Source organism: Haemaphysalis longicornis, unplaced genomic scaffold, assembly GCF_048455015.1.
Source record: "Haemaphysalis longicornis isolate Haplotype H1 unplaced genomic scaffold, Haemaphysalis longicornis Haplotype H1 scaffold_5, whole genome shotgun sequence".
Classification (NCBI taxonomy): domain Eukaryota; kingdom Metazoa; phylum Arthropoda; class Arachnida; order Ixodida; family Ixodidae; genus Haemaphysalis; species Haemaphysalis longicornis.
This window is the reverse complement of record NW_027526385.1, coordinates 108042873-108178644: the sequence shown is the minus strand read 5'-3', so window position 1 is coordinate 108178644 and position 135772 is coordinate 108042873. Positions and strand designations below refer to the sequence as shown.

Here is a 135772-nt window from a genome sequence, read left to right as displayed (position 1 = left end):
TAGAGGTAAAAACAAGCTCGAATTCCTCCTCCATTTCAAAAATCTGTAGGTGTATAAATGTTCCTGCTGCGGTAACCGGGAACAACAAACCACGCCGAAGAAGCGCCAGCGACGAGACTCACGTGTTAAACTCGGTTTCGCAAAATACTTCCCTAGACTCTTGCAAGTTCTAATGTTAATCAAACACACGAAGCCCATTCGTAGTCGCGCCCAAGCGATCGAAGTCACAGCCAACCATGGCGTCGTCTTTGTCGATGGCGTTGCGTCATAACCACGAAGTCGTCATGTGGTTCGTGCTAGCCACGACAAGAACTTAGCACCAAATAAAAATGAATACCCCTGTCACCGTGGACCAATGGTGTTCGAACTGGGGTTCACACTTGTGAGAATGGATAGGAGTGGCCTACACGACACGATTCTTATACGCGGCCGTCTTCATACACCATGCAAACACAGTCTATAACAAATGACACAACTTCTACAGTTAAAACTCACTCTTCAATGCTGAAGACGCTCTTGACGCGCTGAATTTGAACGGTTTCTGCTAGGCGCCCACCGTACACACCCGACTAAGCTGTAAACAGGAGCCATCCTTGATGGTCGCCATGAGGGCGCGTTCTATTCGTTACAATAGACCTTTTTGCTTCCATGAATTCTGCTGCGCAAAGCTGCATCGATCTAGCCCTCTAGCGACGTAGCAAACATAATTTATTGCAAGAAAAGAACACCGAAAAAACGGACCGCCCTGCGCCGGGCCTGGCCAACAACCAGGGCCGTCCATGAGCCGCAGCGTGTTGTTAGTTGTTTTTAATGTTTTTTACCGTTTCGTTTGGTCGCTGTATCCGTTTCTCCTTCAACAAGGATAATATAATAACATTCAAAATACCCGAGGCATTTTGTACACGACTGACCCAGAATTAAAGTCGGAACTACCGAAACAGCTCCTTCGAAACCAGTACACGTTATGTCATAGTCTGCAGCTGTACTGAGCATACACAAACAGATACCTATTTCGGGTTCGGAGCGACGCCAAATCCGCACTGCGATAATTGTTCTTGTGTAGAAACAGCTGAATACACTTCGGGCGTTTTAGTTTCTCAATAAGCCAGATCCAGCAGCCGAAACAAACTCGTAAAAACTGCCGTGACAGAAAAACTCGGCAACGGTTTTCTAAACTGATAGAAATGAGACCCATTTATTTGCCCAATAGGAGTTTGCTTTTCGCTCGACTGATCAGGCTCTTTCTTAGGTGTTTGTGGAAATATTTTTTTTGCTTTTCAGAGTGGCGCATAATTCATTCATACAGCAATTAGGAGGTCGGCCAGAGATCTGTCCCCAGATGTCGACGACGAAGTGAACGAGAGAAGTGAACGAATGAAACTGAGAGATGTGAAACAATGATTTCGTTTCGTCTCACGCATTCCTGCGAGATAACTCTTGTTATGTGTTTTTTCTTCCATATTTGCCATTTTAGTACTTATCTAATTAGCCACCGCTTTCAAGCCCTGGCAAGCCTCCGCTCTCCCCTCCCCCGCGCCACCCTCTGAGAGTACGAACCACTTCATTAAGGTGAACAAGACGATATCAGCAGCATTCTTGTGAAGCGTGTTGGAAACTCATGGCCAAGCAATAAAGAGCCAGCGTGCCTCATGCGTGTATTCAGGCATGCCAACGTAAATTATCCTGGGGGGAATTCGGGAAGAGCTGCTAATGGTGATAACAGAACTTACCTGCTCTCTATGTATGGTTCGATAGCTCTTGAACGAGCGCTGTTGCATAATTGTAAATGATTTTCCACCAAAACGCAATCGCGCCATGCTTGAAAGTCAATTTAAATAAAAATCGTCAGAATGCCGCATCAACTTGAATATTTCGATTCAATATGAGTCAAATCCGAACTTTTCACCCCATAATTGCTCAATTCACGTCGTAATGTTTGATTACTTGCGTCTATAAAAACCCCGCCACAGACATGTAGAATATGTCACGTAATAGCTTTGACGGCGTTCCACTTAGGTCCGGCAACAAACTTCCGCTTGTCCCTCTAATTAGCGTTAGGTGGACCTGGCTTATTTAAAAAAAAAAACGCGCAATTTTATTAGAATGTGCGGGCACCCGCCCCGGTGGTTAGTGGCTAAGGCATTGCGCATCTGAGCACGAAGTCGCGGGTTTGATTCCCGGCCCCGGCGGCCACTTTCCTGATGGAGGCGAAAAGCAAAAACGCCCGTGTGTACGAGATTTTGGTGCACGTTAGGTAAAATATTACTGTAAATAAATACATCTTTAAGACTGCCGTGTTTTGTCAGAAGTGGTTTCGTGTGGGTTTGAAGGGTGCGTTGGTGATAACGCACACAGCTTTTTTCTGCAATAGGAGTAGCCCCTTGATGTTTGGAAGAGTGGTGTTTCCCGAAATTAAGGAGACAATAGCTATTGTGTAAAAAAAAAGTGCGTTGTACATGATTAGTTATATTTTGGTTGGTAGAGAAGCGTAAGCGACGCGTAATGTGTTCTTAGCTTTTCAATCATTGCTACTCAATTTTCAAAGTTTGGAATACGTGCTCCAATGTTGTCGGTTTCGAGTCGTTCGCACAAACATCGCACCTGATATTTGATGGCATCGTTTAGAAGCGCTGGAAATGACGGTTCATAACGCAGGTTTTCCCTATCTTATTGGCTGCTTTCCTGCACATGGGAACTAGCGTAAAATAGGTACAAGCGACTCCCCGGCCTGGCGCTCGGCCCTTGTGTCGGACTACAACGCTTTGGAAGTTGACCCGGCTTGGACGGGAAATCGCCCGTATGGAAAGGGGCGGCTGCAAAAAGTTACGACCCCTTACACTGGGGCATTTCCCGACAAAGTCGGGTAACTTCCCAAGCATAAGATCCCCTGTGCAGGGGTGCCTGTACCAATTTTCACTGGTTGGTGCACAGCAGTACCGAAGTACCTCCCACATTCTCGTACCTCATGGTACAAACCGACGTGGTGGAACGGTTTCCAGTACACTGGATCCCCCGTACGGGGGGCGCCTGTCCCCATTTTTATTCTGCTGGGTGACCAGTGGCTCCAGAGGAACCTACCACGTCTGCCGCAGTGGTAGTGCGTGTGCAAGCCCTTCATTCCCCGCCAAGACAGGGGGCGTTTGTACCCTTTGAACTGGTGGGTGCCCACAGGTCCCCGACCCCTCCCGAAGGGGTTCAAGGGACCTACCACATGGCCTCCCATGGCTGCTTGTTGTCAAGCTCCAAGCGTTTTTTCCACCGTCGAGACAAGCTACGGTACGGGGACGCTTGTACCTTTTAAAGAAACCGGTGAGTATCCGGCGGCCCAGAATTCGAACCTGGTACCTCCCGCTTACGATGCGAGTGTTTTACCACTCGACCATCGCCGTCGGTAAAGTGCTGGTGGCCGAATATTGGCTGTTCAACATATAATCAGTGGCTGCCAGAACCTGGGTGCTGGCCGGACATGTCAAAAAGCGGCCATAGAGGGGCCGGTGGCGGGATACACTTTCTGTGCTGCCTGGGCTCTGCCGTTGTCGAAGTCCCCGGAATTTTGCTTTCGTAGGGCAGACGTGGATTTCGATGTGTCTGTACTTCAAGAGTTGAGGCTGCGGTGGAAGTAGCACCGGCACTTGCAGTACGACGTAGGTAATTACCAAAGGCGTCTGCATTGAGTCGAGCACTTGGCGCTGCTACTTCTTTTGCCGTGTACAACGGCTTGGTTGCATACAGAGCTTGGGATTTCATTAGTGCCGGACGACTGATTCCCAGCGCGCATGCAAGTCACCGGGTGTTTGGAAAAGGATGTGCGGTCTAATCGCATCACAATCAGACAGACCTCGGCGTGCAATATCAAATTACTTTTGTGCATTGAGTGATTTTGGTCTCATTTAAACAAGGAAAGTATAAAAGTTTGCAGTGTTCACTGAATTGATAGTTTTGATACAACGTAGGCGAGGAAAGAACTGATAATAAAGTTGCTGTAAATAACTGTGGGATTGACTGTAGAAAGAAATCAACGTATGGATCACTTTATGAATGAAGAGAATGATGCTGAAAAAACCTAAAATTTCTCAGTACGGCTTAAAATTTTACCAGTTACGCCCCTCTAGAACGCAAAAAAAAACCGCTAAAGCATGTTAATACATTTCTTCTGTTATTGCAGGCACGTTGATATATTGAATGGGTTTTGGTGGTATAGGTAATTTATTGAATTCTGATGACCCAAATCTTGTGAACAGCGAGAGCCCCTCGGAGATACATCTATAAATGTTTTCCTCAAATCAACAGTTCCCAAGTTGCTGAGCACGTGAAATAGATGTAAATCAAAACTTTGCATGTACTGCTGAAGCTTGCACTAAGTCCCGCAATACTTTAAACTTTGAGAAGCTGCAGTATTTCTTTCTAGGTGAGCACTTCACCACAGATCACCCCGGACTGTACAAGTATGAAATTTTATACACACATGTTTCGTCGTCGTGTTGCACTGTGCTAGTACTAGTCATCGTCATACGCATTGATATCATCATGTTAATCATGGCAAGCATATGCGCTGTAGAACGTGCCGATGCATGAGGTGCATCGGCGGCGCGTACTTGCACGACACCTGCGAGGCGTTGCGGTAGTCGGGTCGAGGTTTCGTGGAGCAGGTGTTGTACCAGCTGTGGCGATGTTGGTTGCTAGGCAATGCGAGGCCCGCTATAGGGATTTCACAGCTTTTTTGGGGGTGAATCCCCATAATGGCTGGGGCTGTTGGTTTCCCTTTTCGTCCGTCATCGCCGTAATCGTCGTGTCATATAGGCAAGGTATTAAAACACCCGGGAACTCGTTTGCGCATGGCGCCAAAACGTAACGCGCGCTAACAAACACCGGGAGATTCGCTTACGCATTTTTCGTCACGCGGTTCACCTTCTAGCGTGGCATGCGAAGGTCGCCTACGATTCGCTCCGCTGAAGAGAGTGCAGCTATTGAAAAACGCAAGCGTCCCCGATAATCGGTAACAAATGATCTAAAATAACTTATGACAAGCAATTGCGTTATAATAAATCACGGGAAAATGAAAGGGTTATGTTTTCCTCAATTGTTGGTTTTGTGTTTTCATTTCATTTCTTTCACTTTGGTTTTTTCAGAAGTGCTCTTTGTTTTTTTTTGTGATCATTACATTTCCATCTTGTTGTATTAATTTGTAATCCCTCCGATTTTTTAAGGTAATTGCAGCTGCTCTGACTAAGTGCTCAGACGACGACGATGATGAAGCTCTTGAAGTCTTTAGCAAGTACCCACAGAGAGGGATGGGCCAGGGATAAAGATATGACCACGCCTAATGTATCAAGGTGCTCTTCGGCCGCAGGCCTCGCTCGCCATACGTAGCCGACGCGAGCGTGGTTGCTTGCGGCACGCCACTTCGCTTTGTAAGACTACCAAATCAATAATTTACCTTGATGCACTGCATGATACGGTGCATACACACAATGGCCAATGGTATTCAGGGAAGGAGAAAACCCAACCACCCATTCCAAAAATGTCAGGTATTTTTGATTTGTCTGGAATAATACTTAAGCAGAGTGAATAATACGCTTTGTTGAGGTATAAGGAGTCGATAGATCTAGGCCTCCAGAGCCGAAAATGCTTTTCAAATTATGCTCACTCAATTGCAACGTACATGTGGGCATTCCGATGTAATGTGCTGCTCTACCACCTTGATGACATTTCACGGTAGCATTGCCGTTTGTTTTCTGAGATACCAAGCTGATACTTGCGTAGCTAAATAAGTATCACAGGCAGGTTCAAGACAAATGAACAGTACCCGAGCCTGCCGTAATTTTAAATGCCATTGGCAGGAAACATCTTCTCGGTACGTAATAAAGATTGATAGATTGCGCATTTGTTGTCTTGGCTCAGTGGTGTATTTCTTACATCCCCCAAAACAAATGAAATCGGTTTTGGGAAATTTCAGCCATGGCCACCAGCACGCGCAAAGTCTCCTTCAATTGAACAACCACTGAACGGGCACAGGACCACAAGCAACCATTTGCAAATCCAGTTCCAATCACATTCTCTTTCATTAGGCACAATGCTTCTCTCGCGGAAGCGCAGACGGATCCAGACGTCTTTATGAGCCGCGCGCCAGGCACCTGCGCATACAGAAAAGCAAAAAATGGGTCAGTTAATCGAAACCTGGGAACCAAGAGTGAGCACAAAAAAAATATGTGTATGTTGTGCACAGTCTAACAAGCTTTCTGTTTCACTTGAGTAGCAAGTGTGTTGAGACGTGACCAAACGAAAACCGAGTTTCCTATTAGTCTCTATTCGATAATAACTTGGATTGGCTTTATCGCACCCCGCCAAAGGTTTCGCACTCTACAAACTCTACCAATGTGAAAAATTCTAGCTAGCACTTAAGTCTGCTTAAGTGGTCCGAAAGCGAATGCCTGGTGATAAGCATCAAGATTATCGTTGCTGCGACATCTTACGCGCATTTCTTTGTTAGCTTTTATTTGTTTGTCTTCGCTTGCTAATTATTGGACAAACAGACGGGCGAAACTGTAGTTACTTGCCGTCACACGGTACACCCGGGATAACTGTTCTATTGCAAGCAGCTTTTGAAATTAGCGACGATGAACGTTCTGGACACCCTGGTTGAGATACCACAAAATATAAATATATGTTTTGCTTACACTTTTAGCGGCGTGCATTTTCATTATGGGGGAAGGACCATGGTAGCAGCGACGATGTTTTTTGCATGTTAGGGCAATTCAAGTTGTAGCCTTATAACACATTAGCTTAACAAACGGCTGTTTCCAGTACGTATTTCTCAGAAAAAAAACATCTACACGGGGTCTTGATACACACATTGAGGGCAAATTACTTACCATGCAGATTACTTGGTGCGGTTACCCACAGGCTCGTTGAATATTCTGCCGCCAAATCACTTAGCTTTCGTAGTGTTTAGGCATAAAATAAAGCGGTAAATTTGCACGCAAAATAGGCCTTCAAGTTCACAGATTTTGACTTCCATGTACAGGCATCAATATCACCACTACTGTATGTACTAAAAACAACATCCTCTGGACCACCTTCCTGTTGTTGATAACACAGTGGCTTCGTGTTCGCTGGGTGGTCTCAGAAAAATCTCTGCTCGGTGTAAAATTCTGCCCGTCTTTCAACGGGTATGTATTGTAATTTCGATTAAACGTTTTCATTAGGAGCAAAAGTCAGAAGAAGTGGGTATTTTAAATGATTTTTTGAAGAGTCAAAGATATCACCATCACCACCTTCAACTCGGATTTTATACGAGGGTTTCCGAATTCCCTTTCGTCCAGCCACAGAAAGCAAAATTCTGCAATTTTTACGGCTGTTAATATTCTAAATGGTACCCTGCCGATTGTAATACGTTGACTCAGAAAACGACTGCAATTGTTTTTAGTCAGAATGCATCGCTCATATAAAATTTCATATGACAAAAAATTTATACGGATACCAGGACCTAGCCCCGAAACGTTATCGTTTTGGTCCCGAAGAATCCCCTGCCAACTCAGAGGAAACAATTTAGAGCAAATTTAAAAATTCCTGATAACTTAAAAACAATGACTCATAAAATATAATGGTATTTATAAAACCCTTGAGAAAGGATACTACGAATCGCTTTCGAAAACACGCTGTCACAATGCGGTCTTCATAGGAACCCTCTCTACTGAAGAGCTGTAAAATGCCCTCCACACTATAGGCTTTGTGCAGCAGCGCATTTCCTCCTGTGGTGTGCTTCGATTTCTAGGCTGAATTATATTTTTTAATTAAACAACATCGCGATGACTGTTTTACAGGTCCAAGTGAATACAGTGTTCAGCAAACCAACGTCTATACCCGCATGTCCTTTGTTGCAGCATTCAATGCGCAGGAACCTACTCCATTCTCACGAACGTAAGCGAGGTTTTTGGTACTGGGATGGATCTATTTGGCAAATTTTTGTGTCCTGTGCAGTAGCATTTATTACAGTCAGTGAGCAAGTAATTACTGTCCCATTGTAAGTCATCAGTGTAAGTCACTCATTTCGCGAACTACGGACATGAATCACAATAAAGGTCTCGTGGTTTGTAGAATTCCAAAAAGTCACGCGCCCCAATTATTTCTTGAAACCACGGCGTAAAGGCCAAAATCAGGCGGAGCGAAAGCCACGCATGGCACGTATCCAACAATTACCGCTGGGCCTGTTACCAGCGTCTTTCCACCAGAATCTCTTTAGGTAGCGAAGATTAGGCCGGGTTCAGACTGCTGCCGCAATTGTCGTAATAACTTCAAAGAATACGTCACTTTACGTCTCAGGCAACCGAACTTTGTGAAATTTCATTTTTTTACGTCCATAGATCAGGGTATGGCTTTTGCGTGGGTAGTCTGAACTTAGCACAACACACCGGAATGCGTGTTTAGGGCCGTAAATCTGGGTTGCGAAGACAATCATGTGCCACGTTAGTGCTATTTTCTGGGTCCCAACTTCATCTCGCCATAAGTATAAAAGTCTAGATTATAATTTAGGCTTACGAACTCGAAATAAGCGTCCTTTGGAAAGCGTCACAGCTGCGCGTCGGATACAAAAACCACCGCAGTGAGTTGCTAAGAATGAGTAATGCAATTGCACATGCGTCGCACTGTGCACGGAGGTTCAGAGGCAAAGGTCTTGTCCTGCTGAGCGTAAGAACGAGAGTTGTGTTCCTGCCATGTAGGCCATCTTTCGATAGAACCGTAAAGCAAAACCGCCCGTCAATCGATATTTTTGTTAACGCTTATTATTAATTGTTGTTTTCAATTGCCTAGGCCTGAAAAGCGGAGCTTAATCATTTATTCAACTAATTGTCGTAGTCAGATACCCCTACTTTCTTTTTTTCAGCAATCCTTTCATTCCTAGCCACAGGGAAAGCAGTACATCCGACTAGCTCACCAAATTTCTTATACTGGTCTTTCCAATACAGTCTAACCGGTACGTTTCCACACTGACACCTTCATATAGTCATTTTTTTGTATCATCTCCAGTGAGGAGAATTAACTGCATGCTGCACTTGCTAGTACCACCAAGAAATCATGTTTATTCAGCCATTAAGTTGATGTTTCCGTTAAATAATCTTGATGTTTCCGTTTTGCTCACTAATGTTGAATAGTTTGTAATATACGTTTTCAGATTTCCTGATTCAGAAGGGTTATTGATGTTTAAACGTTTCGCTCAAGAATGTTTAACTTTACGCCGGACGGTTGAATCGAGGCACAGGCAGACAGAAGAACAGGAATACATACAGGCATATTGACACAACAAAAATTTCTTGTTTAGGCACCCCAACAACAACTAGTGCCTTTAAAATACTTCACATCCTTTTACTTCCCTGTGGCTCATACCCCGAGGTTGGCTGCTGCCCTGAAACTAAAACTTTATGTCTTACCCATGCCAAAAGCCGATCATCCTAACCATTGAAAAACGCTGTCGGGACTGGTGAAATATTTTGCATAACGCAGTTCTTTTCGTGAAGCTCACGTCCTTGAGTACTCAGAACCGGCGAAATACTTGACGCCTAATATGTTCGAATGCAAAGCGGGGAAAAGAAAGGTGTGTTTTACCACATTATACGGCCGCACTGCGTCGATAAGTGATACATTGAAGGATAAACATCTTCTAACGTGAGGGGCGTTATGACTGTATTACCAAAATCTCAAGAAATGTAAAAAAATAACCTGCTCAGTTGACAGCTTCGGGTGATTCGTAGTTATAAAAGGTCGTCTTTCGGCGTTAGTTTATATAAACAATTGACTTCCACAAAAGTTCTCTTGAAATGTTTACCATTGACGAGTATTAATTCTTTCAAGAAGTGAGTTTGAGGTCAATCTAAGGCAGAAATGAGGGACGTGAACACAATAAACTTGTTGCCTACATTCGTCTCGGCGGCCTCGGGAGACTCTCTCGTGGAGGTCTGAAGCCAGGGCGCTTGATCAGAGGGTACGACACCCACATCTGCGACAAGAAAGAATTTCATGCAAGGGCAACGATCGGCGTTTTTTGAGGTGTACCCTGCTTGTTGCATTTTGAGAAAAAACCAAGGAAGGGAATATGCAATGACGTTATGTCATCAGCAATTTCATGGTAGACACAAAATATGATAATTACAAAAACCAAATACACGGCTGAAGTGATTGCAGATGATAAAAAGGCAGCAAGCTTTTGTCGTCTACAAGCCATTAATCTGGAGGCCGTTAGGTATACAGAACCCTGACGCTAAGAAGTTTCAGTTCAGTGATGTAACGTGTGTGACGTAAAAAAATGAGTATTTTCAGCCGGCCAGACCTCAATCTCTATTCTTTTGCTTCCAAGCAGCATTTCCACTATACCTCTTCGCGGTGCAAGCACACAAATACAGTGAGGGTCGGAGTGCAGGCAGAGCGTTACCGCCAATAACATCGGCCTCCCGGGTCAGTTGCCCTAAACATAGCATAGTTCCTCCTAGCTATTAGAGATTTTCAGCATAGCGCGTAGTGTATGCTACGCTAGGATCGGTGGGTACGGGGATCCGTCTGCGTATGCTCGCGCAGACATGGGTAGAAAGGCCACCCCTCACCGGAGGCTCGACGAAGGCTCGACGAAGTGGGCCGCTCATCCCAGCGGACCTAAGGCGCACCTGCCCAGTTAAGTTCCGGTACCCCTGATTGTCGCGTAGCGTACACTAGGCGCTACGCTGAAACTTTCACTTATCAATTGTGTTGCAGCCCTGACTGTCTCGTAGCGTACACTAGGCGCTACGCTGAAGCTTTCACTTTTCAATTGTGTTGCAGCAACGGGTTGTTGTAGCCGAGGACATCGTTTCACCCAAAACACGGCATATCCAGGACCAAGTGATTCCTCGGCCGTTATGTTGCACTATAATGTAGAAGGTTCACATTGAATGAGGTGTACTTATTTTTATTTCGATTTTTAAAGTTCCACGTCACTAAGAGCCTTATATAAGTAATGAAAAATTTGGGTACTAGCTCATGAGACGGAACCTTGTCTAAATAAGACGCAACTATAAACCTTTGGTTCCCTGAACGCCTACGAGAACAAATTAAGGTAACGTAACCGCTGTAGAAAAAAAACAGGGTCCCAGGGCTAAAACACATTCTTCTCTCGAAAGCATCGTAGCTCAAATTGAAAAAAAATGAGCGGAGGTGCAAAACATAACATTCAGAGAACGGAAGCGATACGTAGAACGTGATAACAGCTTTTGAGAGACGAGATGACAAGTATGGGAACGCAAGATACTTGGCAGAAAGTATAGATCAGAACGGTTGAAATCCACTACTGGGGTCATGACTCACGTGAAGAATGGACTGAGATTTAAAACATTTTAAGCTTTTCGAGTGGATAACTGAGTTTTTTTGTTCTGTGATAGAGGCTTCTACCAAAGCTGAAAGAAATGACCATCCGTGGACGATTTATTACAGACAGCCAGTATTTTCAACGATTGGGAATTTTAAATTTGGTTGCCTTTTCCTGCGGGCGATTACGTGCTGGCGAAAGAAGAACATTCTGAGACAATAATCGTAAACCGGTAAAAGAGCGAGACCTGAGGGAGGATCTGTATATTGATTTCTTTCAATTCTTAAACTCCAGCAATAGCATTTGCTTTACAAACCTCTGCAATGTCTATGGTTAATTTTTTCGCGCTCCTGGAAACATTGTTTGGAGCGCAACGTCACCCCAAATATAATCTGTGATTAGTAACTAGTGTTGGTGAGCAAACTTTTCAATGCACCAGCCAGCCCCAATGCTAGACTTGTGGTTACCACTTTATGTCACGCCCTTAAACTCATACATTTACGTCTCTATGAGAATTCCTAGCAGGAATATAATAAAGTAAGACCACAATAGCAAAAAGTGAAAAATGTAACTGCGAAATTTTGCTCCGCAGAATACGTGGATTTCGTTGGTTCTTGCGTGTACACTTCCGTATATGCCCTTTGCCCGCCTCACGAATGAGTTCGCCTATTTAACGTCGACTATTTGTCAGTGAAGCTTGTCGTGCGACGTAACGTTTGTACGTTATTGTTTTCTGAAAAAAGCGATTCTCAGCTTGTTTGCTGCAAAATATAATCGTTAAGTACTGTTTGCAACCCCTAAGCTACCCAAAGTTCCGCGTCTAGAGCTCACAGCATCTCCGCGTTCCCCAGTGTCTGGATAACAAGCAGCATTTATTATAGGACGAATTTATTACATTTTTAAAAGTGTGACGATATGCACAAATATTAATTTTAACCCTAAAGTTCAAAATTGGACGTATTTTTTTGTGACGGAATTTCAATATATCCTTGCTTAATCAAGAAAGCTGTTCAAACCTTACCGCAAACATTACACGAAAACGAGCAAATGGTCCCCTCGGCAGCTTAGACCCCAAAGGGTTGGGCTCCTCAGCGCCAAGACGCGTGTTTGTTCGCGGCGGGGAAGGCTGCTTTCCTGATTGGGGTAGAAAATGAAAACATAGTTGGGTCAAGCTTTCGGGTCCGGTTAAGAGACCCGTGCTGTCATTGACATTATTCCGGCGCCCTTCATTACGGCGTGCCTCAAAGCCCGGGTATAGCTTCGGCGCATTCAACATCAAAAACGGAAACATCAAAATCGGGATCGGAAAGAGAAGCCATTCACTTTCCTATTAAACACCGGCATCCTGTTAGGGCACCAGTTTCTTATTGTAAAACTTGTGAAAGCAATTTATGCTGTGCTAGCACAGAATCATTAGTCGACCGAAGGCAATTTCTCACGCCACTATATTGCATCATCTCTCTGGGCGGTGTTTTACCCATTGACGTCCTATACCAAGGCTTATTGATGCCAACAATACTCTTTGGCAGTTAAAGTCGACGTCACTGCTGGCATTGAACGCAACATTAGGACGTCGTAACTGTACCAGCGCAAATTCATGCGATCTTAAGGATCTTGTTCGCTTAATTTTGTTGTGCGGCTCTACAGCACACTCCCCGAACGGCCTCCTCCTACCACCATTCGCCCCCCCCCCCCCCACCCCCCCACCCCCCACCCCCCCCCCAAAAAAATATATACGTCAGCGGGTGTAGCACACGAGAATGCTCACCTTGCACAGTACCGGCAAAAGAGCAAAGAACAGCAGAAAGGGCCAGAAGTCCAAGCAGTGTAGTAGCAGTTTCTGTGCGGCATCATACGGGCCGGACTCAGTGAGGTAGCAGGCAGACGAAAAGGTCACCACAAAGCAGGCAGTCGTGATTATTGAAGCTATCTTGACCCATTTGAGGAGTACAAGGAGATCCATGTTTTGTTCTTCTTCTGCCTTTTCTTCGCAGTGCCCTGAGTCGTCAATTAAGTTTCCTGAGTAGTTCAGTAGCCCCGGTAATTAACGCTGAGTTATTTTTAGATGGCAATACTGAGAAAAGTTAGGGAGAAAACTAGGAAGCTGGCTCAGGAATTGGAACCACCATATGGCAACGAAGGTTAAGAAAACGTTTTCATCAGCATGATGATGATAATGATGACGAAGACACCCTCAAAGGTTTCGGCACGTACCCACACGCGGGGATTGGCCAGTGCTAAATCGGTTGTTGAAATAGGTGAGGACCTCAAAATACTAATTTATTTCCGAAAAGAGGCCACAAAAAAACTTCGCTTGGAATAAAACCCGAATTACCCAATTATTAGCACCCTTCAGCAATTCAAACGACCTGAAGCAGAAAGAAAATCTTGAATGCCAATATATATATCTGTTTTTGAATACCCCAAATTTGCGGCACCAATAGATAATATAAGTTGTATCGATACAGTCAGCCCCAAACGCTCAATTGTGTCCTTCAAAAGCAGTTTTCTAGCTACTTTTGTTAGTTTTAAATCGATTCTCACTATATTTTCTATGCTTCTCGTGTAGCTCTTTCCGTTTACCAATTTCACATCGTCAGTTAACATCGTGAAATTACTATCGTGTAATTGATGTTATTTTAACATCAGCTACACGAAGCATGGCCATTCCCATATTATTAGTGCGCGCCATTTTATAAAGACTACCAGGAGGCAGTTGAAGGAGGGCTACCAACGGCGTTTGTAGAGAACTAGGTTAACACCAATTATTTTGGCAAAATGTTCAACTTTTTATTTTATACTGACCGCTTCGTATTCCCCTTCAGATGGGCACCTTCTTTTCCGAGCCTTAAATTCGGTGCAGTGTCCTAAATAATTTACCCACGCCTCTGGGTGAATGAATTCGCAAGTTTTATCTGTGGGCACTAACAACACCGTTTATATTGTGAAGAAAAAAAAACACAGCGTCCGTGTTGCCGCTTTTTTGTCCAGCAGTTGACAATGCTGAGTAAGGTTAAAAGAATGGCGTGCCCATATAGCCAATCAGTGTCTTCGCCCAGTAAACATCATAAACCATTCTCGAATATCAATAGTACCAGGCTTTGCGTATCACTTGCAATGCGGGAGAACCCTATGCCGTAAGATTAAAATTAACAGGTGGTACAGGGACCGGACTGCCGTTGTATGGCACCACCGTCGCTTCAGCGAACACTGCAGCCCGTGGCGAATCGCTCGGCATTGCAATGCCGGCGGCGGTCAGTGAGGCGTACTTGTGGATGGCTTTCGGTCGTTCTGCTGTGATGCAGGTTGTAAAGCCTAGATAAGCACATGAATGTTTTTAGTTGGGTGAATCTTGAGAGTGGAGGGGACGTTTAGAAGGCATGCCATACGGCAGCAGGGAAAAAGTTTTTCCGACGATCTCTGGAAATCTTCAGTGTGCCTGATTTCGAGTCTGCTTGTGAACTACGTAACATACCAAACGCATGTGTTTGAATTTTCGCAAGTGCTTATTTTCATGCAGCATTGATAAGAGAGCTTATGTCGAAAAGACAGATTGAAGCTTGCCTAAAAACTTGTTAATGCTGAAGAAAAAAAAAGATAACCTGGTGTGGGAATCTACAACTAACATGGAATTGCAAAGGCAAATCTAAGAACAGAGTGCAAGGTGGATTTGTCAATTCTGAGTGCAATATTGCAGACTCTTGGTGACGCACAGAACGCAGAGAGTATAGACCTAAGTACTGCTTTGTATGAAACAGTGATTATATAATAAATGCTCTTTCTATTTCCCGGCATTATTTTTTTGTGCGAAACAATGACAATAACGGTGTACTGGGGAAGTATACATCTGCAAAGCATATCACAAATTTAGGTCAAATTCTAAGTCGTTCACAAATTGTTCAATGGCAGTATCCGAAAAATTCAAAATTTTGGGATACTTTGCATACATCCGTGCAATTGTATAAAGGGAAAATCTGTATATTTCGCCGTGTTTGTAAAGTACATCACACAACGTTTATTAGACAGGTTTGATAAGAATGCATGACTAAAGTGAATTCTACCTCGAAATATATCGTAATATAGGGAACGGCTAATACTCATTAGGGACAGAAATGAGATTACAGTGGTACGCAGCTTTGGTGAATTTTAAGGAATAATCATCAGGTGTTTTATAACGAAAAATGTAAGTACTATGTATGTTCTGAAATAATGATGCCGAACTTCTGAAAATGTGCTACTGTTATATGTGTAAACATAAGTGCACGTATAGCACGACCTGATTGATTGATTGTAGGGTTTAACGCGCCGACGCAACGCAGGCGATGAGGAGTGCCGTAGTGGAGGGCTCCGGATTAATTTTGTACGCCTGGGGATCTTTAACGTGCGCCGAAATCTCGTACACACGGGCATTTTTGCTTTTCGCCTCCATCAGAAAAGCGACCACCGCGGCCGGGAATTGAACCCGCGACCTCGTGCTCAGTAGCGCAGCGCCTTAGCCACTGAGCCACCGCGGCGGGTTATAGCACGACCTTTTTGGTCAACATTATCCATGTTGTCACACAAGATTTGGCTTAAGGCTATGTTATCACAGCTTTCGCGTCCTTTAGAAGTAAGCTATCAACTGCATCTATCTGGATTATTTAATGAAATGCGGTTTCACTAAAACTTAAATTCATGCCGGCAGTTTACTATAACCGCTGGCATGCGGGTGTGATGTTCATTTTTTAAACGGCAGAAAGCTTTCCGAGTTCAGACTCCGCAATGAAGAGCGTGGTTGCACATATCGTCTTCCACTGACGCACTGTTCTCACTTTGGGTTTACCGCGTCAGAAAGGGGCCGTTGGAGGCTCGCCTCTGCGACGTCGGCCGAAACGTACGGGCACGCAACATAAACCTTTCCTTGGCCTTGGACGGCGGCAGACGTCACCTATATAAAGGTATACATGCTGAAAGCTCCAATGTAACTTATAACTAAGTAACCCTTACGTGTATACGTATATAAAGGTTACTAAGCTATAGGTTACTTTTGCACTTTATAAATTACAGGGTACGAAAAATACAAAATGTGCACCTCTATTAAGGGAATCCCAGCTTAGAATGTACGATTAACACCTGTTCTAAGCAACTGCAAATCGCAGACGAAGCTGGTAGTACAAGTCCGTTCTTTTGTTCACTTTTCCATGCAGTATTGTTGCCATCGTGTAGGTTTGCACATAAAAAAATACAAAGCAGCTATATAGTCCTGCAAAGCCATCGTGGGAAGCCGATGCACTTATGCTTCGGCGCTAACCTTTGGCAGTGGATGAAAAAACGGCGCCGTGTGCTAGCGAACCACAAAGTTCGTGGTGGGGTGGGGGGCCGGAGGACTTGCGAGATTTACCTCAAAAGACAAAGCTGGGGGACAACTCTTCGTAACCTCTTTATACGGTAGAAATGTGGTTAATTTCACAGAAGTACGTTTGCAACAGCGTTCACGAATCGTCCCTACAATAAATGTGGTATGACAGTAGAAGTTATTGCTTGACATGGAAAGGTTTGCTTCATGTGGTAGTAATGATTCGTTGCGTGTTAGTGTGCTGGTGGTTTCGCAAAAAAACAATTACTGCGTGGCTGCAGGACGAGCGACAGGAAAGGTGCCGAAAGCTGGCCTTCAGTTTCACAACGAAATGGGCCGTACGCCTTTTACCACATGCTCGCCCCTGAGCTTGAATAAGCAGAAACGGCGTGGGTTGCGCTTCACCGAAACCGCTGTCACAATTTATTGGACAAAGCGCACGACAGAAAAACATTAAAGAAATTTCAAGAATTGTCAATTATTGCTGAAAAAGTTATATGCGGTTTTCTATTTCAGGAGCAGTGCGTTTTCTCGGGGGCATTACGTGTCTGAATCCAGAGAGCTAATAATTTCAGAGCGCGGGATTGGAATACACGTTAATATCATGAGTTCATTGAAGTTTTTAAGTGCGAATGCACTTCTTAAGCGAGCCTGAATCGTCCGCCGCCGTAGTCCGCATAGCAACAGCTGCGGGTGCGCGCGCTCCTCGTCTTCCCTAGCAACGGGGGGAGATGGGCGCGCGCTGCCTGGCCGCGTACCCATGGCTCATTCTTGTTGTTCCTGCTGACATGGCACATACCCACGTGGGGGATTGGCCAGGAATCGGGCGTGAGAAGGGCTAATGCACCCGCTTAAAGGAGCCATGAAGACAAAACACAAGTTGGGTTTATTAGAAAGACTGCTTAGTCCCGATAACAATGATACCAATATCATCGCAATCTTCGAACAAATAACGGAGATATTGAAGAAAACGTGTGAAGCAGTCGCGACCCCTTAGCCAATTTCCCGCAACTTTTATATGACGTCACGGAACCTTGTTTGTGTGATTGGCGGCCGCCTAACTGACCTGTGGCGACGACACATGACTGGACGTCTGTAATGGGGCCTCTAGTTCCATTTGACCGCATCACTTGAATGCTAACGTGCCGTTAACGCTCTGACAATTATGTTTTATTGTTGGCCCGTATGACGTCATTGTTGCTCATAACACGTCACTGTGGCGCAAAATTTGAAAATTTTGAAATACTTCTTGCTTTTTTTTCGTTAAAAAACATATTTTGGGGCTGTAATGGAGCTGAGTGAGATACTGAATCCTAGTTCTTTCAAATTAAACGAAGTTGTATTTTCTCTTCATGGCTCCTTTAAAGGAGTACTGACACGAAATTCCAAAGCTGAGATCCGCTCTAGCAATCAAGTACAACGACAACACGAATAGGTGTCTGTGAATAAATGCATCTTTCTTCCTTTGTAGTTGTGTGTGTGTGTGTGATCTCTCTTTCGCGAACATTACCGAACCGCGCAAATTCAACTCGTGCATTCGCACTTTCACATTCTTCCCCTCGGGCAAATGCGGGGAATTTTTTAGACACACATAAAAGCGAACAATTACGTAGAACTGTGTTTAATCAAATCAGTTTTAATTTCTTTTTAGTCTTGCTCGTCTGCTGCAACGGATAGCTTTGGCAGCTTTGGCTGTCACTGTCAGAATTAAGCGACTTGTTCTGTCTGGCTTTATTTTCGTTTTCTCTTTCAATAACTTACAGTTCCTCTTACGACGAAAAATCTATAGACAAGGCATTACACGTTTGCCTTGAGGTAGTCGGCAAAGAATGCCTACGTATTAAAAAGACAAGTTGACATTAAAACTGTAAGACGTTTACAAAGCCCTGGTGGGCAACAATTGTCATCCTTTATTATTGTACAGGTGGTAAAATGGGCAGGACATTGAGAGGAGGGCTTATATGTTGGGTTGTTGAATGGTTGTTTTGAGTCTCCATAAAATGACCACTACAAACGCGGCAGCTCCGCTTCAGCTATCAGGCTCCCATGCCGTCACTCATTGAAACAAAGTACCGAGCTTACGGTTATACAAACAAATTGTAAACTTGCGCTACGTTTTCACGGCAGCAGGCTAATGAAACTCGTAGGTATTTTCCTTTTTTTTTTCAAAATACAAGTAACGAGGTATCGCACTATTAAGGCTGGTTTGGAAGCCATAGTAATTTGGACTAGTGGGAATACTTTAGCTTTTAAAAAGGGAATAATAATGCTACCAATTTCATTCGCACTCAAATCTCCTGGAGTTAGGCATACAACGCTTTAAAAAGTGCCATATCAGTGAGGCCCTTACCCTGACAAGCGTCCCCCGAGTTCACATAGCCGTCGGTGGTTTGAAAAACATAACATATCTGTGTAGAATGCGTTTAACTGCACACCTCTACTCACAAGACCACCTAGACATTAAGACTGTCCCAGCCGACACGACCAAACCAACACCAAACTGCACAGTCCTTGGCGCTGGCCCATTCCAGTAATGGGGGTATCGTAGAATGGCGATGCCACTCGTTCAGCCACTCAGTTCCAATAGACCACGCTCAAAGCGTATTCCTTTAAAATTCACGGTATTTAACCGTATTGCAAGGCACAAAGGCTGGAAACATTTAGAAGAATAATTCTTTTTTTCTATACAATTCCTTCACCACTTGAGGTCATTGTTGATCGATTGTGGGATTTAGCATGCCGACGCTTTACAGGTGATAAGTCGCGCAGCCGTGGATTGCTCCGGATTAATTTTGACCACCAGGTGTTCCTTAAAGTGAGCCGAAATCTTGAACGCACGGGCGTTTTTGCTTTTCGCCTCCATCAGAAAAGCGACCACGGTGGCGAAGAATCGAAACCGCATCATCGTCCTTAGCAGCAAATCGCCTTAGCGCACGTGGTCCATAGCTTACAGTTGGTCGGCAATATCTTCCTCAGCTAGGAAGGATGGGTTATAAGGGTGGTAAGCTGGGTTGTGAACGTCTTTCTAAGGTGTTTATAATAAGTGCCTGGCTTCTTTACTAAAGCGAATATTAATGAGAGTTGCTGGCCGGAACAATCAATGCATTCGAGCTACTCGTGGGATGGAGCAATTACTAAGCGACCAAACTTCACCTGCTGATTCATCCCCACACAGAAATTCATATTTATGCCTTCATTCGGTACGAAGCGTTCGCGATGCATTTACTGTAATAAGCAGTAAACAAAAAAATCCATCCCATTCGGCGGAAAACATCTTAAAAGTTTTTGTATGAGAAAAATTTCCCGCCTTCATATGAGGCAGAACACATACTTGTGTTCTGCCGTAAGCTTATGGCTGGTTTTAGGATCGCCAAAAAAGATATATTTGCACCTTTTCAGCCAGTAGGTGACTACATGTGTTTGAACACACCTTGACAAAAGGATATAAATTGTAAACACGATTGCCACGTGAAATCGTAAGTGAATGGTGAGCGCGGAGGATTACGTGAAAGGTGAAACATTCTGAAGGACATAAATGATGAACGCACATGCCTTCGCAATTCAATCGAACACAAAACATTTTCAAGAGCGACCTCCTACTTGCTAAATGACGAATGAGCAAGTGTGAATACAGAACAAGATAGTTCAAAAACCGCAACTTACTCACTCACTTTCTATCATAAATTTGTTTCGTATCTACTGATTTCTCAGCGACAGCGCAATGAATATGATCACACAGATAAAGTGTTTCCGTAATAATTTCAGGGTTCTTGGGCACAAAGACGGAGTAACACATTTTAAAATTCAAGCGTGATAGTTTCTTTTTGTCTTGTCATTGCAAATTTATGTGAATATGCACAAATTTCAAACCTGTAATAAACACAATCAAATACAAATAGTCTAATCATTGCGCATCGGTAACGCAAGAGAGTCTGGGGTTGTCTTGAGGTTGGCTTGAGAATTTTCTTCTTCTGTGTAACTGTTCCGCAGTACCGACTGACCGTTCATTGTGGCGACGATGGCACGAAATCGGCATCGCCAGTCCTGTTGTGACAACTAGTGCAGATGTAGAGAAACCTCCAGCACGCTGGAAGACACGTATTGATGCTTTGAAACACACCATATACATACACAAAAACATATGATGTAACGTAGGCGTTTGTTGGAAGAAATCTAAGGAGCATCTGTATTTACCGTAGGCCGAGCGTTGCAACAAATATAACCACAGGGATAAGATTCTCAGCGGAGTGAACTGCATGATCGCCCAAACTTTATCGCTCGTTTTAGAAATTGCTTATTTAGCTCTCAATGAGACCGCCAAAACTACGTAATCATCGTAAGGTATCCTTCCATTCATCTTAGTATCCGGAGGTATATGCAATTGCCATATTTTTCCGTAAACGCTGCAGTTGCCGCAATTGCCTGGTTGACAATTTGCCGTAATTTGTATAATGAATGTTGAAGTACGGAACTTGCCTTGAAACTTACTTGCTATATTTACTTTAGCCTTGGGCCGTTACACTACAGGCAATACATTTTTGTGTTAATTTTATTTATTGCAAGGAATAGCTGTACATCGTTTGTGCTAATCATGAAACCAATGGATATTATTTACCCGAAACCTCATCCAGCTCGAGGTGGACGTGTAACTATGAAGTACAATTTAATGTATTGTACTATGACATCTACTATTTAAAATGTAATATTTAAAACACGCGCGTACAGTTATAACATTTGTTTATTTGTAATATTTGTTTCGTATTGCGTTCAGAATCGCGGCGTCGCCAATCGCAAGCTGCTTACTCCAAGTGCTATCACAAAATTTTCCTCGCACACACGCGAGCATCTGGAGTTGCTTAGTTTACTCCGGTGGCTCCGCGCAGTGACGCGCATTATAACTAGCAGGAAAGGGGCTACAGCTCTTCTGATTATGATGCGTTATCAGAAGAGCTAGATTCACAGAATGTTATAATTCTGCCACTTAAACAGACGTAAAATACACCACGGTAATCACGGGGCTCAGAATTTACGCGGGTCAGTCTACAGCTCCCTGAACAATTGTGAAATATTTCCCCATTCTATGCATCGCTATATTCAATTCCAAGTGCGCAGTCAATTACCTGCATGACGAAGTTCATGAAACAATTGACATCATTGCTTATACAAAAAAACACGTACTCCCCAGTCTTGGAAACATTGTAGCCCTGTTCAGTTTCCTTGTACAAGGAGAAGTAGGGCCTCCCTGTAGTCTCCAGACTTGTCTCTCTGTAAAAACATGATACTGATGAAAGTTTTTGCAGCAAACGTTCTCGTGCTGAAAGAACATTTTAATAACTAATAATGGCGTCGTCAAATACCGACGTCTGTTGTATTTATAGTTATTTTGGTAGCTTGTGCTTTTGTGTTCAAGGTACTGTTTAATTATTTCCGTCTGTCGGTGCAACAACCAACCAGGGAGTTTGGAGATGTAGGATACTGTTGCATATGTTTTGCCGACATTAGAAATGTTGGGCAAATATTTTCAGTGATCCTCTCTATGCGCAGGCTGCTAAGCTTATACGGACCCCGAAGAGTGGGACAAACTGAGCCAGCTGGGTTAAACAGAACAAATCAGAGAAGTCTCCAAGACAGGACATCATTGATGAATTCCACCAGGTGATCCATGTGACCTCGACATCTAATACCATGGACCCCAATCTCCATCAAGCAAGCACGAGTGGAATTAATACGCCGCAGGTTTTCCTCTCAGGACAACACCGTGTACATGGACGCAGCCACAGAAGATCGAAGCAAAAGGATGAAGGTGGCTATAGTCAGACTCAAACCTCCATATGGTCACTGGTGGCTCGCTACATCACTGTGGCAAACGCGAAGGAGCTAGCTGTCCTTATGGCAGCGCCGCCAGGCTTCCCGACGGACCGATCACTCACGGTAATTTCCGAATCGCAAGAGGCCTGTAAACCATTTCGAACGAACCAGCATGCCACCGCCTAGTGTGTGTGCTCCTCCAGGCTACATGCTCGTACCCCAACAAAATAATTACACACCTAAATCTAACTATAAGCCTTTCAGCTATCTGGTCTGTACTCGCTCTCTCTTCAAATTTCTGGAATGGCACCCTTGTGCAATTGTTTGTTCACTAAATATTTAGGAACACATAAACTGATATCCAAGAATCTCGTTAGAACTAAATGCTAGTGCAGAGCACTTAGCCCTGGCGCGGCCGTACCTCACGGCAGTTCACTTGAGCATAAAGGAAGAGGAGAGTGAGGCTGATCCAAGTCGTTAATAGCAGCTATTAGCGGCAACCAAAGTGGTTTAATTGCTAACTATCCTAGGAAGGCAGCCGTCTAACGACCTTCAAAAAGGCCAGGACGTACATGCTGGTTGGTCGGCTGAACGGGATCTTTTGTTCCAGAGATCAGGTCGTGGACGCTGGGAAGTTTATTCTTGTTAGCAATTTTTTTCGTACTGTCGCCTAAATATTCGGCACAAAGCACGCACGCCTCACTATTCGTGGACTATTAGCCTCCTCTCGTTCATCGATGTGCGCAAATCGCGGTAGGCAATAATAGCGCAAAAGCAGTCGCTAGCAAAGGCGGTTTTTTAAGCCGCCTGATCTCGTCATCGCTAACGGTTAGTAATATCATGGTTATAAGTTTTTTTTATAATTTTATATTTATAAAAAGCTTCATATTATATCTTTCTTATTTTCTTATTCTTAGTACATATGCATTTCCACCGGAACGCTTACCCTACTCTGTAAGTTAGAGTAAGCTCAATCACAGCCCGTGCTCCCCGTCCGCTCCCGAAAGGTGCATACCTCACCTTACCGACTGTGTACATGCCAGCGGACCTACACAGCGCGCACACAACATTGAGCAAAGCATGAAGAGATGCGTCCAGAAGAGCGAGTGCGCTTGCTTGAACGATCCACTTGAGCTGCTTTTCTACTATTTGTTAAAATGATAGCTACTTTGTTCGCGCCTAATTTCAACAAAGCATGCTCACCGCAATGTTTATGTAATGATTTTCTTCATGTAACACTCCTTTCAGTTCAATGCATCGTAGCGACAGCAGCTGCTGACGTAGCACCACTACAGTTGCTGAAGGACCGTTTGCAGCCCTGCCTAAGGAGATTCCCACCGTCTCGACACCACCCGACTGAACTCACTGGGTGACGCATCACGTCCAGGTCACCGAATGTAGAGCGCATGCCTCGGAGGCGTTGAAGTAGAGAACCAGACCACGTGAAAAAGCTGGTTCGCTGTATTGCTATGGTGAGTTATATTTGTGTCGTTATGTTACAGTGGGAGAATAATCTAGCCGTCCACTCATAATGTTTTATTGCGACCGACGACTACAGTCGTGCGGCCCTAATTGCAGCTCTAGCGCAATGGACATACCTAGCTCTCGCTTTGCCATTTAACTAGAAGTCGTCTCAAATCTGTTGAGAAATTTTTGGTGGGACTGCCCATACGGTGCTGCTGTGCTCATCAGCAGTGCTCGTCAAGCATCGGCGGAAACGCGTCATCAGCATCAACCGGAATCTGTGAGTGCGACAACTAGAAGCGAGCGTTCGCTCCGCGCTAGAATCGGGTTCAGATACTACTGGATAGTTCAAAGGAAGCTCCCAGACACTCATCGTATGGCCGATACGATTGATTGATTGTGGGGTTTAACGCGCCGACGCAATGCAGACAATGAGGCGCGCCGTAGTGGAGGGCTGCGGATTAATTTCGACCACCTGGGGATCTTTAACGTGCGCCGAAATCTCGTACACACGGGCGTTTTTGCTTTTCGCCTCCATCAGAAAAGCTGCCGCCGCGGCCGGGAATCCAGCCCGCGACCTCGTGCTCAGCAGCGCAATGCCTTAGCCACTGGGCCACCGCGGCGGGGTATATGGCCGATACGAACTAAAGTATAAAGAATTTCAGCAAGCGCAGCTTTCGGGCAGAGAAGTTCGTTCGTTGTTTAGTGTACGCATTTTCCTCGGTTGACATGGTTGCCAGTCGTTGCCGCAACTGAGAGCCTCATACAAAAGCACCTCTCCAACAGGAAATAATGAGGGTGCCAACATTGCTTGACATTAGCACAAAAAATGCTTAAACTGGTTTCGAGGCATTCGAACTCAAACATAAAGCTCAGGTACGAGAAGACAAAAACTGAAATATGTGCTAGTTTGAGATGATACCAAGTACTGTGTATTGAGAAAAAATTGACAACAACTTCATTAAGTTTCCATGGACCGTCACCGGCTGACACCATCTACCCAGGTGGATGGCGCCACACGCCCAGGTGCCTGCGGTACTACCACGATTGAAAAATATACATTTTGACAAATTGAAAATCTCGTATTCTCAATCAAACAAACCAATGCCTGGTAGCCACACCTTTTCGCGGACACATCCTAAGCCACACAAGTGTACATGACCTGTGCCTCATTAACTATAGCCGTTTCAGAACAAGCAATTACCGCCTGAACATGATTTTTAAAGTGACCCCCCCCCCCCTGTATTTAGTACACCGTAACAGACAGCAGTGCCCATGCCTAAACAACTCACGTAACAGTGTGCCAAGAAAAAATGTCTGGTCGTCGTACCCGTATGGCGGCTTGCAGCTCCATCTTGAAGTTCTTGGCATACTCTGCCTTGATGTGCACAAGGTCCACCTCGCAGCGGGAGACGATTATGCGGATGAGCGTCTTGTCGCTGGTAATAACGCCCTGAGCCTGAGGACAGCATAGATTAACATCTTCAAAACTTGGCGCTTCTCTGTAGCACTTGCAGATATTTAAAAAAAAATTGCCACAAATGTCTACGTGAGCAAACATGGGTAGAAGCAAACAGGCGCTAGAGATACACAAGCATTTTTTTATTATAGCGTTTTTCAGGGTCCCTCAATTTTGCACCGTCAAACGACTCTCCCATCTGCAAGTTTTATAGTGGGAGTGTTGCTGCTTGCGTCATTTTGAAATGTCATTTGGAACATTTGGGTAACCACATTGGACTTCCTTTCGGGGGCAAAGAGCGCGGGCACATTGCTTAATTTTAGGCGCTGAAGTAGACTAGTTAGCCCTACATTTGTAAGTGGGAGAGTGGTCTCGAGGCAACTGCCTTGCGCTGGCAACATTTGTCAGCCGTTGGTATTTGTATGCCTTAAGATGCTATTTCATGCGATAGTCTTCTTTAGCTCCTGTAATCATCCAGCCGTTTTTATTAGGTATTGGTGATACCTTAGAGCCCTTCTTACTTCGTCATTTTTAACCGCTCTAGTTATAGCCTGAATACGTCCTGCCCGAGTAGGTAGATATAACGAAGCGGATCGAAATAAATCCAAAAAGCTTCCAGGAAACGTCACTTTTGTAAGCTTCAAAAATGGCATACACTTCCTGCCCGTTGGCACAATTTTCAGGGAATCGATTTCTCAACCGAGGTTTCTTTTAGAGAAAATGGGAGCTCGTAAACGTCTCGCTTTTTTATGAAACTTTGGCTGTTCGTTTAAGCACTGCTGTCTGCCTAAAGCGGAAAAATTTCTCCTACACGGGGTGTGCTCCGGGTGTGAAAAGGGTCTTCGCACACGATTTTATTTTAAAAAGATTTTTTTTTGTTTTATGGTTGGTACTACCTCGCAAGATTAATTTAAAACAAAATAAGCTGAAAGAGGAGCCAGAAAACACATAGGTTAGGCAGGTGGAAAAACGGGTCCCAGCAGGGGTGACTGGTGTGTGGTTGGTGCCCCTGCTCTTCAAATTAACTACACCGGAAGCTGCACCCACAGCGGCTATTTGCTTTCCTAGCACTCTAAAATGGTCCGACTATAGTCTTGCTGGTTCCTTAAAGGGACACTGAAGTGATTTCTAAACAATGCGGGATTACGAGCGCAAATTGCAGTCCGGAGTCCCTAGGCCCTGTTTCGACCACTCTGAGCGCGTTTACGCGAATTTATTTAATATAAAAATCAATTCTAAAATGCTGTCCTCCTCTCTTTACGCTCGCCCATTTTCTGTGGCATTTTCGCGTGACGTCAGCAGGAGATGAGCTGGCAATTGGCTGCGCTACTGCACGGCTCGCCGACCTTCCGCGACCGAGTCAGTCGGCCCAGCGTTTATTCCGCCGGCCGCCGACGGGTCGTCGCAATTCGCTCGATCAGTTGAAACTAAGCCACAACACGTTTGGGAATGGAAGAATGTGCCTTTCTTTACTTCGTTAGTTTGTACACTGTATCTAGCTCCAAGTAAAGGTCGCTTCACACAAGCGCTGCACTAGCGCACATGCGACGCTTCGCTGACTGGTACGCCAGTAGGAAAATATAAGGCCTCTTGAAGGGGGAGAAGAGTCAGCGAAGTCAATATAGGTACTAAGGAAATAAAATAAGATGATATTTTTACCGTACAGCGTAAAACTAGAATACGGAAAGCACTTTTTTGCGCTGGGCGAACAAGCACAGCGGTCAGCAGCACGACTACACATCTGCGAACGCTTTTCCGTCTACGAAATGCAATTGCTAGACGTGAGCTATTGTGGAAACTCGGGGGACGCTTACTGCACGAGCGCAATACAACAAATAGTCACCTAAGCTGCTTGAAATACTAAAGCTAAATAAAAGTGTAAACTGGTTATAGGCCTCCTTCGCTGGAGTTTTGGCGACATGCAGCGCCCCTAGCGGCCGACGCCTCTGGGTAGTACAAAAGCAGACGACCCTCGCCACCCTTCATGTGTTTTCAATTACAAGCCAGAGTGAAAGTTGGTTGTGGCGCTTTGCGGCGTGTTTAAATGACTGCATACTGTATGAAATAGCCCTTAATGTAGCTGCAGAGGCTAAACAAAATAATATCCGCTAAAAGAAGCCGATTTGTCGGCTTTCTTTTGAGCGAGCTGTCGCGGTGGTCGCGGCGTGGGACAGTATCGCTAGGTCGGTGGTTTAACTGTTTGACGACAGTTAGTTTTTTTCTTCTTGCGTGCGGTCGACAAAGGAAAGTTCACGAGTAGCATAAACACTGAACGCTGCTCATCTTACATCCTGAGGTAACTGCAAAAGGTTGCTTCATCGGGAGCTTTAAGCGAACGCAAGAATTGCGCAGCCGACTCAGCTGACACTGCTGTCCTGGCACCGCCTTTGAAATGAGTGGAAATTTTGTTTCGTATTTTCGCAAACTAAATGATTCTTGCGTAACGTTTTACGCCGCACGATTTACGAACGGCAGAGTACATGTATACTAGCGAGTAGGTGGGGCAATAGCGCCAAATAAATAAACAAATTAAGCGCTATTAAAGGACGCAAAACACGCACCAAATCACACGCACAGCATAACATAACACAGCCGCATACACGGCACGGGGCCCCGAATATTTACATACGATCATCCCTGACTGTGTTGGTTTTCTAGTGCAGGGGTCGTCGAATCTGAACGCCGACACGACAGTTTTGACTTCAAATGGAGTTAGACAGCGAGACAAGAACAGAGAATTGGCGTCCTCCAGTTGAATTGCCCCCATCCCCCGATGTTCACACTTCGCCAGAATATTGTCAAATGTTATTAGAAATTCGCTGAATTTTTTCACTTTGCATTCAAAGCCCCCCCCCCCCCCCCTCCCTTCCCCCCCTTCCCCGATTTGCCGTCCAGCCCTTCGCCGTGTCGGCTGCATGGAACTCGGCCGTTGCTGACCCTCATTGTAGGCTATTGAGTGCGAACTGGGAATGTATGCTGCAAGAGCATAATTAAGTAAAGTGAGGGCAAACAAGGAAGGTTAGCGGCCTCTTAGTTCGCCCGACCACTTTGTTTTACGGCCACTAATTTCGGAATCGCAAAACAGATTTCACGCTTCTGGCGGTCGCGGCAATTTGTCACTGAGACACGCAACAAAACGGCAAGCTAACGCTGCACCATGTATTCGTAATGGCGACGCAAACGAGCACTGTTTAATGAAAGCGCACGCATAGTGTGCAGGTACGCAAAAGAGCGGCGCACCGCAGCAGGCGAGCCCTGCGGTCCGCCGGACTCGCTGGATTTTTAAAGCGCGATCATCGCCGATTGCGTCACTCTTCTTTTTTGATCGGCTGTTTTTGAGAAGTCTTTGTCACCTAGAGTATTAGTTTAAACTAGAAATTTCACTTAAAATTTCACTTCGTACGACCATCGATTGGTGAACCTGCGAGTAGCAGACGCCGTCACGGTCCCGGAACTTTCGTCGGCGCTGTAAACGTGTTTAGCGCTGCAAAGCTTTTTCCCCTAATGCCAAGTTGATCGCTGAAATAGATCGGACGCGTCGGGGATGAGCTGGTGACCACGTCGCAATTTTGCTTCTGTCAACACGGGATCCTATGGGACCCGCGCAGCTTTGTACTACACGGAAGTACTGCCCGGAAGCCGCTTGCGCAGCGCCCCCTGGGCAGCGCAGGAGGCCTATACATTATATAGCTTATATTTCCCTGCTCAGCATCGCCCCCCCCCCCGTAGCCTAGTTGTGTGGAGCGCTAGGTATGTCACTCGAAGTGTTTTGCCAGTCACAAGTTCGAATCCCCGCTGGTTCATGCTTTTTTTTTATAAGTTCACTTTTTCGTTTTTCGCCGATGTTTTATATACTGGGTTCACCTTTTTTTGGGCCGCAACGTTCATTGCTCCACTAATTATTCCACAGAACTCGCGCAGGCTGGCACTGGCGCGCTAGCGAGTTCTCGTTGGCGTGCTGTTGCCATAAGCACCGACTGCTTGCGGGCAGTGCGCACAGGCCAGAATCAACAGACCCTTGGACTGGTGCGAACACGCTTTTTAGGATACAGGCATGAGTAAGGCAAGCTCGAAATATGGGGGAAAAGTGCATGCATTTGAGCATCTGCGGGGACGCGGAGGGCGTTCATGCACTGCGTAGGGCTCAGCTAATGAATGCTACGATTCCAAGCCGTCCTGGGAAGCTTATCTTATGCATTTTACAGCCGACAACATGGCAGAAGCGCGGTACTACGATTACTGTGATATTAAGAATGCACATGCAACGATACCATCGGATGTCAAACATGTTGTTTTACAGAACCGAAACCGAAACCGAAACTTATTTGATTGCTAACCTTGGGCATCGTCCAATGACGGTGCCCCTTCCTCCCAACGTCACAGCTCAGTTGGTGCGGCCGCCGCAAACCGCGCGTGGTAGTTTTTCTTCTTTCGCGCTTTGTAAAATAATTACCGATTAGTCAACCGGATAAACGATGAAAAGTGTGCTAATTTGAGCCAGTCTACGCAGTGCAAGCAAAAACGGGAGCTTGACCAATTCACTTCAGTGTCCCTTTAAGTCAGTATAAAAGTGACGAGTAGTTGCACAAAACCTCTTTTTCATAATACACATCGACGCAAAGGCGACATCTCTTCCTTGAAGAGTCCGCCAGGAAGGCTTCAAACTTGGGAATTTTTGTTTTGTAAATTCGAGAACCCGAAGTGACATTTATTATATGGTTGTTCGTAATCCTGCAGAAATGTAAACTCCATAACTTGGTTATACGAATCTGTTATTTAGTAATGTTTAATTAGACATACACAGCTAAGAATAACGGAAACAGCAGTGCTTTTTAGGAGCGGCGGTGAGAAAACGGAAACCGTAATTAAAACCAAGACTGAACGGGGCGCAATTCTGCATATGGCTGGAAACTAGCATATTTTGGTAATGGTATACAACCATCCAGCACGTTTAGAGAAAATACAGATGTCAAAAGGAGTCTCGGTGGATCGACAGTGAGCATTAATTTGTTGCGAAATTACTGGCGGAAGGCAGCTAGGCAAGGCGGATAACAACCACCACAGACTCTTGCACAATCGATAAAGTAAGAAGATTAATGACTATGCATTGATTTAGTAAGAAGTGTGATGAAGGACGAATGCCTAAAAAAGACAAAAGGATAGGGGTGGGACGTTCTAGCTAGTTTAGGCTATTTAAAGGGATTTATGCGTTATTCAGACCATATATTTACCGTGCGGCGTAATGTACATCCGACGCGAAGTGACCAGTCTCCGTTAGAGGTGAGCAGAACTGAGGTTTGCGGATAAAGTTATTGCTTACTCACCTTGATCGCCCTCTCAAGTTTCTCCGCGAAGAAGAACGGGATGTTCACGACGCATTTGGCTGTGTGAGAAAAAACGCATTTAAAGAAAAGCTCACTGGGGAACCGCAATGCAATTTATCGTGCTGTCGAAACAATAGAAACAATAGGAAGTCACTGGGATTACTTACAGCTTAACAGGATGGCAAGTTGGGCGAGTTGGTACTGATTCATCTCGAAAACAGGCGCGGAGTCCTGTGTATTACTTTTCTTAGTCTACGTCTTTCCGCGCCTGTTTTCGAGATGAATACTTACAGCTTATTATTCTGGTCATGGGGCTCAGCGATAGTTACAAACAAAGGAGAGGCATTCTTGACATATTCAATTTTACGGAATCGACTAACCCTTGTAAGCATTTGAAGCTGAGCTCAGCTGATAATAAAAAGGCGCAACTGCTCACTTGTATCGATTTTAAGGCAGAACTTCTGAGATCTAGAAAATCCGTGGAGTATAAGAAAAAAACTCCGCTTCCGAAAAAAACTGTTCCCTTTGGAAGTAGAATATGGTGCAACGGTACATTGTATATGCTCACAGCTTGTACTCAGCTGTGGCTTGGTTTGATTACAATGAACGCTTTCTCACATCTTCAAGTTTGTTAAAACTCAGCTACTAAAGACAAATAATGCTGTCATAAAAACAATAGACTGAGCTCCTAATGCAATCACGCACTCGACGCCAGAAACAGAAGTGTTTTGTGCACACTAAAAAAAGTGAAAACGTCGTTCCGACGTGCAGAACTTGATCATGAAACTAAAGGCAACGTTTTGTGGAGGTTGTAAAACAAGACTTGTTCGCTGACCAGATGTAAAACTTTGCTAACGACACCTCTATTGACGTCTGGGGCTGTCGACATAAATATTCTCAATGGGCGTTGAATACAATGTGGCCGCGAATTTCGCTCAATCATGGGTTAGAGACCAATCAATGGACGTTTTATTCCGGTCTGACACGCTTGCGACACGATGTGTAAGGTGTTTCTTAAATAATTAGACAACGATTTTACAACGAAGCTACAACTCGAGGTTGCTTTCATCACCGACATGGTCCGAGGACGATAAAATAGGCAGGTCGACACCACCGTACGCACTCTACACGGCCGTTCGTCATCCTGCCGCTTCTACGGCAGTGCTGATTATATGGTCACCCACGGTTCACATCCGAAAAAATATGACGCAACACCCTTGCCAGGGAAAACCAACGTGAGACGAACTCCTGATCCCCCATGGCTGCGTTTTGTGGGGATACCGCCACTGCTTGTACAAGGGACTTGGATTTCGCCAGTGACGACTGCCTGTCGGGTAGCAGATCAAGCCCGGTGTGAGTCATTTGTGTCCATTACACTATCCCTGCCTATCACCGACCTCTGATGACCAGTTGACCCTTACCGTGGAAAGCTCCAGAGCCGGCGGACAATAAACAAAACAGCAGCAGATCCTGGAAGTGCAGTTGGTTTACGGAAAAAATAACTCAAACCTTCCAACGACGCACCGAGGACGACTCTCCCTAAGTTGTGAAGGACCGACGACATGATATGGCCCTCACGTCGCTCCCGAGCACGACGATGATCTCACGCGCAATGCATATATGCCGGGATCAATCCCATCACGAATAACACGACGACGCCCGTCCATCGACAATAAGGGCGCACTTACTGCCAAACAACTAGGCTCTCCATCCGCGAATAGAACACAACAGCATCGCAGGTATCGGACGTCCATTTTGTAGTTTCGCTAATTAAGAAGTAAGTCGACTGCTAGCATGACCCTGTCCAAACATTCTTCCACAAAGAAAAAATGCAAATGCAGAACTCGGTAAAATAAAACGATGAGGAACGACCACCGCCAGGGGCTATATTTCTCTTGTAATATCATGGTAATACAGTTATCTTTCTTTGCCGTGAGCATAGTAGTCACGACAAATCCATTACTCCGGAATATTTTGTAATAATTCGGTTGTCTTGTTACCGTTGTACATTTCCCTTGACTTAACTGTGATCAACAGTGAACTTGAAGGAAATTTGAGAAAGCTAAACATACAGAAAATGAAACTGATTTCAATGTCTTATGTCTTCATATTGTGGAGCATTTCCCAAAAAAACGCTTAATTCGTGATGACTCACTTCAAGGCCTGTATTAAGAATTTCATAATTTGTTCTATTACGCTGAGCGCAATCTATGACTATGGAAATGCATATAGCAGAGTCTAGAACATTCGTTAAGAACACAATCCATTTGCTTCCAATATTTTTATTCTCATAGAGGCAGTGCGAAAGACTTGTAAACGACAAGATACACCTTAGATTGCAAACTTTTGCCCAATAGCTATGACGGCAATATTTGGCCGCGTAAACGTTGCCTAAGATATCATTATTATTAGGCTGTTTAAATTATCGATAGTTGCCTTAATAGCGATAGTTGAGCCTAAAAGCTGAAGTATCTTAGAATTAGTGGCACAATTGAGGTATCAGAACTCAAATGTTCTTAACATATACTCAAAGACACCGAAGTACCTAACTTTCGGCTAGGAATGTTCCTTTCTCAATGCAGCTCACGTTTCTCAATAAAAATCGTTATTCACTCTTGTTTCGAAATTATCAGTGAAGCTTCACTCCCCGCGTTACTGCATTGTTCGTGGCATGAAGATGTTCTGGTTGTGCCCCAGATCGTCATCATTAGCATCTTCATATCCGCTGCACGAGGGAGGCCTCTACTGCAGACTAACAACCCCTCCTCTTCTGCACTTTGTGGTCAAAATTCTTCCGTTTCCGCCATGAACTCCTGCCCGTTCATAAGAAGAACACACAGGCAGTACAACGCACCCACACTATGGACTGCACCATGCTTAATAAACCATTTCGCAAGTTCCCTGTCGTTGCAACGCTATTTCGGGAGAGGAGTTACCACTATAAGTGGCCCATTTAAATGAACGTGTTATAAACAGAGCGCCCTTCTGCCTCGCGGTTCCTACTAACCGCAACTCTAAGCCTACCTGACATTTCCACAAACCGGAGGCCAAGGAGCTTCATTATACCTTAAAACGATTTATAAACATGTTCGTGTGCACCAAAATATTATGCCATTCCTTGCTTTTTATGTGGTGTGGACTCTGTTGTAATTAGACTCTATTGTCAGCAGCCAAGTTATGCATGTAGTCATAGGTTTGATCAACTCGTTTTCCGCTTTTGCATTCCCACCCCAGCGAGAAAAAATGAAACCTCGCAGATTTTGCCCAGGGGAGCGACACCTGAGCTTCTACACATGCCGTAGTCGACGAATAACGATAAGGCTAAACCTCCCAGTGAACATTTATGTGTGCACAGTTTGTGAGAAACGAGCGTTTTTGTTTTTTAATCAGTCCCAAAATGCCCTGTGGCTGGGATGGAACCGCTATCATGGCTGTGTTGCTCTCACCGGAGGTGTCCCGAAATGCCATTATATAGCAACCTGAATATAAAACTTTCTGCCGATTCTCACGTGCCTCAGAACATGACTATTGAAAATAAAATTGCGGTTGTTTTTTTTTCCTTGTCGCCCCCTTTATTGTGAATTTACCGCAATTGATGTTAAACTGAGCCGTTCTTACTGATGGCGATGTAGGCTGCGCGGAGGTTCCCAGTCATCTTGCTTTCGATGAACTCGACTACGGAGCGTCCTGTGAGGTTGTTGTACTCCTGGAAGACCAGCCGCAGCTGCTCGTAGCTCTGGTTGGTGAGAATCTGGTTGAACACTGACCCATCGTTGCTCCACGTATTAACTGCAGCCTGCTGAAGAGCCTGCGTTGGAGAATAGGAAAGACGGCAGCCACTGAAGCTGTACTGACGTCAAAGGTGCTTATCGCAAAAAAACACTCCACAATTTCTCTGACTGTGGGTGCAGGTACAAGTTACGTTTCCGAAATAAAAATAGGTGGCGGATGAGATATACAGTTACTTTTTCAGATGCACGGCGCATTAACCGTACTTCAACATGTTACTTGCATTTTCAATTTATGCTTTGCTCGCACTGAAGTCCATAGAAGCGAGGAAACCCAGCGCACACGCTGCTAATTGTCGTGTTACAAGAAAGACAGAGACAATATGCTCTTATGTGGTTGAAGATGCCAGGTCAAACATTTGCGGCTGCGGGTTGTAAGTCGGAAGTGACAGTGCCCGTCTTTTAAAGATTTATTCTCTCGCATCGTGGTCGTCCAAAACATTTTTTTTTGTTTCTGTTCTAACAGGGATGATGCGGAAAGAAAACCTTTATTGTCTAAGATGTAGTGGGAGTTAGGGAAGTGCAGGGCCAAGGTGCAGCGGCCATTTTTGCTCTCTCAAGCTCTCACGCTGATGTCTAGTGACGTGGAAGCCTGGGCGTCCACCCGAGTTTCGACGAAAGTGAAATATGTAATATTCCAGTTGTCCCTCCCTGTGCATACTTTATATATATCCAGATTGCAGGAAAGAGATCCGTGGTTCCGCCGCGGTTAGAAGTTGCGCCCATGTAAATGCGTGTATGTATAGGGCAGATTTTACACTGCAAAAAGCTTGCAATTAATTCTTCGGCGCTGGGATTCCAATTTGGTCTAGGTATGGATGGTGTTCATATACGTTGCATAACCAAAAGTTCTCGCTATTTGTCGGGGAGGATATGGTGGTAGTAAGGGCCTGAACCAGCATGGTATGCAGGATCACGTCTTTTTTATTGGACTGCTGCGTAACCTTTCAGATGGTACTGCCCCGGTGTCAATAAGATGTGAACTCCCAGTATTAAAAGAGGGAATCTCTTTCAAGAGCTTAGGTATTCTACCTGCAGGCAAAAGTCTTATGGATTTTTTGAGATACAGAAATATAGTTTAAGCTTATATTTCGTAGTTCGTAAAAGCGGATCGCCGACCTTCGTGATGATTATGAGATTTAAGAGTTTAAGGGCTTCCTCACGCGATGCCCCAATGATGGTGTTTATGTCGTTTTACTTACTGTCAGTTAATTTCTAGAACATGCTGCAGCACACCACTCTTCTGATCAGTGCCTGCGTGTCTTGTCGCTTCTCTCTCTTTCTTTTGAGCTCTCCTCGTAGTAACGTTATTTCAATGTGAAAAAAAAGTGTAAAGGTTTTCTATTTTGTGGTGATTGTAAGGTAGCATCTGCGCAAGAGAGCTCTTCTTTTCCGCACAGAGCTTGCAGCGTGGATAGGGGAAGAAGTTTCGAAAGTAGCATGACAATTTTTAATTACGCGCATTATGCACGATTTCCTTTTCCAATAGGTGATATTAGAGTGTGTTTCTGGTGTAAACTTAGGCCCTCCTTGGTATTTGATAGCTTCGCGTTAATTATTAGGTCCTGTTAAGTTACGGGACAAATTGTTGGCGCCTTCATTGTTTCAAGTGCGAGGGTTGTATATGGGTGTTGGTGTAAGTTGCAGAAGCGACTGGGCACCGTATCGGCCGTGGACGCGACTACCGACGCTGCGTAAAGGAGATTTTTCTGCGCAGGTGCAGCGCCTGCAGCAATCAGGCATTTTTTCTTTGGCCCCCCGCAGTAGTATTGTCCTCCTTTCCACATCACAGCAGCCACTCTGACGTACTTGAGGTTGGGCTGAACGCGCTTATTTGGCCGCCCCGTAGCAGTAGTTTCCTGTTGGCAGTGATGAAGTACTTCTGTGAACACTTGATGGGCACGGCAGATTGCGAACGGCAAGCCGTCAAAGAGAAGTACAAAGGGAGCCTGATAACGGTAACACCTTAAGAAAGACGACCTGTTGAATACCTTTCATTCGTGCGCAACCGCAAAGATAACTCTTCTGCTGCCGAGAAGTGCAAATGCTCGTAATGCGAGGTGGGAAACGCGGCGTATTTTGCCGGGACACGAAGGTATTAGCGTTCGGCCCTGTCACTGCGCTATTGGTGATTACGCAGTCCGTGTCCATTTAGAGACTTAAGATCGTGTGCTGAGCAATGTGCTGCCGAGCCAGAGCGCATTTCTACAGTGCAGGCTGGGCACGAGCTGAAATTCCTGGCTTGGTTCCTCAACGCTATATTTGGTTCTCCCCTGTTGGACCTTCGGTTATCGGGCGTTAACGCAAACTACGTAGAGTTCCACAACTTGAAGTCCTATGCCGTGAGTATTTTTAAAAGACATCAAGCTGTCGCAGCAGCACTTGGGAACCCTGAACCCCGCGGTAGGTTTCCGTCAACGCTCGACAGCTGTCATGTACCACCCCATTGCCAATCCATGTATAGAGTCCTCGAAGCCGCCCATTTCCATAGTACTCTGCGTTGTGTGGAGTGGAGAGATCCCGCAAGGCATGTTCCCGCCGGAAGCCCACTCCAAAATAGCTCACCATATTGAATGGGGGGTGCTTAAAAAAGATAAAGAAAAGATGGGGCTTACGCAATGCCCAACGCAAATATTGCATGCTACTATGCGTGCTAAACGGTCGTTTTATTCTATCATAACTTCGGTGCTCGAAAAGCCCGGTTTGTACTCTTTTCCTTAGTGAGATGCGTGTTACTTTGTCTGGGGTGCCGCAGGTTTACATGCAGTCTCTTTGTGAACAGCGGTGGGGCTTATGTTACCGATAGAAAATCAAAGCTTACGGCCAGTCTATGGGATCATTATAATTCAATTCCCTCACATGCCCAAGTTTTAAGGTAGAGTCACATATTGTAGTCATTGACAGCCATCGATATACACAAGTTTTGATCATCAAATGACAAAGCCGAGTAACGCTCACAGATGTCGTTATTGTACTCACGTTAGCGTCGTTTCTTGCTTTATTAAAATCCAGAACACCTTCTTGGCGGCGGGCCTGCAAATATAGCGGATGCTTTGGAGGTCGCTTCTAGGCGAATATATGCGACAAAATATTGGTTCACCGGGATCTCCGTCAGCACCAGGCCGTAAAATCTTGCGTAATAAAGGGTTGAACTCGTGGATGCTTCCACTTCAACATCGGTGGCCACATGCAAGGGGGGTGGGGGAGGTGACGACGTGAGGAAGCAGCTTCTATCTGCTGAAGGCGAACTACTTCTACTTTTATTTCTCATTTACGCTTCTCTGGCTTGTCGGCGACTCAGACTCGATGGCAAAAATTGGATAACCGGTGATGTACGCATAAGAATAAGAGATTACCAAAATACTTGTTGACGGCACGTCAGTGTTTTTTTTCAGTAGAAGGCAGAAGTGAGATATCCAAATTTGCATCTACCCACACCTCACGTAACAAAATGTTAGTTTGGAGCGTGTACTTAAAAGAATTGTAGCCATCATAGAATTCTGTTTTATTCAACGGTACCTGTTACTGTTAGGAAGGTTTTGACGCTTTTGCCTAGACAGCGACTCCACAGACATGAAGGGTTACAAATCTAGTAAATCGCCGCTTCCATCTCGAGTCTTTATTGCAGGTGTCCTACACATGATTGCACTCGTACCAATTCGACAGTGTTCTTGTAGCGTAATTTACGAAAGAAAATTGAATTAGGGTCACAATGCTGTTGCATGCTCTGCATAGCCGCGTAGAAGTCGGTTTGCTGTTTTGGGAATCCGTCAGTTAATATGAACCCTCCGATTTCTGCTGTCAAACTTGTGATCGAATACACTCAGCCTTTACAACATTCCCCGGCTGTTGTACTTGTGTGCTCTGATTTTAGTGCAGTCGCCACTGATGCCTTCCCGCTTTCCGTCATGTTTCTCCGCCGCAATTGTGTTCCACTGCCCTTCGTCTTCTGATCAGCCATATTGAATTGAGTATCACGTCCGTTTCCAACTGGTCTCCTGCGTGATGTTCTTACTACAAGGACAAACACTTGCAAGTATTCAACAATGTGATTTCTGATTTTCCAAGCAAGGCTGCCGAAAACAGGGTTTAACTTCACAGGATCTGAATGAATCCCTTTTTAGGAGGTTCATCCCACCAATTCCTGTAACGTTCCGAATGTGTATGAGCGGAGCCATCAATACTACCCAAAAAATCCCAAAGTGCTGCACTGCTGTACCGGTTTATTCCTTTCCGGCTCTCCTGCAACTGGCGTAATCCTAAATCAACTCACACTCAGCATCGACACTGATACCCATAATCTCATTAGCAACGGCCACACGGTGTTTTGCGCAGCATAGCGTCGGAGCTTACATTTAGCCGCAATCAGGTTTTTTTTACACATGGCACGGAGTTTCATGCTAAGGGACAAGTAAGGGCCGCAGCCCGCCGGCGTAGGTACGGGCACCTTGCTGGGTTTCCCCCGAAAGGTGAGCGCATAAACAACAAAAGGTCTGTTCGTTTTTGCGGCGTCTTCCGCTCTACCAGGAGAGGACACTTACGGTGCACATTGCGAGGATGAGTTTTCTAAACTCTGCGGAGGCCTCACTCCCAAGGTCGCTTTCCACGTCCGTTCCGAATGCTGCGTGGAAAGAGCATAGCGCGATTGGAGACCACCGAAGTGTTTGTTACTCTCAGCATTAAGTGCATACTGAGCAGACTTTTTTGTTTTCCGTATATCTGCGCAGAAAATACGTGGAAAAAATAGGATCAGGCTTCAAGGAACCCATTTTATATACGTCGCAACTACGAGAACTAGTTCAAAAAGTTGTCTGCAAGGTAGGCTAGAACGCATTTGCAAGTGAACATTGGTTCATTCCCTAGGAAAAGTAAAGGAAGTAGTGGAATGTTGTATGTGCATATTTTAGGAAAGTGTTGGTTTCTCGTGGCATTAAAGGGTGTGCACTCAATACGTGGAGCACGGAAAGCCGTTCCTCACACTTGCCTCAAACAGGTGAGAGTGGGCCATTCAAAAGATATGCGTGTGTAAGTGTGTGGCCTATTCGAAAACCGAAAATGGATACTTCTGTGAACCTATCGTGTTCTTTAGCGACGCCTTTACATATGTATGGTTTTATTATGTGTAGTTTGTGATTCTTTATTCCATTCCTGCTGCCATCGTTCTCGGAGTCTATGTCGTATAGCAGTTTTCTGGTCTAAATATGGCAGCAGAGGCTCATTCACGCCAGCGCGAAGAGCTGTCACCACAGCATAGTGGTCAGCAATTTCGTTTCCGCAATAGCTTCTGTGCCCCGGCTTCCAGCACACCACTATTGTCATAACCAAAGTATAAGCTGATGTTATCTTTCTAATACGTTCGGATCAAGAAGAGATTTCTGATTGGTTTTACAAAGTGTAATGCGCTCACGAGCCTGAGAGAATCTGTAACGTAACCGACTTGTATGTTGGTTTCCATGATGTGTTCTACCGCAATTAAAATACCATGCGCTTCTTCTGTGAATATACTGAAGCTTCTGTTCAGTGTCTTCGTACTAGTGAAGGTGTGGCCGTGTGCAGGGCATCAGATAGCGAAAATAGATTTTGAAGCATCGTTGTAGAAGGTAGCATATGGGTACGTGTGTTGCAACTGTAAAAAATGCTGTAAAATAAACTATTTTGGGGTGCTTCTCTTGTTAATTAGTTTAAAGGATACATCACACGGTAATAAGACGTGCAACTCAAGGAGCAATAAGGTCAGTAGGAGAAGCTTCGTGCTGGTCGTGTTAATGAGTTCCTGGGCCTGCGGGCCCATTCGCAAGGCGAATGGCTTGGTGATGGATGGATAGTTAAGGAAGAAATTACTGGCCTACGTGCTTGTGATCATAGAATATCATAGATTATTAGTGAATGACGCCACCTTAAGAGCATACATGATTGTTGTATGAGGACGATCGTGTTCTAAGCACACTGGTCACATTCAACGAACAAGCTTTGGATGGGGCTAGTCCGAAAGGCACCGGGCGCAAGGCGAAGCTTAAAGTTCAGAACTGAATCGAACACTTTTAAGGCTGTTTGAGTGACGGATCCATATATTACACAGCCATTGTACAGGTGCGACCTCACTAAGCTGTTGAAGAGACGCAGAAGGCAGGTTTTATCGGCCCCATATGACTGGTGGGTCAAGATTTTAAGTGTATTCATTGCCCTGAAACGGTTATTTTTCAGTTCTTCAATGGGTAAAATAAACGTTAATATCATCTAGCACAAAACCGAGAAATTTATGTTCTTTCTTAACCGGAATGGCCCCAACGTGCCGAATAATATGAGGGTCTGGCCTTTTGCCATATGGTGTGGAGAACAAAACACAAGTGGTCTTTTGAGGATTCGCCTGTAAATCATTTTCAAAACCCCACTTTACAAGTTTTTAGCAGCCAATTGTAACTGCCGCTCACAAACTGAGAGAGTAAAATATTTGTAGCTGATTTCAATATCGTCGACGTAAACTGAGTACAAAATAGTGCATGGCAGGGCCTTTTGAAGTGAGCTCATTTTGAGGATGAAATGTGTGCTTCTAAGTACGGCACCTTGAGGGACCCCGTTTTCTTGAATCTGTGTTCTAGAAAACCAAGCTCCAACCCTTAGGCGAAAAGTTCGTTCAGTGTTGAGCGTGTTTCCTTATACTCCGTAACGTTTGAGGTCACGCACGACGTCTTATCTCCATTGAGTACCGTGCGTTTTTCAATTCAAAGAAAATAGACATACAGTGCTGCGTGCAGATACAAGTATCTTTTACGTCTGATTCCAAAGCCACAAGCTAGTCGGCCGTAGATCTTCTAGGACAGAAACCTGCTTGCAGTTATCCAGAATACCATGGTATTTTCAAAAGTACACAAGTCTTTTATTTACCATTTTTTCGAAAGCTTGCTTAGACAGCCGGTTAGGGCTATTCGCCGGTACCTTGCCGGACTGGAGGCACCTTTCTCTCGCTGTAGTAGCGGGACCACAATTGCCTCCTTCCAAGCCCCTGGGAAACATCCTGTACAGCATATCTTATGAAATAAAAACAGGAGGGTTTGGAGGGCATCTGCATGCAGGTGATTATTCATTGTGTATGTGATCTGGTCTGCACCTTGTGGTAATAACTTACACATTGCCAAGGCGACTTTCAGCTCAAGCAGGGAAAATGGACTCGTGCATGTTTAGTGACGATTGCTATATGTCTCTATTAGACTTGCGCTCCGCCGACCTTTCCTGTCTAATAAATGTGTCTGTGTAGCGTGAAGACCTTGATACAAGTTCAAAGTGTTTATCTAATGTATTTGCCTGATTTTCTATTGTGCCACCAGTGGTGTTCACAAGGGGTAAGTGGTTTGGGTTTTGTGTCCGTTTACTTTTGTTATTCGGTTCGAGACTTTGCTTGTTATGTTCACGAAACTCCTTCAATCCTTCAGGAATATCCGCTTCAGTTTGAAATATCAGATAAGTTTCTGAGATGACACATTGGCAGCTGCTGAGGGTTCGGTGAGGTGTTATAGTGATTTGAACGTCACATTTGTTTGTTTGCTTAAGAAGGTTACTAGGCTGTTCCTTACATGTAACTTCAAAAAGCATGTCCCCAGATGCAAGTTTCTTTGCGTCATAGTTTGTTGCGACCACACTTTCAATAAACGTGGCGAATAAAAAACAGATTTCGAAGTTGGTGAGGTTGCTTTTTCGATGGTCTGCACGACTAAACAACGGGGAAAGTTTGCCGGGTTTGTGAAGACCAGGTTCGATAGGGGTTTGAAGATTTATTCTGTGCGGGCCCTTTTCGGGGCCCGATCTCTTGAAAAGTGAAATTAGACAAATACCATGCAGCATAACATGAACGAGGGTAGGGGGTATTAGTTCCACTTATGTTACCCTCATGCTCCGCAAGATCACGGAGCCCCCTGCCTTATAAAGTGAGAGTGGGCCCGTCCGCCGGAGCTTGATTACGAGTCAGACGGGTGCCATTCACGGCTTCCAACCCCTCAACTTTAAACTTCTCGCCACGGTAGGTAATGGCTCAGGTACGGGCGCTCGGTGTGCGCGGCGTCGCCCCTCACTGCCACCAAGATTACTCAATGTGCCCCGTGCGGGGATGCAGAGAGAAGTGCAGCACTCTCGAACCGTTTGTTTTACTAAATATATAGCGTAAATGCACCGAGAGGAGACTGAACATGGCCCATGTTATGCAGGCTTCAATTTGCACAGGTAACTGCACAATATTTACACATCACTTCAGTGTCCCTTTAAGTCTGGAACACTTATACCAGTAGAAACTGCAGAATTGGGGGTGAGCCTCTGACGTCAGCCGTCATAGTCACTAGTTAATCGCCGGAAGTAGGGGCTGTACATAAATAAAAATGTATACAAAACGTTTTCCGGAAACGCCCAACTCTTGCAACAAACCTAAACACATGCTTTACAGCTGTGTTGTCTTAAAAATTAGGGCACCAAAAAATAAATTCATGAAACCCGGCCTAACGTATAAAAAGGCAGTATGCACTAGTACTTACGGGCATGATATCACCTGCGTATGCATAAACACCGACACTTCACAGAATGGTTATTTATAAGTAGAAGTATCTGGTTCATGTCCCACCTGTACATAGTATCAAGTGAAAATAAACTTGACACATGAAATAACATTACCGCAAGACAGGCACTTTCGCCTGTCCTGTGTGAGTAATTTTTGGGTCATTGTTTTTCTCGCGCTTTTTATCATGCCGAAGCTTCATCACCAACTAGCCCAGGTTTCTGCATTTAGGCCTGACCGGCAGCCGCTAGCGTTGCTGAGGCACTATGGATGCAATGAACGATATAATCTACGAGTGTTCCCAGAGCACTAGCCTTTGGCGTAGCTCTCCTTGATGCCGCGGATGTCCTTGTTGCTGCGAGTGCACAATATCTCGACGAGCACTTCCTCGTCGGCTCCAGCGCCCTTAATAGCTGCGCGCAGCTCCCGGGCTAGGAACTCTTCCATGGGGCACAGCAGGGTGACCACCAGTTCTTCAAAGCGGCCCCGAAGTTCCGACTTGATATGAGGCTCCAAGTCCTGAAAAAGTTATTACTTATTCTCTCCGCTCAAACAAAGTTACGTGTCTCGTTAGCACCATCGCAATATTCGCCAACACCATGCGCCCTCAGACCCACTGGCACCGAGTGGTGGAAACATGCAGAACGTTTCGTAACTGGCCGCTAACCGATTATTCTGATCTAGCCGTCAGATATAATTTTATCATCACATGCACATATTTTGCTACTGGAGCTTCTCTCCGATCAGCCCCTTACCTTCAGTCAAACTAACGAGATTTAAGGCCGCACAGAAAGCGAAGACAACGCATTATGACGGGTGAGCTATCTGGCTAAGACGGCCTTCTGCGGCGTTCCCAATCTTTGAGTAAATCTTGCAGCTCCTATAGCAGGGCAATGCATGCAGAAAAATGTTTGTAACCTCGCACTTACCTGTCACCTCATGGGGAAAAGCTTAATGGTAAGGCGAACCCTATTCTGAAAATGATTTGAAGCTTAGCGCGAAGCTCTCTTTCTTTAAAGAGCCATGAGAACAAAATACAAGTTTGTTTTATTCGAAACATTTCGTGGTCTATATTGCCCCCACTGCTTGTCAGGAAACAAACGATACTTTACTCACTGCGAAATTAATCAATTGAAGCTCAAATTTTGATTCTCACACAATCGTTTGTTTGAACGACGTTTCTAATGACATCATAAGAACAAGTCTTCCAGCTAAACTTAATTGGGAACGGAGACTTCCTTACCGATAGTGAATCTAGATGGCAAGCTGTTTTCTGCTTTTTGTTTGTTTGTGCCGTATTTAAACCTGGATTATTTTTGTTCACGGAGAAAATATTCATTTCGTGAAACATGGTGCTTGCTCGACAAATATGGTCACGTAAGACACCATCGCTTGCGTAAATCAGCCAGAGTCGTCCGATACAACCTCAAAGGCCCGCACTGCTGTGTATCTAAAAGAAGCATAGTGCCCGCAGTACCAACAGCAGTACGCGTCAGTACTTTTATGTTTACGTGTGCTTTCTTACCTTCCACTGTTTGTCCCACCATTCTTACTGATATAAAAAGAATGTGCCCTAAAATGACGCGCAAACAGCTTGTTCGGCTAACTTATAAGCTTTGCCTAATTTGCGTTTGCTTTTTCCGGCCTCCGACAATCGCCGAGCTGGCTGGTTTGCCATCATAGGTTCTACTGCGGGAAATCGGCTTGTGAGTCGCATGGCTATTCTCTTTTTTTAATTATACAGCTTATTTGAGCGAATTTTACACTAAAGTGGTGTCAGCATGACTCTGACGAGGCCACAATTCGAATGAACCAAACTTGCATTTTGTCTTAATGGCTTTGTTAAGAAAGGCATGCTTGCGGAACCTGCCGGAAAAACAGAAATTGTCACCAGCCAATTTTTATTTGCTTATCTAGAGAAACTATCAATATTTACCCTCATTTATTGCAAGTCAGTAGCTTTTAAAAATTAATAAAATCCACAACACCCAGGGATAAAAGTGTGGGTTCAAGCACTCCTGTTTGCGGAAAAAGATAATTTAGTGAAAGTCGCAGGAACGGAGTTTCTAATCGGGAAAGTAATTTCAACGGCAGAAATCGAAGAGCATCAGTAGAGTAGCAAAAATGCCAAAGTAATGTAAAACAGTTTCGTACGCTTACTTTTAGACTATTCTGATAGTCTTGAAACAGGGACAGCTCAGCAGCTTTTGTGCCGCTTTAGTATTCTGATACTTCAGGAGAAAAATCTGAAATAATGAAGCCTCTAGCACGTCGGTGCAGCACTGTTTCAAAACTTTTATTTACTATTATCGCCATAGCTAATGTAATAATGTAGCGTTCAACACCCGTTACGTCTAAGCTGCTTTGATAGGCACTAAATGTGAGTTTTTCCGGGGTTAACTGATCTTTGGATTGAATATTACATCGCATTTTTCTTCGGGTGGTCGACTAAACAACATGAAAATTTTAAGATACAGGATATTTTTCGTTAGGTGGCCGAGTAAACAACACAAAATTATAAGATACAGGAAACACAACTCTGTCGTTTAACAGGGAAGCTGCTTAGCAAATATTATTTTTTGTGTCCGCAGGCCTCGCGTTTGGTGCCCGGGAGTTAAAGAAGCAAAAAAAAAAAACAAAAATGCCTAGCGCTCGTGTGGGCGTGGTTCGAGACGACGGCCCAGCGTCCTCTGCTCACGTTCATGAAGTCAATCATACCCACTTAGGGAGATTGTCCAGGATTGCGGCGACCGCCCGGAAGTTAAATTAACCAAGCAAATGCTTAGCGCTCATGTGTGCGTACCTCGTGGGGACCGCCCAGCGTCCCCGACACACGCACATATGTCATGCCAAGCATACCCACTTAGCAAGATTGACCAATATTGGCTAAAAATACCAGCGTTAGCCGTAATTTTGGCAACACTTGCTCGGAACGAGAAAGATATGTCATAGCGTACGCCCCTCCATGGTGGTGTTCAATGATTATCACATCCAAAAATACGAAAGAAGCTCACACCTACAGCAACAATGATGTTGTAAAGGTTGTTGCGGCGGCGAAGAAGTAGCAAATCGGCGTCAATTGTCGACTCAAACCATCGTTATGATCGTGCAGCTTGCGCATAGCTTAGGGTTGTCCGTGGAATGGTTGCCACTACTCTCCTTAAGTGTCACGTTCTACCAGGCTGTGTAGCGTCGTTTCTGCTGCCTAAATCAACGGTTGACGTGAAAGTTTTGGCTATTGGGTACTCTGTATTACAAAAGTTTTGAAGCGCCTCAACTTGTCACCACTTTTCGTCTGTCGCTTTTTTGCGTTGTAAACTTTTATTCAATACATTAACGAGGCAGCCCGAACGTAGGCCCTGCTGCCATGAACTATTTTTCTCCGCACGTTCATAACACGGCGCTAGAGCCGTTCAGTTAAGATTTGCAGTAAATATTTGCAGTAAAGATTTTCAGTAAACTGAAATAAATAATTCCTTCCTTACTTCTTTCTTTCTTACCATCTTAACTTCCTTCCTTTCTTGCTGATTCCTTCCTTGCTTCATTCCTTCCTTTTTTTCATCCTTGCTTTCTTCCTTCCTTCCTTCGTTGTTTCCTTCGCTACTATATTCCTTCCTTTCCTCCTGCCTTCATTCATTCATTCATTCATTCATTCATTTTTATTGATGTTTATTGCATTTTCAAAACACCACCTCGTCTTTTACAATGGCACAGGTATTGTAGCGATAAAACTATGAGTACTTGCAACACCTGGCAGATTGTCCACAACGAAATCTCTCAAGCGTTGAGATATATAGAAAAAAAAGGTACACTTTCATGAAAGGCATAGGCTCAAGTCAATGCAAACAATTTTTTTCATATCCCATTGGGAGGCTTGAAAACACCTCTAAGCGGACATTCCCCATGTTCTCATATTTTATATTTTTTCTGTCTATATTCTATCTATATTTCTAGCTATCTTCTATATTCCGTAAAGAATATTATTATATATTATCCAGAAGTGAATACAATTCGTGCCCCAAATCTTAGAGTGTGTTTGTAAGACTATTGAGGGGGGAAGAACTGAAGCTATACCAATGTTCCTTCAAATCGTCATTGCCCACAAACTTTTAGGGTATATAGGAGGCAAGGCGCGTAATTTTTGTTTATTAACGATGCATTCGTATTAAAGAAGATGAATATCAAACTTGTTTTTTGTAGTAATCTAGCTTTCACCTGGCATATCCATTATGTCAAGTCTTAACGATGTTGATGATGCCTAACACCAGAGAAGGTTTTGACAGCGATATGGGTAACTCAAGCACGAATGTAGACTGTGTAACAAAAGCAAGTGGTTGCAACTGCACTTACGCGATTAAACATCTGCTTGTACTCTCGTATAATGTCTTGTCGCTGGTCTCCGGAACGGGCGCAGAGAACTTCCATGATGGCCGTCTTGTCAGCGCCTATGTATGAAGGAGATCCACACAGCACAGATATCTATATACTGTGATTGGGTACAGCCAGAAACAAATATGAAAATATACATTTAAATGGAAGTCTGAAATCGCATGAAACGAATTTGAAAGCACCGTCAGCCTACATTCTGTGCACTCTCAGAGCACGATGCCAGGCTATGGAAGGAACATGGAAGATAAATGACTCGTAATTGCGATAAATGTGCTCAATTCTCGGAGCTGATGAGCTGTGATTTCGGAGCGCACAAACTGTTTTGTCGCACGATGTGTCTTCCAATGAGAGCACAAGCTGCTCCACCATGAGGGTTCCTTTTAAAATTTTGAAGGCGTGTTTTTAGAGGACACCTGCGTCAGCTGAAAAAATATTTTTGGGACGCCTCACCACATGTGGTGGCACTGCTTCAGATAAAATGTTTCGCCTTGCACCCAGTCGCTACTAGTGCATATAAACATACCACTGCAAGCTGCCATTCAGAGGTTATTTTCGCAGCGCTCTCCGCTGTAGAGAACCGATATACGTCTGGTTCATTGAAAGTCTAAGTGTGCGAGTATTTTTTGTAACTTCCCCCATGCGGAAGTTTTCTATGTGCGACATGCAGGAGCGTGGCTTGATGGCTGACTTTTTTTAAAATTCCGGTACAGCAATGTGTCTTCAAAAATTCCCTAATGTTTTGCTTCAATCGTTTCAGCGAGAGTGACAGCCGATAAAAACCTGATTTGAGGGAGATGTGACTCTAGAGTAAAAACCTAAATTTGGCGCCGGCTAGTTCTGTTATCTTTTTGGCGCGCTATTTCACGTCATGAAAATTCGTAGAGAACGGCAGAGAAGAATGGTGCCTGTAGTAAGTGGCAGCCTATGGAAGATTGGAACGATGCATTGTTTCTCCAGGCGCGCACTGGCAGGCTTGAAACTAAACAACCCCGCAGGCAAAACCGGTTGCACCGATGCATACACAAAACGTTCCTTCTGCGCGTGCGCTGCAAGGAAACGCGACGCCGACAGTCACAATTTTTTTTGCACCAGTTAGGTTTTGGGACTGGGCCACAACAGTAGCTTTAATAATTGATTCCCCGCAACCATCGCACCGCTAGCCGTTGAAACAGAGCAGAGCAGGACAGGAAACACGTCATCTCGCGAAAAGATTCAATTAAGGTTTATGTGCGTCTAAGAATGTGCGTCTAAGATTTGGGGCCTTGTGAGTCACGTTGAAACAGACCATGATAGTTCGCCATTTGAGGCGTTGCAAGGTTACGTGCTCTTTTGCTTCCTGTTTACATTCTCTTACCAATATCATAGAGCATCTCTATAACACATGTAGCGCTGAAGACTGTGGTGCCGATATTGGCGGGTTTCATGATATAGTGCAGCCAATAAACGTTTCAGACTCTGGAGGAAGCCGCCGGTAGTATGAGTGGTTTGGGTGGCGTCTGCGCAAGTGTTACACCGGAATGGCCTGTGTTTGTAGGGAAGAATGTCGAACGTCGCCATCTGTCACACGAGCTTGATTGGGTTTCTCAAATATGCCGTAACGTTTACAAGATATGAATAAAGCTGAGACGCACAAAGCTTCTTCGGAAGGCGGAAACGTTAGGCGTGCGACCGCGGAAAGCATCGGCCTGCATGGTGCCCCATAAGCGCTAACGTTTCGGCATACACCGCAGCAAGTATAGGTTGTCGCGATTTCTAGGGCAGGTATATTGCTAAATATTGCTGTGATTTAGCTTCGGTTCACCATTGTTGATAGCAAAAGCTTCACTGCCTGGCTAGGCCCATTGTCGAGGTGTGGTCAAGGTGTGGTCAAGGTGCGGTTTCGCAATGGTATATAGACATGTTTGCAATGCATACAGTGCTTATTTATGATCTTTTTTTTCTCAAGACGTTTTTTTAAGCCTCGCCGCTGTAAGAGTGACCAAAGGTGGATGTTCCTCTTCCTCCATCCCACGGCTGTGCGCCGTACGTGGCCTCTTGGCCAGACTTTGTGGTACGCGCTTATCGCTGCGGCGGCGGCCTCATCGCCTTCTTCCGCCAGGTGGCGACGCGGGTTCCGCGCAAGTCTCCCATTCCTGTTCGCCTATCTCTCCCCTGCCGCCGTTCTCTCCCCTCCATTGAGCCGCTGCCCCGTGCCGGGTGCTCCGCCAAGTTGCAAACACGGTTACCGTGCACGTCTCCGTTCCCTCGTCGCCTGACTCTCGCCAGGAGGGTTTCAAGCTGGGCTAAATGGAAAGACATATTCTTGGATGAAACCAACACGAACATAAAAACAGACGAAGTGGAATAAAAGTAGTATCCACGGGCATTTCAGATAGCATCAATTGTCATTAAAGGCCTCCATTCACATTGTAAACATTGCCGCATATGTGAACCGAATTTTCTTGCAACTGACACTTTATTCAGGCACCGTGAACAAACACCCCGCGAAATTATGGAAGCGTTCGATGGAGCAGAAACAGTGGACAATTGTGTGAGCCAATCAAGCGCGTGTCTCCATCCCAACGAGATTGCATATCGGCGTGGTCCTTGACTGTAGCCGGTGTCTATCTAGTTGCCTTATCACCATGGACTGTGTAATTGCTTCGCCCATGCGCAGTGTTTGTATTGTTTTGGGTTAAGTGTTTATATTCACCATACTTGAAATATACTTTAGTTTTTAAAACAGCGGCTCCACTTGACTTGTCTTTGTTTCTGTTCACGCTTGGTTTCATTAAGAATAAGCCTATGTCTCCTTTGCCGCCTATCTCTCCCCGCCATCAGGCCTCTGCTCCGTGCCGGTGGCTTGCGGAAGGGGTGTGGTTTAACCTCTAGCTCTCAAAGTTACACTGGTCACCCCGTACACAGTGCACTAGGTATCCTAGTGTAGGTGTCGTAACAAAAAGCACTTTAAACATATCTGAAACCGGGTAATACTGCGGCGGAAGATTGCGCGGGGATCGCGGCCAGGGCGGCTTCAAAAGGGAGTGACCAAATACCGCGGTGATATTAAGCCCTTTCTCCGTAACCCAGTCGTGGAGAAAGATTTTCGCAACGACAGCGGCGCATGCAAAAAACCCAACTGTTCCGCAATTCTTTGGGGGAAACCCTCAAATATTCCCCTGACAGATGAAGTTGCGTTTGGGGTGCCCATCTGGCGTGGAAATGCTCTTTTTTCTTATTCTAGAACAGTATGGCTGACTCGAGCATGGCTTCCGCAAAAGCAGAGTTGCGCAGCCAGTACAAAGTGGAGCATGAGTGTCGGCAGCAAAAGAAAAAGCATGAAGTGCTGCAGAGATTAGCCAATAGCTGCCCGTATCTCGTAGCTCACAGGCCCTGACAAGTAATGGAAGTGTTTGGGCCTGTTGGTTCATACTTCACACAAAAAACAGCGCTCAAGACGGGACAGAAGGAAGGAGGCTACACACACAGCGCTGTGTGTGAAGCCTCCTTCCTTCTGTCCCGTCTTGAGCGCTGTTTTTTGTGTGACCCTGACAAGTCTCTATCCATAAGTTGTCTTTTTCTGAGCTTATAAGCATGTACATGCACGGAGATTCTAGGTGCGACGGCGCTGTGACAAACCAATGGCCCTCCGTGTTGTTAGGTTAAAATCACTGCCCACAGATTTTAGTGAAATGATACGGAAGTCCTAACACAGATTGGTGTTGAAAAAGTACAGACAAACAACCTTAAGCAGAAGTCGTTGCCTTAAGAGATTACTATTCTGTGATTAGTTCGAGGCAAAGTGTATTGTGGCCTGAAAATGTACTCTTTCCATTTGTTACCTCCCTAGTCGATTTCAATTTAGTTAGCCCTTAAAATAGCAGGCTGCCCTGAATATATTTTAATAACTGATGTGGCTTTCAAAATATGCATACAGAAATCATTTCGTTCAAAAGCGCTTACTTTCTTTGGAGCCGTATGTTAACCTTCTGTTGAACCTTTTTCATATTGATATTACCCCTGAAGTTAATAACCCCTTGTTAAATACAACAGGCACTGACATCCAACCCTGAATGTCTGATATTAAATTAACACGACTGCTTACGCAAGCACCGTCAGTTCTTAGCCCACCTGTTTTCGCAACCAGTATGCAGGGACAATAATATACAAAGACAAGCTCTACCAACTCCTTCAAGCACGTTCTGACATTCCGAGCAAGCGTCTCCTTTTTTAGTCCGCCACGGCAAAGAATCAAATCAATGAACTGGAAACGTAGTGTTTCATTCCTAATGCCTTATGTCACGGTACCCTGAGCCGGTAAAGAACCGTGTCACATTCTTGAAGCACGTTTCCAACCACCAGCAGCAACGTGACGAAGCAGCCAAGTGACAACCTCGAGTGATGCCATGAATGCATTTTTATTTATTCACCAGTTTTAATTCCCAATGCACCTTTACATCCAGAACTATTAGTATAGGCGTAAAAACACGGCGACTTCGCAGCCTGGAGTTCGTGAATGAGTACATTCTAACAGATTAAACTAGCGTCTTCAACTATCACAACAGCTTCATGACCATGAAGCAATATACCATTTTTGCAAGGAAGTGACACTGCACCTTGAAAGAGTGACGTTTAAGTGATGCCACCTTCTGAGCAATTTCTTTCTAAATTATCCTCGCAGAAGTAAATCCACAACCAACCATGATTGCTTAAAAATTCGCATCATGGCACTATTAAAATACAGCGCTTCAATCTCTAGAAATATCAGCCACTGTTTAAGACCTATCTAACCCTTGTCATTCTTGTTGGAACAACAAAAACCTCAATTGTGAGAACGAGGTGTTTAACCAAAATGAAATAGAGCTCCATCGAATTTACGAACATTTACCCAACTCTGTACAATAACAACTTTCTATTATGATTAACAGAAGCTAATAATCTGGACGTCTGGCAATATACAATGTAGACCCCTGTAACGTAAACACAAACTCATTTATTAAACTTCAAAAAGTTTTCCCGGCACCGGTACAAAAAATCAAGCAATATAAACTACAGCCAACACTTTGAAGGGTTGCTGCAAAAAAATTAATTTTTATTTGCCATAGCATAAACTGTGAAAAAGATGACTGTAAAAAAAACTGTTGGTTCACCCCTCGAAAATGCATTGGGCTATTCAAAACAAGCTGTGGTTGATTCCTCTGTCAAGGGAACTGATAAAGCACAAAAGTGACACGTGCAGCGAAATGTGCAGCTGAGCATGATTAGCAGGTCGGTGGCTGTCTTGTGGGTGTGCTAGGCGAGCGACGTCCTGCTAGTGGGTCGCTTGGGCAAAGCTGTACTTGAACTGTATAAGGGACACAGGCCCCGTCAAGCCCAAGTTGACTTTTTGCCTCTGCCCTCTTCCCCGCTCACTTTTACGTACTTGCTGCTTGGTGAACCTGTAAAACGCGCTACCGTAGTGCGCGATTTGGGCGTAATGATGGATGCGAAACTGCTCTTTAACGCGCATATGAACTATCTGACCAACTCCTGTCTCCGTACGCTTGGCGTAATTTCTCGCGCGACCAGGGATTTCACCGACCGTTCATGCTTTGTTTCACTGTATCGCGCTCTCATTTTGCCCAAGCTCGACTTTGCTAGTGCAATTTGGAATTGTTTAAGCCCTTCGTCCTCCCTTCGACTAGAAAGGATTCAGAAGCGCTTTACTAGAACCGTGTTTTCTCGCCACTCACCTATGAGCCGATATGAGCACGGTGGGCTTCTGAAGATCCTGAACTTAAATGAGCTATCAGCGAGGCGGTCCAGGCGCGACCTGGCTTTTCTGTTTAATTGTATTCACTCGAAGTTCGACTGCCCTTGCCTCGTAAGCTCTGTCCATCTGCGAGTGCCAAGCAGACCACTACGGCCGCATGGATGCTTTGATGTAGACAGATCAATGAGTTTGGTACCAGCCAGCCGGTACCAGCTCACCTATAACAGTCTGTTTCAATCTCCCATAGACGTTTTTTGCAGCGATTTGGTACTGTTTAAGCGCTCTCTGAAATGTATGATATTTTGAATACGCATGCTGTGGAGAGGTCGCTCCTGCACTTCTCTCCCTGCTCTCGCGTTTCCTCACATACAGCACTACCTTGCCTATCTTCGTACGTGTTCGTACGTTCCTTGCCATGTTCGTACGTTCTCCTGTGCATACTCCAGGCACATCCTCCGAGCCTTTACCGTTCAAAAATGTTTGCGTCTCCTTTCGATAACACTACACTTTTGTATATATCTATCTGCACTTCCACATTTACCAATTTCTGATTTATACGCTGCCCATATTTGTACTGTTTGTATTCCTTGTATCCATGTATTCCTTTGTATTCCTTGTTTGTATTCCTTGTATCCATGTATGTTGCCTGTTCGTATTCTTTTTACCTATGTATGCGGTGCATCACCCGAGAAGGCCCTGTGCTGTTGGTGAGCACTTCAAATAAATAAATAAATATAAGCATATCCAATGTTGAAATGAACACTGACTCTGACTCTGACTCTGAAGGTGTACTGGCGTCATTTCCGTGACGGATATGACGTCAGTGAAGTCTCCGTGTATTCCGGTATAGAAAACTTTCTGTTAAAATATAAAACCAAAACGAACAACCCTAAGTATAACTTAATCTGTAGTGTAAAAGTTGCCACCCCGAAAGAAGTCTCTGGGTGCAGGGGTGCAACCTTTACAGGCCGCTTGCTTCCTTGTAATGTCGTCATTTGCGTAACGGTTTTGATGCAAGCGAAATCTTGAATCCCAGAATAAAACACATTAAACAAAATAATATAGGTTTGATCATGGGCATGAAACGACACAATAGCTTACCTTTAAATAATTTGCAAAACACTACAAGGCAATTTTAGCTCAGTCTACTCCTTGTAAGGTATTCTGATGCCACCTTGAATATTAACGGGAACGTACAAACAAAGAGAATAGGAGGCATGAAAACGCTGCACATATGTGAATTTTTTTGCAGTGTATCAGAAATGCATGAAGTCGTGCCGCTAAGCCAGATACCTCCAGCTTTCCGAAATGAGGGGGTAGAAAATCCAACAATACTGCTGTCACAATATTTAGCTATGTGTCATATATGTTATAAAAATACAACTGAGAGTAACCAAGCATTATTCAACGCAGTATTATTACAGTCGGTATAGAATGCCGCCGAATTTGATTACCTCATGTGATTACCTGAGACACAATTTTCACAATCGTCGAAGAAATGTACGTGGCGTTGATGTTCTCATTTCGGAGAACGGTGGCGAAGTTGCGTACAAAAACAGCCCACCACCATTTCATCATATACAAATCGATATGCAATGCGTACACCGGAGAAACGACGATAAAACGTTTTGGGAACACTAAAGCGCATTCATAACGAAAGTCGCATTCGGCAGCTTGGTTCCGGGCACGCTCGCTCACGCTGACATTGGTCCGGAATCGACCGCGGCTGTGTCAGAAATAGTGCTTCATTCGAACATACTCCACTGACGTCAGGCAAAGGGCAAGACGTCCGCTTCACACAAATGGTAACCGGCTAATGGCAAGACACCACGCCGGCCGGAACCAAGAACCAATAGACTGATCCAGTAGAAATAAGTAGCTAGACGGGACGCTGCAGAATCTGAAGGAAAAGCAGACTTTTACGAAACACTGGGCGCGTAGAATTTGCTTCCACTCGTGGCAACTAGGTTTCAAAGTAGTAAACCTTACCCATTTTTTATGAAGCACATTCATGGAAGAGTTAATTGATATTTTAATTAATGTTGAAATGCCGAAAATAATGTAGACAGTAACGTCTAATTGTTCGCAATTAAAAATTGAGGACAAGTTTGGCTGTAGTCAAGGTGGTGGCCCAGTGGCTAAGGCGTTGTGGTGGTGATCCTAGCGGCGCGGGTTTGTTTCCCGGTCACGGCGTATACTTTTTTGATGGAAGCGAACAGCGAAAACACTCGTGTGTTTGACACTTCCATGCACGTTAGAGATCCCCACGTGGTCAAATATAGCCCATAGCCTTCAACCAATGCGCACCTCATCGTCTGTGTAGCGTTGGCCCGTTAATACTCATAACCACTAAAAAAATAAATTCATTAGTGACTGCACAACACCTTACTGACAACTTACCTTTTCCTTTCATTGCAGTCCATAGAGTGTTTGCATCTGCCTGAGCGTTGAAAGCCGCGTAGGGCCTCAATGTTGCAGGCTGAAAAAAATAATTGTGAGAGAAACAAAACATAATTAGCTCATTTACGGAGAGGCCAATTATTTTTGAGTGTTTGTTTCGAACATTGAATGAAAGCATAAAACGTAACTAGAACCAAGGTTCTTGTTTATGGTGTCTCGTGATAGGCTGAAGAGCGATGGGCAATCGCTTCCACGCTGTATATAAGCACGACTGTCATGAATCTTGAAAAATACAAAAAGACAACATCGAAGAAGAGGAGCCTACACAAAATACAGGGTGGCGCACGAAGGCAAAGCTGCAAAAATTATATTCGGGCCAATGGCGGGACCATTGGCAGAGGTATTTGAAGAAGGCCCCACAAAGTAATTAGATTATATAGCGAAATAAAAACGGACCAGCGATGCTAATGAAAGATAGGCCAGTGAGGAAATGCCGCTATAAGAGGGGAATAATGAAGTTAGGAAAAAACGCTGGTGCCACAGGAGACAAGAGACAAAAGCGAGCAGGGGTGGCACGCGGATACGGCGAGTTTCTGAAAATCTGAGAAGAGGTGATGCTGCCTGAATATCGACGTCGTGGTTTGGGCAAAAACGTGCTATAGCGACGCATCAGTTCCAGCCTTCCTAATACACCGCCAACCTGCCTTTGGACACCCCCGAAGCCAGGGTGGGTGCCTTTGAGCAGCGCCAGCGCATCATCGACACACGCTTCGACGGCTCCTGGAGTGTAATGCTTCCGGTTCTCGCCAGAGCTGCCTGCAGTTCCTGGCTGCCACGAGGGTATATATCTAGTTTCGGACGTTTACGTGTGCGATAACTACGCCGGTCGGTCGTGCCGGGACTTCTCACATCGTTACTGGTGACTTTCAGTAGGTTAAATTATGAATGCCTGTTGTACGAACTTTATGGAGTTTCTTATGGACTTTAGTAGAGCGCCGTTCAGTGGAGCCATGTAACATTCCCTTGCAGTTAAGAGTTCTCCTTCATTTATGGGGTTTTGTTCGTTGCGTTTTGTTTGTTTAGGGGTTTCATTTGTTAGAGGCTGGTCGAGGGCTTCTTTACCAAAACACTTAAGGGTGTAAGCAGATCATCTATCTCTCTACACGGGTAGGAACACGCGTTAATTGGCACCATACCTGTATAATCTACGATTTGTGCTCACGTGTAAATTTTGTGTTTTTTTTCTCAGTAAACCGGTAGTTGCGCGTAAGCGCTTGTGTGTGTCGCTCCGGTCTGTCCCCGTTTTTTGTGGGCTTTAAGTGTTTTTAATCATGCACCAACTAGCCCAACTTGCGCTATTGCTCTAAACCTAGAGCCATTTTACGCCGCGGACTGACCCTCGTGCCCTCGGTTGGCTGCAGTCACAAAAAATTTTCGCGGTACCTTGGTAGCTGGAATCCTTGTGTCTACTTCAAGCGTATACTGCGAACAGTTCGCTTCTCGCTTCAAACGCGGCCGTCCAATCGGTCGCTTGCATTTAGAATCTTGAGGACATGACCTGAAGTTACACGGAACCCTAGTGATATATTTGTATATTGCACACCATTATGTAAGCGTGAACAAGGTAACAAATTCGTGCAGGGGTTTATTTGTCCATGAACAATCTTTGAAGATGCCTTTTTTACCGACTATTGTGCCGTTCCTATAGTTACGCTTGCACAAACCACTGCTACAGTTGCACTGAGCTCGCGCACGTCAACAGGAATATCCATTCATGCCATGTGCGTCTTCAAGCGCCCTTAATGCCGCTTATGATGAAGTGGATTTAACAACTTATGCGAAAAAGTGGAGTATATTTCTCATCAAGGAATACTGCCCGGTACATTATTGAAATAGCAACATTCTACATCATTTTTTCCAAATCCGTTCAACATGCTTTGTACACGTTTTCAGTGTGTTTTGGTTTCTATTTTTTTTATGCTATGCTGTGCACGGATGAACACCGCAGTGTAATCCTGTTGTATTTTTGAAGGGCTTTGCTTTATGCTTCATTTGTATTGTTTTTAATAAAGTAATGTCATTATAACTATGATAACAGGTCCTTCTAATGTTGGTTTTTTGCAGGTATACGCGCAATAGAATGTTTCAACAGAGACGACATTTAACACAGAATGTTTCTATGACATAATGGCGGTATAGAATTTTATCGCCTCTATGATCACTATCGTTGTCTGTGCGATCGATCACACCATTGCGTTTGCTGAAATTTTTTAAAACTATTGTAATGAATGCCTGAGCGAAGCAAAAATTTCCGCGGATATGCTTGCTCGGAAACAAATTAAATAGAATGGAGATAGTCTTCCGTCGCCCCTGTCGTGTAACTTCCCTTTCCCTCGCCCTTTTTCTCTTCCTATTTGAACATAACACAAACTACTTCAATTCAGTACAATTTTCCGGCTTCCGTGCTGCTCGCGCGGCATCTGTCGGGATGGGGAGGTTTTAGGTCCCCTTCTTGAGATGCCGTTGTTAACGCGTTTTAACAGCGATGATGCTAAAGCTGGTGGTTGATCCGGTGACCAAGCCCTGAAAAACCCTACGAACCGATGACGCCATCATGAGCGCCAACACAACCATAACTGTGCCCCGCTCCGCTCTGGTACGACACGTGCCGCCACCAGCCGGACGCCCGATCCCACTGTTATAAGCAGGACTGCGGAAACGCGTCGCGGGGTGGCTCGCTTTAATGCTTGTTGATACGTGTGGTGCATTTTTTAGGGCGCCAAACAATTGTTGACAAAATGAGAAAAGCAAAAAGGACAAGCAGCGATAACGTTAATCAAGTAATAATTAGTGTCCCACACTTCGTACCACACAAGCTGAACGGTGGCTACCGAACGATTTCAAAACTTTCGAAAAAAAAAACTCCCTCCCGCTGCTCCCACCGCTACTCATGAAGCTTCTCCGCAATGCCAGGGGGGCGCGTGCATTCTGCATAAAACTTGAGCGAATGTCGAAGCATAACCACGCCGGAAACGTGGCCGTGTCTCCAAGTGTAACCACGCATAATTTAGCCGAACAAAGAATACGTTAGGCGGGGCAGCCAGCTTCGCTGTTTGCCAAGTCATCGAGCAACTGTTGCGAAGGTGCCGAATTCGTTTTATTGGCTATCATAAGCCCACATAAGCGCAGAACTGGCAATTTAAAATACGACGGTCATTCTTAGTTTCTTGACTATATAGCGCGTAAAGGATGGCTACGATTTTCTTGGGCCTGAATAATGTAGGCCTGTATGATCCAGGGAACATTTAATTTGCCGCAAAGCAATTAGGTACCGAGTCATTTTACACACTGGGGATAACTGGTTTACGTAGTTTAAGACAGGGCGACCAACGCACCAAATGTTCGGCCTTTAGGTCGCTCATGAAAGGTAGTTGCTTTGAAAACGTGCCTTACCATGGAGTCGTCGGATCGGGAGCGTGGCCTTGATAATTTTCCCTGGACCAGAATAAGTAGGGAATCCCTGTAGTCGCCGGACTTGTCCCTCTAAAACAAATGTGAAATGCTCTATGTAAATGCTTACATATCCGCTGTCGCCCACAGAAGAAAATTATGAGTTAGAAATTTCGTTGCGCCATTGCATTACGTAGGCAGTTGTTATAAAACCAATTTTGATTGGTTTGTTCAAGAATTTTATGTTTACGCTCCGCGATACCAGTTGTAAAATACTAGACACGCCGCGGTGGCTTAGCCCAAGAGAGATGGTCCAATCCCGGACGCGCCAGTCATTTCTTTGATGGATGCCAAATTGAAAACTCCCAAGGGTCGAATTTTCCGTGAAGGTTAACGAATGCAATATGGTTGAAATTAACCCGTGGCTGCCTTATCATGCAGCTGTGCGACGTAACAAATTTGTTGTCTTCGTACCCGTATGGCGTCCTGTAGTGTCATATTGAAAGTCTTGGCGTACACATCCTTGATCTGTGCCAGGTCCACTTCGCACCGAGAGACGATTATCCGCACCAATGCCTTGTCGCAGGATTCAACGCCCTCTGCCTGAAAATGTAACAAAGGTAGTCCTCGAAATATTATCTCCTTTCTTTTTAAAATTCGGAATCATGGTTTCAAGTGGAATGATGAACATCCTTTATACATTAGAATTTCTGGGAATAAACAAGCGCAGCGGAAGACCTGCCCCGTAATTTTCTGTCGTCATTAGCACCATTAGCATTTTTGCATGGTTCACAAGTCGCAAAAGAGCAAGCTTCCATGTAGAGTTGTTGTGTTTGGATGTGTGGTGCGGCACATAAGAAAACTTTTCGCCGGTACAATTGTCCTTCATTGTGCAGTAAAGAGTGCGAACTCGTTGATTGAGTTGATTGAGGGATTGGTATTTCAGTTTCAAAAACACCGAGTCAAAAAAGAGCTAACTGTCTTTGAGGCGCTTGGTTGGCGCTATGCGGCGATTGAGTTGATTGAGGGATTGGTATTTCAGTTTCAAAAATACAGAGTCAAAAAAGAGGTAACTGTCTTTGCGGCGCGTGGTTGGCGCTATGCGGCGGGCCCCAGTATTCAACCTCACGGGAAGATTGAGAACTGGGATATACCAGAGACCTTTTAAATGCAGATCATTTCTTAGCCTCGCCTGTTCCTGCGTCGGACGGTGTCAACAGTTCCGCGTCCGCAGCAGGTGCGCCTCTCCTTCCCTCCTCTCTCTCAACAGCAGCTGGCGCGTGCATGCGTCGTAGTCAGCCTGTTCGCTCCGTCGCGGTCTCGGCCTAACAGGTGCGTGATAGCAGCGCGGTGGGTCGTGGAAGGGCGCGCGCTGCTTGCGCATGCGTGCTCTCCCCCCCGTACTGCTCTCCCTCTACTGCGTGCGCTGCAAATATAGCGGCTGTTTCAGTCACTGCGTTGCTCCTTCCTTCCTTGGTTGACGCTCGTGCCCACGTTTACTCGTGTCTGCTACTCCAGCATCACGGAAGAAGCGATGGAAGCAACACTGCCTTCAATCAGTACTGAGGTCCCAATGCTCTGCATTTACTCGTGTTCCCCTCGCGGGAAGGCGCGGGAATTTTTTAAGGGTTCTTTCTACCTGGGTGTTTGAAATTGCTAAAGATGGTACTTCGGAAACTTGTTACCCTGTGGTTTTGAATAGCTAACGCTCTAAAAAATGTCAGCGAATCTATCTCACTTTCACTGTCGACAGATACGTACAAACCACCGCGACGAATAAATTGGCGAATGACAGCGCTCAGCACGCGATTACTGGAACGAAAGAATCTGTGCAATCACAACAGCGCGAGGCTATCATTTGGCGGTGATGTCCTGGCAGACGTTCTGTTCTTTGGAGCTACGTTATTCGCAAACTTCTCACGGTTTCTGGCGCTGATTTTTTTCCGAAGCGTGCCGGCAAAAGCAACTCTTCGCTTCTTTTCGCAACTCAGCGGTTGTAAACTTTTAAATCCGGCACAAGGCAATCTAGTTCTCGGTATGGTTATAAACAACGTAGAGGTCTGAAAACGTTAACCTGATCGCGACCTTGATACGCTTTATTACATTCCTTCCTACAAAAATCAGGGTCTGAATATTTCATTTTTAAGTGGGCTGACAATGCCACACGTGGGTGGTGCCTGCCAATCAGCCAAATTCAAAAACACCCATTCCCGTGATATGCACGCTTATGAACAGAGGATCTGTTCAAGCATTTTTCTGTCCACGCGGATCTTTATCAGGCAGTTCAGTTGGGCGCAGTGTACAGGAGGAATATCCTAGGCCAAGTTGTGTGATGGATTGCGGTGAGTAGTCACAGATCCCACGAGCAGGTGCTCGGACTGCGCGCCTCAACAAAACAGTTGTGGTTGGAGAAGTCCCGTGAATCGAATCCAGACCCTTCACGCCTTGAAACCGACCACCTAAACCCTGGGGCACCCCAAAAGTCGGAGGGGTGCGGTGTTAGTAGTGGCGGGAAACAGCAAAATGTGCAAACTATTGGAAAGAAGGAAACCGCTTTCGTGGTCGTAATGGAGCCTGGTTTTTTGCATTATAAATCCAGTGTCTCTCACATTGCATTGTCGTGCCACTGGGAGCACACTGCATTTTCTTCTGGTTCGTAGCCCGGATATTGACTTTGGAATTTGGCTGCGTTGAAGTGGGCTTTGGCTTGAGACTTTGGAAGTTCGGAGACTGGAATTCAGGAGGGTGGATTGTCTACTTTCATTTACCTTACTTTGTAAGAAGAAAGCTTCGCTTTTTAACCGTCCTTCTCTTAAGAAAGGGGCAGATCGAAGCAAAGATACGTTTAAGCTGGTGAAGCCGACGAGCCCCACTATTTCTTCAGGCTTCACGTCTCAACTGCGATGGTAGCCAATTTTTTTTTATTCTTCAATGGCGATTGGCAACGTTTCACGGCTTCTGCTGCTTGATTAGCAATATCAACGTTTAGGACGCGAACAAATTAAGTAACGGTATGAGTATAGATGAAGAAATCACCATTTATCTTGCAAAACGATGAGCGTTCTGGTACAAAAAAATCGTTCACTTTTTCACCTTAAGTCATTGATAGGTATCAGGTTGCGTTAAACAACAAAGGCGTAGCGTAGGACAAACTGCCCCATAGCTACATTAGATTTTGATCGCATTGGTAGCAGCCGTAACATCGAATGATATCTGAAATAGAAGCAATCTCCTTCACAGATCTAGATGCACTCCGAGCCCCCCCCCCGTCGAAGAATCCCCTTACTTCTGACTCTGTATATGTTACTGAGAAATTCTGAATAGCCGTAGCCAACATCATAGAATCTTGAGGTTGGCAATTGTTTCCTAAGTGTTATTCTTTTGTGGGACTAACATTGGATTCTCGGCGAGTAATATAGTACTGTTTTTTATGTATTTCGTTTCTTTGTGTTTTAAGCAGCATTCATTTCTTTAAAGTCTTCTGACTTGGAAGCATTAAATTAAATCAAACGACAAACAAATAAACGAATTATGGTGTAGCTCAGCAAGTAAATCAGTATATAAAAAACAAAACAACAAATAAACCATTTATTAACGTTACCAATTTTAAAAATAGGATGCCAATTTTAAGAAATTGAATCCTTTACGCTGGAAGCACACTTTTCAGTACAGTACCTCCAGAAACTATAGTGATTTGTCAAGTCAAAAGTAGCCCCTGTAATTGCGTGCATTCCACAGTTGGCAACGCCTTCGACCACCCTAGAGGCGAAAAAAGAGGGGTGGTGAAGGCCCGTAGTTCGTTACTCTTATACTGATAACTGTCCTTTGATCGAGATTCTGATGATCTTGGATTCCTCGTAAATTAAAAATTAAATTGCAGTTGCCTCGTTCCATTCTGTAAAAAAAAAAGAAGGTAATGCATGGTAACACCCCTTCTTTTATAAAAAAGGCCCAAAGGCAATATTCGAACGTTGACGACTCACCAGGTAAGAAAATATTCGTGCAGTTGTTTATAGCTCACAAATTTGAGTGCTCTGATTGAATTTAAAATTTGTAGCTCCCAGTCCTGCAGGGCAGCACACTAGACGAATAAATGCGTTTGCAGGGAAATTGGCCACATTGTAGTGGATTTACTTATGTTATAGCCTGGTTATTACCCTATGAGTCGGTACGCGTTTACGGCCGACAACTCTTAGAAAAATCAAACGGTTATTACAGAAAGCATAGGCTGAGTTTCAGGCCCTTTTCTCGTATTGTTAGCCCGGAATCCTGGGGCAAATGCTGAAGTATATTGGAACGCGATAGTAAAACGCATTCCGCACTTGCAGTAGATGCGCTGTCCAATGCCGACAAGCATTTTGTGACAGGAAGCAACTGGCCCAGGGCAGTTATTTATGCATGAAATGAAAAAAAAGATAAAGCTTCGCATAGAGTAGGTATTATACGCCGGATTTATTTGTACAGCTAAAAATACGCATAACCGAAAGTTTAATGTGCACACCATGTACGACGGTTGCAAAGTACTCTAAATCCGAAATACGCATATCTCGGATAACAATACATAAAATATCTGAACAATTTTTGTAAACAAAAACAAGGTTGCCTCACCTTCAGTGCACTGTCAAGCTTCTCGGCGAAGAAGTATGGGATGTTGGCAAGACACTTGGCTGCCATTGTAACAAAGAATGAGAGGAAACGACATGCAGTTTTACTATACAATAAATAGGCAGAATTTATAAAACACCAAAGTCGCTGTGTTGAAGTGCCAACTACACTTTTCATTAAAGAGCAAGGCACAAGCTAATCCAAAGACCTCCACTGAATGTTCTCAAATCCAGACAAGGCCAGCACATCCTCAAAATATTTGAACTCACAGCAAATATTGCCGAGGAACACGAATTGGCTTACGCAGACTGAAAAACTTCCATACGTACAGAAATTCAACAGGCTTTTCATTTTTCTCTTACTAAAAAAAAACATGGTCAGAGGTATATCGAATCCACAACGTTGTTACTACAAAATATAACGCGGAAGTCAACACCATGGCTGTCACAGCGAGCAAACCGGCAGGTTTGATGAATCTCAAAACTTAATTTCAAATGTTCACTCTGCTGCCCTTTGTTTTCAATCCTTCTTTATTCCCTTCATAGGGGAAAATCATCCTGTTCAATATCGTCGTTCTTACCAATGGCGAGGTACGCTGTGCGGACGTTCCCAGTCATCTCGCTTTCGATTGCCTGTACTACGGGGCGTCCTGTGATGTTGTTGTATTCCTGGAATACCAGTCGCAGTTGCTCGTAGCTCTGACTGGCGAGGATCTGGTTGAACAACGATCCATCGGTGCTCCACGTGTTCACTCCGGCCAGTTCAAGAGTCTGCGTTGCGGAACGGGAAGGACACCAATTGATGTCGTACAGGTATCAGAGGTGCTAATCGGTACAAAGCGCTCTGACGCTGCTGGATGCGGGACTTCAAAAATAAATTTACTAGCGGGCATGCGTAAAACTTCACTGAAAGAAAATGTTCATAACAAAATGGCGGTTACTGACAAAGTCAAAAGAATAAAATTGACGTTTCGGATCCCCTAAGGAATCCTTGATCAGAATGAGGATTCCGTAGGGGATCCGAAACGTCAATTTTATTCTTTTGACTTGGTCAGTGACCGCAATTTTTTATGAACTTACCACCTGACCAGACGGACTTCCGTCGAACCCTGGACAAGCATGAAGGAAAATGCACTCTGAAACAGTCTTGTACATAAGGCATCAAGGCTACCCTGGGTTAAACTATTTAGGCAGGAATTAAACACAGTTCGCAGAGTAGCATTACAGAAACAAAGGTGCAATACGTCTGGCAAGCACTCACTGTCCCTGAAAAGGATGGCTGTATTTTTTTCCGTAAATATACAATGTGTTCCCCAAATATTAGAAGTAGTCACGGACACGAATGTGCATGGACAAAATTGAAATGTCGTATAAAACGCAGGGGCCCTTCGTAAATATAAATAATCTGAAATTTCAGTTACTTATTCTAACAGTACCTTAAGACGCACCGAATCACCTCCACAAAAATTGTATTTGGGCGCCCATGAAACAAGTTATGGTGCTCTTTTGCCGCCTATAGGTCCCTATCGCCCCCCATACCACCATTGACACCCATAACAGCATATGTTAGAAATAGCGAGCTATGAAGTTTTTATGTTTCAGGCGCTAAATACTCTAAACCATAAAAGTCTCCTTAGGGACTGTAGAACAACCTACTCTTTTAAGCTAAAGAGTCACAGTTATTCAGGTTATATTAGTCGCCTAAAAGTATGTAAATATCTAGGTCTTCAGTCGTTTAGTAGAGCCCCGACAAAGCTGTTTAGGCTGGCTATATATAATTTTTTACTCCAAGTGTGCAGATTGGGCTGCCTTTTGCTAGTTGCTTGATATACGTTTCTCTAAAGATACCCAGGTTGCCATAAAACCTACTGCACCGGGCTGTAAAGCAATATAAGACTATCAGCCTTTAAACGTTTGGCCACCTAGCAACATTTAGCTGGTTGTAGAAAAGTGTATGGCGCAGAAGCTACAGACCCGCATCCGTAGAAGCTTCCTTAGCTAGTCACGTAGTGATATAGGGCTCCAAGCGTCTAGCTTCCTAATGAACAGTGTGATCCCATCAGGTATAAATCGAGAATTTCTTAAAACTCATTCCACTGATTTCAAAATGACTTAGGACGCGAAACCAATGGGGTCACGAATTACGCACATCTATGACAGAGAGTGGATGACGATGATAATGTTGGTCAGCCGGTTATATAAAAGTATATGCTAAGTAATATTTGTTACTTAATGTACCAACATTCTTCAAGAAGTAAAATAAAATAAATATAGCGATTAACACTTAAAATCAGGTTGCAACTGTTCACAGTTCACGACCTCAGAACTAGCAAAGGAACGTGGAGAGAGGGACGTAAGCTCGGAGCAACATTTGTTCAGAGTAAGCTTCGGTGGTAATTCGCTGCCGGGGACCAGTCAAAGAGCGGGCTTCCCTGCAAACTGCTCTCTCAGCATCTATGGAGATTAAAAAACATTTTCGCGGCGCATGCTGTCTACCGACATTGCCAAGGATATGGTGGCAGCTGCAACCACCCGCAATGCTTGCCCCGAGCAGCCCAAATAAAATTAGCCGGTGAATAGTTAGGAACAACACTACAAAAGCGACCCACGTAAGAACAAAACACTTCCAAGAAAGACTCGGTGAGGCGATAAAAATGCAGAGAGGACACCCTTGATCTTTTTCAATTTTTTTCGGTTGTGTTTGTTTGACAGACCAGGTTTTTTCACTGTTTATGACATAAACCTTTCGTTTAAGGTAAGGGGGAAGTTGTCCTGCGAGACATTAGCAATAGTGGGAGCAGCGGTGATAGCTGCAGGCACTTTTTCCCTGAGTACTGAGAGCGGATATAGCTGCTCGGATGAAGAAGACAAAACTTTTAGGGATTCTATATTCACCGAATAAAGTACTTGCCGGCGAAAAAGTTAGAAAACCGTAGAAACATGAGTGCGTTCTTCAGCATAATTTTCTGGCCCAAAGGATCTTCTTACACCATCATTTGCTCAGTTAACCAACTTTTGCCTCCTTGCTCGTGCGCGCGTGCACTGCGGGTATTGTTGCGCAATGCTTGGAAATTTAAAATTCGACCGCAATGGGCTCGTGTAGAGGCTGGAACGCCAAGCAAACGTGTCGCTCGGGTGTGTCGCAACTTTCTGCTGTTTCTGGTGACGGTCTTACGAATACTTTAACATGCAACCCTGAGAAAAGAGATGTCTGCGAAACCATGAAACCAATTTTACGTTACAGTGAAATTAAGAAATTTCATCCATGCAATAGTGCCGCTGCAGCGGCATTTCCTCATTATTTATAGCTATCAACGCTGACATACAGTGTGACTATCTCTGTAACTTTGTGTGACTGGCAGGCTGTCAACAACCTGGCACCAAAACCATAAAACCAGTACGACATCTCCTACATAAGGTATGAATGCGAAGAAATGTCCACTAACGCTCGCAATACATGGTAATGCGCGCGGCGTGATGCGTGCACACATAATAGGGCCTCCACAATCAGTCCCTTTGCCATGACATCGCTGATCGCGCAGGCCGAGCGCGAAGGACACAAATGCCAGTTCGTCGAGGAACGCGCCAGGGTACCGCTCTTGTGTTGCGCGGGCTTGCGCGTGGTGAAATCACGCGTCCTGTTTCTCCTCCTCTATACTAACTTTATTTCTTCCCCGTTCGGCGCCGATCTTCCGAAGAGAGTAAGGTGAATTCTATTGTGTTTTGTAAGTTAAGCTCCTGTCTTCCGGAGCAAAAAAAAAAGCAACAGACGTGAAGCGGTAAAATTTAAATATGTTGCTTGTCTACACCGGGCTCCCGGGTAAGTGCACAACTGCCTTTACAAGCTACCATGTTTTCCTCCCTTAAGGCGCTCTGCTGCTGACCCTCCATACCAGTAGCTTTCATTAGAATCTCGCGTTTTGGAAAGCGGTGACACTGAACGAAGGAACTTCAGCGTGACAAGTCGGCGGCTCAATTCTTCCCAGTTGTTTTTATCACCTCTGAGCATACTCATAGTATGCTGAATATACTCAAAGTATACCCAGAGTACACTCATATTATATCGTGACGTATACGGCACGGGTTGCGCAGTGCGTGCAATGAGAAAACTACCCTTCTGTAGATTAAACTGTGGCTTTAAGTTGTAAATTTATCATGACTGCGTTTTGCCGAATGACTGTTCGTATTATTCTTTGCTTTAGCCGGAAGCCGCGAGGTTCAAAGCCCCTCAAAATGTTCCTTGTTTTACGGGTCGATGCTCCAACTGGTCTAGAAGGCGTACCGTAGTGGTGGTCTTCGGAAAATGTTTTGATCCGCCGTAGATTTTTACGGAGCGACGAGTTGTTCAAAAGCATCAATTTGAAGTTTTCCTTGCGCAGCAGGTCAAGGTGAGTGAAATCACTGCCATGGGCAGAATATTGTATCTTAAAATAATAGTTGTCTGCTGCGAAACGAAAGTTGCTTTTATCGCGCCACCGATTCAACAGAAACAGCACGAAGGGCCTCTTCTTCAGATTATTGTTATTCCACCTAATACGCCATAGCTTCAAAGCAGGGTCATTAATTGCGGTCATCGAAAGGCACAACGAATATGGCGAAACGCAGAGCATCGCCGCTGTATTGACATGCTGTACTCACCAAGGCATCATTCTTCGCTTTGGCAGGATCTGGACTACCGCCCTCTTGACGATTGGCCTGAAAAACAACGTGAGAGGTAGACTGTTTGCTTGCTTCTGCCATCACCGCACAACCTGGTCTAGCCTGAAAGCGACATTTTTATGAGCCTTCGGTGTTTTTTTTAACTATTGATGGGTATTGTATAGTATGTATTTAAATTACTTCGAGGTAGGGAGGTAGGGAAGACAGTGGAGATGAGTGGAAGAACTTGCAGCTGCGGGCTCTTGCTCTGGCATTAATAAAAAGCCTATATGGTGAAATATTAACAGTAACGGGAAGCTCTCTGCGCGTAAACTTTAGTTGGCCCGATTTACTACGGGCTGTTCGAAATTTATGCGGAGAGGAAAAGTGTCCTTCGAACAGGCACCACGCAAAGGAACTTTTCCTTGGAAGTTCATCACAGTAGAAACTTTTTATCGAGGCACTTGAAGGAGGCATGAATACAGAATACGACTTTGGTTAATGTAAATGAAATAGTCTCTGGTTCACCAGTCCTGTCCGAACGACGTTTTTTACGTGTCACAATGGGTGAAATAAAAAAAATTGAAATTTCTTTGTACACGTTAGAAGTGTCGCAAGAAAATGAACCCTTAAATAGAGTTATCATTTCGTTAAGTCTACGTTAGCGTTCAAGTAGTATGGTCAAACGAAGCTAAAGAGGGCACTACGATAGCGTTGTCAAGCGTGTTAGTGGTGGATGAATGGGGGTGTGGCGTTACGTAAATCAGGCGGAACAGTGGCTGCTGAGACCGCGCCACCTCCTCTGTTTTCCTTACTGTATAGAGTTAAGTTTGAGATAAAGTCGGCATCATTGTTGACTCAACAAAGCAATCTTATCAGCAAATCAATAATGTTCTTTGTGTTAAGGACCCCTTTAAATCCTTTTGCGTGGCTTTGATGGGATGCGAAGGGCTTTCAATAACATTGCACCTCTTCGTTACTTCTGCCTTGTTGCGCCTCTTTCCGCTGTCAACAGCGCTAAAGGCCAGAAAACATGGAGCGATCTTTCACCATGAAGTTCGCGCGGCGGGAAATCTGCCGCGGCAGGACGCTGTATGTTCGTCGGGCTGACTACATGGAGCGAAGGCGGCGTCTGCCACAGCGCCACCGCTGGGTTCCTTTCTTGTGGCTAACTAAACCTCCATGCCCAGAATCAACGACGGCGTTCAGTAAACAGACCCAGTCAAAGAGCTTCCCGCTTTGGTTACGTCGTTTGACAATTCTGCGTGACTGGGGTGCGTTGCTTTTTCTGAAATAGGCGTTTTCAGTACTCAAATTCCCTAAACGCAGTAAACAAATTGGCTCAAATTCACGTTGTTAAGATGGTTTAAAAGCAAAGGTTTAAACGGCACCCACAACAACTGCCCAAGTGAAGTCACGTGAATTCACACACGTGGCTCTACAAAGAGTGAAACCATATAGATTCCCAGCCGTTAACTCCAATTCATGTGGGTGGCGTCCCGAACGCAGCAGCGTCGGGCACGGCCGCGATAGAGCGGTGCACGCCGCCGCATAGCCAGGCATTGCGTCGCCGAAGAGAAAACGGAGAAGAGCGTCTTTCGAAGGGTGAAACAGCAGAACTTAACCAACCCGATGTGCTAGGTCGGGGCTACACCTCCACGCGATACAAGCGACCGAAACAATTTGGCATGTGTGCTTAGTGATTTGCATTTATACCGATTTAAACTACTTAGTTTAAAAAGATTGAGAATTGCGAGAAAGCTGAGGGAACTTTTATAATCGCTTTTTGTCACATCCAGTTGCTCCTTTTGCATTTTGTAACACGTCTTAAACACAGCCGAATCGGTATCCACCAATTTAAAAAAAACGGAGTCCCGTTCGTGGCAAGCAGCGCGCAAAAGGTAGGGTTTCTCTAGCGGCCAGAAGCTTGTATGTGGTCTCTAAATTTCGTCCTCCTGTCCTGCAAACCGATCCTAATGTATCTTTGCAGTACGCTCACCTAATCCGTCGGGTCAAGGTTACCGAGCAAGTGCTGTGGAGACAGTTAAACAAGACGTGCGAAGAAAGCGCGCAATGAAGGCGAAGCAGCGCCAAAACAGGCCCAAAACAACTGTAGCTTAAGCAGACGACAAAGCCGTCCCGCCGACCCACCCACGGTCGAGCAGTCACCTGCATGCGGAGAACGCTGGGTAATAGCGCCATATCACCAAGATATCTACAGTCTGCTCCGTGAGTGAAAAGCACCCTCCCGATCCTTAGCCACGTTGTCACTTTCATGTCCGGGAAGGCAGGTAGAGGTAGCAAGCCTTTTTTTCAAAAAAGAAACGTCCCCGCGGAGTTTGGCACCAGCGACTTCCAGAACATGAAACCGGCGTTCTACCGCCGCCGATATTGACAGTTGGCGCATCATCAAGCCTCTGAATACATGCGGGTGGGTGCTTGTAGTTTTTTGATGCATTGCAAAGGCCCTCGCAGTGATATCGCCTGCTCCTCCTACGGCGATCTTGCAGACGGGCCCCATGGTGGTGTTAATACAAGTTATGTAACCGGATCGCATTATTTAACCTAATGTACATGACTATCTCGGCTGCACATCATGGTAGTTGGGTCGGGACCGTGTTGCGCTTGCGGCTTGAACTATCAGAAAAGCGTGGATTTAAATTCCTGATACGCCATTTTTGTCAATCTATCACGGACTTACATGGCGTTTTTAGCTCGATCGAGTAGGCACGCGGCAAGCGTACGCCTGCCAAACTCTTCCTAAGCGGGTGTCTGCAGTGGCCTGCACACGCCATACGCCAAGTAGGGGAAATCGGAAGACCTGATTGGTTCCTTCGGTTTGCCGCTTGCTGCTGCTCCGCCGCCGACGAACTTTGCTTAGCCTTCTAGATTGGCGGCGAACGACGTGTTTGCCACCGCCGCCACCCGTCGAGCAGTTCGTCGTCTTTTGGTTGCAATTCGCTCCATGTATTGTGCCCTTAGGACGACATAGACACATGGCGTAACAAACGAGTTCAAGGTACTTCGCATCGTAAAACCGGGTATCAGTCGCATTTACAAACATCAAGCATATTAAAGCTTTCATTCGGCGTGCTGAGAAGCCAACAGGCGCCCGCGATCGTGGACCCATGAGGAACTAACGCTGTGTTTTCTGTTCTGAGGAATGCACTACTACTTCCGGGATGCTTTTCTTTCGTAGCTATCTCTAACATGCGCGTGTTGAATATGATGGCACGGGCTGCTCACGATCGGGGGGTTTTGTCCTCACAGGGACCAACAGGGTTTCGTATCCAAAAGCAGAAAATGAGCTGTACATAGTGGCTTTTCCGTGCGGCCAATTGCCTATACTCACGTTGTAAATTAAAACGAGCAGTTTTGTGAACTCTGAGGATGTCACGCTCTTAACGTCACTCTCTAGGTCTTTTCCGAATGCTGAAAAAAAAAAGCAGGACACAATTAGAGACTTCGCGAAGAGCTCCTTTGGTTAAACTGCGGCTACACTTTTCAAGTTTTTTTCTGCGCTGTGTGATTGGCGGTTTAGTACGTTGGGACGATTCAGTCACTAAGCTGCTGTATGAACATAAATTATTTTTTGAAACTCTTTCACGTTATGCTGTTTTGTAAAAGAACGATAGCGTATGAACGAGGTGTACGTCGGGGTACTTTCTAACATGTGAGAGGAAGAACGATGATATTTGGTGTACTTGGTTCATTGCAGAAAACATAATAATGGCACACATAAAGGCGCCAACAAAACTAAGTTATTAAACAATAAATAAAACTTTTTGTGCGGTTCCTAGAAAAAATCTGTGGGCGATAGAGATATAGTAGGATGCTGGTTTTACAACTTGCAATGGCAAGCGGCCGTGTCAACGCCGGATGAAAGAAAATGTCTACATTTCGATGTATTTTTCTTGCGCTACTCAGCTATCATGAATACTTTCTCAACAACAGACATTGTATGCGTGAGTAGTCGTACAAGGCAGGTGCATATTGCAACCTGTGGTTAAGAGATGTTCGTTTTCGGGTTTTACACTTATTTAAATTGGGGGAGGGGTAATGCCCGGTTTCTATTTTTGAAATGGATAATCGCGAGCAAAAAGCATCTTGTTTAACAAAAGAAAATACGTTTTTTGATAAATCTACAGGTTTACTAAGTAATCGACTGAGTTTATTTTATCAGTATAGGTATTTTGAACATCTGAAATCTATCGCGTTAAAATTTGCCTGTTTCAAGCTGTTAATAGGGGAACATTAGGTTTCTAACAAGTACACCCCAAAATTTCGCGGTAGTTTGGAACAGAATCAGTAATAATCACAGAAATAGCATTAGTAACTTCTTACAAATGAAACATTTGATTCACAAAAACTGACAATCGATTTTTTACGCATCCGTGCTTACATACATAATAATCTGCATGCGCGACACGACGGTCTCCATTCGAGATGTGTCGGATCGTTGAACGTATCTCAGCTGGGATAAAGGTTTTCTCGACCTCATAGATTTTATTCGCTAGACAAAACATTGTCAGGGTGGCATTTGCCAGCCTGGGGCAGCTAGTGCTAGTGTCGTGCCAATACTCAATAAGTTCAAACGCTGTGTCTATTGGGCTTGCCTCCAGCAAGTACAGTTTGAAAATGGCAGACCGTCAGCTCACAGTTGTGCAGATCACCGCATTTAACAGGTCCATTTGGAGAGACATCAGGTTAAACCCGATTCTAATGAAACATGTTTGGGGTGTAAAAAGCATATAAATTCGGGTTATACTCGAAAACGAACCGCCCCGTATGTAGTGAAGTTGCGCTACGTAATTTTTTAGATCTTTTGGCTGCTGTTGTAGCTAATGGTTTAAATAAAAGGTATTTAGTTGGCTGCGATGCGCTGGAGATAATTTGCGGTTCTCTGGACATTAGCTTCCTGAGTCAGCTCATAAACTGAGGCTATGTTCGGTTTAACATGTCCTGTCACAACAAAATAGAAAACAAAGACGGAATAAAGTTTGGTCAAGAGGAACATGCAGAGGCTCCTACAAACATACGCATGCACCCGCAAGTCCACTCAGCGACACCTCCACTAGGCAAATCATGCATGTAGCAGTTCACATCTGTGGTGTAAGAACAGGAGCCAATTCGCTCTAGGAACAAGCGAGAGAATCTTTCGACTAGCCATGAATTACACAAGTTACAGGCTCCAGAGTGTCACCTTTGGCGTAACTCTCCTTAATGCTGTAGATGTCCTTGTTGCTCCGCGTACAGAGGATCTCGACGAGGCAGTCTACGTCGGTGTGGGTGCCTTTCATAGCGGCGTGGAGCTCGCGGGCCAGAAACTCTCCCATGGGGTACAGCAACGTCACCATCAGGTCTTGAAAGCGACCCCGAATCTCAGATTTTATGTTGGCCACCAGGTCCTGGAACAGCCGGAATTTATTCAGACTACACCACCATAGTCATCCTAGAAAAACTGCCGTGACTACCATTGGCGCATACAGCACTACCACTGCATTCAGTTCGATATAGGTACCGTCCCGGTACTTTGGGTGCAGTTGAGAAGGTAATTAAATGCGTTGTTATGCTGCCCCGCCAAACCAAACGGCCTAGAAGGTACCAAAGCACCCCTAATCACAAAACGAATGCTCAGACTTCAGGTAAGAGAATACATTGCAGTACAAAATCTCGCGTCGTTCAAGAAAATTGGCATTTTCAGGTGCTCTAACTCAGGGCGATGGATTTGAAAGCCACAATCCTGCCTCTCCAATACGGAGGCCAAACTGGAGGATTTCTTTAGCAATTGCTCGATAGAATTAAGGTATGTTGCAAGGGTATAAGCGGAGGAGCTGGATGCGTATAAGGATCGTGTAAGAAATCGTGCTTCCCAAACTACCCGGCGGCTAGCGAAGCAGACAACGCTGGTGTAGTTACGCAGTGATGGAGAGTTCATGGTATACTCAATAAGTGTTACTTTATGAGCTGTGCAAAACTTCTCTTTTAGAAAGTAAGTTTTTTCGATTTGTAGCCGATTCATGCCTTCATGACAAACGAACACAGAGACATGCAGTGGGCGCCGCTTGAGGGAAGTGCATGTTTACCTTTTGTTACATGTTCGTGCAAGGGATATTTGTGTAAATTGTCATTTCTAAACATGGAACCGATGGAACCAAAAGGTAGTCCGTGAAGAGGATAAGAATACGCAGTGCTCCTTTTGTTGGTTATACATATTCGACGGAGAAATAATTTCAGAAATACGTGCTCGCACCTATGATGGCTCAGGACAGGTGATCCGGTAAAAACTCTACTCTGTTCCTGGTACTTGCCATTTATTAGGTAACCCTTCCGTGTGACGAAATCTTGTTACCCTATCTGAGTAGGGGAGATGAGAGAGAATTTGTTGGCGACGACAAACATTAACTTCGCCTTCTCCTGCGCACTGTGGGAATTTTTTCGAGCCATCGCGGCTTTGAATAACTTGCTGCTGCTGGAGGTTTTATTATCAACACGAACGTGTAATTGTGTGCTTATTTTCTTGAGTATTCCCCACTGCTACCTCATCTGCCTTCTTTTTTAGCTATAATTGTATGTGCGCTAAATCAGGGCTTTGGAAATATTCGCAAATGTCGCGTTTTTTTGTTTATTTAATCGCTAGGGCTACCGAATTTATTGAGCGAGGAACATTTGTTGATCAGGAATGCCGACAGCTTAGTTCTACAACCTCACCAATAAAAGATATTCATGCAAATTTTGAGAACAGCGGTCAATCACAGCGCTGTTCACAAGTATTGGTGTCTGTTTATTGCTTTTTGTTTTCCCGAATGGCAATCCGCGAGGAAGAACACGAAGCAAACCTCTTTGCACGCGCCGGAACAAATGCCGCAGAAGTGGTAAAGAAGCGCTGAGTTCATTATTAGTTCAAAGCACACGTGGTGGACGCAGCGCGTAGGATACAGCAGCTACCTCAATAAAGGCTACTTCTGCGCGTAGAAAACAGCTTTCTCGGTGAGAAAATGGTTGGTATCAACCAGTCTATTTGTTGTAACTACTTCCTCAGAACGTAAGCACTTTTTTTTCTGGGGTAAGCAAGTGCTGGTTTGTAAGTGCAAGGGAAGCAATAATGAATATTCTTCCGCTAACGCTTGCATTTTGGCAACTTGTTTTGTCAGTCGGGTTTCGCTTGAAACAGAACCAGAACCATTCACAGATACACAGCTTTGAAGTTCAACAAAAGTGACCGAAAGCCTGAATTGCAACAGCACATGACCCCTTCCTTGCGGGGTTTACTTTGGTTTGACAGGTTCTTCGACCTTTGGTTGGTGGCGCTGACACGCTGGAGCCCGGTACCATCTTAACGTGTCGTACGGTTTCTACGGGAAGTGTAGGACTTGTACCAATGTGGAAATGAAATGTCCCCTCATTATCACGATTTGTTCGGAAGAGCACAAGGATGTAGCATGCCTTGTCACGTTCTACCCGGTAATCGTCGTCATGTCTCAAACACCTCTACTGTTCTCCATCATTTTTTTTTGAACACTTGGTCCCGCCAACGAAAGACACCACTGCACTAAACGCCAGAAGGCGGTGTCGCAGTCAAGCCCCCCTCTCCTGCCCCCGGGGTTTTCGAAACTGGGAAACCGTATATCATTCTCTCGTCGTACCTACACGTCGGCCTTATCACTACCAATTGTGCGTGACTACTAAAATAAAGACCGCTGCTCAACTCCATACACATGGGCGTTGAGCTCCTTTGGTGTCCTAAAAAAGCCAGCATTCCTTTAAAGGAGCCATAAAGACAAAGTAGAAGTTTGTGTTGTTCCAAAGATTTTGTGTTTTATAGTGCCCCCAGCGCTTGTCCGAATGCCAACAATGATTCACTGCGAAATTATTCATTTAAGTTAAAATTTTATTTTTCCCGCTAAATCGTGCGTTTTCGGTGACTGCAATGACATCACAGGAACCGACCGCTCTGCAGCCGATTCCGCAGCCTTGTCTACCATCATTCAACCTAAATGGCGCCACCATACCGTGGCAAGCCGTTTTCCGCCTTTGGATTGTTTTTGGACTGTATTTAAACCTGGCTTGTTCTTGTTCAGGGAGAAAATAATCGTTTCGTGAAACGTAGTGCTCACTCGACAAATATGGTCACGTAAGACGCCGTTGCTTGCGTCAATCGGCCAGTGTCGTCTGAGACCAACCCAAAGCCCCGCAGTCCTGTGCAGATAAACCAAGCATAGTGAGTGCAGCACCAACAGCAGTACGCATCGGTACTGCTATGCTTACGTGTGCTTTCGTACCTTTCACTGTTTTTTCCACCATTCTTACGGCTTAAAAAAGGATCGGCCCTATATTTAAGCTCAACAAGCTCGTTCGGCAAGCTTATCAGCTCTGCCTAATTTGCGCTTGCTTTTGCCGCTCTCCGCCAATTGCAGAGCTGGCTAGTATGACATCATAGGTTCTGTTGCGGGAAATCAGCTAGTGGGTCATACGTCCATTCTGTTTTTTTAATTATGTAGCTTATTTTAGTGACGCTTACGTTAAAAGTGGTTTCAGTATGATTCCAACCAGGCAATCTTTTCAATAGACCAAATGTGTTTGCTCTTGTTGGCTCTTAATCAAAGGTGCCATAGAAGTCACGCTGGCTTCCTACCAGTGCTCACGACGCTCCCGTTCATCTGCACGTTCAGACATACGCTTAAAAGGTGCGGCCAGTTACATTTATTCGGTCGCCGTACATATAATGCCACATAACGCCATGACCCATAAAAAGCGGCATACTTCTACGGACGCAAAACGGTTAACAATGTGCTCGTGCACACGCACAGCCTTCACTCTACTAGAAGAATCTAGCGTGCCACAGCCATTATGCGATACGCCATTGGCATTATCGTTCGCGGAAAGCGTCACAGGTCAATAAGGCCCGCATGTTGTCAATGCAGCATCAGGCCGACACACTCGCGACAGGAGTCGCAGTAACGAAAAGCATTTTCCTTTTCTCCAGATGACACCATGATATATATCAAAACCCCGTTGCTTTAACGACCAACCATGCCTCTTGATAAGTGTGTCCACATTATCACCAACACTGCATCCAACTGTTGTTTGTGACGCGCAGCTTCGACTACCAAAACAATGGCCGCTGCTGTGTTGCGGTTGCCAGAAGCTGTTGCTAGGGGTAAAGTGATACCCTTGCGTGACGCAACACAAAACCCCTTCAAAAGCCCAGCCTTGCCCGAACTTTAACGACATTTACAACCGCGCCTAAGCTCACTTCACCTGAAAGTTAACATTCAGATTTAAGGCATGCATAGCCCTTCTCTTGAACTTCGACCGTAACGACCCGTTCAAAACCACAGCTACTGTTATAAGCCCCGTATCTTAGTGCTACAACGCCGTGTTGTGAACTTACTCAACCCTCTCTCTGGGTGGTAACGTTCCACAACAGTGTGCACTCGTATTTTGTGCGTGAGTATTTGAACAACTTTGGTTGGACTCCCGTGGCACAATCTTCTCATCGTTTTGTCCGCGCTTTGCACGCCCTCAACATTAAAGCTGTAAAGCTCACTCGGCACGTTGATGCTAGCAGTTGTAATTCCATCTCTCACCGGGGTAAGCTGTGATGAAGTTTCTGCTGAGGTGAGGCGTGAAATTTCGGATGCCTTCTCCTTTATGACGAGGCCTCGCCATATATGCAGTCAAGCTAGTTTGAAGATTTCTCGTAACGACGTTTCTTGCCCTAACTTCGTTCGCTTTGGGGACATACGACGCCTCCTAAAGAATCAATGCCCCTTGTTTATTAGAAAGATACAAAAACGCGAGACTTTCTACGGGCAAACTGAGGGAAATCAAATTCCAAAATGCACCCTCCGAAATTCCGAATCTCCGAATCCAAACTACCAAAGCTAAATTTTATTTCAACTTAGCGATATGTAAATCCAACGCCCAAGAACGAATCCGAAGCAAAAGCCGAGCGTCGCTCAGGCAATAATGACACAATCATGTAGACGTCGCATTCAAAACCGGTATGACCGAGAATCGATTTTGTCCATGGGAAGCATTTTTTGCCTTGTTACATCATCATGTGCCATCCCGTTATCTAAAGTTGGCTGTGCTGATGTGCAATTTGGGTACGCCATGGATATTAGTGATTCCAAGAAAGCTTCGCTTTAAAAACACTTGGCTACTGTTTTTTTTTGCACAGATTGCAATCCATTTCTCTTTCTTACGTTTATCCTGGTATATATTTGGTTTTACATGTATTTACGCCATATTTTCTTTTTGCTAATCCCTATATTCTAAAAAAAACTATGAAGACTTCCGTGCCTTCACGAAAGTAACCGTTATCACGGGTACTGTCAGACACACATGGACAGTGTGGCGAAAACCACCCTCCTGAAGGTTTACCCGCGGCTTTTTTATGTCTTTCTCAATACGCAACTTTTGGTTTAATGGTTCAGGTGGCTATTAAGCACCATCTTAGACATAGACTATAAAACTATACACAGTGGTGTTTCCGCAAGTTATAAAACAGAGCATTGCAGCCACTCCGAACAGCCGCAGCATTCCACTGAATGCCGCATCGTCCCGTTCATGGTTTGCGACGCAATAAACGTCTGGGAATATCTGCAATGTGTGCCAGCAACACACACTGCAACTAACCATCCCAAACGGACCCCATCACACTGCGCGGAAAGAGGTTCTACAGCAAAGCCATCAACGTCAACTCCCTCCACTCAGTGAATGCCTAACAGACCGACACAGTGACCCTGTCCCTTTGACAGTGAGAGCCGAGTGCGCCCACGAGGGTAAAAATACGGCAGCGTTCCTCCTTGCGTGGTGGGATAATTCGCTGTGCCACGAACCGGCATATAACCTTAAAAAATAAACCACAAAAAAAGCGACGGCCTCTGGTGGCCCCAAGGGTACCGGTTTGTTGCGGCTGCATTACGTGCCAGGGAAAGCCGTCAGTCTCCTTGGTGTTACAGCAACGGCTGAAGTAACACACCCTATGCCTCGGGATGGACAGCACAACATGACTGGGTGTACTGGCAGGTTCTGGTCGGTAGACCGTGGTACAACACCCAGGAACGCCAACGCCAAACCGTAGAAGGGGTAGAGCGCAAGTAGAAGAGCCAAACGCCTGAACCTAATGCTGCACTGACGATGCCGTTCCCAACTGGATTACAGAAACGCAATGGCGAAATAACGCAGTCCTTCATACCTATCGCAGGAAGAGGCGGAATTGTTTTTAGTTTGAAGCAACGTTGATATCTACATGAGTGTTCCATAAAATTCTCCACGTCTTGTATGCGTCGAGTATCCAATCTCCAATGTTTATTCCACCCCGATGCTGAAAGTCCTGGCTTCACTTTTCGCTCGCTGAGTTCTAGATGGCCTATAATTTAGGACGATGTTTAGCGCTGTACGCCAACATTTTAGTGCAATTCTGACTGATTTCACCGTAATATCGGCATTCCTCAAACGCGAAGTACCGTGTGACGGACCAGAAACGTAGCTTCTCATTAGACGTCCTAGTATACAGCTCATTTTCAGTGCTTTGACTTTGGTTTAACACCCTTTAGAGGTTTCATTTTACGCCCATTTCTCCTTATGTTTTCTCTTCCTAACTAGCTTCAAGCTACACACGGATACCGGTAATGACTCCTGGCATCCTCACGCAGTAAAAAGAATAAGGCGCTGAACTGACGAGGCCGAAATCAGAGATAAGCCACCTACACAGGCGCCATATGTGGCACCTGTATATGTCGTTGTGTCTACTTTTCCCTTAGCCTTTCTAGCGCCCTATTCCTTTTTCTACAGATATTAACCAACTACCTCAAAAAGGTCCCGCTCATGACAGTAACCATTCCTAATAAGAACATCGTGAGGCTAGCGATAGCTTAACATTACCATTACAACCCCCACGTGGAAAAAGCTCTTATTTTCCAACGGACGCCGGCTTCCCCTCGTCACTTCTGCTTGCTGTCCGCTGTCCTGAATGATGAATAAAAGTTGACATGAGGCGTATGCTAAATGGCTAACCAGGGTTGTTTTATAAGACACACTCATAGCTTCGGAGCCGCTCCAAGAAGGTCATGCGCCTGACAATGCAAATAACTTGATAAATCTGACACCTCAGAGAAGCATGCTATTGAGTGCATAATAGGTATCAATTGCAATAAATGGTTGGCAGAGGGATTCGCAAGCTTAATAGGGACAGGAGGAAGATCAACGTGTTCCATGTTTGTGCCCCCTGTCCCAATGCTTTGCACGTTAGGTAGCCTGGGTTTGTAGGTATTTGTCACGAAGGTGGTGGCTTTTTATGCAAGATGAGTAACAACCACTCTTTTTGGTTGGCAATTAGCTTTCACCTTTTGTATTCGAAATAATAAAATTTATAAGTTCCGAACGTGGAAGACAAGAGCCAAACCCTAGGGTTCCCAGAGTGCCGGCGTGATAGTTGACCCTAGGAAAAGCTACAGGTCGCAAGATACTTACGCGACGGAACAATTTCTTGTACTCTCTAACAATCTCGACCCTCTGGTCGCCAGATCGGGTGCAAAGAATATCCTTGATGACCGCCTCGTCCGCGCCTGCGAACGCAAAAAAAATTTTCCATGTTTTCACATTTGACATTACTAGAAGAATGTTGAAAAAAGACAAAGAACGAGAGGAACAAACAAAAAACCTTAGGTTTAGGAACGAATAAGTGCATGGTTGATGAAACAAGCAACACTGTCTTGCCGAAAAGGAAGAGAGAAGGGAAGGAATCGTGATACGAATAAATTATAGCCATTTATGAGACGTAAGCGTTTTCTGCTGCAGTTAAAGCGTTGTTTTAACGTATGGAGTGTTGTATTTTCTGAATCTCCCATTTATTGCTGAAATACAAAGAAACAGAGACGAACCGAAAGCCACGGTGTATTTGAGCACTTTTTTCTTGATATTTGTGGCCACATATAATTCGTTAAACATGAAGATTGCGTTTCAGGACTTAAAAATGCCCAAACATTACGAATATGCACATGGGACGCTATGAAGTAGGACCTAGGTCAGCCCTGCTTAGATCAAAACTCAAAGCCGCAATAAGCCCGTTAGACCACAAGGTATGTACATACCAACCCAGCAAACCACGTTACGTCGTGCAGATATCCCGGAGACGTCAGCAATCGACATTGCAGATGTCCAGGAGACGTACCGTTGGGGTCGGAGTTACATATACTCAACGTTGCTACAACCGCAAAAAACCCATCCAAATAACGCGAAGGATAACGTCCAGTAGACGTCTCCTGGTACTTTTATACGCTGTTTACGGGATGTTACTTTAGTGGTACGTCTTATGGATGTTGTCGTGGTACGCATGCAAGACGTATATAGATGTCTGTTCTACATTGGTTTTCTGTCTTTGGCACAAGCATTAGTTTTTTATATTCATGACTTGTGTACGTTAGTATGATATTGTTGAGATGAACCTGTATGCCTGAAATTTACATTCTTTATACATTATTTCGAAGTTTGGCCAGCCCCCTTTCCAAGGTTGCCTGCGTGTTGTGGGCATTTATACCTCAAATACATGTCTTACTAGCTATTCAGCACTGTTTGCTGTTACTTGTCACCTGGTTTCTAGATTAATGTGTTTCCGCTTTTGAAGTGCTGCATACTGCATGAAGTCTCATATGTGAAGTGCCAAGCTGACCACACACTCTCGCAGAAGCACACGAAGCACAGCTCTAAACAAGAAATGTCGCATCGAAAACAAGAGGCATTAAGTAACAGCAAACCAGTCCTGATCAGCACAAGCGCCCTGGACACTAAGGCAACCACAGTGGCGTCATCGAATTGTACCATACAGCACGGCTGTACAGACCTTCTGCAAATAAACTATCACAGAAACAATTCAAAAATTAATCTAATTAAAATGACAGTCTCCCATCCTATCTGTAAGTACCTGCAGCTGGGTAGTAAGAACGCTTTCAAAGCACACATAAAACACAAAAGAGTTCGGGTAAAGCAGTTTATATTGACTTCAAAATTATATAACATGCTTTTGCAACACAACCACTTTAATTTTCATTCCTATCTGCCCTGGACCACAGGGTACACATTGTACAATTACAAGAATAGAACAGATATTCATGACAATAAACAAGTCACACACAGAAAGGTTGACAAAAAATATGGAAAAAAGCAAACATGTAAACCCAGGGTACAAGCACAAGATAGCTATCCAACTTGAAATATCGCACATTAAAATAATTGGGTGAAAAACAATGCAAGAAAAGTGTGAAAACAAATAAATTATTGAATGGTGGTTATAAAAACACAGCAAATTTACGGAACTAAATAGTTCACATCTAGTGAAAAGTTTGTGGAACAATAAAACAAAAGCATCTAGGAAACACAGAAGTGCTGTTGTTGAGTGGTGGTTGTGAGTGCCATACAAATTTAAGCTACTTTAAACAAACCAACATCTAGGGAAATGGTTATGATCTATAGAAAAGGTGTGTATAAAGAAATGACTGTACGGCGGTTACAAGAGCAGTAGAAATTTACGTGATGAAATGATTCACACTTAGCGAAATGGCAGGACAATAATAAAACAACAAAAACTTTAGAAACAACTTATTCAATTCTGGATAGGAAAACAAAACGTTCCACTATTTCAATATTTCATACAAAGTGATATGATTTGGCAACAAACGAAAAAACGGGAAAACGGAAATGATTGAATATTAGTTACAAGAAGCCAGATTTACTTGACTACGTGATTCACACTAAGTGATACGCTCAAAGAACAATCACACAAAATAAAAACGCACGGAAGCACGGAAATGATACAAAAGTGGTTCAATGGTGCATGCCTCCATCATCAGTTATGGTAGGGAGTCTTGAACAGTTTGCGTTCTTCGTTGTGGTGCGCCAGAAACTGCCAAAATAGTTTCAGCAGACCGGATTGCTGGCAAAGTGAGTAAAAATTTCATGGTCCAAAGGCTGAAAGAAATTTAATACCGCTTCTAGCAATAAAAACTAAGAAGCCGCAGGTTGTCGACAAAGCTGATATTTGCGCAGGATGGACTGAAAATAAAAATCTGGGCCGTATACATTGTCTGGTGAAAGAATTTGATGTCTGTAACAACACGAAGATATCTAGTTACACACAATGCAGGATGCCACTCGCAGGTGGAAAAAAGCGTGTTCCCTGTTTTCCAAACCAGGAGAAGTCCTGCGCCAAGTTGACCGTCAACAGTAGCTTGAGCAGGCGCATTCTGCAGACAGTTGCAGTAGCACCTCCCTTGCAAGCCAGTTCATCAATCTAGGCATGGGTACAGGAAAATCTGTGTTGTAATACAGATTTTTAAGACTCGTATAATGCGGAATGGCCGCTTACATTGTCCCTGAAAAAGAGAGTGCATGACAGCTGCATGCTACCGGTACTCGCCTACGGGGCAGAAACTTCCAGGCTAACTAAAAGGGTCTAACATAAATTAAGGACGACTTAGCAGGCAATAGAACGCTAGAGGATGGGTGTAACATTAAGGGACAGGAAGAGAGTGGAGTGGATATACTTTAATGCCAGCATTGGCACTACTAAGGCAACCTTAACACTATGACAGCTAATGTGAGGTACCACTAAATATACGAACTACATTTAGTGAATGGGGATTTTGAGGACATTTTAGCCCAGCTACAGGTCCCATCTGAACTTGCAAAATATTTTTCTGTGTCTATCCAAACCGCTTGGTGGATTGAAGTGACAATATATACACGGATGAAGCCATGTCCACAAAATGTGGCAAAATGAAACATGAACAAAACCGGACAACGTCACTGCCATGGACGTATACTTCGTGCAGCAGAATGGCGAGGTGGGCTAGTTGGTATATATGCATAACTAAACCTTCATAAACCACATCACTGAAACACTCGTCATGTTGTCCTGTTAGCCTGTCCTGCTAGGCGTACATTTTTAGTTGAAATACGTGGTACAGCGGGAAGCATCAAAGTAGTGCAAGACATTTTTACAGCACAATCACATTCACACATAGTCTAAGTTGCACCACACAGCAGCCTGCAACATCTAAGGTATTAGCAAACGACAGGCCAGACACCAGAATCATACTGTGCCTTAAACCTGCGAAATCTCAAACGCTGTGTTACTCTGATCACCAAGGTGTGTTACACACTAAATTCATTAAGCTGAAAATTCCATAAGTGACAGAAATTTAACAGCCATTTTTGAATATTTTTACTAGGTTCTGAAAGGTTAATTTACGTTTGCGATGCTGCAGTAAGAGTACGAAGCACAACCAGCGCTGCTCATACTACTGTACCAGTTACGACATGCGTGTAGTTCTGACGTTACAAATAGATTCGGGTTGCATACACGTTGTCCATTCCGACATTTCACGACCAAACTGGGCGTTCGAAAACATTGAACACTCAATGGAAACGCGAAAACAGCATCCAGATTGCATTTTAATCTAATGCTGTACTCTCGAAATTCCCTGGATTAATATTTTATTTTAATGCTACACGAACGGCAATCCTTCAATGTATTGTGCACGTTTTTTAACCGAAAACTATTACGACGAAAAAAACGGCATCTGCAGAAACGAAACAAAAACCAACATCACGCTAAAAGTACACGATGTGCGTGTAACGCATTCGCACACGCACTTATATTCGCACTCTCCGGCTTCCCTTATTTGATTTCAGATCAAAACATTCGCCTAGCAAAACAGGACAGAACACAAACACTTCACCAAACACAGGGCTAGAAACTGCGCGAGAACTGATTCTGTTTACAAACGCAGCAGCCAGGTACAAAGGTCTACCGACAAATCTCCGCAACGCACAAAGCGAGTCCCTCAAATCGTTAGGGCTAACCGCTTACGCGTACCGAAGTTCGAGAGCAACTCTGCTACGTTAAATACATATGACAAGAAAACAAGGTTCACTAGTACTCGCTTACCTCCACTACTTGGCAGCATTTCTTCGTCCGGTAGATAAATCCATGGTAGTCAAGTCACCGAAATAACGAAAGTTGAAGGCGTGCACGCCCGTGCCGTCACCGGACTGTAGCACGCGTATCGATACGGAGTGCAGTTAATACACTGTCGGACGATCGGACTTTGCGCGCAGCGACTTCCTGTCTGTGTTCGTATGAGGGAAAAACTAGTTCCTGAAAGACACCCACCTTGATAAAAACGCGTTGCGAAATATATGGCCAAGTTATTGGTAAATAAAGATATTAGTTGCCATTTATGTACAAGAAAAGTTTAGCGTGAGTATTTTTTAAAGAAAATAGTAATTGTACCTACAATCTAGATTACGGCATTTAAGGCAATTTCAGGGTATGCGGTGGAAATGCAGCTGCCGTGTGGTTATGGGCGCCGTAATTTTACGGTTTGTTCTGAGGCTGTAACCACTTGCAGAGTATTTTCTGCGCTTTCGCGCGTCGACATCGCCCCGCGTTGACGGCGTCGGCAAAATGCACGGCGCCGTGAGCTGACGCGGGAGGAGGAGGAGGGGAAGAAAACTTTGAACGAACAGGTAGATCCAGTTTAGAAGTGGGCGGGGTCCTCAGTCCAGCACTCCGTTGGTGCGGCCTGCCGTCTTCGCCCTTTCAGCGAGTTAAAGCTGCTTACTTAGGTCCGAGCTGGCAAGTTCACTCTCCGACTGCTCCTATGTGTAGCTACGCCGATGTATTTGCTGCTCGCCAGATATCAGCGTCGACGCAGCGCTAGAAAGCATCCGAAAGCAGGCGACATCGTCTGGATTCCATGTTCATCTCCTGGTTTGGGGTCATTACGTTCGCAGAAAACAATGATTTTTTTTAACGTGCGGTAATTTGGTGCCTTCAGGCAAATTACAAGCTATTTCTGGTCGAAACTGCGCAATCCTCCGTGGCTAGCTTGGCTTTAATCGGGGAGATCGGGGGATTGAGACAGCTTTTTGCCACTTAAATACGGGAGCTCTCGCTACATCGCTTGTAGTGTTAGCATGGAGGGCTTGTCTGCAAGATCGGTGCGTACCGAACAAAGTTTATCAACGCCAGAAATCTAGCTGTGCATTCAATTTCATTCGCGGCTACCGTAGCCTGTATAAGGGGAACGCTGAAGCGCGATAGCTTTTCTTGGCTTAAATAAGGGAGCTTTGGTTACATCACTTGCAGTATTAGCATAATTGACTTCGCCTCCAAGATCGGTGCGGAAGAAACAAGCGTTAGCACTGCTGAAATTTGTCAAATACGACCAAAACGAATCACCCGACAGTATTCGTTGGCAGCCTCTGTTAAAGTACCAATTAAATTCTTGGGTACACGCATTGTTTCCTGGCATGCTACCTCAAAAGCCCAGACAATATCCATGCGACAATCCCAGGATGCCCTACTAGGCAATGATTTATTTTATTCACTCTTGCGTCCTCCGCAAACCTCTGCCATGTAATACCCGAGAATGTGACGGCAATATGTTCCGGTATCTGAGAAGCAATTGCAAAATATTTTCATTAAGGCAACACCCATAACGTTCGCCATGTTGATCATGCAGAACCAGTAAACCGCACAAAAAACCGGACACAGAAATGTTTCTATGCTGCTACATTTTTTATTCCGTTTTACTCTCTCCTTTTTTGTTCTGCGCAGTTAATTAGCACGAATCCCCTCCAGCTACCCCTGCTTTCGCTCATAACAAAATCATGTTAAGAATACTCACGTGCTAACATTCGTGTGAGACTTACTTCACCACCCACGGGATTAAAAACCATTGTACACAAATGCGAAAAGTTTTACGAATACACATAAATTTTCACAACGGCCCAGTTTGCTTTTTTAGAAATATGTTACTTCAGTGCTGCACTAAATCCACACAACTGTTCCTTGCGAGGCCGATAACACCCCATAGTGAAAAACTGATGACCCAAAATATGTTTCTTATTAGATGCGACGCTGAGAGGAGCATCTCTTGCCGGTGGCCCTGTCCTGCGTGCGTCCGTCGTCCGCGTCCGCACAGCTGCGTCTCTCCTCCGCGTGCGTCCCCTCCTCTCTCCCATAGCGAATACTCTCTCCCAACATCTGCGGTCGCGCTGCGCGCGGCAGTGCACTGTGCGCATGTGCAGTACTCTCGCTCTCCGCGGTCTCCTCTCCTTCGGGTGCGCTGCGCATAGAAGCTGAGTGCCGCGCTCTGGCCGGTCTCTCAGTCGACGGCCGTCCGCGCTTGCGCGTGCGCTTGCTCTCTTGCCGTACCCGACGATTGCTTGATGCGAAGCCAATGGAACCCCCTTCAGCGTCGCATCACACCAGGGTTCCCGCGAGGGGAGGTGGGCGTAATTTTTTATTTTCTATTTCAATAAAGAAGTGACGCATGTGTAAAAAAAGCAAAAATAGGCAATTAGGTACATTACAATATATTTGCAAACCTTTTCGTATTCATACGTAACGCCTTTTGAGCCCATGGTTCATCAATTAGTCCCGTAGGAATATGATTAGGTGAGGCAGACTTAATGTCAGCATTGTCTCACGAGTGCCCCTGTAGTCTCAAAGGTATACCGCCCTGCTTCAGCACAAAATAGCGCAATATAAAGTGTTCAAGAAAAGGTAATAAAGGACTTCACGTATTCAGTAGTGATAATATGGTGAACGGAGATAACTGGTCGAATGGGGATTTACAAAAGAAAAATAAAAAAAATACAATAAAATGGTAAAACTTTCCCTAAGCGCTGTACCTGCTGCCATCTGCTTGCGGACTTACGATACCGCCGTTAGTTCTGATGTATTCACACATCTGGCAAAACGGGAAAACCACCCTCACGCTTTAGTAGTGCACAAATGTTTTTCCGAGTTATAAAACCGGCCGTCAAAAGAGATATGTATCCGCGCAATAGCATTATGAAATATATTTGTGATTTATTACGAACAATCCTACTCACGAAACGAGTACATATGCATGATACGAAAGGTTATCTCCACAAACAAAGGGTTTTAACTGCTCGACAGTAGAAAACATAAAAATACTGCAAAACATTTGCCTTATAAACTAACCATGTCCTTTCATTGCAGTCCTTAGAGCTTGTGCGTCTGCTTCAGCGTTGAAGTTTGGGTATGGCATCAGGGTTCCGCCCTGTAAAATACGAAAGAATGAAGCACCTGTAAACATTTTTGGACAGTGTAGACTCTTTAAAGCTTGTTACGGAGAAACTGCCGTTTCTATTAAACGGGAAACAAATATTTAAATAAAAAAAACTTCAGGGAAGCTTGCATTCAAGCGCAAGCCAGGAATGGCAAAGCTGTTGTAACTCAGTCGAAAATGACGACAACAAAAATTTCTGTAGTGTGTCGCATTTTTGCGTGTCGTACTGCCGTAAACTCGTGTTCTTGAGATGCCATGGCTCTGATGTGCTCTCGTGCGTCGTATTCCTCTACTGATTTCGGTTTTTCGTGGGGCCGAATTCCTGTCTTGAAGTGATCTTTATGTTCCATCAGTAGTTACACATGGTTTGAATGTTACTACCCATTATGAAGAGTCGCGTGAATGGTACATGCGTTGACTAGAGAAATGTTTTTCGTTGACAAGATTGACTTTGTCGTTTCGACAGAAATGTGTGTAGTAACAGATGACTTTGTCGTAATAACAGGACTCCTGTTGTCACAAGAAAGTTTTCTGTTGTACGACAGGAATTCTGGTTAGATTTTTGCGGCATTGCTGTTGTGATCTTAGACTGGGAGGCGATCATCGATGTATATAAAATTTAGTTTTATTTTCGATCTCGTGTACGGGTAACGTCAGCGGTATAGCATTTGAATGAGCTGATTTTAAGCAAAGCCAGTGTGAGCGCGTCGTTTGGATCGTCGTTTTTGCACGCCACTCTGCAAGCGTGATTTATTGTTTCTAGCGAATGCTTTGCACGCCGAGCATCTCAAAGCGCGGCTTCTTTCTCTCCCGTGCGAACTTTACGCGGCCAGGCTATGGGGAGTCAATGATCACCTACAGCACTTTCGATATTCAAATCGCGCCTTATCTACGGTAAAGAGCGCATGGGCATGTAGACACGAGGACGAACGAACGAGGAGAGTACTCTATTAAGTGTCTTCCTGATTCGGAGCAAGTGTTTCCACGATGCAGGAAAGCTAGTTTTTTGTAGGCACTGCTGGTCAATTGGCCTAAGTGGGTATGCTTGGCTTGAACAACCTGCGCTCCATGCACGCGCCGAAGGCGGAAGTATTTTTGGCCAATATTGACCAATCTCTCCAAGGTAGTATGCTTCGCACGACGAACTTGCGCTCGAGGCACACGAGCACGATCCATAGGCCATTTCTTGGTATTTTCAACTGGAGACGTCATACACAAACGATACGCTCAACAGCTCCGCTGTTAAAAGAGTGGTGATCCTATAGGGCTTCGATGTAGGGTGGAGAGGGATTGCCAGCATTACCTCCGGTATTAAAATCATGATGTTGCAGCATTTACTTCGGGCAATTCTAGCACTGCACCAGGCTGAAGACGCGAAGGAAATAATCAGTGACCTCAAGGAAGGGCAACAGCGAATACAGTTGAGCTGACACAAGCACACATATATGATGCGTGCGCGCATGCGTGTACGTGCGCTTGTGCATGTGTGCGCGTGCGTGCGTGCGGGAGTGCGGCCGTGTGTTTGTGTACGTGCGAGTGTAGGTATGTGAGTGAAAATATTCCAAGGGAACCCTCGTATATTGATACCCGAATCGGACAGAGCTCTGATAAACGTTCCGGCTACTACATGTAGGTTAACTGCTGCTGTAATTGACCTGTTACTTTGGACATACGCCTCCTGGAGAACGAAGGTTAGACAAAGACTAGCGAAGTGTCAGTCTAGGATCTATCACGTTTGTGACCTCCGTGAAGCTTGGGGATCTTAGGCAATAAATTAAGAATAAGATGGACAGGCGGTGGGCGGTGAACACATTTACGGTGAAATATTTACGCAACATTCAGACAAATAAAACAGACCCGACATGCTAGCACGCGTAAAAATGGACCGCAGAACTACGGACCATGAGCAAGAAGAGTCATTTTCTCAGTAAAGACTAGCTAATAAGAACCCAGCACCAAAATAAAAAGGTAAGGAGGCACACAGTAACCTGTAAGACTTGAAGGTAGCGATGCTGTACGCAAAGTTCATCACCATCACTACAGTTTAAATCTGCTATTCCACAGATGTGATCATTCTTGGCTGCTACAACGACTTTTGCTTCAAGGACGTTGCTATAGTGGGAGCTTCCTTCATTTTTTTGAAGTGATAATTGGATCTCACCGTGGGGGCCGTACGCTTTGAGGTGCTTTCTTGTTCCAGGCAATGTTTGCCACGATTACGGCTAAATGTCACAAGAAAAAATGGCAGCATCTGCACTCCGTGGATGATGGCGAGGGTGCGGACTACGGGAACTCAAAATGACATCCAAGTTGCGCCTCGAGTGACATCCGATTTGCTCCCCACCCGTCATTCGATTTGAGCCTCCAGAGTTGAGTTCTTAAATGGGGGGATAATTTGTATTCGTGGAAGCTTGTTGTCTTCGTAGACGTTGAGCAGCAGAGTGACGCTTCTTACGTTCGTTTCCTTCCATGGCGGGAAGAGGGTGTGTGATTTCCGGAACCCGCTTATATACGCGGTGCACCGCGGCGCCATCTCGTGTTTACGCGCAGCGCCATCTAACGTACTTCGATGCAGTCACTGTGTATTACAAGTTGATCATAACCTGACTACACCTGTGTTTTTCCGCGTTTTCTCGTTGCTAGGTTATGTTCGTGTCTGTTTTCGAGTGTTTTGGAGTGTTCTTGTACCCTCTAAGGTAGTCTCCGCACAGAGTTTCGTTTGATGGTGGTGTGCGCACGGATGGACGTGGACGGACATTGGGAGATGCTAATGTACTCCACAACTGTTACACGCGAGGGAGTAGCCGTCTGACTCTCGGCTCCTAATTCTCGGTCGTAGCCCAGTGGGTAAGACGACTGGCACCAACTCTCTCTGGTCTAGCAGACATAGGTTCGAATCCTGCCGGTGCCTGTGTGATTTATGCGATTGTAAATGCTATGCGCACGGACGCCGACGGACGGAAGAAGGCGAGTCTGTTTGCTGAAAACGTGGCAACAATCGCTGCCTTGTTCGAAGTACTGGTTTCTTGTGTTCTCTACGATCTTGGGAGTTTTATGACATACATACATACATACATATATACATACGTACCTACGTACAGTCGGGGACTTAATTTTGCAGACCACGCGAGCGCGTGGCAAAAGCCCCCGCTGCGCGCTCTGGAGCCCCGGCGCCTGCTGTCGAGACCGGTGCACGCGCATGCGCGTCCTGTTTTACTCGCAGGCACGCCGATTTTCTCGCTTCCTGCAGCGCTGCAGCAATTGTCCCTCAAGCACCGCATAGAGACGCCTTTGTAGCATTCCTTTCTTCCCGATGGCACATTTGGGGTCTAACGTGACGATTGCGAGAGCTTTGGCGCAAGTGCTCCTCGCGTCCTAATAAACACTGGCGCGTAATGTTTTATTTCTTTGTTTTGTGCTTTATCGTTTATAGACGACGAGACTAGCGGCTTGCGAACGGCGTCCCGAATGAAGCGCGTACGAAACAGTCTCGCGGTACCGCGCTACCGACGACGAAATGCCAGCTATATGAATAGCGAACCTTTATTCACTTTGATTATTGTGTAATTTGGCCACTGAACATATATTCTAGCTCGCTCTCCGCTGCCCATAAAGTAGGCGATTTGCAAGTTATATAAAAGAAATTATTTCGGCGTTTTTGCTGCCTATTTCATTACTTAAAAATGATAGAAATACGTACTCACATAAACTGTCTGTTCGCTCTGCCCGTAGCATTCGTAAAAATGGCACCTCGGGCTCCCATTGAATGCCGTAAAATTACTTTTGGGAAGCTGTTTTTCAAAGGGACATTTGCCGGCTTACTAATAGGCCAAGAAATGATGTAGGCCGCGGAATTCATGCCTACGGGGATGAATTGCTCCAAGGCCGGAGCAATTCTTCAAGGTCACCCGCCGCGGTGGCTCAGTGGCTAAGGCGTTGCGCTGCTGAGCACGAGGTCGCGGGTTCGATTCCCGGCCGCGGCGGCCACTTTTCTGATGGAGGCGAAAAGCAAAAACGCCCGTGTGTACGAGATTTCGGCGCACGGTAAAGATCCCCAGGTGGTCAACATTAATCCGGAGCCCTCCACTACGGCGCGCCTCATCGCCTGCGTTGCGTCGGCGCGTTAAACCCCACAATCAATCAATCAATCAATTCTTCAAGGTCGGCTTGCAATGATTGATTATGAGGTTTTAATGCGCCGATGCTACACAGCCGATAAGGCGCGCCGTAGTTGAAAGCTCCGGATTAATTTTCATTACCTGGGAATGTGTAACATGCGCCGAAATCCCGAACACACTTGAGAATTTTTGCGACATCCTCTTTAAATGGACCTATCCTCGTACAGCATATACTCCAAAGTGCATATTTTGTGGGGAATCAGTCGTTTCCAATCTTTACCACCTTATCTGGATGTGCTCTGCCTTTTCACAAGGACGATCGGATCTTTTAACTTCACACTCCATCCCGTGTGATGAACAGGACCATATTAGCCAAATGCGTGCTAATCCCTCTTTATTAGAGGCAATTGTAGAGTTCTCTCTCCAAAATGGTCTCTATAAAGCAGTTTGATTCGTGATTGACTCAGCCCTATATGGGTCAGTGATTCTGTGACAAGTGCGAACTGACTTTCTAATGGGACAAAAAGTGCAAATGTGTTATCGATTACTTTTATTTTCATATTTTTTCCCTTTCCCACTCTCCCCCATCCCCTTCAGGGTCTTATGACCTCCTCCAATAAACAGCCAATCAATCAATCAATCTTTTCGCCTCCATCAGAAAAGGGCCACCTTGCAGATGCCCAGCGGAGCGGAAAGACATGGTCGACAACGAAACAAGAGGACAAGCTGATTGTTTTTCAGTGGTTAAACACCCGTCTATTAGTGACAAAAACATTCAGAAAGCCCTAAGTAGCGATTAATATTACGGAGAAAAGTAGCCAATATTGTTATGGCGTTCTTCGATGTGAACCCGAGGTGCCGTTTTGAATAATGCCGACGCGCAGAACGAACATATAATTCATGTGGGTATGTCTTTCAATCATTTTTAAGTAAGAAAGTAGAAATTAAAAATAAAACAGAGGATTTCTTTTATAAAGATTGCAAATCGCACCTTTATGGGCAGCGGAGAGCGAGCTGGAATATATGTTCAGTGGCCAAACTACACAATAAAAAAGGTAAGGTTCGCTATTCATATAGCTGGCATTTCGTCGTCGGTAGCGCGGTACCGCGAGACTGCTTCGTACGCGCTTCATTCGCGGACGCCGTTCGCAAGCCGCTAGTCTCATCGTCTATAAACGATAAAGCACAAAACAAAGAAATAAAACATTACGCGCAAGTGCTTATCAGGACGAGAGGAGCACTTGCGCCAAAGCCCTCGCAATCGTCCCGTTATGCCCCAAATATGCCACCGGGAAGAAAAGAATGCTACAAAGGCGTCGCTATGCGGCGCTTGAGGGACCATTGCAGCACCGCTGCAGGGAACGAAACAATCGGCGTTCCTGCGAGTAAAATAGGACGCGCATGCGCGCCGCGCCGGTCTCGACGACAGGCGCCGCGCCTCCATTGGTGGCTTTTGCCACGCGCTCGCGCGGTCTGCAAAGTTAAGTCCCCGACTGTACATACATACATACATACATACATACATACATACATACATACATACATACATACATACATACATACATACATACATACATACATACATACTGTGAGCACAGGCGCCATCGTTGTTTCATAACTGTTACTCGAATGGCCAATCCCACCTAGCAACTCATCATCAGTGTGGCGCACGCGAGCACCACACCATCTTCTTCATCTTCCATCCTCGCGCCTTCTTCACCATCGCTTTTCGCAACGGCCTCTCGGCGAGGTTGCGTCGTCATTAAACGCGTCCCTCAAGTCTCCCGTGTCCGAGTCTTGCAATACATACATACATACATACATACATACATACATACATACATACATACATACATACATGTTGCGTGCGTACACACATAAAGAAGCTGCTCTGGAGGGAGGCGTTTTGAAACAAGAAGGAAGCACTGCGCTCACGTTTCAAAACCAAACCGGAAGCGTAACCAGCGAAAGATACATTAAACGACGCCTCTGTTACTACCAACTGGTTATCTATTTTCTCAACAAGCAAAGGGTTAAAGAAACCAGTGTTGATGTTAGGGAAGAAATTCGAAGCCGGTTTGTCATAAGCATTCGTGCTGCTCTCTTTGTGTGGCCCTGCGCTAGAACGGGCTTTGGTTTTCGAGGGAGCATCTGCCCCTACGGCCCGTGACTCTATATTACTGGATAAAAACATTCGCACAAATAATGCGCTTTAACAAGTTCTGTTGTTTGGGAATATTTGCTTTCAACAGACGGTACTACGAGCGGAGCTGTTGCACAATTCGTAAATTACCCGTCGTAGGAACAAATATCAAGATAATGCGGAGCACTCCTGAGCGAGTGGCTGGCGGCGACTACCGAACATCCTCGGCACACGCAGAGACCTAAAAAAAGCTGGAAAACCGAGGGTGGTGAGAAAATGGCGAGCGCTCGTGAGCACGTGTGCCTTGCGGTGACCCCCGATTCCACCTCTCACGTAGTGGCTTTAGCGAAACAAGAGAAACTCTGGCGGTGTCGTCAACCGCTAAAGCGCATATAAACACGACTTGAGTACTGATTTTAAAGTTGAAGTGACACCCGCTGTGGAAAGATAACCCCGGCCGCCGCATTCTCTAAAAGCGTATATGGGTAATAGAAGACACGGCTTCGAGTGTGCCAATCCTTCAGAGAAGACTTGCACTTGCAGATCCCACCACCGCTGCCTCGAGTGGATGATAAAGAGCTGGTAGAAGTATACAAGCCTGAAGGTTAATTTGCATCCGCCACTCACCGCGAAGGAGACGACGACCTGTTCGATGCATCTGATGACTATTACTAGCACTTCATTTAGGCAAATAAACAATTATATTAAACTTAACTTGGTGTCAGGCGATGCTCATTTACAACAGCCTCGCCTTGAAGCCTTGCGCGTGAGTTAAAGCTTCCCTATATTATTTGTTCTACCAATCTTTCAGTGAAATGTATCAGTTGTAAATGTTATAATGAGTGGAGAAACAAAAACATTTTTGCAAACCAACCAAGAAATAACAGGAAACATAGCTACTCAGCCTGTTGTTATAGAACAGTCTCAGTTGTGATTTTATGTATATTCTTGTGCAATTAGAGCTATAATTAGAAGCATGCAAATCTTCGAACTACTACAAAGTCCATCGAGAAAATGTACGTTTACAGACACTGAGGGACAAAAGCCGAAGCGCTGCTGAAAAGTTACGTTGTTTCATTCACTTGATCAGGAACACGCGCTTCAATTACTCAGTTATGTAAACTCCGCAACTATTGTTAAGGATACTGCTATGCGTTCGCAGACATCAGATGTGAGGTCAGAAACTCACTGTTGCTCCGGCAGCTCCCAAAGAGTTTCCTAAGCCACGGTCAACTGCACTGTACCCTGCGCCTTGTGCTGCTCCATATATTCCACTGTGCCCTGAAAAAATAAATGCTCCTTTATTAAGGGAAAGATGGTTAAAACGCCAAAATGCTTTGACCATGTCGGAATTGAGTTCGTATAGACGCCGGATATAGAACTCGTGGGACCCAGGCTCAATTCCGACCACAGAAAGCGTTTTTTTTCTTAAAGCGATTGACGTGCCTCCGCTTACCATTATCATCGTTTTGAAAAAATCATTGTGTAAAGTTGCATTTTCTCAAGTGACTTTTGGTGCGACATAAGTGAGGCATTAATAACTTCACTTTAAAAGAAATTGTGCCGGCGTTGGGTATCTGGCTATGCCGCCTTCTGGTGGTGCCCCGTAAGCCGGGCTGAGTATTTTGAGGTGAAGTGTACAGTAGGCGGCCAGGAATACCGTAACCTTGATAAACGCCCAACCAGCACACATTCTCAGCATTCTGGCATATCAGAACAAGGAATTGGTACTTTTCAAAACTGCCTTTACTTTCGAATAGTACCCAGGGCTTTGTTGTGATATGCGGGTAACCCGGACTGGTAGCCAGCACAAAGCGTTTCCTCTTGGAAACGCTTGAAAAAGCGTTTCCGTTTTCTCTTGGAAACAGAAACGCTTTGTGAGGGATAACGGTACTTTTATATACGCAGAATGATACATTAGCAGAGGTCTCGCCTCCACACCCGAGCTGCAGCACCAACTGCCTCGTCATCGTCCAAAAAAAGGGGTTCTGCACGACTGCCGCTGGTCACTGTTTCAAGCTGGCCTTCTTCACGACGCTAGGTGTGATACTTTTGGTGGTATTTGGGGAAGGTTTCGGAATGCCAGAGACTGTGGCGTTTGGAACGCCAGAAAATGCGGAAGTTCTCAAGAATGAGGCATTTTAATGCCTCCTATCCGTAACGACACGTCTCAAAGAGCTGTGCATTTGCTAGCATTGTGTCAGTGAGCAGCACGCGAGTACAAATGTGGCCTGCCACAACGTCCTGATACTGGTGACGGCTACTCCCGTTTAAATTATGAGTGCGACACAAGTGTGTCATGTTTTAAACTTGCTGACAAAATGCATGTGGCGTATGAACTTCCTACAGTGAGCGTTGCGAATGGGAAATTTGGTTCAACAGCATAACGTTCAGGGGGTGATCCCTACATTGCACGGACGCAAGTGGGTAGTTGCGTGCCGTTATAAGGCTACCCCATGGTTCGTATGCAGCACATACAGTGGTCAGTAGAACCCGGACGTGATGATCAAACACCACTTTATTTTCTCAGAATTGGTAGCCACACGAAGTCTACAGACACAGTTCACGCACGGGGCACAAAGGAAGCTAGATGTTGCTGATAATCCCGTCCACTAGTCCACGTAGGAGAATATACAAACAAAAGAGAATATAGAACCATTTTGTCCTTCCAGTGATGACATACGGAATGGAAACATGCGCCCTACTAAACAACTTGAAAGCAAATTTAGTTCGGCTCAGCGGGGCATGCAAATAAGAATGATACGAGTAACGCTGAGCGAAACGAAGCCAGCTTGTTGGCTAAGAGAACCAACTACAGTAGAAGATATCGCAGCTCAAAAAAGAAAACGATATTACCTTGGGCAGGCATTGTTAGGCAAAATGACAACAGGTAGACTACCAGGGTGGCAGAGTTAATAGCGAGACATGGGGCTAGAGGCATAAAATAAACTCGAGCGGTGCGGGGCAGCAGCGGTTGCAGGTCGAAGGGTGAGGCCTTCGCCCTGCAGTGAAACCGGGGCGCTGTTGATGATGATGATTATTCCCGGCAGGTCCATGGTAACTTTTTCTTCCTAAACTTGAGTGGGTTATAAACGCGTCTGTCCTATTCATATGCTTCTAGGGACCTTTATTGAAAAAGCAACAGATCACTATGCGGATCGAAATGCCGGCGTTAATGTCCCACGAAGGACGTCTGAATAAAACATAAAAGGCTCGGCTGGGTGATTTGATGAGAGCTCAAAATGGTGCCACAATAATGAAAAAATCTTCTAAACCAAATTTAGTTGGGTAAACGTTGCACTAAGATGTATTCTAACCAGTATCCTTTGGAATGCAAAAGTGGTTCCGAAAAGTACTCAGGGATGCAGAAAAATGTGAGCATTGCAATTGCAAAAGAATCTATTGATTGAGTCAAAGGGCATGTTCCTGTTGTTAGCGTACCTGCAGATCTGACAAGGATGACAGCCCAATCTATCAATCAGAGTAACCGAAAAATCAGGGAAACTTCTCAAAGGGAGGAGTGTATTGTGACTTGCACACGAGTGCAAATCGAGCATCTAAATTCCAGTGCACAGAATAACCCTACTGCCTTCCACCAGTCATTTGTTTAACAAACTTCATCAGTGGGTTTGCGGCGATGGAGTCGGAACCAGCTACATCAACAGCATTTCGCTACACACAAGACCCGCATGCCCGTTCCAAAATTCAACACTGATGTATTTGAATTCACTACATTAGCAGGAGTTATTAGGTGTGCAGGAATATTTTAGGGGCGTGGCCTTATAGGGACCCCGCTTGTCGTAGCTCTTCGGGGTCACATTATTTCGCCACTGACGTCACTCGGCATCACGCATTCAAACAGCGGCAACAAAACGATCATCCATTCCGCTGCTCATGTTCGAACCTGGCTGGCCCCTCGCGTTACGTAGCCGACATCATTGCTATTGCGCCACAGAGGCACACTTTATTGATAGGAGATATGGTGAGGGGGATCTTAGCGCTGCGCTGTTGCCACGGATGCTGCCGTAGCTATGCCGCAATTAAGAACACATTATTATACGATAAGGAAAAAATCGCGAATTAGCACATTATGTACCCCAAATTGTTAAAACCTCAGTCTAGCGTGTGTTTATAGGCACTTTCACGGGTTACGCTGGCCTCTCTTTCAGTGTCAACAAAAGTTTTATACTGAACGTGTTCCAGAAGGGGCGCCACAGCCCCTTTGGCGAAAGAATGCTCCGCAGTTGACCGGGAGGACGTTGAGTGGAGATGTTTTACTTTTTTTTCTCCGTCCTATTCAAATTTTCAGCGGTCATGCTGAGGCGTTGGTTTTGCCCTGACCACGCTATCTCAACACACTAACAGATGGTGCCGGCCCTGGGGTTTCGCTGGAGCTCTTGCAGTGCTCTAAAAACATTTCCACGGGCTTGTAAGTCCGCCTGTTTTAGTTGTCGCCGTGAAAAACTGAGGGGGCGAGCTCATTTCCACTGATGGTGCGAATGACGCGTACGTCGTGCGAGCCATGTGTTGGGACGTCATTGGTACGGCCACGTGTTCCATCAGTCTGGCGACATCGATAACGCGAAGTAAACGCTTCCTTGCCGCGCAGGTCGTTAAGTACGCACCGGGGGCTGTATTTCTTGCCGACTACAACGGCCAGCACAGCGCAACACGATCCACTGTGACTAAAAATTTTCACCTCAGCCTTTCAAAACGGCAAAATGGCGGTTACCAGGCTAATGTTACATGCCTATCACGTGAGGTTTCTTAGCTGTAGCGCTCCACATTGTTCACAGCCGGTGTCTAGAACTGGTGGTGCGACTGAACACTTGTTCGCCTCAAGTATTGGGACATCGAACGTTCCTGCTTGCATCTCGTATTTCTGGACGCACTCGCCACTGTTTAGCGTTTCATATATTGCCACCCGTATGTATATCCCCTAATTTTATCTCTCGATTTCTGCAGTCACGTAGCAAGTATATCGGGTGAGCTCGTTTTGCTGCCCCCTCATTCCTGCACAAGAACCCAGACCAAAAATATTCAAGCTTGGCAGTCAAATGGTGTCAGCCATATTATTACTCTCTCGGGGTAATCTCGTGATGGGGACATGAGCAAACCTATTTTTTCAGAGAGAGAAAGAGATCGAGAATCAAGTATATGTAGGTACAGCAAAATCACATTTTATGCTGACACTGTGAATCGGGTGGCTGAGGCCTCCGTTACGGCACGTCCGCCTTTGTCTCAGCCTTCCCATGGTTTGTCCAAGGAATAAATAAAAATCATAAAAAATTAAAAAATCTTCAGAGCGGCTGCCTTAATCCAGGATACATTGAGCTCTGGCTGTGCCGACAGCCTTTTCGATAAAGCCGAACTAACCTTCGAGGCCGGAGCTGGCCAAACCTCTCCCAAGGCTCTTATGCAGGGTGATTATTGGGTGGGTGCAGGGTATATTTGTTGCAGCCGACCAATGCATGCATGAGGGTCACAGGGTCTCCACAGAAGCGGTGAAGAGTCGAAAATTCACTCCGGTGTAAGAGGTTAAGTCCGGTGGGGCGTGAGAAGTTCTTTAAGTGCAGAGCACAGAATAATCCTCCCCGGTCTCTCGGTAAGAATTACGGTGGGGAGGCATGCGTTTTACGCGACAGCCTATTGTGTTACGTAATTTCCTGGTATGAGACTACAGAATTCATGCACTGGGCACGAATTCATCAGCGCGGGTTTAGCCGGCAAAATCCCGTTCCACGAGGTTGGCGGTTTCGATGCCAGGGATTCCGCTTTCAGCTGGTGCCAATGCATTCCTGACTAGTCTTGTTGGTGATCTCTGGCTTGCTTAGTCGTACTCCTTTGACGTGAGCTCAACCGTTGGCAAAGTTGCGACATTCCTGCTGATAGTGTATGAGGATGACTTTTGCGTCGCTTTGGTTAGGCGCAACTGCTATCCCCGCTTAACCGTCTTAGAGGGGGCTGTGTGCGTGGACTTTGCTATAGCTAACCGGGACGGATCGTTTAAATCCGTGCATTTAAGCGATGGTGGATGTCATTCCTGCTCTGCCATCGTAACAGTCTGCGTCCGTGTGGGCGGTAGGTTATTTATCCACGTACAGTTCCAATATTGTCCTAGCTCAAGTTTCTCTGCGATCCTCGTGATGCACAGGGTGCATGTGGCGTGGTAAGACAGGCACAACCAAGTGTTTTCTAATGTGTCGGGGCACATTCCATTAAAGACAGCTGGGTGGCTGACTGAAGGCAAAAGCACCAGGCGTGAGAGGATGAACCTCCCCGTTTCGGTTGCTCGCAACCTCGATCTTCAGCAGGACAGGCGCGCCTCTGATAAATCCTTGGCCTAGTTGTGGATGCCAAGTCACAGTAGCTGTTTGGTAGAGCTGCTTGCTGGAGGGCCCATGGCGTGCTTATACGTCACCTGATCATGATATTTATTACAACGGAGCTGCCGTAGCTGGCCGTAATGTGTGACGCATTTTCTCTAAAATTACCAAGAAAATGCCGAGCACTCGTGAACGCGCACCTCGCGGCGGCCGCCGAGCGTCCCCGACCCACGGCGTGGGTTTAGCAAAAAAACGAAGGAAACCACAGAGGAGCGCCTCGTGTTGCCTAGCAACCAACAACTTTAAAGCCGACGCAACACCTGCTCCATGGAACCTCAACGCGACCCTACGAATGCCGCGCACGCGCCATGCACATACGCGCCGCCGCTGCGCCCCAGTGGGCGTAATTCGCTAACGCGCATATAATACATGGCATGAGGAACACTACAGTATCAATCCATAGGACGATGACTACTGCTAGGACAGTGCAAAGCGACGACGGAACATGCAAATAAACTATTCCAAACTTGTAAAGATGCGCGGTGATGTGTCCTTGAGTGCTTAAGTAGAAAAAAATACTGCAGCTTCGCTATGGTTCAAGGCGATGGTTCGCAAGTCTTTTTACCTACTTTTGGATTCGCGCATGTTACGCGCAGCAATACTACTAGAATGCCCAACGTTTACTGAAAGAGGGAGTCCTGTCTCCCTGCACTTCAAACATAGCATACAACATTGATTCCACTTGTATATGTCATTCTCATCCTCGCTTCGAAGAGTTGATGGTTAAAGATTGACTGTTATTGGCGTTTCAACGAAGTCTTCGTGTTATGAGTCATGCAGCAAGAATTTGTTTATAAAATTGGCATAAATGTGAAGCGATAATAGAGTGAGCGTTGCGGTATGGCCAGATGACCTATATAAAAAAATGATGTGACATTGTTTTACTGAACTCATTACAACACAAAATAATAAAACGAACTGGTTGCTTTCTGTGCGGGAAATCTTCTACTGTGTACATTGTTCGGGAAGTCAGAAACCTTTCTAGTACAATACTCTTTTAGCTTCACTAGCAAGCAACTGAAACCAATTTTTCATAACAAATTTCTACTGTCTACGTAGTATTAGGTGTTAAAAACATTTTCACCACAGGGCTCATTTAACCTTTGCTACCAATTACTTGAAACGAGTATTCATCGCAGATGTGTCGAAGGTTCAGTTCCTAAAACGAGTGGGGTGACTAGCTTCAAAAGTACGTGTCGCTAGGACACAACTTTGAAAATAAAAAGGTCGAAGGATTGTTCTATGAAAGCATGCATGTATCTGACGTGGCCATAGAGAAACTCTCTATGGTAGTACAAAAAATTTATTCTCTACTTTCAAGAAGAAGGCACCGGTAGCTCTGGCAGCTCCGAAGCCCAAGACGCAGCGTGCGTCCGGACGATTGAGTTTCTTCATATGCTTCTTTAAATCTATGTACTAGCTTGGTTTCAGGTCGTTAGCGCTGTGCGTATCCGTTGAGGGGTGGTTTGCATTGCCTGAAACACTAGCTTGGCTTCATTACTGAGGCCTTTCACCATCTTTCACCCGTGACAATTATACGGCCGCATTCATTCTTGTGAAAGTAAAATCGGGTGGACCACCCAATGTAGTTTGAATGAACATCAGTTGTGTATTATATGCAACACCAAATTAAAATTGACCGCACACGTATCCGTAAGCGCAAGCACCGACAAGTGTTGCAAATACACAATATTTTAAAAGAATTTCCAAAAGACGTACTGAGGAATTCTCAACGCAATGTTATGTAGCCTGCCATGGTTACGGATCGTTCACCTTCCACTACTTCCACCAAATGCTCATCCACTACTTCTCCACACCACTGCAGTTTCGAGAAAAATAGTAATGTGATATGCTGGAAACGTAAATGCCGTAAATAATACCTTTAAATTATTCATTATTTATTTATTTATTTATTTATTTATTTATTTATTTATTTATTTATTTATTTATTTATTTATTTATTTATTTATTTATTTATTTATTTATTTATTTATTTGTTTATTTATTTATTTTTTTATTTATTTATTTAGGGTTCACCTAACCCTGCTAATTTCAATTTAATTCAACAAGTGCGGATGGCGCAATACCCCTCAATAATATCGCTATGAGGACTTGTTTTCCAGTCTTGGCAGGTGCCTATCTGAAGAAGCTCCTGGGTCTTCCAATTTCTGCCCCACAACTGCGCTTGTTTACTCTCCTCATAAAATTTTATCCTGTCATCCATAATAAAGTTGTATAAATTAGTGTACAGTGAGTGTCTACACACACATCAGATATACAGACCAATGCTGGTTCTTCTCTAGTTTAGCCGTACGCTATACAATCTGGAGGGGTTCGTATGCTTTACGGATCAGGCAATACACACCCCACCAATTTAGCAGCTAAACGCCTATGAGTGCGCAACCGCGTACAAAACCTTTTCGTTGCACACCACCGGGGACTCCGACACTCGAGTAGCCCGGATGACCACCGAGCGCTGGACTACCCTCATTTCCTTCCCCACTACGATACGCACTACCTGGTGGGGTTCCTGCACGTGGAGGGTGCACTTGACTGGGATAGGAGCTTTGCCTTCGTGAATAGTTTCCGCCAGGAGGGGAGCCTGCTCTTTGCGGTTGGCTCATAGCTTGGAGGACTGTTTTCCTATTCCGATAAGGACCTGTGATAAATAAAACACTTCGTTAGTGAACCGCACGAAATGGCCGCCAGGTGTTAGGGACTGTTGTATCGTCAGAATGTAAGACGGTTACGGTGTGGGGATAGTGAATTGCCGATAATTATTGCATCCTTCGCGCTGAGGGAACAAATTGTGATTTACCCTAGGATATTATTGGATGCAATAAAGAGCACGACTAAAACCCGCGGAGCACTCAACACACTCGCGCGCACACGTGCACATGCCCACAAGCCCGCACACGCGCTCACAAACGCAAATACGTAGTCGCTGACCAATGGCGCTGGGGGGCGTGGAGTGCGAACTGATATGCTTACATCTTTCAGGCACATAAGGGATAACTCCTAAGAAGTAAGCATTCACTGAGACGGTGTCTTTCCAGATGTTCGAGCGGGGAGGAAACTTACAGAAGCACCTTCGCTCGCGGCAATTAAAGGAAAGCGTGCACGGAGCGTGCAAGAAGCTAAGCTTGGCTATATCAGTTCCCGGACGTCTAATGAGTGTGTTGACGACTAGGATGCCCAGCGCTGCTAGCTTTTATGGGTGGGGCATGAACGATGGCCTTAGGGCTCCACTTTGCCCCTACACTCCCCAAGTGCTTGTCCACCAAGCCCCAATTTAACAGCGAAGACAGGATCAATGAAAATTCCTTCGTAACCACCTTAGCAATACAAGGAAGAAAGGTCGAACCTTTAGAGAATCCGTGGAGAGTAATTTTAAAAGGGACGAGAAGGTATGTAAAGGAAGCTGCGGGTAGTGCTTGTACCACTGAAACCCGAATTATTGAGGACAAACGGGTAGATGAACAGGGACACTAGGAATAAAGAAAGAGGCTCAGCGACACAAGGGCACAGCGTCAACTTAATGCGTCAAAATATAGACTGACGTTTTTCATGTACCCTCTTACTGGCATTACTGCGTCCGCATTTTTGATGCTAGGGTGCAAAATGTAAGACAAAGTAAAAAGAAAATAGAACCTTGAAAACGGATTTGAAACAACGTAACATGTGCAGCGGTAAATATAAATGTCAACACAATTACGCCCATCTTCCCGCTAGGGGAACCCTGATGTGATGCGACGCATCGGGGGGGGGGGGGGGGGGGGCGTTCAATTGGTGTTTCCATTGGGTTGATTCGCTAAATCGCGTGAAACATTTTGTCAACGCGTAGGATGCCTTCGCCGAAGGGACCGTCGCTTCCATCACGTCTTCATCGGAAGAATCAAGTCAAGCACGCAGTCGTCAAGCTAAGTGGCGTTAAAGTCGAACGAGAACGAGCGCTGACTGAACCGCCGCAGCGCTCTACCGGTTTTATATTCACAGCGCCTGAAGGAGAGCAAACCACGGAGGAGAGTCGCGCATGCGCGCACTTGCGCGACAGGAGCGGAGCGAAGCGAGCGAAGCACGCGCACGCAGCTGATGTTTATGATAATGAGACGGAGTGAGAGTGTTGCGCACAGCTGTCGGAGAGAAGAGCGGAGGAGAGTCGCGCATGCGCAGGTGGCGTGCGGACGCCGCCGACGCCGACGCAGGAGGGACATGCCTCAGAGCAAGAGATGCGTCTCGTCAAATAAAAAATAACCGGAATCATTCGGAGCCGTAATTTTTCCTTTAAACCTAGATGTTTAAAATAATATACATATCACGAGAATGCATTTGCTTCAGGTTGTTGCAGCGGGTAAAGTAATGAAAAATCTGGCGCTTAACAATGCCTTCACTTTCATGACGGCGGCGTTGCTAATACTTGGCTATCGCGCCCAAATCAAATTTATTTAAAGCCTATAAATGAAAGAGGTTATTTCGCGGTACATTCTGGGGAAAGTAACCATAAGTTACATAGGCAACAAGCGAGAACTGTCCGCGGAATAAACTGAGGAGGGCATCCTTGCGTCAGAAACATGACTGCAGCCTGAGAGGAAAACGACAGCCCCGAAACCTACTGTGACATTTCCGTTTATCCTTCCCCTTATACTTGTGTTTTTGGGCTACTACTCAAACACTTCAACGTTTCGTTCGCTATCCGCCGTACCTTAACAATTCAAAGTACTGTACGTCAGAAATTTATCACAGCCGGTGTGAAGTATGAATTGAGAACTAGCGATTTTTTTGTCACAGAGCTAGACTAGCGACTGGGGAGTACAGCCAAAAAACTGGACCTGTAACTAAACCTGGCCCTTGGAAAAATATATCAAGATTTTGCAGGGGTGACAAACGCTTACCGGTTGGCGAATTTGGATGGTACTGTTGGTGCTTCTACGCGATGAGTAGCGGCACATGCCCCATAAGAGGAAGAGCTATTCTGTTGGTAGAAAAATTGACGTCTACCTGACACAGTGCACAGCTTAATGACAATTTTTTGCACCGCAAACGACATTTCCCTATAATGGGAGATACAGAGACGAAGAAATTCTGCACCTTTCCATCTAACAACCAAAATGACTGAACGCAAAGCTTCTTTGGGATAGATTCTTGGGTTGGCCAATCCCACACTGCGAGTATGTGGCACTCTGCGGGTGCACCCCACTTTCCTAGAATACCCGCGGTAACTCTCGGGTGTTCCCTCCGTAGCCCTAACAGCGCAAATCGGTACCAGCTGCTTGGCGTTCGCTTCGACCACGCCGACATGGAGAAATCGGATCGACACCGGCTTCATAACGCGAGAGAGAGAGAGAAACATCTTTAATGAACAAGTGAGGTCAGCCAGGCGGGGCGCCCGACTTGCTACACCAAATGGGGGTGAAGGTGTGATGAAGATTAATGAAAACTCTCACTTACACATGAATACTCAAACACACAGACGCACACAAAAAGCAGACACACAATCAGGCGATATAGTAATTTGTCTGAGAGTTCATAACGCGAGGGACTCAAAGTACATTACGACCACTGGAAGCGTTTTTTATTTCAGTTCACAAAACGATCGTTCATCATCATCGTCAAAGAAAGATGGTTTTTCCGCACGTGTATTGGCGTACAACACATCAGAAAGGAATCAAAACCTCTTTGAAAACTATAACAAAAAACCTTAAAAAGAAGTTGCCAAAAATATAGAAACTGTGGGGTTTATTATGAACGCGAGTGGAGCGATTCGGCAAGTCCTTTTAGTGACGCCCGTTCCCCCGTTGGGTGCCTTAAGATGATGCAAACCTGAAGACGAGAAGAAACAACCAGCCCTTGGCGCGCGAGTCGATCGAGTGCAGCGTCTCAGAGAGTTTGCTTGGCACGACAAACCTAGGCTTCTTCGGAGCTGCAACGTTTAGCAAGTGGTACAATAATCCAGGATTCAAAAGAATTAACTGCAGCTGTAGACTCAAATTGTTCTTAGCCTGTGGGCGGCATAAACGTCTCAGACTTTTTGGGACGTTTTCGCCTCAAACAACACTGAATCGCTGTCTTATGGGGATTAGCCATAGCTCAATACTTGGCTAAACAAATAAATTTTTATGCCCCGTTATTACAAATGGTAACTACGTACCTGTTGATATACACGAGAAGGGCCGTTGGACAAGTATACAAGTCGGGTAATTGAGTTGGTGAGGTCAACGTTTTGTCCAGCTGCCCGTTTGAATCTTTATGTTAGCGTCGGTCGCTGAAGAGGCTTCAGGAGAAAGTTGAAGACAGTAAGTAGGTTTAGAATTGTCACTGGAAGAAACTGCAAGATTCGTGGGCTTTTACAAGGTCTTGGGTAGCTAAATTGTCAACTTTATGCGAAATTACACGAATCAAGCTGACATTTTCTCAATAGCTGTGTACCTTGATTTTCGCCTTTCCCACTTAAGGTAGGTCACCACCTTCGAAAAAAAAATTTACAAGTGTAGCCCAAACGTTACAATTATATTTTTGGAAATTATAAAATTGCTAAAAATGTCTAGGAAAAAATTTATATAAATCAAAATGCGCGAAAATATGCATGTTATGCGCACAGTCATAACCACAAAATGGTAGGTGCGATTCAAACGCGACTTGGCAGAAACGTAAAGAATACAATAACCTGTGCAACTAACCTCCACGAATATCACATCTTTAAGCTAAGTTGCCTAATCATAAAAAGACTGAAAAATTTAATATCCGGCATGTTTGGGTTTCAGACAACTGGCCATAATATAAAAAGCTACCAATATTTTTCAGTCATACAGCTTCATTGCATAGTCCTATATATAAAGCAACAGCACGGAAGTTTTTGTTTTAAAATAATTACTAGAAGCAAAGGTATTACTGTTCGCGTAACTGATGGATGCAAAAAATTAAGTTTTAAGAAAAATGCCTTTGAAGGTTTAGATCTATTGTACGTATAATAAAGAACAGTCAATGCGCGTAAAATCCACCAGGCTCATAGCTTGCTCCCTCCTTGCAACCGGCACGTTCTCCTTTTGACCGAGCTGAAGCGCACATATTTTTTTTGCCTCTTTTGCGTCCTATAGTTGACTCACATGCGGCCTTCGTTATACGGTGACAGTCAGTGGTCAGGCACACCATCCTCGTACTATAACTGTAACTGCCGACTATAAATACTATAACTGTCTCCTTGCAAGGCTAGAAATAAATCCACGATAGTTAAACGGCATACGAAAAAGAACGGACAAGCAGACACAAACGCAAGGCAACGCAAATGCGCGCAACGTGAACAAGAGCGTGCCACCCACTGCTTTTGTGAAACTTTGAAATAAATTGGATGTACAATATCCTCCAAAATTTCATTTCATTTCATTTATTAGTTCCTTAAGGGCCCGAAGGCATTACATAAGGGGGGGCAAATACATATAGGGAAGACAACAAAAAAGAAAGAAAAAAATAGTGACTGACATGCATCAGTCAGCACAAGTAACAACAACAACAAAAAAAAGCAGATCAGAGAAAACTAATACCAAATTACCAAATACACATGTTCAGTTATAAGACATAAAAGCACAGAAAAAGAAAAGACAAGCAAGAGCAATTGTGCAGGTTCCGACTAGTAAGGATCTATGTTATGAATCAGCATTGATGTTCGGAATGGTGATAATGGTCGTCCAATTTTTTTCGAAAAGATGCGCGGTCAGTGCATGATACTATATTGTCGGCTAGCGAATTCCAAAGGGTGATTGTATTGGGAAAGAATGAACTTGTGAATGCCGATGTTCGACCGGGTAAGTGTGCTATTGGCTGGGTGTGATTTAGGCGCGCTGACGTGCGGTGGGCTGGTTTTAACAATTCATGCCTGGATTTTGGATGATAGTAGGCCCCATGAAGGAGGCATAAACGTGCGATATGACGGCGTGATACAAGTGACGGAAGGGGAATGGACTGTTTTAAAGATGTGACGCTGGTACCGGAGGAGTATTGGGAGGTGATAAAGCGAGCTGCGCGATTTTGTATGGATTCTAGGTTAGTGGTCAGATATGCTTGGGATGGATGCCAGATTGATGACGCGTATTCAAGTTTTGGTCTCACGAATGTTAGATAAGCAAGTTTTTTTATTTCTATGGCCGCAGATTTTAGATTTCGTCGGAGGTAACCAAGAGTCCTTGATGCTTCGGAACAGATTGTGTCGATGTGTAATTCCCACGATAATGATGGTCACATGTGAACGCCTAAGTATTTATACGATGTTACAGAGCATATGGGAACAGCATTGATATTGTAACTGTGGTGGGTGATGGAGCGTTTACGAGAGAATTAGATTAGTTTGCATTTCGATAAGTTAAGGGGCATGAGCCAATTATTGCACCATTATGCGATAATGTTAAGGTCATCTTGCAGGGTGCTGTTATCGTCGGGGCTTTTAATTGCAGAGTAGAGGACACAATCGTTGGCAAAAAGTCTTAGTTTACTTTTTATGTTAGTTGGCAGATCATTTATATAAATTAGAAATAAAAGTGGGGACAGACTGGCGCCCTGTGGTACCCCCGATGTAACAGCTGTAAGCGGCGATTGGTTGTTATTGGCGAACGTGAATTGCATGCGGCCTGTAAGGAAGTCCTGGATCCAATTTAGTATGTTTGTAGGTAAACCGAGGCAAGTTAATTTTGAGAGTAGTTGGTTATGTGGGACGCGATCAAATGTCTTTGCAAAGTCTAAGAAAATGGCGTCCGTTTGAAGGTTGTTATCCATGTTAACTAGAATGTCGTGCGCAAACTCAGCGAGCTGTGCCCAAAAGCATAGAGTGTACCTAAGTAAATTAGCATTACGTAACGTATATACGAAAAACCATTTATGACGATATGGCAGATGCTGCGGAATCGGAAACCTTCAGTTTCGGTTTCGGATGCGTCTCGGAGGGGTTAAAAAATGATCATAACTTTTGAATCAATTAAGATAACAGCACATAATTTTTATAAATATTCTGCAATAGACAGAAATGTTGAAAATGCTAAATTAAAAAAAAAGTCTTTTTTTTTCAAAAAATGCGTTTTTGAAAGTGGTGAACTACCTTAATTCTGCTTGCACGAAATATTTTGACCTTTGCAAAGCCCTAAAGCTTCTCAAATCGTCAATTTTTCAGTCCTGAAGGTAAGGCTTCTGCAATACAATGGATAACAACTATATCTTGGTGGATGTAATAAAGACTACACCGTATATTGAGATACACGGGGTAGTCTTTCACTCAACAATAAGCTGAAATATTATTCAATCGTCGGTAATGTGAAATGCACCATCTATATCTCAAGAAGATGTGCGAAAGGTTATTTCAGCGTGATTAATTTTTACGCGATTTTGATGACGCCGAGTTCAGCCCACTCAAAGCTTCTACAATGAGAAAAAACGGCTACAGGTACGGCATCAAGTCTCAGAGCGCCCGCGTTACAACTAGAAGTCATAGAGCCGAGGGAGAAGTGCTCACGTATGCTACGTAAACACGATGCTGTACGGCACAACAACCTTTTTCATGTGGTATTGATGGCGTACTTGCTTACGAGTATGAAGAGTTTGTGGTGGGTCGTGTCATAACTGCGTGTGTTTCTGTGGTGTGAACCTACTTGTTCAACAATCGCGAAAGCTTGGTACTGTGTGATTACCACTGAGCAAGACGTTTGTTCTTAAGTTGAGCTGATGCGAAATTTACAAGGAAGCCCCTACTGAAAAGTAAAAAAAAAAATATTTTGTCTTGTCGAGTGAGTCCCCCTGCTGCTAGGAGTGACCATCCAGCAACCCTTCATTATTACACCTCAAGTTGCCAGGCCGCAAGAGTTCGCATTCGTCCTACGTTGTTTTGTTTATTTCTTCAGAACATTTTGTTTCCAGTTAGGTGTTTGCTTTTACTTTAACTTCACGGCTCCAATATTTTAAATCTTGGTGTGGGGCGGGGGTGGTTCCGTCCCCAAAGAGAGTCTATTGTCACTCCCTTGTTCATTCCTACCTTATCGTAGGCCAGACCTTGCGGTGGCTGGAGGCTTGCTGGTGCTGACAAAGCACTTGGGCAGCCCGGTGGTGGTGACTATCTTGCAGTGGATAGAGCAGCCCGAACACTGGAACTGTGCGCCTCGTGGTCATCGAATACTATATCCAGCGACACCATGGCGCGGCTCACCCTCACCTGTAGGGGAGCTATTCCGCTGAGACGTACATCTCTTTACGGGTGGTGAGGAGCACTGGCGACCAGGAGAAACAGCTTCGTGGTACAATGCTGGAGTCTTGGTGCAGCACGCGTGCGATGTGTCACCAGCTCATCCACCAAATTGCCAGCACAGCGAAATGTGGGAAAGATTGGTTACCTCGTGGCCATTCTTGCCGAGGGTGTACTGTGCTTATTTGGTGCTGAATGTGGCAGGAGAGGACGTGACACTACGGCGTTGTGGTTTCTTGTAATGGTTGCTGCTGTTGGTTGAAAGTACAGCCATGGAGAGCATTGGTTCTCGCCAGTAATTGGAGTGACAGAATCCCGTGTTATCAGTAACGTAGCCACTAATCGGGCACTTCACGTCATCTGAAGTTTTTTGGTGCCACCATCAGTGATGCACCTTTAGTACCTAGGGTGTACAAGCTTACCAAGAGCAAATAGCGTCTACAACGGAACAGTGTATAGAGATGCAGGTATCGATGGTCCTGTGGTACTACCAGAAGTGTGCTTATGACATGCTTTAAAACCGCAGAGTTAGTAAAATGGGAAGGTAGGAAACCTGCCTTTTGGGACGCTGTGAGGTGCCGCTGAGAGTTTGAGCTGCTACAGCAAGCCACAAGGAGATGTTAAAATTTGTAGGGATGGACGAAGACAAGTTTTTATGTTCCTATTTTTTAACAGACATGCAGTAGTCGAATTATGCATGCGTGGGTGTTAGTGGACAATCTTCAAATAAGATAGTCTCTTGAAGCTACTGACGGCTCTACACTACTTCCTCATAGAACGGGGGGATGCTAATTAACAGGACACAAAAGAGCAAAACCCAGTTGCCCTTTACAGATAGAATGCGGCGCCGAGAATCAAAATACACCCTTCTCGCGACTACCAGTTGCTTAATAAGACATAAAATGCCAGAAACGTGAAAACGGACGAGGATGCTCCGTATGATTATTACTACAAATGGTTTGTGATGTGAGAAAAGTGGTGAATGACCAGAGCTCACAGGAGAAGCTCTGTAGATTTTACCCTGAAATAAATAGTTCCTAGGTGGTTGGGAAGATCAAATATAGTGTAAATCATTAATACCGTAACCACTTGTTTGGCAGGACCGGAAAAAACGCGGGTTTTCGTGACCATCAGTTTGTTTCCATAATGGGAGAAGAGCCGGGGAAAATTATAATATAAGCAAGTATTCCGTCAGGTGGGGCCTCAAAATAATTTATTAATAGGTTAAAAAGTGCTTTCGCTACATCGGATAGGAACTTAGCAACAAGAAAATGCCAAATATAACCGCACTCATCGAAACGGTGTACAAACAAACCGCAGTAACTGCATGCCTGAGCGGTCCCCCTCCCCCCTGCCAGGAATAATTTCGTAATAAAAGAGAATGTGTTTCGCTATATAGGCGTAAACATTGTTAGAAAATCTAAAGAAGACATTTCACAGCAGTGGTCACTAACTTAGCAAGGTGAAAAGCTGCTAGTTGAGAACTAGGTCACAAATGTCGTGTGCATACCGGGATAGGAATAGGATGCCGTACGTGGCTAGACAATCAGCAACGCTAAAATTTGAATAACTCGAATACCCCTGGGCGCACAAAAAAGGACAACCACTTGTTGTGACCATCCCAGAAAGGCCTACTTATATATGCATGCGGTTTTACGTGGAAAATAAAGAAACACAATTTTTTCACACCTGTCGTTCTCCGAGTGTTTCCGGTCTTTAGATCACAGGATTGCTCAACTGTTTCGCAGCCCTGCCAAAGAGTCACCGTTGTTGGCGGACCACACAATAAACACTTTTTTGGGAGTGAGTATTATTAGAACGGCGAGAAAGGGCATTAAAACGTCTTCAGTTCCCTCTTTTGCCGGAGGAGCCTCAAACTAGCTACGTTTTTGAAGCTATGCGCTTGAGCCTAGCAGTGTCTTTTTTTCTAACAGGCAAACTTTAGTGAAGTTCCCATGAGTAAGCCAGCGTTTAAGCAAATTTCTTCAGAACCCCGTTTATATAAAGCGAAACGGATTAATGCTGGTTCAGTATCATGGCAGGCATACACGACAACGTCATGCGTAAAAAACTATTTCCCGCTCCTTGTCTCCCTATTTGTCCCTGTGAGCCCAACTGGGCATGCAAGTATGTAGTTCTGCCTGCTCCGGAAGTAACGACCATCCCGTATTCCTTAGAGCAATAGTACGAAGGTTCAACCATTTCAGGAAGGCTCTTGGGGGCACGAAGGATCTGGCCACCCTATTTTAGTAGTTGGCCGCCACCTTCTATGACCAATGAACTCAACTTTTGGCCCTCATTCCCGAGCAGCCGTAGAGAACCTGTCCACGGCAGCGATCAGAACAGTGATACAGCGGAGGGTGCTTAGAATCCCTGGTCCGGACACGCCGCCATAGGAACTTTACCCCGGCCACTTTGAACGCATGCACCCTGTCTAACGAAGAAGCCTCAGCTGACCTATTAAAAGAGCTCTCCGACATTATGTGGGATGTAGATCATTATGTGGGATATGAAACAACGTCCCAAGTCACCAGCCCTGAGCAAGGCATATATAATCTTTGCGACATCACCTACAACTCGGGGCACGATATCGTCAGTGGCACCATGCTTACCCTTCTTACAATCCAGGTGCTGCCGTGCTGGCTCCCTGTCAGTACTGGCCCTTCCCGGGATCTACAACCACTGACTGGACCGTGTGACATCAAAAGTCTTTACATCTTCGAAGCGGAGCAGCCAGAACCCGCAAATCTAGCTCGCACGGGAACCTTCGCCTGGCAACAGCCGTCGTCAAGAACGTCATAAGCCACGAGGCCTGAGCGCGGCGTTTATAATCTGTGCGACATCACCTACAACTCGGTCACGACATCTTCAGTCGCACTATGCTCACCCTTCAAACGTTCCAGGTTAGTTACTTTAACCGTAATAATGAATATCGCTCTATTATTCGCTGTGTTATTGCGGTGTCATGTCCCATCGCCGTGTACTTCCATAGTATCGACAGTACCTGTAATCTCATGCCTGCGCAAAGGTTACTAAGCCAGCTACTGTTGCTACTTACTGCAGATGTAGAGCTAAACCCCGTCCCCACTTAGGAAATCACAGCCTTTCTAAACGCGATTAAAGAGCTTCAGGAACAACAGACTGCTGTGCGCGAAGAATTCCGAAAACTGAGGGAAGGTCATGAAGCGCGGGAAGGTATAATATCAACGCTGTCCATCAGGGTGTCTAAGCTAAACGTCTTCCAAGAACATCCAGACGCCGCACCCATCACTGTCGAATGAGGCAATCTAAAACAAGACATTGCAGCCATGAAGGCCGCAAGTGTTGTTCTGAGCGACCGACTGCGGAGAAACAATTTACTTTTTCTTGAATTTGACAATAATGACAAGAAAACGTGGAAAGAATTTAAAGATATTTTTTTTGCGTTCTGCGGAATAAAACCATCTTTTGAAATCTTTCCGAGGAGCATCGAGTGAGCACATCACATCGGAACAGCTTCCCCTGGAAACAAAGCGGCCCATAATAGTTAACGATATGAACTTTAAGACAAAAGAGGAAATCCTGTCTTGCGGCTCTAAACTAAAAAACAAACTTTTCAACTAGAGACGACGTGGCCTCTGCCACCCATCTTGCTCGCTCAAAGCTGCCCCTGCCGCCAGCATGATACCCCGCGAGCACTTCCGGCCGCACTCCAATGTCTCGGAGCGCCCAACCACACCCTGATGGACCTGCTCTTCCCGACGGGCCCAAACTCCATCCGGCGTGAAGCATTCCCACTTGTGCTGGCCTTCCTCGAGGTGGCCAACGTCATACAACAGCAGCAGTTTAATGCCTGACGGCCAGCCTTACAGGCTTCTTACATCTTTCTCTCTCTCCCTCTTTCTGTGTCCCCGTTTGTTCTCACCTATCCCCTTTCATTCTCCTAATCCCCTTTCCCCGGACGCGGTTGTATGCTGATGAACGCTCAAATGAATTCAAAACAACCCCAGTTCATTTCTTTTCCACTTTCTTTATCGATAAAGCACTCACACCCTAACAAAAGTCCCAATGGTAGAACAAAAAACGGAATTGACTTCTTTTGCAGTGACACCAGAGGTAGTTTGCAAGACGCAGAGGTGCTAAGAAAGATTCGGAGAAGCAATCATATGATTGTTGGATGCAATATAAGGCTGAATCTCAAGAGAGAAACGAGGAAACTCGTGGAAACTATGAAACCCTGCTTTAATTCAATCAGGGCCAGACCGCACCAGATTAAAATACCCCTTTACACCAAATTCGCGATTCCGCCAACCCTTCCTCTCCCTTATTCTGAGTAGCACTTTCTGCCCACCGCATGGAATTCCAACTTGGAAGCTTCAGAGCTGGGATAATCCCTCGCTGTATATTTAAAAGGTCAGCTCCGAAAGTAGACATGCATTCAATGCAGGCGGGCGTCCAGGGCGCATCTATCTCGGGCTACTTGAACCCTCAAATTTTTTGTCTGTCTGTCTGTCTGTCTCTCAAAGCAGTTGTCCGGCCAGAATCAAAAGGAATGCTTGAACAATAACTTAACATAGGCAACATATTTCCAAACATCGATATCTTGAAACACCCTTTACACTTCAACATTTCTTAACAAAAAGGAAAAAATTACACCATCTCCCCGAGGGGAACTATGTGGTGATGCAAAGCAGAATTGTTGGCGTCCATTCAGCTTATCGGACGATGCAGCGTGTCTCAAACGAAGCAGCAACTGAGGAACCGGCGTGCGGACCGGGTTTATCATATAGAGCAGATAGAGAGGAGGGGAGGAGATGAGAGAGGAGACACGCATTCGCGCTTATCGCGTAGCTGGCGTGTGGCCGTTATGTTGAGTGATTGGTGTTTAGTAGCGCCAGAGGGAATTCCACGTCCGGGTCCACACCGGTGGCAAGGGCAGGCAAGTACTGTTGTGTTTCTGTGAGTAGGCGGTGGTGCTCGATGCGCCGAAACTCGTCCATCATGTTCTTGTCGATATTGTCGTCTGTGGGGTAGAACCGGTAGTCTCCGCCAGCGTTGGTGAGGTAAAGGTTGTTGACGTTGGTGGACCGGCTGAGAGCAACGTACACGCCCTTGTTGTTGTTGTTCCTTCACTATACTGTCGCATACCCAATCAGGGGATCGGCCAAACATCAGTCGCTAATTCGAATGAGATTGCTGCCTCGGTGGATGATTCGAGGAAAAGTTAAAAAATTTTGGAAGCTTTTCTCTTCATGTGTTTGAGGAATCGAGATTAGAAATTAGTCAATATTGAAACAAATAAATAAATAAATAAATAAAGAAAGAAAGAAAGAAGAAGAAGAAGAAGAAGAAGAAGAAGAAGACAAAGAAGAAGAAGAAGAAGAAGAAGAAGAAGAAAAAGTAGGAGGAGGAGGAGGAGAAAGAGGAGGGGAAAATAATATAATAAAAAAAAACGGCAATGGATACGTTTGGAGGGGTCTGGTGAGGTTCCAGATTAAGATACGAATTAGGTTGTGAATCTTTTGGAATTTTCTATGAAGCGCAGAAGAGCAGAACAAACATCCCGGCGGCCATATCCAGTTTCTGAAGCCCCAAATGATAAAAGAGCCGGCACTGATAATGCCCACCCCAGGCGATGAAGCGGCACCTGTCTTCGCAGCTTTGTCTTCTTCTCCTTCTTCTTCTTCAGCGGTTCCCCTACGGGAAGATGACGACGGTGGTTGAACGCCAAGCTATCTCGTGATGGATTCTTTGGTTGGCCAGTCCCTAGGGACATCCTTCCACAATCATCATGAAAGGCGCTGGGGACGGGGCACGGACGCGGGACATCCCTCCCAGCAAGAGACGCTAACATCTTTCTCTAAAGTTTTCAGTTCGTCGTTTCTATTGACGTGCAGCTTCGCGTGCCTTCATTGTATCAGTAGCTTCTTGACGTAGTTTTAATGAGTCAAGGCCATAAGGCGCGTTCGCAGCACCTGCTCCTGTCGTGGTTTTTTAGCACAGTGGGAAGAGCTCCGCGCTTCTCCCGTTGCGGCCAGAGAGTCATGGGATCGAAAGCGGGCACCGCTAACTATTTCTTTTTTTATAGTGTAGGGGGAGAGTGGCTAACAACGGACGGACGCCGGACATAGCCCCGAGCAAGAGATGCTTTGCATCTAAAATTACCCATTTTTGAAGCAAAACGTGAACCTTCAAGTGATATTTTCAATGGGCTTTATATGTGAAACGCATGACTGCTTCATTTTACAATAGCCTTTATGTAAAAGATAAATGTAGCGAACAATCCTTTCCCCCAAATTTCAAGAAGAGCTTGAGGTCCTCCCTATTTCCGTGGCGGCATTCCAAGAAGCCGAGCTGTAACGCAATGCTCAGTAGACAACGCGCGAGTAGCGGAACGCTAAAACATTTACTGAACTTTCGCAAACCTCCGCCATGTTTACAGTGGACGGGGCAAGATGAAAGAGGGAAGAGCGTGAGACGCGGCCGGGAAAGCCAAGCGAGGAATCTGAGCGGCCACGGCTGATAAAAGCTATTGTCTGTCAACCACTTTGTATGGAAGTGAGCAGATACCGTGTGAGCTTAATTCTGTGTTGACGAAGTACATATTGTGGGTTTTTTATTTTTTTTGTCTAGTGTTGGCTTAATGCCAGATGGCGGTATTTGGCTTGTAAAGAATATTTGTCACGTACGTGGAGAAGTTGTCCTCTGGTATCAAGTGGAAATGTATTTTGATGTGGCAGTTGGCTTTTCACCCTAAACAAGTAAAAAGCATACTGCAATCTAGTGAACAGGGAGCAGGCATATAGTTCTGGTACCTGAGATGTATTGCTCATATTGCCATGATATTTGTGAATCCCTTGCCCATCGTGAATTGTGCTAACGTTGCATGGGCAATTATAAAGTGCATATTGGCCACACGGGCGTGTTGCTTGATCCCCAGACGTGGGAAGCGTGATTACCCATGAGGCGAATGTACTGCACTCATTGTTCAAGTTGGTGCCGCCAGTTGCTTGACCATTCAGCTTCTCTGTTTAAACATTATAACCAAGGCGTAGAACGAGGTGCACTACGTGATTAAGACAGAAGTGACATACATCAGTCTTTTGTGGGGAACGAAAAGATAAGACTCAGCTATAACGTGAAGGCTGAGAGATAAAGCTAACTTTAAAATACACAAACTTGGCATGGAAGCGAGAGTCCACCACTGCCCCCATCTGCATCCCCTAAGTTAATGTGTGACCTATTTCTAATTTTTTGCTGCTGTGATTTTCCACAGGCATGGGAAACAAGGCAGTCACTTTACATGAGACGTCTGCGTGTGCAATAATTAGGTATATATTTAACCTTTTGATCGGTAAAATTAGTTTCGATAAGGAAGTCGTGGTGGCGGTTTCCATTAGATGCTTCACTTTTATACCATGTTGCCTAGTTCAGTTCAGACATCCCCTACCACTTTACTTTAGCAGTAAGTATTTACAGCTAATTCTAATACGTTTCACACTAGGAATAAAAGAATCCAGATTGAATATTTTGTTCTGGGTTGCCCTTGCTGATATTTCACTTGAGTATAATTTTTGTCAATGTGTACAGTATGTCATTACAGTAGAGTTGTAGCTCTAGCGACTCTTCTCACTGCCACTCATGTGTTTCATGGGGCTATAAAATTTCTCCAAACCACAGGGACCACCTATTATCATTGTCTGTACCCTTACCTATGCAGTCAATTGCTATATGCTTGCTCGCCTGCATATCATACAGGGGGCATGCAGACTTCATAATATACACTAATATACCGATGCCTGTCGATGTTGTATAGTACAAACTTTGGGAGCCGGCACAAAGGGGCTCCATAGAGGAGCTGCTCATTTCACGGCAACTTCCGGTATAGTACTTTTTTGTTCTGTGTATTCTCAATGTTCCTGCCTGGTAATTGTTTGTGCCCTTTCTGCTATCGTGCATGTTGTATTCTTTTGGAAGGTTGAGTTGATATTGTCTTTGAACAGGCTTTTGTGAGCGTAGATGTTGTTATAAGCTGTGTTCCAGTAATGCTGGTAGCAAGAAACCACAAGCGATTCTTTGGTGTGCCTGTAGGGTTGTTTATAGGTAAAGTGCAAAACGCTGCACTTTGGATTATCCTTAAAACAGTAAAGCCCAGCACATGTCACAGAAAAACAAAAACCACATTTTTTCACCTTAGCACAAATTGTTACATGAAAGCACGTTATTAAAAAAGCACTTTGAAAACAAGCAGACGTAGATGTCATTTTCAGTTGCGAGGTTTGATATACCCTGATATCAAGGTTCGCACAAAGAAAAGCAGATGGCTGCCAGTGTGGCTGTACGATACTAGACATTCTGTAATTCTCGCGTCAAGTGTTTCTTGTGACTTGTTTAATACAGTAGCACCGGCGACAAACAGAAATGTGGGATTCACAATTCGCCCTAGCAAGGGTTTGGCAAATTTGAAGAAAATTGCACTCCGGTGACTCGTGTTCACCGCCTTTTGTAGTGCAGCTGTCAATACGTTTGAGAATTCGGCAGCCTTTATTTTCAGTAAACTTTGTTAAACAATCTCTGATGCTCCGAATTACGGCTTGATTGTATGTAATGAACGTCCAACTATATCGTTGAAGCTATTGAAAAAGCGCAAAAAAATTCCGGAATTTATTATTACCGCTAGACCATTCTTACCGCCTGAGTATCTCGTCCGTCTCTCATAAATTTTAGGCTTGGAAACTCATATGCACTCCTTGCTCCTTCTGCAAATGGCCACAACAAGACTTTTATCTCACGTCCCTTGCGCAACGTACACCCATTGTTCTGACGGTCTAAAAGGTAACATTGCACGCCTGAACAGTGCCATTGGCTTTCTGTTCAGCCTCATGTTGTGCACCAACATAGGTATTTCTTATGGATCAATCCCTTCGTTTCTGGTGTGGCCGTGAACACTGGGCGGAAAAGGAGAAATCGGTGGCATAAATCACGATACCCGTCCTGATGACGTGCTACGGGACTGACGTGTCACCAGAGGCAGGTTAGCGAGACACCCTCCGAATTCTCTTGAAAGCAACGTCGCCAGCTTTACATTTATTGGAGATCTCTTGATGAGCGGTTTTCATTTTCTCGCTCTGAGTCATTCTGCTGTACTGTCTAGTGAAAGATCGGCAGCTGTCAACGCTGGATTCACGGACCAACGCAAAAAAAAATTAATTAACAAATCAAGTGCTCATGCAATAAGAGGTGTTCCTTATCTCCCAACCTTAATTCCTTTCAATCACCGACCATTTTACTTTTGCCGTATAACTGGCGAGATGTATCCTTGTATCATTGCTCAGGGCCTTGTGCCGGTTTTATAGCACACAACGTTATGCCTGCGTACGCACGATCACAGTTGGCCACTTCTTAGTAACAAAAAACCAAAAACCCACAAAATAACCCGTTATGTGGCAGCCATCGACCACATACCCTTTCTAGCTTTGAATGGGAAATCTTGGGTTCTAAACATGGCGCGTCCGAAAATAACAGCTGTGACCGTGCCGACAACATCAACCGAAGTTGCAGTGGAAGTTGCGATTGCCCTGGCTGCCACGATCAGCACGGACGTCGTTACAATTCTAAGTGGAAAATGGTTTGTCAAGGGGTCAACGGGGACGCCTCACTACACCAGCACTGAAGATTCTAAAGACAATTGCAGAGCTACATAAAATTCACATCGCCTGGGTGCCTGGGCATGAATCCCACGACGGCAATGAGCCAGCTCATGCCGCTTCCCTCGCGTAGTCATGATCAATTTGAAGGTAATCGAAGCATCATCGAATGGCGGGCTTTTGGAGCTCCATATTGGCGGATTTTAGTGCGTTGGACGGGAAGGTAGCGCTGCCTTCCTCCCCTTGTCCTCTCTTGAATGATGCAACCATTAGAGATCCCCCACTATGGCGCTGCTACTTCTTCGTTCTTCACTCGATCAGTCACCTTCAAATTGATTGCGACTGTACATACTTCGGGCCATTACCCGAGAGGAACGTTGACCGTTGCAATCAAAACGGGCCCACTCTTCCGCTATTTAGTTGTCCTGGCACATTATAGGCTTGGCAGAAGAAAATTCCCACCAGCTCATTCACGGCTAACCAAACAAGAAGCCGCCACACCGCAGGAATAGCAAACAAATTCAAACTTTCTGTCCCCACAGCACCCTCCTTCATTCTATATACGCCACTCAGCATCCCTCCCTCTGCAATTTCTGTCCCACGCCAGGCACCATATACCACCACAAATGGGAGTGCCAGCAAACTCCAAACCTACTTCCCACCCCCCTCCCATGTTTTGAGCGGGGGATGCCTCGTCTGGTCGATCCAGACCTTAGACAACAGCACAAATTGGTAACGATAGCCTGAAGGGCAAGTCACAGCCTGGGTATCCTAGCATTGGGATGCCCTGCACGGGGCGAGGGTCCTGATATCCGCACGAATGAAATATCGACAAATGTTTATTCTCTGTCTCTTTCTCTATACCGGCTTTCATGTTCACTCATCTTTTAGAGTCAGTAGGTTTTAAATGCATTTTTGCACAAGTGAACTAACGGTACCCTTGAAAGCTGTGCATTACGGTTGCGGAATACGGCTCTATTCATCCATTTATTGTGCGTAAAAATGCACCACTGACGTCTACTCAGTTACCCTTTGCAAAGTAAGTCGGCTCTCCCCTTCTGCGCAGCCACTTGTCAAGCCCCTGCGTAGGTACCTTGAATATTTGACGCTCAAAATAGGACTTGACTCGAGGAATCAGAAACAATAGTTAAGGCTTGTATTTTTTAGCTAATGAAGTTACAGGTATGCTAAACCCCCATTCAACGGCCGACATAATCCGGAAGACTTAACACTGTTACCTGAGAATATGGCCGTAGTCCCAATAAGCCATGCCATGTGCGGTTAACAAATAAACTAAAAGTTAATTTTCTCTTGTTTGCTGACACAACACTACTCTTACGCTTGCGTTTTCACACAGGTGGGTCACCGGTAAGACCTCATGCGATGTGTACTTAAACACACAAAATAGGCTGAGTTTTTCCGTGTAATGCTAGGAAACAGCACTTTTAAGAGTGGCAAAATATTGTGTCCGGACGTGTTAGGATAAACAGGTTTTCTGTTTGTTTACGATTGGGCATCGTTCATAAACAAGGAAAGATACCCATTTTATGACCACTAGGAAGAAAAGAACGAACGGCTAGCAAGAAGCGAATGCGTATAACAATTACAGAGTAACCGTGCTTTTTCACAGACGGGGGGTCTACATTTGCACATCTTATTGCTCTAACTCTTCCATTTAGAGCGCCCAGTAAAGTATCACAGTATCGCAACTCCAACTTCTTTACGAAATGGTTTAAGCTTACGACAATGTGCTGTTTATTTATGGCTGAATAAAACATACAATGGATCTTCCTCTGATCTCAATACAGGCTTTTTCTAAAGTGCAATTATACCAAAAAGAGGACGTAATGGTAGTTGTTGGAAGCAGTTCTTCAAAGAAGGTACCTTAAAACAGGCTAGAGTTTGGCACGATGCGGAGTTCTATAGTAAGGTGAACGTATAAGTGACAGCCCATTCATACGGTCGCGTAATGCAAACACGCACTTTTTATAATACGCTTTGCTATTTAAGGCACCTAGATACGTACAGCTGCCGCTGTGTTTCTCGAGCTCTCAGTTCCAGAAGGGAGTGCGAGATTTGCCTTTGATGATAAGCAGAAAATAAGTACAATCATATATCCTTGTCCTCCAATGTAGCTCCACATTACTCGTGAGCAGGGCGCTTGTGGACTACACCATTTCGTCGTCATGTCGATCTGTTAGCACCAGTGTTAGGAACACCCAATAATGTCCTTAAAATATTCACTGAAAATTTGGTATAGATACATTTATTACCTAAAAATGAAGAAAAAATATCATCATCATCATCATCATCATCATCATCACTAGCCTATCTACGCCCACTGCAGGGCAAAGGCCTCTCACACACGGGCCAAAATAGGGAATCGTGACTGCAGGGCAAAGGCAAAATAACACACGGGCCAAAATAGGGAATCGTGACTCCGTAATCTCCGCTTGTTGTTCGATTTGTCTATACTATTAAACCTCTTTTGCTTGTAACTCCCGCCCTTCACTCAACACATTTTGATAAAATTTTTAGATTTCCGCTAAACTCTATTTACATTCAAATCTCATTTGGAACACTTAACCAGCACAATGTTCTGCTAAATTCAGTATCGTTTTAGTTAACCTAACAATCAGCACTTTTTATTCTGGTGTCTTTAGTTGTAACTTTGCTGTCCACGCCACCCGCAATCTTCGTGAAACCTTTCACCAATATTTTACAGGTGGTTTCGTTTACTTTCACGATGTCGTTCAAATTTGCATCAGCAAGGTCGCACACCCTTTCAAATCGGGTATGTGTTCTACCACCTTTACTTCTCAGCGTCGTCTTCACGTACCCCTCTAGGTAAATCACTGCATCCCATGTAACAACCTGAAAAGAAAAAAAGCGAAAGCGTTTACCAAAAATTGTTTTTGAAGGTTACACTAGGTAGCAACAACTTTTGAGTTAATAAATGTCATAGAGTTATCCTAAGAACTAAAATGCGTGCCGATGTGGATTACATAATTAAAGAGGCTTCAAAGGGGATAAGGTAAGGATTCCTAATGTTTTGATGAACTTCTGAGTAAAGTGGCGAAGCCTTTAACTCTTCATTGTGTTTTTTACTGCGGAAATGCCTGGGAGTACGGCAACTGGTCGCTCGCCATTACAATGGTCAGTAGCGATTCTCGCGTTAGACGGATGTTGTCCTAAGTTTTCTTATTGAAGCCTACAGGGCGTGTTTCTACTTTTTAACGCTGGTGACCACTACCATAAACTATGCAAAGTTAGGTGCGTTCTGGTCGGTAGATGGAAAAGTAGTCAGGTTAGTCGAGCGTACTGGAGAGGTACTCGACACAGTAAAACTGACCTAGAAATGCGCCTACCCCGCCTTGTCATTTGCGGCTCTCAGCTTGCCGAAACTATGCCGTTACATGTCAATTAGTCTGGTGTCTGAAGCCATCGCCACGGCGTCTTAGATATGTCGGCTAGTGAGCGACGGTTTTATGTGGCTGACCACCCGTTAAGGCCTCCGTGAAAGCGTGGGCAGCTAACATGAGACGGTAATTGGCGGCGTGAAATGCAGAAATATGAGTTCAATTTAAGGCAGAACTTAAGGGCCCTTTGAAAGTAGGAGTTCAATTTATGGCGGATCTTAAGAACCCTTTGAATGTGTTTTTTATTGCGGAGGGTCTGTCAGTTGTTTTTTGTTTGATATGTTTCCACATGGGCTTCGGGAGCATAATTTGGCAGGAATAAATTAAGGTGCTCAGTACAGGAGGAGCGGCATAGTGGATTAACAGTATTTAACCAGCAACTTTGTGCAAGACGTGATCGCCTGATAGGGACTTCAGCTTCTAACGCAGCCTGGCCGAATGGATGCAGCTGGAAGTCAGGCAAGTGGTTTATATCTAGAAATAGTGTAAAAAGCTATAATAAACTTGTAAATTCGGAAGGAAAAAACGGAGTTTTCAAGCTCTTCATAACCGATATTTGTGTCCCGGAGCGACATGAGATCACCTTTGCCCGCTTGGGCTCCACGCTATCAAATTCATTTACGGAATCGTCGCTGAGCGCAATGATAGTTTTTAATTTAACTCTACCGAATGTCTTTGAATCCGTTGCTCGTTTACTTATATTGAATGTTATTATATGTGCAGCAGCCTGTATCATTGCAGTCACTATCTTCGACGCTCCAATGAACCAGTCACGCGGGTGCAGCGGCTTAATTTAGCCCGGTGTACACACCAAAGCTCAGCGTTAGCGCCTCCGTAGCTGCCATTTTTGTTAGCCTACTCTCCGGTGCAGTCGCGCATGTTATTTGGCCGCAGCGATGTATACTTTCACGTGACTGGGCTCATTGTTACAAAATTCTGGACAGCCTTGATGCACAAGGATGGTCTTCGTTTATTATAATCTAACCCAGCGCGCATTTAAGCCCTGTAATTTGTGTAGCCAGACTGAAACGTTGCCCCATTTCAGTGTTTCTGTTCACATTTACAGAGACCGCTGCGATTCGTATGAAGAGGGTGCCACTACATATATCCATCTTTGAATGGATATATGTTTTAGGATGGATGGATATCTTTGAAAAAATGCATCGTTACAGAACTGATTTATATGCGTCCATTACTTTCAGTCAATTTTTCGGGGACTTATTTCTAAGGTTGTTCGTTGCAGCCGTTTAATGTGTGTTGTCCTGGCGATTGTGAGCGCCAGGCTGATGAATAAATGATCACACGGAAGGCACACCAAAGGTAGTAGCGAGGTGCTACCTTTTACAGAGGTACTACCGAAGTGCTACCGAGGCAGCATTCGAGGTGCTTCTCTTCACTGCACCACCTATGTCGCACTGAGGATACAGCACGGAGTAAATACATAGCGCGAGTCAGGAAAAAACACATTTTTTCATAGACGATGAAAGCGTGCGTTATGTACAACTGCTGGAGGAGGAGGAGGAAAAACTTTATTGTGAGCCTGGTGATGTGGGAGTGGCTCCTCAGTCCAGGAGACCATGGGACGCCCTTGCTGTCTCAGCCCTGGACACCAGGAGTTGCTGTGCATCCAAGCCGGCGCTGGTCGTCAGGTTCTCCCACAGCTCAGGGAGGGGAAGGGAACTGTCCTTGCTTCGCCCCTCGTGAACACAATCAAGGAAATACGGCCCGGCTATGTCACTTATCTATGCTCTGGAAGAGGGTTACATTTATATACACCCACATTTACAGCAACGGTAGTAATAATGAGCGCTTCCTCGACTTCGGATATCGGGACATATAACTCTCTCTTATGAAGCCTGTACTTAAAAAGGAAATAGGAGCCGAAACGGATTATTTTTTCTCAATGAGTAAAAGTTATTTTCGTACCTTAAACACGCAACATTTTTCACAGGCAATTAGCACGTATATTTTATAATCCCTTTTGTAGAGATCTTGTTTCAGGTGTTTTCCAATTATTTTTAAAGAAAATTGTGACATAGATGTGTGTTGACGTAAAGTCCCGCCAGCGTTGCGCCATTTTTGTTGTTGCAGCGCGACCGACATCAGATATTCACACGGGCCGTAACAGTTTGTATCAAGGTGCCCTTATTTTCGTCCAGCCTTCTGAGGCTTGTTCTAAGCCACGTGTGCTTGGTCATAAATGCTTCAAGTTTCGTCAGATAAAGTAGTGCAACGTGCACCCTATTCTCATAGCTTACCATGTTTTTTTCAAAGATTATCCACACGACGTGGGTTGCCTTTCTCGCTGGAACCGTCAATGTTTGGTCGATGGTGAAGGTTTCAATTTTTTGCTCGGTTTGAGTGGTTCTCTCACGTGCATCGATGGCTAAGGTAACACCAAGCCCTCCCTTAACACCAACGCCAGGACCTGAGGCACCAAGACTGGGAAGTGACACAGACACGTCCGCCTTGAGCGTCGAGCGAATCCCTCGAAGGACTTGGCTTGACGTAGTGCGTGAGTGCTGCGTGCTGCGCTGTAGCTTTACAGTAAGTGCGTTCCTTCTTTGGTGATTCTTGTACAACTGATCCAGCGCTGTTACCGACTTGGTTTCTGATGTCGTGGTGCTGTGGTGAACGACATGGCCTTTATGGATCGTGAGGGGGGTGCTACAATAGAACGAAACATTTTTTTACGAAAAGCACACTTGAATGACGAATAATACGTTAATAATACACTTGCACACTGGCAATATCTTGTGCTCACCACCGTATGTTTACCTATGCGAAAGCAGTCTTTCTTAAAATACGGCTATGGCTTTTTGGCATTAGTTTTTAACCCTCCAATACTTTGAGTGTGGAGGCGACTAATAATTTCCCCTTGTGAAATTCCAAAGCAATGGCTGGTGCATGTAGCAATGTGCAATCAGCTAAATAAACATACAAATTTCAATTGTATTCTGAGTATTTCTTTGGGAGAATCAAGCAATAAGATTTAGCGTTCATCGCGTGCCGAAGGAAGTTTGTATATTACAGTTCTTAAACCCCTAGGGTAAGAAACAAGCAATTTCTCACAATATTGATGCTATAATTATTTCGTTGTCTTAAATTTTATTTAGTAAGTTCAGCAAAGGTCTCTACTCAGTCAATATTAAATTACTGTTCAAGTATTTGCAAAATAAGTTATATAGGGCTCTGTTTGTTCCTTCGTAATACAGTACTTGCAGAAGAGATGAGGGAGAATATTCACCGCAACAATTTTATCAACATTCCCCTTTACAGATGCAGTTTTAGTAGGAAATATTACACATTAGTATTTTGTAAGGATATTTGCGTGCCTTCCTCAAGAGCAGCTAAGGGCACAATACTTCGCCCTCCCTACTGTTAACTTATTACTTCGCCATAGCTCATAGATGGGACAACGTGAGCCCGACGGCTGTTGAATTGGAGGCCAATATAATTAGGGGATGCAAGGTGACCTCAAAACTGGGAACAAGCCAGCGCACAGAAGTAGACAAAATGCGTCTACGCACAAACACGTTTAGTGTAGCAGGTACTTGATGTTGTTGACTTTTTTAATATACTGGAGCCAAACTTGCCCTCATCATGGAGCTTAACAATCCCCTTGATTCAAACCCTTTACATCGCACTGTTCATATACAGAAAATTCGTAAAATGAGCGCTTCAGAGAAACAAACAATAAACACCCAAATAACCGGGCAACAGAACACAAGAATATGACAGAGCTCCTAACCTGAAAATTAGTTTTTTAGATGAAATAAGTGTTTTACAGCTTACAACAATCAGAAACATGTTTTTTACAGCATCAGAATTTTTTCTTTTTGTCTGAGAGTGCTCCTGACACAGAACTACGGAACGTGCCCTGGGGACTCTCTGCAAATGATTTATGAATTATTTTCTTCAAGTCTGCCATCGGCTCGTTCGACTAAATGGGCTGGGTGTAACAGGCGATAATAGTTGCAACGTCCACAATTTTACGCCATATAGCAGCCTGCATTGCTGAGAAGAGCCCTGTTATTCTCCCATTCATTTCACTGTAAGAACGGCTGCTTTGCCATATATACTAGTCTACAGCTTAGTGCGCTTTCTAAATAGACATTGCTTGCGTACGGGGTCTGTGCACGACACAATCGTTCTGCGCGACCCAGGCTTAGCATTCGTGACAATTTCGCACATCATGGTCATTTTGCATAGCGCACCGCACACTATTGTGACAGCTAGACTTTTAACAACTTTCGAAGCGTGTGAGATCCTTTGCGCGAATGAGGAATCGCATAAACGTACATTTAAAGGGCATATTTACCTGTTCTTACGTCTTCCTTTTCTTGAGCGTTTGAAGAAGCTGAAAACATACACTAGAACTTCTATGCTACGCGAATCCTCCATAGTGAAGCCTTGTAACTTGATAATTATGCTTTACTTTACCATCCCAGCGCATAATTGATTAAGGCTTCGTTTAAAAATGACCAGGCTACAACGTTGATAACTCTGGAGGTGAAGCTGCCCTACGTACTCAGGGGCTTTCTCAACTGTGACAGGTAGGCATTTCAGAAATTCTTGTTGTACAACCTCTGCTTCAAATCCAAGAAAAAAAGCACAAGTACGTCGTTCCATCACTCGTGAATTTTTGAGCTTACGGCAGGCTACCTTACTGGCTATTCCTATTCAAAACCATTATTATAGCACTGATTAGAAGCGCATGTCATACCAATATTGGCACGTCTGGACGTGTGCTGAACACTGATGTCAGGCGGTGTAGGATATACGCCCTGAGTAGTGTTGTACGCGGTATTAGACTGTGTCAGTTGTGTAGGCGGTTGTCTGCTGTAAAAGTAGCACGAAAGACGCTGCGTGCGTTATTATTGCACGGCCACATTAACCGTTCCGCTTTCGATATTCTCCACTGCATTACAACGTTGTCAATTTAAAACACCCTTAGCATCTACGAAAGCGAAAGATGACCATTTTGCAAATACTTCGCCAGGTGGCATAGTTGGTATGGCATCATGCTGCAGAGTCAATAGACGTGGCTGTTATTGCCGACCGCGGCGGCAGCTTTTCTGATGGAAGCAAACAGCAAAAATGTTCGCGTTCTACATTTACCCAAAGCCCAACAAGAAATCATACAATTGGCCTAGCTTCCACGATATGATTCGAACTGGAAGCTTTAACACCAGCGTCGGCCCGCAGCGATGTCTTGGGAACGACAGTCCTTCATTATGTGGTCTACTTGGGGCCTTTTAAGGTTCCGTGCTCACGGGCGTTGCTGCTATCTTCAGCCGCAGAGACGATTAACGTTAAAGGCACACTGAAGGCCGAATGAAATTATATTTTTACTGATTGATCTTACGTTTATTAGCGCTGTCGGGTTTTGTTGGAGGAACAACAATGGTTGATTTGCTGCGAAATAAGTAAACAAAGCTCACAGTTTTCTCCTGCGTTTCCCTTGGTTTTTTGTGAGGCAACCATCACGTTACAAATTAGGCGCGATGCATCCATGCGGTATAGGTCGTTAACGATTAACCTTAGGCACTCGCGCGTGAACAAGGATAGCTTGTACACCTCCAAGCCATGGTCGAACAGTGAGAACGTTTGTCTGGCCGAGGCGTCTGGCTCGGACTTTTCTTATTTATGATCACGTAAGGAGAACTACTTTTAAATGCGTTAGCGGCCAGCGTTCCCCCCTACACCCGAATCGCATGCTCCAGCAGACGGCCGCGAGGAAATCCCCTTCAAAAACAACAAAATGCGTTTCAGATATCGTGCAAGCTCGGCCGCGAAGCCATGCGTCACTCGGGCGGGCGACTTCACCTCACCTCATCTGTTAATCGTGAGCATGTAAAATACTCTTCCCTCACACACACCTAGCGTGAAATACGAACTTCCTGTTTGGCACCAGTTACGAGAAGTTCTCGAGGCCGAGGCTAGCCCACGCCCAAACATAGGTACAAGGGTACAGCTACACGACACACCATTCACGCATTATCGACAGCGGCGTGCAGCGAACGGAAGAGCACCATGTTTCATCGTACTGCCAAAGATCTAGCGGTGTAGCGGTGACTACGGATAATGTTCGAACCGGGAATGGATATGCTTTACCGATTGCAAAATCCGCACATGGACAACGAAAAATTACAAGGTTGCTGGCTGATCCCCCGGCAGTGCATCATGTTCCGTTTGCGCCTGCTTTCCTTAACCGACCTAGGGTATTGTCTTCACTCATCGCGGACGGATGTTTTATAAAAGGAAACTGAAAGTATGATGGCTGGCTGAAACGCAATTGAGGCAGCCTGTCACGCAATCTATAAAAGCTGTAGTATGTGTTTTTTTTAATTGATGACCACACGGAATCTTTTCATTTACATTAATTTCTCGTGATGAACCACTTAGGAACAGGTAATATGAGAAAACGTTTATACCTGCTTCTCCACTAAGCTCTAGCCGTTCACAAAATTTCTGGCATCTTAAAAAGTAGTGCCAAGAATGTAGCGGAGTGTAGACACCTGTTTTGATGTTTCTGGCAATTTCTGCCTCATTAAACAAATGCAATGGCGTCCATTAAAATATAGCACCAAACAAATGTGTATGATACGTAAAAAAGACGTTTCGGCTCCCATACGGGTGCCTTGTTTCTTTGCATTAGCGAGATCGTGAACAAGGCGCCCGTACGGGAGCCTACATGTCTTTCCTGGCGTTTATAAATATTTTTGGTTGGTTCTTGTCTTTTCATTGTTGCATTGCGTTTTCCCGACTACACAGGCTTCCGTCCAACCATTGATTTTAAACAAGTGCTATTTACGAAAACTTTCTATTTAGATTCCCGGATCCGAAATTTTTCGATAAAGGCCAACTTGCTTTCTCAATGTCCCTTTATTCTGGTGGTGGTCGTATCACCGCGTAATATGGAGCAAAAATGAGAATACACCATGAATTCGAGCAGTTTTGAGGGATGCCCGCTGCCTGCTTCTCTGCATGCGGCTGTGCAGTGCCTCAACTGTTGTGCCCGGTGTACAGCTTTCAAGGACTGACTCTTTCTAGGACTTACTGACCGAATGACTCTAAGACTCTTTGTACCTTACTCTCTCTCTCTCACTCTCCATCTGGCTCTCTCAACTTTATCCTGTCACTTCCCCACTACTTCCCTTCCCCTGCACTGGGTTGAATGCAGGTGAGCTCCCTGCCGAGCTCAAAATATCCCCAGTGGCTTTCATTTCCTTTTCCTCTCCCGCCAACCACAAACACAAACACACGCTACTTGAAATATCTATTTAGCCAATTGCAACCTGACAGTAAAATTGGGCATGCTGTCTCAACCAGCTTAGGTAAAGGTTTCAGCCGCTTTTCTCTATGGAGGCTCCTCCCCCCAACAAAGCGGTTAATACCACCTGGCTGAAGTGATGCCTACTAGCTGTATTAATATATCATTGATCAGTCCAAACGTGTTGAATGCTCCACTACGGAAGCCGATAAAGTTCAACACATCTTAAACATAGTTGGCGATGTTATTTTCTATATGCTCCCTGCCACGGGCGCTGGCACCGTGAACGATGCGGTAAGCTTGTGCAAGAGCATATACGAGCGGTTTATGCAACGACCTTGGTTGGAACTGACTTCGTGTCGACCGCACCATTAGCGTATGGGAAGGGCGCTGAGTTCGCGGAGAGCTTTCCCGCTAAGTGTCGCCCTGTTCTGCATCGCGTAGCGGCCTTATGAGCTGCCCCAGACTCTCCGAAACTAGCTCCCAAAACAGGTAGTTCAGACAGTATAACCATTTCAGCATAACGTGGCCGTAACTGCCTCATTCACCTACGGAACCGCCGCAAGAAGTCCGCCTCAAAAGCCTGCTTCGCTGTTCCCTCATTATCGTGGAACTGCATTTCAGCCTGGCTTCAAGGGGCTCTAGCTTGAAGGCAAACGTTACAGGTACCACACAGTTTCAGAAGCTCTCTAGCGAGTTGGTAGAGTTAGAAGTACAATCATCCCCCGATTTGCTCATTTAATACAAGGGCACATGACCTGTCACTGCCACCGTCATACGCTGCAGCCCGACAACTTCCCTGGTCACCTTTCTATTCTTATTATTACAGCCCCTTATACGGAACCCAGCTGTCTCGGATCATGTGCCTCATGAGTCGCCTTGTACTTTTGTATCTTCTAACCACAGCACATCTTCCGGCAACTGTTCACCCTCCAGAAGACCTCGCCACTCGCTGGGTCTCGTGCGCCCCCGCCATAATAATACTCCCGATAAAACATAGGCACCTCCTGTACGGACGTACGAACTCTATTTGCTTAAATTGCAGCAGCCCTCACTCTTAAGTAGCCTCTACTATCAATGCAAGTGTGCGAGCCGTTTTTATCCTTGCGATAACGTACACTGCGGGTACTCTTTTTGGTAAATGTCCACCTGTGCCTTTCAGGTAAAACATCTGACCGCACATCAGGATTACCAATATGAACCGCTAATTCACGACATTATAACACACTGCAGTTGTAACAGATTCTGTAAATGCTGAGAACATTGCGTACACAGTTAAAATATATCCGAGAAACCGTTCGAATATCCCCGATATCGAATAATATGTATGGAGTTTTAAAACACGGCCAGATCTGTTGCTGGCGCTGAGCTATGAAATTCTGCTACACAACACTGGGACACCAATACAGCAAGATGCACCCTGACTTCTGTATACCAGCTTCAGTCAGCGCACGCCGTCAGCGTGGCCACAGCTAGCGGGAAAGAATTGAAAGCCATGACCATACGCACTACTTCCACGGAAGCGACCGAAGAGCTCGAGCCACCGCGATTTGAAAAGACACCGCCACCATAATAACGGGAGTCGCTGAAGCGGCACAAGCCCCAGCTTGTGTGCAAAAACTCCAGGCCACAATCCAAGGGGGCCCAAGAGCACATGCCACTCAAAATGCCGAACTGCTCTTGAACGACGCCCAGAGCTTGCCGCATTAACGCCAAATACAAATCACTCGTCCCAGAAACGGAAATAAGTCACCAATGAAGCCACCTCCCTTCGGGGCTATAGAAAAGTGCAATTCTCATAGCTCCCCGCCTCAATTACCCCCCATTGATACCTTTAATTTATTCTGTGTGTTTGGCACCCGGCCCCACCAGGTATGAGACTAACTTCAAACCTCTTCCTATGACCTCCCACATACACGACCAGCCTAGACCCTGAAACCAACAAAAATTGGAAAAACGGGCCCGGACAGCCAGCTGCAGCCAGAGAATCCGTGGCTGTGCATACATTTTGCCTTGCGGTTGCCTTAACTTGAGCACATGATTTTAAATATTTTGCTTACTTACTGTGGGCTTGCTCTTATAATGCAACCCGACGAGGAGCTTCCTTTCATTTTATCACTTCGTTTTCTCCGCACGCGCTAACGTAGACTTTTGTTTTTTTTCCCTTGAGGACTGTTCCCATCGCGTTCCCAGTTACCGACTGCTGGTGAAAGCAACGTTCGCCCTTGCTTTTCCGTCATTGTCCCACTTACGTTGAGGCTTCGTCCCTGGCGCAGCTTCTGTCATACTACCTCACCATTCCCCACACTTCATTGAGTCTCACTTATACCATAGTTTCTTATTTTTCTGCTTCTATTACTGTGACTTTTGTATGCCCATTTCCCAAGATTTTGTCAGCATAATAATGTATTCCTTCTTGTCAGGTTGTTTCTCACCGCTGATCAGAGCAAAGCATAACCTGAGTTGTTCCGAATCACTGTTCGGGTTCCCCACCACATGTTCTCCTCCTTGCCTCTCTTCTACTTCGACGTAAAGCATCCCATCACAGTGGTTTACTATGGTAGTACCTTATTTATTGATGGATTGAGTTCCTCGTAGATACTCACCAGCCTCCTCAGCATAGCTGGACATTGGTGCGTGGGTTAGTTTATTTCCAACCTGTGACGTTAAATTTGGTTGCAACGGCTGCGACTCATTGCTTGATGGTGGAAACTTCTATTGCGTTCTATCGCTCTGTGGGTCAAGAAACCAGAGCCAATCTATATCGCCCTGTCGCGATGTCTACGAGGGCATAAAATATTCCCGCCGTTCAACTTCATAAAAGGAAAGCATTGCCGGTTCGTCGATAGACAACGAGTGACACATGCTAGTCCCCAATGCATCCGCTGCTACACAATTACAGGTAAACAGCAAACCAAAACCGGTTCGTTCTACGAACGGGCGGAATTTTTAAGCATGTTGTGTATTTGTTAATACCGGGTAATCATTGTACGCATGTAATACGGAACGCATATTTCAACGCTTTTGTGAAAAAATGGGGAGAATTAGTGCTTTTGATGTCTTCATTAAGTCTGTGCTCGTAATTAGGCGCTATATATTTACAAGACAACACAGATAACATGAGTTTTCCCAAAAATGGCCTTGAGTATACTGAACAGGCAGTAAAAGGCGCAATAGAAAGCCCTGCAGACTATCACAGATCTAGACCGTGCCAACAGGCACACACGATGCCGCTGTGGCTCTTAAGCATATACCAAGGCACATAACTCCTGAAGCGCATAACTACAGGTTTAATTTTGAATCCCGTACTTTATAATCAGCGCCTTAAATGTTTTAAATATAACTGTTTAATTTAAAAACCTCAATTTTCAAATATTTCAGTGTTTATATCTCCATACATTGTCCTACAATAAAAGGGAATCGAGCTATTGAATTTGTGTCTTCAAATATGTCATGAAGTAGCAGCACCTTCAAGAGTTTTTGACAGTACCGTGCCTTTGCAATATACCCTGAGGAATACTCCAGGGAAAATCGAATTAGCCTTAACTTTTTGTGCAAAATGTTTTGAAAAAAAATAAAGCCATGCGATTTTATTCAAGTGTGATGTAGGCTGACTTAGGGTTATATAATAGAACAAAAATCCACAGTTGTCACTGATAAAAAGTATGCTACGGCAAACGTATTACAAAACAAAATCTGAACCTGAAAAAGATTCTAGGTAAGTATGCCGCGTTCAAAGACGGTCGACTTACTATTCCTGCGGCCAGTCTCGGTGATGAGATTTGGGCGGTCTACTGAACAAGACATCAGTCAACGTTTCATGATTTTTCTTGTATCGAATGTTAAGGGTATCAATTATGCTTCCATCGAGGTCAACATCTTGGCCCCTGCCTGGTAAGAACTGAGAGTTAAAAATTGGCCGCGTACCTGCACCTTTTGGTTCAAATGTCTACAAAAGGCGATAGCCTTTCATCGACATTTGCCAAGCAAATACCTCCCTTCGCTTTCCCACTAAGCTCTCATGCTTTTCCCCTTCCATCATGCTCATCATCATTGGCCCGGATTGAAACGTTTTAGTGACCACAAATTTAAACAGTGCCACAAAAACGCGAAGAATAGTGTGCAATTGTAAGTGGAAAATAAAAACAGGCTGCTTTAAAACTAAGGAAAAAGGAAGTAAAGCGTATTTTTGCCGGAAAGGTTGTGACTGTTA

General features: G+C 44.9%; 2 protein-coding genes across 2 annotated transcripts; both read right to left on the bottom strand.

The window, feature by feature from the left end:
* Positions 1-21875: 21875 nt before the first annotated feature.
* Positions 21876-43035, bottom strand: LOC144139850 (annexin A13-like). The gene is made up of 5 exons (XM_077672095.1): positions 43030-43035; positions 34341-34530; positions 30723-30781; positions 25270-25398; positions 21876-21932 (listed from the first exon to the last, which is right to left on the bottom strand). The coding sequence occupies exons 1-5, from the start codon at positions 43033-43035 to the stop codon at positions 21876-21878; spliced, it is 441 nt and encodes a 146-aa protein (XP_077528221.1).
* A 323-nt stretch (positions 43036-43358) lies between these two features.
* Positions 43359-73618, bottom strand: LOC144139849 (annexin A13-like). The gene is made up of 7 exons (XM_077672094.1): positions 73448-73618; positions 68262-68318; positions 64205-64394; positions 63628-63686; positions 59494-59622; positions 59023-59112; positions 43359-43568 (listed from the first exon to the last, which is right to left on the bottom strand). The coding sequence occupies exons 1-7, from the start codon at positions 73616-73618 to the stop codon at positions 43359-43361; spliced, it is 906 nt and encodes a 301-aa protein (XP_077528220.1).
* Positions 73619-135772: the final 62154 nt, after the last annotated feature.

Bases quoted from the DNA above. Each gene is read 5' to 3' on its own strand.
- LOC144139850 (XM_077672095.1), bottom strand. The intron at 30,782-34,340 runs GTAAGAACGGCT...TTTCTCACACAG, and splicing joins CGCAGCCTACATCGCCATCA to CCAAATGCGTCGTGAACATC. The intron at 21,933-25,269 runs GTACGACGACCA...ATGTTTTTACAG, and splicing joins AGCTGCAAGCCGCCATACGG to AGAGACAAGTCTGGAGACTA.
- LOC144139849 (XM_077672094.1), bottom strand. From the start codon at position 73,618: ATGGTGACGTTGCTGTACCCCATGGGAGAGTTTCTGGCCCGCGAGCTC. The intron at 63,687-64,204 runs GTAAGAACGACG...TTACAATGGCAG, and splicing joins CACAGCGTACCTCGCCATTG to CCAAGTGTCTTGCCAACATC. The intron at 43,569-59,022 runs GTAAGGCACGTT...TAACTTTTTCAG, and splicing joins CCCGATCCGACGACTCCATG to GACTTGGAGCCTCATATCAA.